The sequence below is a fragment of a genome, unplaced genomic scaffold (genome assembly GCF_019419815.1).
Source record: "Pyrus x bretschneideri cultivar Hongxiangsu unplaced genomic scaffold, Pyrus_bretschneideri_v1 Contig73, whole genome shotgun sequence".
NCBI lineage: Eukaryota > Viridiplantae > Streptophyta > Magnoliopsida > Rosales > Rosaceae > Pyrus > Pyrus x bretschneideri.
In genome coordinates, this window is record NW_025999813.1 from 1,396,414 (window position 1) to 1,540,592 (window position 144,179).

General features: G+C 36.9%; 11 protein-coding genes across 15 annotated transcripts; 7 read left to right on the top strand and 4 right to left on the bottom strand.

The window, feature by feature from the left end:
- Positions 1 to 9,402: 9,402 nt before the first annotated feature.
- On the top strand, positions 9,403 to 11,681 carry LOC103965659 (dCTP pyrophosphatase 1). Its single transcript, XM_018651988.2, has 2 exons — positions 9,403 to 9,627; positions 11,243 to 11,681. Exons 1-2 carry the CDS (start codon positions 9,484 to 9,486, stop codon positions 11,465 to 11,467), a joined length of 369 nt encoding a protein of 122 aa, XP_018507504.1. The 5' UTR covers positions 9,403 to 9,483; the 3' UTR covers positions 11,468 to 11,681.
- Positions 11,682 to 23,817: 12,136 nt separating this feature from the next.
- Positions 23,818 to 26,541, top strand: LOC103965654 (glycolipid transfer protein 1). Its single transcript, XM_009378716.3, has 7 exons — positions 23,818 to 24,038; positions 24,229 to 24,356; positions 24,558 to 24,613; positions 24,814 to 24,944; positions 25,047 to 25,182; positions 25,764 to 25,895; positions 26,326 to 26,541. The coding sequence occupies exons 2-7, from the start codon at positions 24,239 to 24,241 to the stop codon at positions 26,359 to 26,361; spliced, it is 609 nt and encodes a 202-aa protein (XP_009376991.1). The 5' UTR covers positions 23,818 to 24,038; positions 24,229 to 24,238; the 3' UTR covers positions 26,362 to 26,541.
- Positions 26,542 to 27,557: 1,016 nt separating this feature from the next.
- LOC103965660 (CRIB domain-containing protein RIC7-like) lies at positions 27,558 to 29,766 on the top strand. The gene is made up of 5 exons (XM_018651985.2): positions 27,558 to 27,987; positions 28,210 to 28,409; positions 28,702 to 28,802; positions 28,925 to 29,000; positions 29,134 to 29,766. The coding sequence occupies exons 2-5, from the start codon at positions 28,352 to 28,354 to the stop codon at positions 29,604 to 29,606; spliced, it is 708 nt and encodes a 235-aa protein (XP_018507501.2). The 5' UTR covers positions 27,558 to 27,987; positions 28,210 to 28,351; the 3' UTR covers positions 29,607 to 29,766.
- A 1,043-nt stretch (positions 29,767 to 30,809) lies between these two features.
- Positions 30,810 to 31,969, bottom strand: LOC103965666 (polyubiquitin-like). Its single transcript, XM_048574598.1, has 2 exons — positions 31,886 to 31,969; positions 30,810 to 31,685 (listed from the first exon to the last, which is right to left on the bottom strand). Exons 1-2 carry the CDS (start codon positions 31,967 to 31,969, stop codon positions 30,810 to 30,812), a joined length of 960 nt encoding a protein of 319 aa, XP_048430555.1.
- A 4,967-nt stretch (positions 31,970 to 36,936) lies between these two features.
- LOC125472755 (RNA-dependent RNA polymerase 6-like) lies at positions 36,937 to 51,442 on the top strand. Of its 5 annotated transcripts, none has more exons than XR_007254661.1 (3): positions 36,937 to 37,293; positions 40,461 to 40,519; positions 50,332 to 51,442. XR_007254661.1 is itself a non-coding variant. In XM_048574550.1 (2 exons), the coding sequence occupies exons 1-2, from the start codon at positions 37,235 to 37,237 to the stop codon at positions 50,657 to 50,659; spliced, it is 387 nt and encodes a 128-aa protein (XP_048430507.1). In that variant the 5' UTR covers positions 36,937 to 37,234; the 3' UTR covers positions 50,660 to 51,442. The 5 variants fall into 5 exon arrangements, 1 of the variants encoding a protein (XP_048430507.1); XR_007254662.1 differs by lacking the exon at positions 50,332 to 51,442 and adding an exon at positions 43,905 to 44,052; XR_007254663.1 differs by lacking the exon at positions 50,332 to 51,442 and adding an exon at positions 42,874 to 43,567.
- A 612-nt stretch (positions 51,443 to 52,054) lies between these two features.
- LOC103965652 (kinesin-like protein KIN-10A) lies at positions 52,055 to 56,046 on the bottom strand. Its single transcript, XM_009378722.3, is given in 7 exon segments — positions 52,055 to 52,468; positions 52,679 to 54,127; positions 54,228 to 54,338; positions 54,440 to 54,547; positions 54,640 to 54,795; positions 55,309 to 55,628; positions 55,631 to 56,046. Coding segments are annotated over 7 exon segments (2,748 nt in total). The 5' UTR covers positions 55,941 to 56,046; the 3' UTR covers positions 52,055 to 52,174.
- A 17,457-nt stretch (positions 56,047 to 73,503) lies between these two features.
- LOC103965647 (plastid-lipid-associated protein 6, chloroplastic) lies at positions 73,504 to 76,584 on the bottom strand. The gene is made up of 5 exons (XM_048574539.1): positions 76,247 to 76,584; positions 75,030 to 75,266; positions 73,994 to 74,120; positions 73,657 to 73,878; positions 73,504 to 73,549 (listed from the first exon to the last, which is right to left on the bottom strand). The coding sequence occupies exons 1-4, from the start codon at positions 76,514 to 76,516 to the stop codon at positions 73,664 to 73,666; spliced, it is 849 nt and encodes a 282-aa protein (XP_048430496.1). The 5' UTR covers positions 76,517 to 76,584; the 3' UTR covers positions 73,504 to 73,549; positions 73,657 to 73,663.
- A 1,534-nt stretch (positions 76,585 to 78,118) lies between these two features.
- Positions 78,119 to 82,210, top strand: LOC103965662 (KIN14B-interacting protein At4g14310-like). Its single transcript, XM_009378732.3, is given in 5 exon segments — positions 78,119 to 78,633; positions 78,636 to 79,436; positions 79,439 to 79,905; positions 80,285 to 80,898; positions 81,487 to 82,210. Coding segments are annotated over 5 exon segments (2,895 nt in total). The 5' UTR covers positions 78,119 to 78,149; the 3' UTR covers positions 82,016 to 82,210.
- Positions 82,211 to 89,958: 7,748 nt separating this feature from the next.
- Positions 89,959 to 95,630, top strand: LOC103965648 (long-chain-alcohol oxidase FAO1). Its single transcript, XM_009378719.3, has 3 exons — positions 89,959 to 90,354; positions 90,799 to 91,071; positions 93,651 to 95,630. The coding sequence occupies exons 1-3, from the start codon at positions 90,130 to 90,132 to the stop codon at positions 95,400 to 95,402; spliced, it is 2,250 nt and encodes a 749-aa protein (XP_009376994.2). The 5' UTR covers positions 89,959 to 90,129; the 3' UTR covers positions 95,403 to 95,630.
- Positions 95,631 to 102,802: 7,172 nt separating this feature from the next.
- Positions 102,803 to 111,915, bottom strand: LOC103965649 (phosphate transporter PHO1). Its single transcript, XM_009378720.3, has 15 exons — positions 111,669 to 111,915; positions 110,140 to 110,223; positions 109,755 to 109,992; positions 108,186 to 108,528; positions 107,400 to 107,448; positions 106,966 to 107,037; positions 106,328 to 106,457; positions 105,622 to 105,742; positions 104,663 to 104,912; positions 104,394 to 104,498; positions 104,240 to 104,284; positions 103,960 to 104,112; positions 103,576 to 103,857; positions 103,332 to 103,471; positions 102,803 to 103,204 (listed from the first exon to the last, which is right to left on the bottom strand). The coding sequence occupies exons 1-15, from the start codon at positions 111,903 to 111,905 to the stop codon at positions 103,114 to 103,116; spliced, it is 2,340 nt and encodes a 779-aa protein (XP_009376995.2). The 5' UTR covers positions 111,906 to 111,915; the 3' UTR covers positions 102,803 to 103,113.
- Positions 111,916 to 138,155: 26,240 nt separating this feature from the next.
- LOC125472762 (cell number regulator 7-like) lies at positions 138,156 to 140,061 on the top strand. Its single transcript, XM_048574588.1, has 4 exons — positions 138,156 to 138,501; positions 139,466 to 139,537; positions 139,658 to 139,867; positions 140,006 to 140,061. The coding sequence occupies exons 1-4, from the start codon at positions 138,420 to 138,422 to the stop codon at positions 140,059 to 140,061; spliced, it is 420 nt and encodes a 139-aa protein (XP_048430545.1). The 5' UTR covers positions 138,156 to 138,419.
- The last annotated feature ends 4,118 nt before the right edge of the window (positions 140,062 to 144,179 follow it).

Sequence of the window (144,179 nt, forward strand, 5' to 3'; positions counted from 1 at the left end):
TTTAAGTCCTGCATATAGCATACTTGTTTTGTGCATATCATGAGTAGATTATTTAGATCTAATTTAATGGCCAGCACTAGCTCTAGATCCAATTTAGGAACTATACCTGACATTGTCAATGAAGAACAAAAATGGGATTTTCAAACTGATGAAAGTATTGATTTTTCTGATTGGAACATTCCAAAAATTTCAAGCAAAAATATTTACAAGAAAAAATGGTCTTTGAACTCTTTTAAATCTGAACATCATGTCCAAATAGTTGAGAAGACTTATGCTCTTAGTAAAGAACATGTGACTTGTCAATTATTTTCTCCGGAACAAATTAAATCTCATAGAAAAGATGGTCATAACTACATTCATATTGGTTTGGTTCAAATTGCTGTTAAACCATTAACACGAAAAGGTCTTAATACCTCTATTCTTTTGTGTCTCCGAAATGCTAGATTCACTGACTTCAGTGATAGTATACTTGGAATGATTGAATCCAGTCTTTACAACGGACCTATCCATTTTGATTGTTTTCCAAACCTCACTATAAGCCTTTCAGACCCACACATGCTGAAAGCACTCACACTCAACATCAAAACTTCAGGATACCAAGTCTTGGAAGGAACACAGCCTTTGACACTTATTTGCAGAGTTTATTACAAAGTCACTGGTACAAACATGAATTTTCAAGCATTAACCAAAAGTCGTTGAGACCACTCTTTTGATTCAAACAACCCAAGAAAATGCAAACATAAAAGTTCCCAGAACCATTAGGTGGTCAGACATCAGTCTCCCTTCAGATTGGTGTTTAATCAATGAAAGTAAGCCGGTTGCTATACAAAACAGTCTTGTCAACCTTGACAATATTGAACAATATTTTGATGGAACGGTAAAAATCAATTTCGATCGACCAGCAAGAAGATCTTGTGAATCGGTGCATTTGCATAAATCATTTGCTTCTAGCAAAAGTCTTTTTCTGGATCCACTTTAACCAATAGAATGGGTCGAGATCAAGATTTAATCAAGTCCTTAGTAAACAAAAAATTAAAAGAGCAGGAAACTGCCCAACAAGAACTTATCAATGATTTGATTAAACTAAAGTCTGTCAACACATCCTCACAAGTTGCACATCCTGTTTATCACCCTACAAACCAGGAAGAACCAACTTCTCCAACTGCTTCTGATTTTGAAACAACATCGGTGAATCACCAATTACTTGTTTTAAACAAAAAACACAAAATTCGATGGAGGAAGCTCAAAGCTGACATCGAATCTGAGGAAAATATTCCCAGAAGAAACGTTTTCAGAAAAAAGTATTGTGATGAAGAAAAGCTAGCCATTTATGCTGAATGGAAAGCTTTTGTAGAATAATACCAATTTGAAATATCTTTTTTTGATTTCATTGAAAAACATTATGAAACCAAAAACAAACTTACGGTTGTTACCAAAGAAAATTGGGTTAAGGAAGACAAAACTTTGATTTCTTCCAGTCATCCTCCAAAAGAAACTATTTTAATTTCCACTGGTAATACCAATATTTCAGCAACTCCTTTCAAAATTCCAAAAGAGGATTCGAATTTTAAATCTGTTATTGAACAGAACAATTTTACAAACCAGAGTTTTCATACTATTGGAAAACAGTTAGACAAAATTGAAACAAAATTTGACAAATTGTCTCAGCCAAAATCTTCTCAAAAAGAAAAACCATTAGTAAACTTCACTGATGCTCCTTCAAGTTCTACTGCTTTAAAGTTTATAACTACCATGCAAAAGATTGATCAAATGCTCAAAGAGCTCAAAAAAGAGAAAGTTGTTAATGTTTTGCAAAACCATGATGTTTCTGTCGAAGAGGAAAAAACATCTACTTCAGATTCTTCTCAGGAAACAGAAACTGATTCTGCTGTTCAAAAAATTGAAAATGCTTTTCAAAACATTGATCTTCAGCCAACTTTTGATTTAAAATGTATTCGTACTCATCCAGTCAACCCCACTTCTCTTACAAAAAACTGGTATCCCAGACCAACACCTCCTGATCTTCAATTTGAAGAAAGAAACATTCAAAATCAATTTTCAGTCTCTGCTGACAAACTCTATGAATGGAATATAGATGGATTGTCAGAACAAGAACTCCTCAACAAACTCTAACATATGTCTATGGTTGCTACTAGCTATATTTCTAATCACAATTTCACACAAACACAGATTGTTGATCTTCTCGTCACTGGATTTACCGGAATGCTCCATTCTTGGTGGGAGAAACACTTAACTTCTCATTCCAGAGATGAAATACGTCATGCGGTTAAAAAAGATGAGGAAGGACTTCCCATCTTTGACGAAACGATAGGACAAAGAATACCTGACATAGTAAACACATTACTCTACACCATTATAGAGCACTTTATAGGAACACCCAGTAACGTCACTACTCGTATTCATGACCAACTGAGTAATTTAAGGTGCCCAACCTTAAGTGATTTCAGATGGTATAAAGATGTTTTCATATCCACAGTCATGCTTCGCGAAGATAGTAATCAACCTTTTTGGAAAGAAAAATTTATCAATGGTTTACCAAACCTTTTTGCCCACAAAATCCGAATTGTTTTAGTAAACGAAGAAGGTGTCATACCTTATCATACCCTTACTTATGGGAACATAGTTAATGTTATCCAAAAGGAAGGATTGAAAATGTGTATTGACATGAAAATTTCAAAACAAGTCAACAAAGACAAATCTATTGCTAAATATGAACTTGGAACGTTTTGTGAACAATATGGTTTACCTCCGATAACTCCTTCGAGCAAAAAGAAAAAGGCTCAGCACACGAGCAAGTTTTCTAAACCTCATTCCAAATTTTACAAAAACAAAGGGTCTTCCAACAAACCTTTTCAAACCAACAAGTTTTATGAAAAACCGTTTTCAAACCCCAAAAGAAACCTTTTCGAAAATCCAAAAAAGATTTTCAAAATAAAAAAGGAAAATGCTACAAATGTGGCAAATTTGGTCATTTTGCAAACGAATGTAAAGTTAAGAAAGCGATTAACCAGCTGAAAATCTCTGATGAAGAGAATGTACAGCTTATTCATGTTTTAGAACTCAGAAACACCGACTCTAGTCAGTCAGATAAGGATTTGGAATTATCCTCCTCTGATCATAGCAGTTCAGACGAAGTTTCTTCGCCAAATGTTAAGTTTGGATGCACAGATACTTGTTGTAACAAAATTTCAGTGCTTAATAAGCAAGAAGAACAAGAAGAGTTTTTAATGGAATTAATCAGTAAAGTTAATGATCCCGATTTGAAATATTTTTATTTGAAAAAAAACTCAAAAATTTGATTTCTCTTCAAAAACTTGGCACTAGCCAAATTTCTTCTCAAAAAATTTCTCTCAGTACCACTTTAGAACGATTTTATAAACCTAAAAAGGAAATCACCATCAAAGATTTACAAAAAGAAGTTAATCAAATCAAATCGGAAATCAGGTTCCTAAAGTCCGAAAATACAGAAATTCGTTCACAACTCAGTAGAGTTTGTACTCAAGCACTTGTAGAAGAACAAGGCAGTTCTTCAAACTCCGATTTTGATGCTCAGTCGAGCAAAGCTTCTTCAAAAAATTTTGTTTTAAGTCTTGTAGACAAAATCAAAATTAGAAAATGATATTCAAAAATTAAGATAATAATCGAATATTTTCATTTAGAAACTATTGCTTTGATTGATTCGGGTGCAGACTTGAATTGCATTCAAAAAGGGTTAATACCTACTAAGTATTATCACAAGTCCACTGAAGTACTTAGTACTGCAAATCAGTCCCCGGTGAAATTAAACTATGAAATTCCCAAAGCCCATGTTTGTCAACAAAATGTTTGTTTTAAAACTCCATTTGTTTTAATAAAAAATATTTCTGATCCAGTCATTTTGGGACTCCCTTTTATTGCTTTAATCTACCCTTTCAAAGTTCATCATAACTGCATTTCTACCAAGGTTTTTGGCCAAAAAATTACTTTTGAATTTTGCATGGAAACAGATCTTAAAAAATTAAAACAACTTCAAAAAGACAGTGTTTCAAAAACTCTCAATCAGATTACTGTAAAATCCCAACAAATCAATTTCTTACAAGAAGAAATTAAACACAGAAGAGTTGAAGAACAGCTAACAAATAAGTCTTTGTTAGAATCCATTAGCCAGTTTTCTAATAAGCTTGCTAAGGAAATTTGTTCGGATCTCCCCAATGCTTTTTGGCACCGAAAACAGCATATTGTCAAACTCCCATATGTTAAAGATTTTAATGAATCACAAATCGCCACAAAAGCACGACCAATTCAAATGAACCAAGAGGTTTTAGAGTTTTGTAAAACGGAAATCAATCAGCTTTTGGAAAAAGGAATTATTCGGAAAAGTAAATCTCCATGGTCATGCCCTGCTTTTTATGTTCAGAAAAATGCAGAATTAGAACGAGGTGTTCCAAGATTAGTTATTAACTACAAACCTTTGAATAATATTTTAGAATGGATTCGTTATCCAATTCCCAACAAAAGAGATTTGATAAAGAGACTTTCTCAAGCAACTGTTTTTTCTAAATTTGATATGAAATCAGGTTTTTGGCAGATTCAAATTCATGAATCTGATAAATACAAAACTGATTTTGTAACTATTTCGGACATTATGAATGGAATGTAATGCCTTTCGGCTTGAAAAATGCACCAAGTGAATTTCAAAACATTATGAATGAAATTTTTAATCAGTATAATCATTTTTCGATTGTTTATATTGATGATGTGTTAATTTTCTCAAAATCAATAGATGAGCATTGGAAACATTTGCATGCATTTGCTAGGATCATTAAGTCCAATGGGTTAGTTGTCTCGGCAACCAAAATTAAGTTGTTTCAAACCAAAGTTAGATTTTTAGGTTATTATATCTACAGATCTACTATCCAACCAATTGATAGAGTCATCCAGTTAGCTGATAAATTTCCAGATCAAATTATTGATAAAACCCAACTTCAGCGTTTTCTTGGATCACTCAATTATGTTTCAGAATTTTATCCTCATCTTCGACAACAATGCAAACCTTTGTTTGATCGTCTTAAGGAGAATCCTCCATCATGGTCCCGGAATCATACTTCTATTGTCAAACAAATAAAAAATTATGTCAAGACTTTGCTTTGCCTTGGCATTCCAACTCCCGACTCATTCAAAATAGTCGAAACCGATGCATCTGATATCGGTTATGGAGGTATCCTCAAACAGAAAACTTCTTCCGAAGCTCCTGAACAAATTGTTCATTTCCATTCAGGAGTTTGGGATTCTGCTCAAACTAATTATAGTACTATTAAAAAGGCGATACTATCTATTGTATTATGCATTAGCAAATTTCAAGATGATTTATTAAATAAAAAAATTTTGGGTTCAAGTTGATTGTAAATCTGTAAAACATGTTTTACAAAAAGATGTTCAAAACATCGCATCAAAACAGATTTTTGCACGCTGACAAGCCATATTAAGTATTTTTAATTTTGAAATTGAATACATTAAAGGCAGCCAAAATTGCATCCCAGATTTTCTAACCAGGGAATTTTTGCAGGAGAAGAATGGGTACTAATCAACAAAGAAGGCTTCCAGCCACTCTCACCCAAACCCCAGCACCAGTAAAACAAGAGTCTATTCCCGACCCTTCATCGGCCTTAGCCATCACAAACAGATTCACTCCCCTAGGATCTACCATAAGAAATATCCGATCAAATTACCAAACAGCATTAGCTACCCCATATGATCCATACTCTTCAGTCCGATCTCCTTCACCAACAATTCCAAAAACACCTAGCTTTGCTAAATCATCACCATACATTCAAAACCCCACTTCTAAAAAAAAATTTTGCATCCCTCTTCACATTGACAAAAATCAACCCCCAGAACGCATTGCTAAACTTCTTTTACCCCCAAATTTTCATTATCTCCCAATAGAATCCTACAAAAGCCTCAAATATTATCAGGTCATTCTCTCTGAGACCGAAAGCATTGCTATTAAGCTTATCTACAGCACCACTCACCAAAACAAAATATTATACCATTCCCTCCATATTGGAAAATTTCTCACTGAGCAAGATTGGGGAATTCCCCTTTATCATACCAAACATCTTCATACCCAACATATCCTCATCCCAAACAACCATTATAATTATTATGATTACATTCAAGCATGGACTAACATTTTCCTTCATCAGACCGAAGATTTTAGTCATTCATGGTTCGTGATCTTTGATAAAAGTTTCAGGCTTAGATTCCCAGCATGGTTCCCAGACTGGTGGGCTACTCATGGCCCAAACATTTCTCTTGTTCCAGATGACCTTCGTCAAGCATTAAGCAATAGCTTCAAGATTGGCTTTGATCGCAGCCGCTTTGACAACAAAGTTTCCCTATTTTCTTTGTTCATGGCCAAGTACAAGGTCCCATGGATTTTGAAATGGAACTTCCAAGCAGACAATGGTGGAATTTTCAGAGCCCAATGGGTAAAATGGTGGGACAAATTCAACCACCAAAATATCATTGATTTAGTTCATGCAGAATTCCCCAGAGTTCAGCTCCATCAATCTCTGCACCTTCCTCACAGGCTTTGCCAGACACACAGCAATTTCCTGAATTACCAAAAGCTCAGGAACCAGTTCAATCTTTATCGGATATTAGTCCATCTTCATCTCTCAAAGGAAAATCCAAGTCGACCAAATCCTCCAGTTCGAAGAAAGAAAAATCTTCAAAGACTACCCAACTTCTGGATTTGGCCCAGCAGCTCATGGCAGAAGCGGCAATGCTACAAAAGAAAGGAAGTTCAGATTTGGACTCAAATGCATCTGATGTTTCGTCCCCACTTCCCGCCAAATGGGCAGATCAGGTGGATCTCCAAGATGCCCAAGATCCGTTCGAATATTGATTTCTCAGAGGTGTATTATTTGCTCATGTGATTGTATCCAAAACAGCATCATCAGCAGTAGCTGTCATCATTTCATTTTCAGACACATCACTGTTCATTCAGCTTTTGTAAAAGAAACATCGTGATTCCACAGTAAAGCTTCATAATGCAGCCAGCTTTTCCAGCTTTCAGCAGAGGCCAAGCCGGATTCCCAGATTTAGTTTCATAATCTCAATCATTCTCCCAGTAGCTTAAAGGGAGGACTCATTCTCTGGAAAGGGGGACTTCGAGTCGAGAATTCTCTGCGTATTCTAAAAGAACAAAGAACATTTTCAGTGAAAACCCAAACACTTGTAATACATATATCATTATCCAGGATGTCTGCGAGCTCTACCTTGTTTATAATCATCATCTGCCATTAGGCAAAACAGTTTGTAATCTGCATTGCAATAAGTTTTAATAAACTTATTTTCAAAATCTATCTGCATCATTAGATTAAATTCATTATTTTCATGAATACATCACCTATGTTAAACTTGATCTTATGTCTTCATGTTATTGTTGATCATACATGGATATTCCGTTTCAATCAGCCCCAGTTCTTTTTGATTTATTATTTTGAAATGCTACTCTGCTTATATATATTTTACTTCCGCACTATCAATTCCATGGACGGTCTTACCGCCTACCTGTAGTTCCGCCCCATTTGCTACTCTGCTTATATATATTTTACTTCCGCACTATCAATTCCATGGACGGTCTTACCGCCTACTTGTAGTTCCTATATATATATATATATATATATTCACACTTCTACAATAGTTATTATTAATTTTGCACTCAAATAAAAAACACCATTCTTGAGATTTGGAGGGTTTTAAACATCTAAACTGTCACATCCCGACCTAGGCCCCCACTACCTCCCAAGCTCGACTTCACCATAGCACAATATTATCCGTTTTGAGCCCCTACCACACCCTCACTGTTTTGTTTCTGAGAACTCACACGAGAACTTCCCAGTGGGGGGAATGCTCTCGCGCGCTACTAGCTTAACTTCGGAGTTTCGATGAACTCTGAAGCCAGTGAGCTCCCAAAAGACCTCATGCTTGATAGGGATGAGAATATACATATAAGGCTTATAGGATCCACTCCCCTGAACAATGTGGGATGTTACAATCCACCCCTTTGGGGGCCCGACATCCTTGTCGGCACACTTCTGACCAGGGATTAGCACTGATACCTAATTGTCACATCCCAGCTTGGGCCCCCACCATATTCCGGGCTCGACTCTACCGTAGCACGATATTGTCTGCTTTGGGCCCTAGTCACGCCTTCACGGTTTTGTTTCTGGGAACTCACACAAGAACTTCCCAGTGGGTCACCCATCATGGGAATACTCTCGTGCGCTACTCGCTTAATTTCGGAGTTCCGATGAACTCTGAAACTAGTGAGCTCCCAAAATGCCTTATGCTTGGTAGGGATGAGAATATACATATAAGGCTTACATGATCCACTCCCCTAGGCGATGTGGGATGTTACATAAACGATACCATGTAACCATCTCTAAGCGTAGAAGATGCAATTACGAACATTTATATATGCTTTCACATTTTTTCAGACTTATACATTAATGATTATGAATTTTATTTATTTTGAACTCCCTTAAAATTACTATTCATAAGGGTTTGTATGGTTTTAAAAATTCAAACGATAATATACCCATCCTCAAAGTGTAAAGGATGTGATTACGAGCATTTGCATATATTTTTTCACATTTTTCGCAATTGTAAATTAACGATTCTAATTTTTTTTAATGTATTTAGTATTTTTATATTTCTTGATATTTTTATTTTTAATATGTTTTATAATTTTTTAATCTCACTCTTTGCCTATAGTATACTATAAAAATAAATGAATAAAACATAATACCATAATAATTAATAAACAATATATACATATCCACTATATATCTATTGTATTTTATAGTAAGTTTTTTTAGTAGTTTAAAAAAATTAAAATCATCAAAATAACTTTTTTCTTATCGTGTCGACACGGGTTACATGCGTGTCATTCTCGTGTAAACTTATTAAGGATTCGTTATTAACGAGTTCTTATCGTGTGATCCGATTGGTTATCGCGTTAACTCGAAACCTATTATTTACATGTTGTTTACGTATCATGTTAACGGATCATGTAAGAAATTATCAGGTCTACTTATGACTTACCTAAATCCAACTAGTTGTTGGAACACTCACACGTACATTCAATCTGGACCGGCCATAATATTCCTAATGGTTGTTGACTTAAACCTAACAAATGGTGAGTTAACATGGAATATTCTCTACTAATTATTGCAATGAAGTGGCCATTTAACACACTGGGGTGGACGGTAAGGAATCTCTTGTATAAATCATCAGGATGACCGAGGGCAGGCATTTTTAGACTTTTTATCCTTTTCCTTTTGTCGATTTTATTAGCATATAAGGTACTTATTCCCTCAAAAAATAAAAATAAAATTTGCACCTTCATCCTTTTTCAAGCTATAAAAAGTCCCTCTCTTCTCATCTCCATGCAAAAACCCAAGAGAGTGAAAAATGGGAGAAGGAGAAGAGATTAATGTAGGAGAAGAAGAAAGAGAGAATATTAGTCTCAAGGACCTCTCGAAGAAGCTTGAGGAATTCGCCAAGGCTAGAGACTGGGAGAAATATCATAGTCCCAGAAATCTACTCCTTGCTATGGTATAACTATATCCTTCCCCCACTACTATCTACCTTCATCATTTGTTTTGTTAACCATGAAACTATGTTCTATGTATGATGCATGCCTAACTATGCTACTCTATCCATCATCTTGTCATTCATTTCTATGTTACTTTTCTCTGTCATTAGTTTTTACGCTTGGGTCATGCAATCTTCTTTGCTCTTGGAAAATGTTTTGAGGACATAAGATGTTTATATATTCGTATTACCATATTAATTATGATGATATTATGTTAATGTATGGTTCAAATTCACAGTCTGAAGAATATAAGTATATTAGTATTTGAAAAATTGCTCTAGGCGGTTACCTAGGGCACTAGGCGATGGCTAACGGCTTCGATTTTGCCATAGGCGTGAGGAGAATTAGAAAATGAATCAGGCGTCCGTTTGAGCGAAGCTAGACTAAAGTAGGCGGGGGTGGGCGAGCTTATACGGAACACTGAATCTGAAATTTTTTTAGTTGCAGAGCCAGTAACAGACTCGTAAGGAAGATAATTTGCCTTTGAATATTACCTATAGACGTAAACGACATGGTTTTTCTCTCAGACTCATCGTTTTGTATCCTTTTTTCCTCTCTAAATGAATCCCACCACCTTCCTCTTTGCTAACATTTCATATTTATTATCCTTACCACCTCCTCTTTTGTTGAACTTTTGTTTAATATTTTATCTAGGGTAAAGTTAGGGAAATTATATTTGTAGACAAAATTTTGAAAACTAAAGAACATGGAAGTTGATGATTTGTTTATTACTTAAGCGTTGATAAATGTGATTATTCTTATTGGTGACACATTATTTAGTTTGTAAATTTAATCTTCAAATTTAATATCTCTAGAATTACCCTTTTATTCGTTGTTCATTATTTACTTTTTCTCTTTAAGATCCTTCCATAATATTTACTTAAAATTCTCTTTACATATATAAAATATAAATAATGCTAGGCACATTGAATATAAGATATTGTATTCGGCCTTTTAAAAAGAACACAAATACTATTTAATGCTTATTATATATATATGGTAAATATTATTTTTTTAAAAAGCGCCTAGGCCCCTCTTAGTTCTCTAGGCACTAAGCTCATTCTCGCTAACTGACTATCGCTTGGTATGTACGCACATGTTGGAAGATGTTGTTCCTTAATTTGCCACATACATACATACAGTTTTTTATTTTTCCTCTTTTGTTCCATTTTATTTGATCTCTTTGTAGATGCAAACATATTATTCCTAAACATGTGCATGGGCTGTCCGTTTCATTAATTTGTTGGTGTTTCTTTATTTGATAATTTTAAATTATTTAACTTACGGGAATGAGAATTCAAATTAAGGTTTAAGTGGACAGTCATAGTGCTCTGAGCAACTAGCCTAATACATACTTGCTTTTGAACTTTTAACATAAACTTCATGAAACACCAAGACCATTAAACATTATTCATTCACATGAGTGTGGTTTAGTAGTTTCTGAAATATGAAACTGCTAAATTGTATGACACGAGTGGTTGAAAATACAAATACAAATACAAATAGAATTAAAAAACAGATAAATAATTTTCATGTTTGGTATAACATATAGGATGGACTGGATGTTGTGTATAGGTGGGAGAGGTAGGAGAGCTATCAGAAATATTCCAATGGAGGGGAGAGGTGGACAGAGGGTTGCCAAATTGGGAGGAATCAGATAAAGAGCATCTGGGAGAAGAGCTTTCCGATGTGCTTCTTTACCTCATCAGGCTGGCGGATATATGCGGCATTGATCTTGCCCATGCTGCCTCCAAAAAGATTGTCAAGAATGCCATCAAATACCCTCCCAAATTCTTCTAAATTAATTACCTTAATTATTCAAACACATGATAATTTGTGTATTTCTCAATTTTATTTCATGATAAGATGATGAGCTTTGAAAACTTGGAATTTTCAATACAATAATTCTATGAATTTAAGAGTGCAATGTCTAATTAATTTAATTTCTCCTTATTTTCTAATTGGCTGATGGAGATCGTGTATACTTCATATCATCTATTTGTTTCTACTTATACGTTAAAAGTGTTTGGTTTAAATTATGAATAACGAGTTTGATATAGTGTAAATATAAAGAAGTACATCACTAAACTGTACGACAATGCACAACTTTTTAATTTGATGATTTATGAATTTGATTAAAAATGTACAAATATAGAAATGCACTTCCATACAAATTTGTTTACTTCATATTTCTTGGTTCAATCTACTCTAATTGAAATTTAATTATGATCATTTATCAAACTCAAACAAGGCCAGATATCAACTTTTTACACCAGCTTTTGATTACCTATTAATCTGACAATTTTTTGTTTGTTTCGAATAATTAACGTCCAAAACAAGCTCCGAAAGTTGATAATCAACTTTAGTGTTCAAGATTAAGTGGTCCTTTACCACAATGGTGAAGAGGAGTGTTTTCCCTTACATCATGACATGGATTTGAATCTCGTTTGCTCTCTAATTTAACGAATTTTAGTGTTCAAGATTAGGCAGATCTCACCCGAGTCAAAGGCCTCAGAGCTGTAGAGATAGATTTTAATTCGAAAAAATTAGTATCTGGTTTCTAGTTACTAATGTTCATTGGCTGAGACCTTATTAGCTTTCAAATTTTGATTGGAGTCCCTAGCTTTAATGTGATAATGAATTTACATGTTTATTACATATTTTTTAAAATAAAAATTAGTACCCACACCTTTATTAAACTCCAAATTAATTTTCAATTCAAACATTTCCAAAATAAAAAAATAAAAAATTAGAATAAGTTTGTACCCATTAGTTTTTTTATAAAAAGATTCTCAATTTTTTAATCTTAAATGTACCCATTCACATAATTTTCAATTTTTGTAATCTTAAATGTACCTATTATTAAATATACCAATTTATTATATGTAAAATGTACCCTTTTTTTAATATAAAATGTACAAATTATTTATATAAAAAGTACCCAATTTTTTAATATAAAACCCATTAAAAAAAATTTAATCCATTTTTAAACTCATATGGGTACATTCTTTTTTCGTTGATTTAAGAATGTATCTATGTCAACTTTAATCGAAGAAATTTACTAATGTTTTATTAAGCCTAATATCTTCCTTTTTTAAATGTGTTTTGAAGAATGTATCCATGTTTTGGTATAATAATTTTTTTTTTGTTAATTTGGATGAATGTACCCATATTTACACACACACACACGCAAAAAATATAATAGGGAGTATAATTTATATTTTATTATTTTTAATCCTGCAAATTATGGGTTATATTGAAAATCTTATTAATATAAACAAATACAAATTTTAATTTTAATTTTAAAAATATAGTAACTTACATTATTACATTAATGTTAAGGACTTCGATAAAAAACTAAAAACATACAAGGTTTTAGTCAAAACATATTGATAGCTAGGAACTGCTGTAAACACGGAAAATTCCTGAAACAAGAAACAAGAATACGTGCACAAAATATATTTTATGTTTAATGATTTTGGGGTTACAATCTCTTTGTAATTTGATCCTCTGATTCTATCTTCGTAGGGTGTAGGTTTGTGGATGAGCTGTTGATCCAAAGGGCCGTCGGGGCTTGATCTAGGGATGAACAGTTGATGAACGGATCTTCGAGGGCTTTTGAGCTTGATCTTGAAGACTGGGTGTATGGATTTCTTCAAGGGGCCGTCGGGGCTTGATCTTGAGGGTTGATGGATGAGCGGATCTTCAAGGGCTTTTGGGCCTAATCTTGAAGACTGAGTGTATGGATTTCTTCAAGAGGTCGTCGGGGCTTGATCTTGAGGGTTGATGGATGAGCGGATCTTCAAGGGCTTTTGGGCCTAATCTTGAAGACTGATTGGATGTGTGGATTTGTTGAGGTTGTTGATCCAAAGGGCCGTTGGGGCTTGATCTTAGGACGAACGGATGATGAACACTTTCTTCAAGGGGCCGTCGGGGCTTGATCTTGAGTCGGCGGAAGTTCTTCAAGGGCCGTTGGGGCTTGACCTTGAAGGAGGGTTTGACGAAGAACGAAGAGTGTTTTCTTGATCCTTCGGGATTTGCTTGAGAGCTTTAGAGTTTCAAGGCTTCAAGGTTTTGGTGTGATGTGAATTCCCTTCTTTCTTTCTCTTCTTTCTCCTTTCTTTTCCTCCCTCAAATGAATGCCTTGGCTTCCTATTTATAGAATTCCAAAACTTGATTTTTGGATTTAAATAATCAGATGAAATAAATCATTTCTGCCAGGTATTGACACGTGTCCTATTTGATGACTTTTCCAATTTATTTCGATTTTTCGTTGAGTCACACGCTACATGTAAAATTTATGTGACACGTGAGTGTTGAAATTTTAATTATTGGTCAACATTCATTTCACCGAAATTTTGATGTCTACAAATGCCCCCACTTCAAGGCGCGTCGTAGACATGTGCTTGTCACGTGTAGAAGATGCGTTTTGAAGTCCCTTAATGTAGATGTCAACCCAAGGGCCGTCGAGGCTTGATCTTGAATTGAGCTGGAAATTTCTTCAAGGGCCATCGAGGCTTGATCTTGAGTTCGACTGGAAGATTTTCTGGTTTCCTCCAATCGTTGATTTTCCACAAACTTAATCTTGAACTGGGCTGAAAGATTCTTTTGGTCTCCTCCGAAGGTCTGAACTTACTCCTTTTATCTGGAGTTGAATTTGATTCAAGGGTGGTGAACACTTGATTTTGAATCGGACTTGTGATTTCTTCAAGGGCCATTGAGGCTTGATCTTGAACTGGGCTGGAGGATTCTTCTTGTCTCCTCCGCTCGTTGATTTTCCTTTGTGCTACTCTTGAACTGGGCAGCAAGATTCTTTTGGTCTCCCCCCGAAGGTCTACGAGCGGTTTCAGGATATGGCAGGCAAGTACGAGGTGGAGGTGCTGACCTGTTTCTTTGTTCAATCTTTCCAATTCGTATTGAATACGAATTGGAAAAATTGAAGTTTCCTTGTCCCTTCTCTGGCAGTGTATCAACCGTTGAAGATGACTACTCGAGAGCAACGCTAGGTAAGCAACCAGGAATAGATTCCAGGTAGTCGGTTCCAGATCGGAAGACTGACTCCAAGTGCCGGCTGATTGCTTCTTTCACTTTGCCATGCGAGTAAGAACAAGGACAAAGGAAAAGACAGGGAAAAAGCATGATATGAGATACCTTTGCTTTCGAAGAAGCAGCGAATGAATCAACACATATATTTGTTGTGCTTGTCTCCACATGCTTCGATGTATCATTTTCACTTGCCTTACTTGCTCCCCTTTGCAGAAGTGGTATTTCCTTATGCAGGTTTAGCATCTTCTCTTGTAGTATTTGTCCTCCGATGCAGGAGTTGAATGCAACCTTTGCATTTAAATGGTGCTTCACTCCTTGGTGGCAACTGGTTTGAGTGGAGGTTCCGACATATTGCTTCCTCTGTCCTTGTCTTAGCAGGTGAGAACAAGGGCAAAGGAAAAGATAGGGAAAAAGCATGATATGAGATACCTATGCTTTCGCCCTTGATGATATGAGATACCTTTGCTTTTGAAGAAGCGGTGAATGAATCAGCACATGCTTCAATCTATCGTTTCCTCCTGGGTCATCTGTACTCCAGGCATCTGGTATCTTCAAAGGTTGAATAGGTTTTCTCAAATGAAGAAGAAGAATTGTGTATTTCGAGAGGCTTTGCTGGGAGTGCGCCCTCAGAGGTAAGGAAGAGTTGGGCATTTTCTTCAGGTCTGCCTTGCCATAAGAGACGAAGGTCGACACATATAGGGATTTCTTAATAGCAAGTGGTGGTCTTGTTCTTTTACCCTTGTCGACAGACGTCTCTTCGATTTCTGAACGACGCCTCTTCGATTTCTGAACGAGCGCCACTTTTGACAAAGTTGCACGCGTTTTCTGAAAAGCAGAGAAAGCGTCGCCGAACTTTGCGCTTGTCGGCTAAAGATGTGTAGTTGCGATGATGGCCTCTACGTGTTCTCGACTTTGTCAGATATCTTTTGACAAAGTTGAACGCGTTTTCTGAAAAGCCGCGAACGCGTCGCCGAACTTCACGCTGGAAAATCCGGATTTTTGAATCGGTGGTCGTGTCGCTTGGCTTTTTATAGAGCGGTATTGATCACTCCAACATACACACTCTGAAAATTGCCCATTCTTGAAAATCGTCTCCGGCCTTTTGAGAATTAGCTCCATCCCTTCTCTTTGAACGCCTTTGAAAAATGACTAACTCATCGAACCTTTGCTTAGATTTGAGTCTCAGCAGCGATCCGGTTGTGCCCCGTCAAGGTAATGTATGGCGCCCTTCTTTTTTATCTTCTAACGGTCCTCTTACAGGTGAAGACTCTGTGATGAAGGACGCAACAACAGCTACGATAGTAGCTAGGAACCTCCTCACTCCTGAAGATAGTCGGCTGCTTTCAGGACGGTCCGATGAGTTGGCCGTTCAAGAGTCCCTCGCTCTCAGCGTTCAGTGTGCAGGCTCTGTGTCCAACATGGGCCAACGCCTACTTGCTCGCTCCCGCCAAGTTGAATCCTTGATGGCGGAGGTGGAAAGTCTCAAACAAGAGATCAAGCAGCTGAAGCATGAGAATAGAAGCTTGCACGTGCTTGCAAACAACTATTCGACGGGCATGAAGAGGAAGCTTGATGAGCTGCAAGAGTCTGAAGGTCGGATTCAGAGTGACCGTCAAAGGTTTTCGTCTTTCCTCCAGAGGCACCTTTTTCCTGGGTCTTCCAGCGTTTGGCCAAGTATTGAGGCCTGGAATGCTCTAGCTTCAACGCCTCCCGCTCCGATGCCTTCTGCTCCGATGCCTTCCGCTTCTAGAGTTTTGCCAAGTAATGGGGCTTCACGTGAACATCCTTTGTGAAAGCTCCATCTTTTTTTTTTTTTTTTTTTTTTTTTACACACTTGTAATTTTTTGGATATTAATGGAAATGCTTTATTTTTTTCAGTGTATTATGCTAAATACAGATAAAACATATACATCACCGTCCATCATCATTCCTTTTTATTTTAATTTATTTATTTATATTATTTTCTTTGCTTTCGGTGGCACTGATCCACCATTCATTTATATATATATTTCAGATGGTGCCAGAAGCACCATCATTGTGTTTTTTTTTTTTTTTTTTTCTTGCTTTTTATTATATATATATATTTTTTTTCTTTTTGCACATGGTTCCAGAAGCACCATCATTGTTTTTATTATATATATATATATATATTTTTTTTTTTTTTTTTTCTTTTTTTTTTTGGGATGGTGCTGTCCATCCAGATTCCATCATTTTTTTTTCTTTATATGGTGATCTGCAAGGCTGAGTTTGTGGGTGAAAACCCAGGCCGAGTTCGAGAGAAGACGGAGGAGGTCTTTGGGTGTGAGTTGACAAACTTTGTTTTTGTCAATCACATTCAAAGGCAGCAGTAGAGGCAAGCAGACGGATGAGATCTTTGAGTGTGAGTTGACAAACTTTGATTTTGTTGATCACATTCAAAGGCCGCAGTGGAGGTGCAGAAGTAGCCAGATCTTGAGGCAGAGTGTAAGACGTCGAGTTTGAAGACCGGCTAGTCGTTTGACGGCGGTCAATGAAGCTCTTCGTTGATTTTGATCATGGTGGCCAGAGTGAGGAGCTTGAGGTTTGTTGGCAGCTTGAGGAGACAGAGGAAGAAGCTCCACCATCACCATTGAGCACAAGCAAGGAGTAGAGCCACTGAGCACGAGTACCGAGCACAACCACCAAGCACATCCACAGCAGTGAGTTCCCATACTTCTTTTGCTCCATAATTTCATTTTGTCGCTGAATATCTTCTTCCCGTTTTTTGGGCTCTCTTTGTCTTCTGCTCAACAAGAAAATCAACAGCACTAGATACATCTTGATTGCTCATCCGCAATGCCCTTTTAGAATCTCGTTCTTTAAATCCCATGCTCATAACAGGTGATAGAGCTTCATCTGGCACTTGTAGCTTGGTGAATTTTTCTTGTGCAGAAGTCAGCACCTTCCTTGATTTATCGTACTGGCCACTATGATACGCAACCACCCCTTCCAGTAGCTCTAGTCTCAAATATAGTGCAAGCTCTGGATAGCGACCTCCCTGAAGGAGTCTGACACGAGAAGAGTCCTTTCCATGAGCTCTCTCAATACCTTTTCTGGCTTTTTCAAGGCGAACTCCTGCCATATGGATCGGCATGGTTGTCGATAGGGAAATAGCGCAAGGCCTCGTTCCCATTGACAATCTCCTGTCCCCCAAACACAACATTATATGTGCTCACATAAACCAGCCTTTGAATCCCGAACTCGAGACACGCGTCCAAGATATGGCCGAACTGCAGCGTTTCTTTTCCTGACATGCCATACGAAGCAAGGTGGAACACACAGTCTGCTCCCCGCAGAGCTTTTTCCACATCCTTTTTTCTGGGTTAGATCCCCTTGGACGCAGTGGACGCCGTGCTGGCGGAGGCGATCGGACCAAGGACTTGTCTCTCCTCTGCAGCTTCGAAGCTTGCCTCGCTTGAGCCGACGAAGAGGACTCATCGGTGACAGCTCGGATCTCGGTCCTGGAGACTCTCGACCTCTTTCTCTGGCCCCACTGCAGCAGCACATCGCCGGCGCCGCGGATTGGACTGGGAGTCCGGCTGGGACTCTTGTCCTGCCGTTGCTGGGTCTGATGGTGGAATTTATATATATATATATATACACATTTTCTTTTGAAGAAACTGTTTTTTTTTTTTAACATAGCTTGCTGATCTTGTTCTCCGATTTGTAGCCTCTGCAATTGCCTTTGGAACTCCATCGGACTCACCACCGGATCCGATCCGATAACCCGTTCTGTGTGGCCCGATCTGACAAAGTCAGGCGGCGGCGCAACTTGTTCCGGTATCGGCGCATTGGTGGTGGACAGCCATCGTTGAGGAAGGAGAGCTGCTCTTGGAGCTGAAACTCATCCATCACATCAGTTGGAACTCCTCCATTACTACCTCCATAGAAGCTGCTAATTTCTTCTTGGGTTCTGAGCTCGGAGATAGCAGCCCAGGAAGCGGAGGAAGAAGAAGAGTTGCAGTCTTCGAACACAGTTTGGGGAGGTGATGGATTGAGATGGGATTCGGATAACTCGGTGAAGGCGGCGAGGATAGGCTCTCTCTCCGAATTCTTTAGGCCTTGAGCTGCGGTGCACTCCATTTGATTTGGTGGATATTTTGTCACGGGCCTTGAGGTCTAGAGGGTCTAAGCGGATTTTGGGCTATGGAGGAGAAGCTGTCTTTGGACTTTGATGAGGGCCTGGATTTGTATATATATTGTATATATTTCCTTCTGTTTTTTTTTTTTTTTTTTTTTTTTTTTTTTTTTTTTTGAGTAGAGAATATATATATATTTTCTAATACATATGTATTTTTTTCTTTTCTTTTCTTTTGTAATAAAATTGACTTTCTTTAATGAAACATTTATTTATTTATTTTGATGTGACTGTACTTGAAGTTTTGAAGTTTCAAGTTGCCTACGTACTCTTCCAAAGAAGAGATCAAGTCATAACGTAGTTCAAATGAGTGATGATTTTGATGATGATTTTGCCATACACAGTTTATGCTCTTGTGGGCCAGGAGCGTTTGGTGCCATTTGCAGTTTCAGCTCATGCAGACAAGGAGCTTTTGTTGTCACCTTTTAGGCTCGTGCGAACGAGGAGCTTTGGTTGTCGCCTTTTAGGCTCGTGCGAACGAGGAGCGTTGGTTGTCGCCTTTTAGGCTCGTGCGAACGAGGAGCTTTTGGTGTCGTTTGCAGTTTTAACTCGTGCAGACAAGGAGCTTTTGGTGTCACCTTTTAGGCTCGTGCGAACGAGGAGCTTTGGTTGTCGCCTTTTAGGCTCGTGCGAACGAGGAGCGTTGGTTGTCGCCTTTTAGGCTCGTGCGAACGAGGAGCTTTTGGTGTCGTTTGCAGTTTTAACTCGTGCAGACAAGGAGCTTTTGGTGTCACCTTTTAGGCTCGTGCGAACGAGGAGCTTTTGTTGCCATTTGCAGTTTCAGCTCGTGCAGGCAAGGAGCGTGTCTTTTTGATGATTTTGTCAAACGATCTTAGAGAGGCATTCCTTGCAATCTTCATAGCAAGGAGTCTTGACTGAGTGATTGAAGAAGTCTTTGGGGAAGAAATCGCGCATCGTGATGGCAACGGACGATCTTTGTGTCATAACTTCATCATCCTCAATACTTTCATGTAGCTTTGAAGGTTGACGGTAGCTGTTTTGCCCCCTTTCCGATTGGTGAACTTGTGAAGGAGACCTATGTTTCTTGTGCATTTTCTTTGGAGTGACATAAGTCCATCCTTCAACTTCACTTGACTTGACTGACATGGTTTTGGAGCATGCCCCCAGCGGTTGAGGTGAAGATTTTGAGTTCAAAGAGCCAGAAGTGACGGTGGTATAGTTTGACTTCACCACATCATTAAGATCTAGCTCGATGATCCCTTTCTGAGCCAACTTCATGATGAGATCTTTTAGCACAAAGCACTTTTCCGTCGGATGACCAATGAAGCGGTGGAATTTACAGTACCTTGGACTGTCAGTACGGTTCATCTCTTCCGGCCGTTTACACTCAGGTAGGTCGATCACCTTTTTTTCCAGCAAGTCATCTAACATGGCAACCACGTCAGAGTCGGGGAAGGGATAAGTCTTCTCCTCAAGCTCCTTCAAAGTGCGTCTACGTATCTCTTGATCACGAAAAGCTTCGGTTTGAATCGCCTTGCCTCGTGTATGGGTTTTGACTGGAGTTGTGTTGACCGTCATCGCTTCCTTGGTGGGTTTCCACGTAGCCTTATCCACCTTTGGCCCCAAAACTTTGTCATTCTTGTAGTCGGCGATCTGCTCTTTCTTCCCATGACGGGTGATGCTTAACTCCATATCATGGGCGCGGGTGGCTAACTCCTCAAATGTTCGTGGTTTGATGCCTTGAAGGATGTAGTGTAGTCCCCACTGCATGCCTTGAACGCACATCTCGATGGCGGAGGTTTCAGAAAGCCGATCTTTGCAATCCAGGCTTAATGAACGCCATCTATTTATGTAGTCGATGACAGGTTCATCTCTCCACTGTTTCGTACTGGTCAGCTCTAGCATGCTTACAGTACGACGAGTGCTGTAGAAACGGTTGAGGAATTCCCTTTCTAGCTGGTCCCAACTGTTGATAGACTCAGGTTCGAGGTCAGTGTACCAGTCAAAAGCATTACTTTTCAGCGAACGCACGAACTGTTTGACGAGGTAGTGTCCCTCTGTCCCAGCATTGTTGCAAGTTTCAACGAAATGGGCGACATGTTGTTTCGGGTTGCCTTTTCCATCGAACTGCATGAATTTTGGGGGCTGATAACCCCTTGGCATCTTCAAAGCATCAATCCTCTTGGAGTAAGGCTTTGAGTACAGTACGGAGTCGTGCGAGCTTCCTTCGTACTGTGTCTTGATAGTGCTTGCAATCATCTCCTGTAGCTGCTGGATAGAGAGAGATCCCATGGATGTCATTGCTTGGTCTGGCTTCGGCTTCTCTTCAGCTTTCTCCACTGGTGGCTCCTCTTCTTCGTCACCTTCTTTCTTTAATAGGCCAATATTTGGGTCGACTTTTACGTCGGGCAGCGCATCTAGTTGGTTGACAAGTGCGGCAATCTGCAAGTCCTTCTCTTCCACAGTCTGTGTGAGCTTTGCGATTGCTTCATTCATCTGAGCTAGCTGTTCTTCAACAGAGGTGACGCCGATGGTCATGACTTGTGCAACCAATAGGCATGACTTTCCTTCAGACATCCAGGGTGCTGATGAAGAAACCCATTGGCCATTTTGGGATGTCATCTTATGCGCCTTAGCAGCATGCTTTGGTGCCCCCAGCAAGGTTAGGTTGATGATAGACTCGCGCCTTTGATGTTCCCTTTGCTCGCTTAGCGGTACCAATTTTAAAGCGGCATGTTGATGAGTGGTTGTGGTGCCAATGGATGCTACATTCGTGGCGGAAGTGCTTATGCTTCTTCCTTTGGTGGTTGCAAGAACGGTTTGTCCCTTGCTTGATGCCATTGATTTTGGAGGTGTGCTTTGGTTGTTGTCAACTCCGTAACCATGCTCCTTCAACTTCTTTTGAGTTTTGGTGAGGTCGCGATCTTTGTCGTTGACGGTGTTTGAAACCTTCTTTCCAAGATTTGAAGAGGAAGCAAAGTCATGCCTAGCCTTTGACATGAGTTCGTAGGCATTTGGGTTGAAGCCTTCTTCGGTCCTCTTAGTTGGAAGAGAGCTTGGTTTCACCATGACACCATGTTGCGCCTCCAGACGGTTGATGAGTCCGGCGGTTTGCAAGTTTTTCTCCTCTGCAGTCTTTATCAGCCTTGCAATTGTTTCCTTCATCTGAACCAGCTGTCTTTCAATGGAGGTAGTGCCGATAGTCATGACTTGTTCTTTGTTTGAAGCCATGGACTGTGCTTGAATATCTTGAACGGAGACAGAGATGAGAGGTAGAGATTGTCCCACTGGGCGTGCCAAATTTGTAAACACGGAAAATTCCTGAAACAAGAAACAAGAATACGTGCACAAAATATATTTTATGTTTAATGATTTTGGGGTTACAATCTCTTTGTAATTTGATCCTCTGATTCTATCTTCGTAGGGTGTAGGTTTGTGGATGAGCTGTTGATCCAAAGGGCCGTCGGGGCTTGATCTAGGGATGAACAGTTGATGAACGGATCTTCGAGGGCTTTTGAGCTTGATCTTGAAGACTGGGTGTATGGATTTCTTCAAGGGGCCGTCGGGGCTTGATCTTGAGGGTTGATGGATGAGCGGATCTTCAAGGGCTTTTGGGCCTAATCTTGAAGACTGAGTGTATGGATTTCTTCAAGAGGTCGTCGGGGCTTGATCTTGAGGGTTGATGGATGAGCGGATCTTCAAGGGCTTTTGGGCCTAATCTTGAAGACTGATTGGATGTGTGGATTTGTTGAGGTTGTTGATCCAAAGGGCCGTTGGGGCTTGATCTTAGGACGAACGGATGATGAACACTTTCTTCAAGGGGCCGTCGGGGCTTGATCTTGAGTCGGCGGAAGTTCTTCAAGGGCCGTTGGGGCTTGACCTTGAAGGAGGGTTTGACGAAGAACGAAGAGTGTTTTCTTGATCCTTCGGGATTTGCTTGAGAGCTTTAGAGTTTCAAGGCTTCAAGGTTTTGGTGTGATGTGAATTCCCTTCTTTCTTTCTCTTCTTTCTCCTTTCTTTTCCTCCCTCAAATGAATGCCTTGGCTTCCTATTTATAGAATTCCAAAACTTGATTTTTGGATTTAAATAATCAGATGAAATAAATCATTTCTGCCAGGTATTGACACGTGTCCTATTTGATGACTTTTCCAATTTATTTCGATTTTTCGTTGAGTCACACGCTACATGTAAAATTTATGTGACACGTGAGTGTTGAAATTTTAATTATTGGTCAACATTCATTTCACCGAAATTTTGATGTCTACAACTGCATTCAAAGTGTTCCTTTTAATTCCTAGCCCATGATTATCTCCATATGAAATATGAACATTAATACACACTATCATGTTTTGGTTTTAGCTACCGTAAATTCATTTACTTAATACATTAACAATCTAACAATAAAATACACAATTAAAAAGAGAGAATATACTAACAGTTAAATAGTAAAGCAATTAAGGGCATATACTGTACTGTAATTAATCCTCTCTTTTTCACCTTTTTGTAAACTCTAATTCTATCCCTTGATTTTTCTTAATTTGTTTAATCCAATAACAAGAATAAAAGAGCGAGGTGCTAGAATCGAGATATAATCTGAATTTCTGTGTTTGGAACCGATGGACACGGTGATTAGAAACATTCATTTTAAATCCTACGTCATACATTAACCTATCCTACTAATTCACCTCATATAACCAAAAGTCCTGATCTCTCTCATTTCTTTGAACGGTCCAAATTTATCCATCCGTCGACTCCTAATTACGAGATTCGGAGAAGAATGAATTCGCGGTGATGAAACTGAAAGAATATGCGCATGAATTATAACTTGATTATAAAACGAAAAAAAAATAAAATTAAACAGATTATAAAAATTAAAATTAAAAAAATTAAAACGGCCACGAACCCTCCCAGTCTTGAGCGGGCTGGCGGTTATCCCTTTCGCCAATCCAACACGTCTTCGTATCCCGGACTCTGCGGATTCGTAGTTGATGTCAATTAGTCAAATCCCCTTCACTCCATCTATACATTTACCTTCCAAATCAATTCAAATCACAGAAGACGGATCCGATTCTCCCATTGCAATTTCTCCACCCAAAGGTTTCCCATTTCTTGAACAATCGAATCCAACCCAACCCACATTTTGAATTTCGATTTTGATCCTCACCATTTCTGCAATCTCACTCAGATCCAACCGCACCAGCAACTCGTGTAAGCTCCGATCTTCCTTTCACTCTATCTGAATTACCCATTTGTTGTTCATCTGGATCTTTTTTCGATTAATCTGAAAGATATGAGCTTTATTTGTAAATTTTACCCTTTTTTTTTTTTAATTTGTTTTGTGTGTGTGTGTGTGTGTGTGTGTGTGAATTTGAATGGTCATATGAATTGCGCTGTGAAGTGGGAAGAAGATGGAGGGGACTGTGTTCGCTCCTGCTCTGGAAGGATTCAAGACTGTCAAGTCCGAACAAGGAGAGATTCTGACCAAGCCCTTCCTTGATGTCTGCAAGCAGATTTTGCCTGTTATAGGTTCATTTCTCCCCCTCTTTTGCTCTGACCTAGAAATTGAACCGGGTTTTCGTTTTCGTTAATGCCCGATTGCTGTTTGTACCTGGTTTTTAAGCACAATGCTAGCTACCCATTTGTTAAAATTTTATAATATGAGCTTCATGAGTTGGTTCTGGGCTTGATCCTTTTGACTTACAAGTTGAAATTTGAAATTGATGTTAGATAAGTTTGGAGCTGCTATGACCCTTGTTAAATCGGACATCGGAGGTAACATAACGGTAAGAATGTTCTTTTACTTATATTTTCCCCATTTGTGCTCGCTGTGAGTTTAGTAGAATTATGTTTTGTGTTGTCTAACTTGTACATGTCAGTGATCTATATTTCCATACTATGTAAACAAGTTAGATCATCTTTTAGTTTTTTTTTATTTTGAGTGCCCATTTGTGTTCTCAATCTCGTCAATTTTGGGTTTTTACAGAGATTGGAATCTAAATATACATCCAATCCTGCCGCATTCAACCACTTGTACAGATTGGTACAAGTTGAGATTGAAACGAAAACAGCAAAAGCATCATCCAGCTGCACCAATGGTCTTCTTTGGTTGACAAGGTAAATGATATGATCATTAACGTGTGTTTTTGTGCTTTAATGATGTTGCACTTTGTTAGAATTGATACCTCATATGTATGATACTATTCTTATTCATTTCAGAGCAATGGATTTCTTGGTAGAGCTATTCCGGAACTTACTGGAGCATCAAGATTGGTCAATGTCACAGGCTTGTACAGATTCCTACGGCAAGACCCTGAAAAAATATCATGGATGGCTTGCTAGTTCAAGTTTCAGTGTAATGTCTCTGATGCCCCTTCCATTATTTGACGCACTACCAGTTTTCATACTGGCTTTAGTCCTTTGATGTCTTATGCTGGACTTAGATAGTACTATGACAGTGATTATATTTCTGCAAGTTCAGTGCTTCCGTTTTAAAATGCTTGACTGTGTAAAATTTTCGTTTTGTTGGGCCCTGGAGGTACTCTTATGGTTTTGCAAATCTCTATCTTTATAAACTACTCTTTGATGCTATTCTTTCTCTTGTACAAGAATTTAGGCATGTAAAAAGTACAGATCAGAAACCAAGACACTATTAGTTTTATTAACCCTGGAAGCTTTTTTGTGTTTTCCCTTTTAGAAAAATCCCTATCGTAATAGTCTTACTCTTCCAGTAGAGGATGGTTTCTAAATTTCTGATACTACGAGTAAAGTCCACTTAGATTTAATCATCCATTAGTTGATCATTTCTGTGAGATTTAATTATTATACAGTTTCGTTTTAGTATTTCATCTCTTGTTTACTGAGTGTTTGATATATATAGCGAACGAGAACTTTTGTCTTCTAGAAATTTGGACTTACTAGTCACTATAATGATAGGTTGCCATGAAGCTTGCTCCTGACCGAAAGAAGTTCATGGAGGTGATAGGAGGCAACGGCGATATCATGGGTGACATAGAGAAATTCTGCACTGCCTTTACGCCTCTTCTTCAAGAGAATCACAAGTTTTTGGTAAGGTTTTATTTGTGTTGCCGAATTTAGTGAGAGCGAATTTCTATGACATCATTGTTTAGTTCTGAGGTTCAAAGTTGCATTATTAATTGACCACAATGATTGGGTAGAATGACCAATGGATGATTAAGGGAGAAGTTGAAGGAACAGACTCTATTCCATTAATTAGCCACACAAGATTGAGTTTGGACAACGCTCTGTTTCGAAAATTCCCCGAACTATTGCTCTTGAAACACGTTATACTAAAAAGTAACTGGGGTCTTGTAAGATTAGTGAAACTCAAGGGAAGTTCCGTAATTTCCTCCAGTTGTGATTCCATTGATTTTCTATTTGGAAACAACAATGAGAACTGAAGACAATAAATTAACAACTGATTTGCTATCGGAAACAGTTAAAATATATGCTGACGAAGTTTATTCTATTGACACAGGCTAGGGTCGGCATGGATGATTTGAAGGCTTCGTAATTGAGAAGGTTTTCTGATGAGAGGAAGCTCGTGCTCTTGGACATGTCCTAGTCCTTCAACTTAAAACATGAAAAATAATGCGACTTTTTTCCTGCATTTAACTTGGATATTTGATTTTATGTTTAATGTTCAATTCTTATGAATGTTTATTACACAGGGTATCTGATTGTTATTTGGTTTGATATGCTGCGTTTCTTGCTCGTGCCTTGAGTTGTTATCATGCTTTCTTCTTGTATGCTTAGGTTGATGTGAGATATTGGACGAAACCAGTGTTTAAAATATCGGTATCGGTGGAAATATCGATATGCGAATTTGTGGAAATATCGACGGATATATCGAATATCGATATCAGTCGCTTTTGATGGAAATGATGGAAGTTTAAATTGAAACTTTAGGGATTGTCAAGCATTGGTTTGGACGAAAAATAAGAGTTTCTCTGACTTTTAAGATGTGTTAGAAATATTGATGATATCTGTCGATTTTAACTTAAACCTAAAAGTTTCTTCGATATGAGGTGAAGTTTAGACTTCACTCCCCATTTTTATGTCTTTCTTTGATTTGTTCTTGGATATTTCCATGGAAATATCAACCAAGTTTTTATATCTTTCTTTGATTTGGACATACGCAACAAGAAATTCGAATGGGTAAATTCAGTATAATCGATTTCTAACGTTACGCGAGGCCTTTGGTTTTCTCCACTCTCTTTATTTGTGGCTTGATTTCTCGAAAGAGATCCTTTCCACCCTATGGATTTCTTTACTATAGAAAATCACACCCTGACCTATCTTCGCCTTCCCACATTCTCTAACCATTTGGGTTTCGGCCCATAAACGAGACATAAGCTAGTTCCGTAAATTTGAACTAACTTCGTTCGTAAAAGAACATCGACAGCGCCTTTTAGTATTCAGGTTATCGCCTTTTAGTATTAAAGAACAAGAGCAGAACGTATTAAAACTACTGACATCTATCGATCATGATTAAATAAAGTGGATATTAAGTCAATTTTCTCATATATTCTTAACTTTCTTGATTCATAACTTTATAAGTAAAGACCTCATAAAACGTATTTTTGAGCTGTACAAAAAAAAAAAAAAAACAAATGATTTATTGGAGTGAGCCGTTGTGGGTGAATTAGAAAATGATAAAAAATTAGGAAGAGGATGATAAATAAGATGTGAGCAACTAGTACAATTCCACAACTGCCACACAATTGTTTTTCCCAACCGCTTTTGCCGCACATTCACCGAAAAACCGTTAACAAGCCCCCTCACCCAAATTTGGCCTATGGTTCTCGCCATTTCTACTTCTATCTTTCTTTTGCACCCGAAAATCCAGTGAGCTACAGGTTTTGATGATTGGCCACCGGGAACGACCACTGCACTCGCCACCGGGACATCCATCAAAACCTGTGCTCTCCTTTCAATTCTGATTCTTCTCGGATTTTCCGACTCATGAAAAAAATTAGGTCAGACCCCATGGCACCACATCCCACAGTTGCAAATCTGGGTTTGTAAATTGACCTCTCATTGCCCAGTTGGATTATTTGGGTAGGGTTGGCAACATTTATCATGATGTCTTCACATTGCTAGACCTTGTTGTACCATGCTGAATGCCTTTCTTCTCAAGGTACCAGAACTACATTTCTTTTTTTTTTTTTTTTGTGTTTTTGGATCAATGGGGGAGGCGGGATTCTTACTTTTTTGTGTTGCGCTAATTGGGGATCAATTTCGAAAATGACACAAGGTGGTGTAGCAACTAGCAACTGACGAATATTCTTTGGGAAAAGGAGTTTCCAAATTGTTGCTGGAGTATTGATTCTTTTCTCTGTTTTGTGGTTTTCATGATCAGGAGCTTGTCATACGCATTGTTGCTTTCTTTGCATTTGAAGTTTCGAATAAGCGCTGATGTCCATACGCGCTACACTCGCAACTTAATTTTCTGCTGAAGGTTTCTTCTGAAGTGCATGTCCTGAAGCACTTGAGCCAACAAAATGGCTACAAAGGTGAAGGGGCTCTTGAAAGGCCTGAAACACTTTTCGCAAATGTTTGGTAAGTGCAATTTCCGTTGATTTTTCAAACATTAATTAGATGCATTTGGTTTCTCATCATACTATGTCCTTGTCATGAATTGACTAGATAGTTGTGCGGTGTCTGATTTCAACATATGTTCTTGGTGAAATTAGCTTGCAGTTCCTATCGTCAGCAAGAATTAACAATGCAAACTAAAATATTGCAGGATTTTTTGCTTTTTCCTTAATGTCTTCAGGATGATATGAATAATCTTTTACCAGATGTTGAAAAGGAAGGGCAAAGTGATTGACCAAGTTGTACAATTTTGCAGATGAGAAAAATGATGACATACAAATTGGATTTCCCACAGATGTTAAGCATGTTGGGCACATTGGATGGGATGGTCCATCTACAAATAGTACTCCGAGCTGGGTACGTTGCTCGCTCTTCCTGTCTCTCGATCTTAAACATCCACACTAGTTAATCATTCTTAATTCAAAAAGCACATTTTTTCCATTTTACATAAAATTGTGACCATGACAGTCATCTTGCAGATGAATGAGTTCAAAGGCGCTTCTCCAGAAGTCTCATCCCCTGGGCAATTGACTGTTAAAGAACTGTCCTCCCAAGGTTTGCTAGTTTTTCTAACACAACATATCTTTTCCACCTCATAGTATTAGCCTTGCCTATTCAGATTGACAGTCTGACAACATAGCATGTCACATGTTGATGTGACATTAAAATTGATCACTGTCTTTTGCAGATATGCATAAAACAAGCCTTACTGCCCAAGAATTGGTGCAGCGAAATGACATTCCAAGGACTAGGCGTCATTCCACAGATGAATCTGAAGGTTCCCCAACCAAGAAGAGCTCTGATGGATCAAAGAAGCATTCTAGGCGCCACCGCTCCAAGGAAGGACCAATGGATTCTCCGTCTCGCGAGTCTCGAGAAGGTAGTAGCAGTCATTCAAGAAGAAGCCGAAATTCTAACAATCTTGGATCAGAATCCCCCTCACAAGACCCCCCTGGAATACCAAAGCAAAGGAAGAAAAAGGGGTCATCTGAAGGCGGGTCAGCGAGGTCATCAAGAAGGGCAAACAGATCAAAAGGCCAGAATTCTTTGACTGAGATTTCGTTGGAAGGTTCAGTGCATGGATCCAAGAGTGGAGAGAGTCCAGTGCACCCAGTTTTGGCAGAAGCAAAACGTTCCTCGGGCGGGAATAATGTGAACTAAATGCACAAATTGAGGTCTGAAGTTCTTAAACCCTCGAAACCGAAAGTGTGACACTTTGCTTGCTTGCTTCATTGATCATATTTTATTTTTAATTTGTCATGTTGATAGCTGTGACGTGCAAAGCTCCAAGTGAGATTTGAGAAGTTTGGTTTCCAATTTATGTACTGTCTTACTGCCTCTAGAATACGTACAAACAAATTTGATGAGTCGAATGAGTCTACAACAGCCGGTGTTCGATTCTCTCACTCCATCAGAGGAGTTTTCTTGGTTCATCATGTTGTTTCCAAGCCAAGTATTTTATAATTATGCCAAACCCCGATCCTAACTCGTACACGAGGTTCTTCTCCAGCCTAAAGATTTTATTCTGCTGACATCTCAAATTCAGTTTGACACAGGAAGCAATTGACGTAAAAAAATCTCTCTAAAAGTGGGGGTCCATGCCCCAATTTAGTTCAAAAAGATATTTAGTCTCCGGCGGGCATTCCTTTGGGTGCTGCTATGCATAATTTTTATGCAACTCTTCTCGCAGAAACTCCTCTTGTAAAACAGATTTCATGAAAGAATCAAGAATAAATTCCTTCAAATATCTGAATGCAAATCATTTTAACGAAAATGCGATCTAGAGAACTCAGATTGTTTCCAAATTCCGTTCCTTGTGAATCAAGGCATACTCACGCTGCCGGTTGTAGGTCAACTTGACAAGCTCCTTTCCTCCAGAGATTAATGTAAACACTAAAAACTTGTAAGCAATAACAGAATGCTTTTACAATTAATGATAAAGTACAGCACACAGCCTGTGTTTGAGGAAAGTGAGAGCGTTCAAATTAAATCATTCCTCTGACATGCGAACATATGAATTAGTATTCGAAAATTACTGTTTTTGACTGATAACTGAGCGGATCGATTTTATCTAATCTTGCTTCAACTTTCAAGCCACCACTCCACCAGCATATTAATCTCGTATATATACCTAAACTAGGTCAGATTTCAGATAGCTTTGTAATGTGAAAATTGGAGAAAAGAAAAACAGTAAAATCTATTGCAATAATGTAGGATGAGTTGGAGATTATTTAATATACAACTTTCAATGGAAAACACCGTACAATTTCATCGAAACCAAATGAAAAGATTCGAATAGGGCCTGACAGAAGTTCAAATCTAGCTTGCATTTCTTGTGAATGATGAATGACAGTGGAATTTGGTTCACCAACCCAAAACCATGTGGAGAGTGGAGCCTTTCTGAATGTTGTAAATTGAAAGACGGCATGCATCATCAAGGCGTTTACCGGCAACTACAATACTCTGAACATGAACCGGCACTCTGACCTTGCAAAATATCTTGTCCTTCACCTCTCTGACAGTAGTCTTTCGTGTCACGTCAAGTGTAATGGTTTTCCCACTCCACGTGTTAATAAATATCTGAAACCAAAAGGGCAGAACTTCTAAAGTGGAATTTTCTTCGACCTGGTAGAAATCCAAGGTCTTGCAATCCTGCAGCTCATTTCCTGCATAGATCATACTGCAATCGGTAACAGGACACCCGATAAAGCTCTCAACAATCGTTTTGATATCCCAGACAGTGTATAAGACCTTAACCTCAAATTTAACCATCTTTCCGCTTGGTATTTTCACAAAAATCGACATCACATCTCTTGGATTGAAAATCACATAAAGGGTTGATTCTGTTCGAATGTCAAGTGACGCCAATGTCTGGTAATCTTCAAGTAGTTTTCCTCTACAAACTAGAGAGTACTGGCCTGATTGGACTCCCTCCTTGGACCAGATCATGGATTTGATGTCATTGATGATATTGTACCCTTTTGCTTCCAATACAACAGTCTTCCGATTTGACGGAAATTTCACATATATTTTCATGCTCATTGAGTTCGGGTGACATATACCATAACTTGGTTCCTCCGGAGTTCCTCGATCAGCTGGTATTTGGCTATTGTGAAGCCAATTAGTATTATTACCCAAGAGACGCTCCTGAGGGTTTTCGGCTTTCAAATTTTTAATTACAACAGACTTCTTGATCCTCACACATATTTGTTTCAAGACCTTCCACGGTATATTCCTCTGCTACAAAGACCAAACAAATTAATCTCATGAAAAAAGTTCAGTTTGAAGGATGCACAAAGAAACAACTTCAGCTGTGTAACGAAGAACAAGAAAACGAAATAAGAAAATGTGAGAGGAAACATAAGAAAAAGAGAGATGGATTTATAATGTTCCGATGAAAAAAAAAATAAGATGATGTAAATAAAAGGCAATAATAAAACCTGCTGACGAGATGAATCAGAGTAACTTGATGGGAGTGTTCGGAATCCCCGGCGTGAGGGTCTACGGAGTCTCAGTGATTCCATTGGAAATTTTCAAGACCGAATAGTGATTGTTCAGATTGCCAGGTTTCGGCAAAAAATTGTATCTCGGATGAAACTTGGAAAGAAAGAAATGAAGAATGAAGAGTCTCTAAGTAGCTGCCTTCCCAACAAGACGAAAAATGTTATAAAAACTCAACAACAACAACAGCACAACCCATTTCCGCTGACTGATGAGACGATATAGTAAACTACAATGTATTGGGAGGGAGATTCGAACTTGAGTGCAGAAGGAGGACACAATGACGAATAGGCATAATCCATGTCAGCTGTGGTGCTCTTAGTATATAGCAAACCGAATAATACCAACACTAAAAGCCATAGCTTTGAATGGTAGGACAAAAGGAAATCTCCAAGAATGTCAACCCTATATTTGTTTCAAATAATTTAAGGTGAGGTTCAATTGATTAAGGAAGAAAGAATTATAAACTGATTAAAAATCAGCATATATACTAATCATAGATAATAATAAGTGGTTAGCGTTTGAATTGACTGATATAGTAGCTGGGAAGAAACTTCAGTTAAATTGCATATCAAAAGTTCTACTTACTATGTCTTATAACCAAAGTTCTAAAAAACGCTAGGCACTAGTCTAGCGGTAGGTAGAGGCTTAGCTCCTAGGCGGGCGCCTAGACTGCCTACGCAGATTTATGTAAATTTTTTATATATCTTGTAAATAAGTGCCATTTACACATAATAAAAAATAAAAAAAACTATACTTGTATGGATAATAGAAAATTGATAAAATGCAAAAATAAAAGTAGAAGAATACCTAAAGTACATCCATCCAACAAGTTCAATATTTAAAAAACAGTAAGCATATAATCATAATGAGGAGTATTCTTGGATGATAGACTACATTCTTCTTGTTCATGATATTTGCATTGGATTGGACATAAACTAAATTATTTAAAGTTGTTGTATCTAGTTCTTTTTTTTTTTTTTTTTTTTTTTTTGTATGTATCCCCTCAAAAGTTCTCCAATTCATTTCACAATTGGATGAACTTGTAGTCAATCCATCCTTTGCAAATTAGGTACACCATTTCCATAAGTATACCACCTTGAAACTAAAAAATAAAAAAGCACACAATTAATTAAAAATAAAATAAAAATCAAGGATAGCCTGGCCTGCCTAGCTCTAGACCGATTTTTCGAAACTATTTGCCCTAAATAGAGGAGGGTCTTCACCGCTTAGCGCCTAGGCCGATTTTTAGAACACTACAATTAATTATATCTAATCATCTTGGTTAACGTTGCTAGAACTACCATAGGTGTGTGGCTTAGCAGGGCAGTGAAATTAGATAAGGAATTAGTTTAATTCCACAAACCATGAGTGGCACTTAGCACCATTTTATAGCTTTCTGGATTAGTAGAAGTATACGTGAAGTAATCATGATACTTTTTCTAACCTTGATTCTAGTTACAATGCAATTTGGTTCTTCAGTCATCCATATCCCAATCTAGATTTATATGATATGAAATTATGTTAAATCACATATAGATATCAATGATCACCATGATACATCTGTTCAAGCAGTTCTTACAAATATAACTTGATAAATAGTTATTCTAGCTAGATATTTTTGAGATTGACCTTTAAGTGGCTTCAAGGGATCTCTGCTTCTATTGAAAAATTACCAGAAGGTGACAGATTCATTATTAGCGTTCATGTAAACGCATCTCCATACTCATACATATGAACTTGAGTATCACATTATCGGGTCTGCGAAGTAGCGAGGGCTTTGAAGTGAAATCAAAGTTAAGCATAAGATATCTAAAATGCCTAAGATCTGAGAACTATTTGCATATTACAACTAGAAGCTTTCTAACGACATGTGATAAACATCCATACGTTTAAGCTTCTTGGATAGTCATTGTTCAATGAACTTGTTCAACTGGTAAACACCTGTATATCCACACGTGTCCAACCTGCGTAGAAGGAGATCATGCTAATTTAATGTCATATACACCAGCCTTTTCTGATAATCAATGTCCAATTAACTTTCCAATGGCTGGGAACTTTATTTAAGAATTAAGTGAAATGGAATACATGTCTCCCTGCCCTAACCTTGTTGCTCCTTGAGGACATTGCTTCCATAATATAAAGCAAAACTCATGAATTAATTAATCTTGCTCTTTATTAATGAATTAATATGGAGTTGTTATGACACGCCCCGATCCCAATATTCCCCAAATACCAAGATAGGCACATGCTGGCCGATACCCGAGGGTGACGAAAGCCATTTATTGAGTACAAATGTTGAAAACAAGGGGTAGATAAGATTTATAAATATAAAAGAATAAAGAATATGCATTTAATGAACGTGTTCAGAGCATACAACTAACTAGAACACTAAAAGAAATAATATAAAATTGAATGAAACAAAGGATGGATCCTACATCGAGAGGACTCGAAGATGCCAATGTGGAAGTGCCTTGACTCTGGAATTGTATGCCTTGATTCTAAGTCTTGAAGGGGGCGCAAAACAAACATGAGTGGACCAAGTTGATATATATATATATAATAAAACAATTATCAACGTATTAACCCCTAGGTTTTATGAAAACACATATAACATGATAAAATAGGTTTTCTGAAACCTAGCATGTCGTGCAATGTCTCACAACATATCTTGTATAGATAATAATCACTAGTGAATGTCCAATATCCCTCTAGGCCCTATGCCAGCTCCTCGTCTCTGTGCAAACAGCCAAAGGAAAATTACCCCCAGGCCCCGTGCCAGCTCCCTGTCCCTGTGCTAATAACCAGAGGAAAAATCCTTCAAGCCCTATGCCGACACCATAACCGTTGCCCGGGACGGACTGGAATCTATCCCTCATCCCATAGCGGAACTGGGACCACTAGTTAAGTACAAAACCATTGAACATACATATATTGAAAAGCAACTTCATAGTATAAAGTCATCCATCATCTATACTATAAAGAGGTGTTCTAAAGGTGTTCTAAATATCATATCGTCATCCATAAGATATTCTATAAGAACGAGTTATAAGAAAAATAGTAATAATTCAAAATAGCCTCAGTAAGCATTTTATCTCATAAAACGTTTCATAAAACGTAATCATTAAATCATGTTTTTCATGTATGCATTTCTACTATTAAAACATGCATTTTTAGAAGGGGTCTACTCACAGATACTTAGCCGCTGAAGAATCATGCAAACTAGCAGAGACAAAACGCCACAATAAATTGCCCCTAAGCACATAAAGGGTACAATTAATAAAACTTTACTCAAATGATTGAATTTGGGAAAACGGACGTCAGAAACGAATTCAGGATGTCGAATTACTCTAAGAAAGGTTCTGAGTAAATTTCGTAAAAGTCAATACAAAGAATATTTCAAAGAATATTCCTTGATGAAATATTCCCTAATGGAATTCCCCATAAAGGGTTTGAAAGGTTAAAGGGTTTAGGCTTAGACTTTTAGGTGGGTTGGGTTTAGGGGATTTAGAGTCACGGGCCTAAGGCCCGACTTCCAAATGGCCTAAGGGCCTTAAGCCAATAGGGGTTTTAAGAGAAATGGGCGTAGGGCCCAACAGACATGGCCCAAGGGCCTTTAATAAAATAAAATAAAACAAAACTAAAATGAAAAGGTTTGGGCCTTGGTTTTTAAACTAAAAGGGTTTAGGGCTTTAACATATAAGGCCCAAAGGCCTTTAAAACCAAAAATAAATAAAACAGAAAAATATAGGATTGAGTTGGGCTCGACAGGAATGGCCCGAAGGCCTGGGAGGTTTCTTGGGCAGGGTTCACGTCGGAGAGGAAGGCTAGAGTTTCGACCGGAAATTAGACACACCTTAGACACTCATAACTTTGTCAATACTCAACGAAATCGAGTGATTTAAAAAGAAAATTTATTGTACTCAACGAGACGAAGAAACTGATACCTTGCACGCCGGGCAACTAGCCGTGGTTTGGCCGGAAATTGCCTTGAAATGGGCGGTGCTCGTTGGAAAATTTGGAAAAGCTACTCTGACCTATGTACTGCGATTCACACATATAGACCACTTATAACAACCTTTGATCTAACCCTAAAACACAACCCAAGGGTTTTTAGAAGCTTACCAACGTTGGAAAAATACGAAACACGTCGGAGAAGACGACAAATAGTGATAGCTTCACTGTGGGGCTTCCCATGCACGACCTAGGGTTTTTGGGGCTCTTCCATCCAGGTGGATCACAAAGAAGAGGACGGTGGGTTTGTAGAGTGATGAGAATCGGAGAGAGGGAGTTCGAAAGTGAAGAGAGGGATAAAGGTGAGGGAGTTGTGAGATAAAAGAGAGAGAGAGAAAGACTTTTCAGAAAAAATGAAAGAAAATGAGAAGGAAACCGATGAACAAATCAGGGGGTGGGCCCTTGGGCTCACCAATTAAGACCCAAAAACCATTATTTTAAACAAAAGAAACCCAACCAAAGTAAAAATACAAAAATACCTTTTTCATTCCGTAAAATTCGGGACGGGTTGTTACATGTTACATAATATCTAATATTGCAAAATTGGTTTTTAACACACAATTTCAACAATCTTCCACTTGCACTAAAGCTAATGCTCATAATGACGCACACCAAAACTATCTAGATGTCGATAAAGCAGCTTCTATGTTATCACCTTAATTAGTGATTAGGTTCGCTACATTTTATGCAGCATTAACTCTTAATCCTAAACCACCTTCTTCTTCACAGATTCTATAATCTTGTAATTAACGATGCTTTTTTATTTTTGTTTCGAAGATTCATGAAATCGTAGTTCCTTGGATTGAGCTAATGCCCCATTTTAATCACCTAATAATATCATTAGTGATTCAATAGTAGGAGCATTTACAAGTCCAGTGATGAACTTGGTTATCCAAAACAACTTTTCGATTAGCATTGAAGCAGAATCATATTTTGTTTCTCATACTTTACCTCTCTCTCCCTCTCTCTCTCTCAAACTTTTCTGTCATTTTTTATCTTCTCTCCACTCATCACCTCTCTCCATCCATGACTCCTCACCTCACCACGACCGCCAATTTCTTCCCCTCATGATGTCACCCACTCAAAAACCTCCCACTCTTCTCCTGCAACAGCATTAGCAACCCAACAAATCAACCCTAACACAACCTCCATGCGCTCTCCTCCTAATGCTCACCGCAACAGCGGCGACCATCCCTTCCACTCCACCATGTCGCTCCGAAAATTAAGGCGGTTCAACTAGAACGAACATATTTGTAGTGGGAGCGAATGCGATAATGGTGATACATTCTCTTCGCCGAGGTCGTCCACCTATGGTTCGATTGGCCATGACCAGGTCCTCCATTTTCTCAATTTCTCTCATTTTTTAAATTAATTTTTAAAATTATGAATAATCGTAGCGATAATTCGAAGTTGTTAGTGATTCTGAATTTCCGAGTTGATAGTATTTCGATTTCTAAATCTGATATGTTTTCCTTTCATTCAAGTTCTTCTCGTATGGTTAGGAATCTCACACTCTCTCTACTCAACAATTGTTTAATTTCGAAAATCTAAATTTGCCTCCTACGGTTACTGAAGATGAGACTGAGGAGGAGTTTAAAAACTTCAGTCAAATTATACATGATGAGGGTTGGCAAGGTGCTATTGTCTCTAAAACTATGAACTAGATCGGAGCTAAAGTAGAAATTGGTGCATGCAGGAAATTAGAGTCTACTACGCTTTTATTAAATGTGAAGACATTGCTGGCGTTCACAATGCAATCAAGGTTTTATTTTTTTGTGATAAGTTGTTGATCAAGTTTTTTTCTTAGGAACTTTAACGAAAAGCTCTCGGTACTGTTCAATTTAACGAAAAACTACATTTTAACTTTAAAAAGTCAATCATGGTACTATTCACTTCCAACACATTTTTATCATTTTCGTTAAAGCTCAAAGTTTTCAAACTTTTTTCATTAGTTTTTCTTTTTTTCGTTCGTTTCAAAATGTTCATTGGATTCAGGCAAATTTCCTGTTATTTGTTGAAAGTCTTGTCAGTTCTCATATATAGTTATGCATCTATTGGAGATTCTTAAGGCATACTGCATTTGTCTTTGGGTATTCAATTGTTAGAGAGTTCCCATACTTGCACTATTGTCAACATTGATGAACTATCTGCCTTCGTATTTGCTTTGTTATAATTTTTTGGGTTTGTGCTTGTAATTTGTACTTGTAGACTTAAATATGTGTGGGGTTTGGTGTTGTGGCACTTTTAAGGTAATTTGGTTGCACATGAATGCCTGAATATTTCAATGCTAAGTGTTATTTGGATATTTTGTTGACTATGGTCAGTTATTAGACAATCTCTATGGGATTCGGTATAGAGAATTAAAGATCATTCCATTATTTTTAAGTTAATGTGGATTGATGGCCTGTTGTTTCTTCAGTCAGTTACCTTTATTAGGAGGTTATGTTGTCCTTGGGGCATAATATTAGAATACAATATAACTTTGATTGTAGTGTTTTCCTTTTTTGGGTGTATCTTGTGGATTACTGGTCCATTGCTGTTGTAGTTTGATGTTTAGCATATTATAAATCCATTAAAATCTCTCAAATTCTCAATTGAATCTCTCAAATCCATTAAAATCTCTCAAGTTGATAATTTTGAAATCAAGGATTGTTTGTTTGCTATTGGCCCCCTTAAATCTCCTGGTATTAATGGGTTTCTAACCCTCTTCTTTCAACATTGTTGGAATGAGTGCTAATGATGTCATCACTTTTGTTCAGCATTGTTTTCAGCATAGAGGAATTCCTCATAGTATGACTGAAACGCTTATCACTTTATTACCTAAAGTCTATAATCCAATTTCTATGAGTCAAATTAGGCCCATTAGTTTATGTACTACAATGTATAAAGTAGTGCAAACTTTTGGTTTGCAAACCGCGGCCTATAAGAGCACTTCCAATGTAGGAAGGCGTCCTGGGTAATAGGCAATCCAATCCCTTTAAATAAACAGTGATTACCTACAACGAATAATAACTGCCCAAGTTCATCTCCACTCCTAAATTAAATAGCCCAAGCAATTCATATTAAAATTTTAATATTTTTTTATTTTATAAAATAATAAAAGATAACTTTATTTTTAATTTTGGATAATAATAAAAGATTGGTTGAAAGTATTTGAAAATATTGAAATGTAGTGTGAAGTGGAAGAAAATGGTTAGGTATTTATAGAGAAAAAAAAATTATAATTTTTTATATTTCTATTTAGTTTTTTTTTATTTTTTTTTATAATTTTTAATAATTGCTACAATTTTTTAATAATTTAAATTGTGGTTGACTTCAGCTTTATGTAACATAGGCAGGGTGATGGGCTAGGCAATTATTGCTTGACTTCTCTATCAGGCTCACCTTGGGTCCAATTGCATGGGTGGGTTGGAGTGTTTTGGGGAGGGGGAGAGTGGATTGGGTTGCCAATCCCCAAGCCAATAAGCATTGGTGGAGCTGCTCTAAGAGCACTTCCAATGTGTAAAGGCTCCCCTTAGCAATAGACAATTCAATCCCCTCAAGTGAATAGTAACTGCCTTTAATGAACAGTAATTGCCTATTGCATCTCCACTCCTATACTGAATAGCTCAAGTAATTCGTAATATAATATGGAAATTGTTATTAGTACTCCAAAAATCTCATTTGGCACTCCATATAAAATAATAAAAATAATTTTATTTTTAATTTTGGATATGATTTTAAACCGATCTCGTCATGCCACGTGTTATTATCCGAAAGTACAATTTTTGTGGATAGATTTCAATAAGATTTTTAACCAATTCTGTCATGGGACGTGTCCTTACCTATTTAGAATCGTTGAAAATATTGAAATGTAGTGTAAGATGGGAGAAAATGGTAAGGTATTTATAGAAAAAAAATTATAATTTTTTCATAATTATTTTGAAATTTTTTTGGTTTTTTAATTAATTTTTAAATTTTTATTAACTTAATTAATCTGGACCGTTGGATTACAAAAAATTGAAATCCAACTGTCCAAATTGTGACACATTGCCCACACGCACGTGTTGCCCACGCGATTGACACAAATTTTTTTTTAATAACGTGGCTAATGTCAGTGATCGGGGCTTAGATTTTAGCTTGACCTCTTGGTTGGGCTCCCCTTAGCCCAATTGCCCAAGGTGGGCTGGAAGGGTTTAGGGGGCATTGGATTTAATTTGTTACCAATCCACAAGGCTATTGCCCACAGTCCAAATGCTCTAATGGAGAAGATTATTAGCCCAAATCAAGTCAGTTTTGTTCCTGCGCCGTCATATAATAGATAATATTGTTCTAGCTCAGGAAGTTCTACATAAGTTTAAGCTTGCTAAAGGAAAAAATGGCTTCTTGGTTTGGAAAATTGATTTGTCTAAAGCTTATGACAGATTGTCATAGAGTTCCATTGCTTATGTTCTTTTTTAAATTATATTAATGGAAGCTTACTCTAGGTTATCTTGAGTTGTATAATGCTGTCAATTTCAGAGCTATCGTTAATGGAGAACGTACTGATGCATTTCAACCAGGTTGTCGTATAAGACAAGGTGATCCTCTTTCTCCTTATCTTTTCGTTATTTGCATGGAGAAGCTAAGTCATTTGATTACCAATGAAGTTAATAAGAAAAGATGAAAACCTGTCAAAGTGTCAAGATGAGGTCCTGATATTTACACAAAATTATATCCTTCCTAATAAAGGACTCCTAATATTTACACAATCTACACATGCGCTTTTTAATTAACTCACATTTATACTCCCCCTCAAGTTGGTGCATAGATATCACTCATGCCCAACTTGCCAAGTGAGTCATCAAATGTTCTACTACATACGGCATGAGTAAAGACATCCGCAAGTTGTTATTCAGAATTAACAAACAATATAGATACAATCTTTTTCTCAATAAAATGTCAATCAACCTCCTCATGCTTCGTCCTGTCATGTTGTACCGAATTATCTACTACATCCCTCGCAGACTTGTTATCACAATATAACTTCATAGTCTTCTTTGGCTTGAACCCAAGACCCTAAAGAAGTCTACGTAACCAAAGAATTTCACAAACCCCCTAAGCCATACCCCTATACTCGGCCTCAGCTGATGACTGAGACACCACCTTATGTTTCTTACTTCGCCATGTAACCAGATTTCCTCCAACAAAAGTAAAATACCCAGAAGTGGAATGCCTATCAGTCACATCACTTGCTCAATTCGCATCAGTAAAAGCTTAATCCTCAGGTGCCTATGTCTTTCATACAATATTCATTTCCTTGTTGCAAACTTTAAATATGACAAAATACGCATAACAGCAGCCATGTGATCCACACTCGGTGAGTGCATAAATTGACTCACAACACTTACAACATAGGCAATATCTGGACGAGTATTGATAGGTGCATTATTTATCATATTTTCATATTAATTATCCCTAGGTTTTTTTGAGGAATTGATTATAAAAGCTTTCCTTTTCTCAGTTTCAGCCATTCGGCGCACTTAGAACATTTTTGGTGATAATTCGACTTTTTAGAGAATTTTTTATGCAAGGCCAATTGTGTCTGAATTTCATAATTTCCCATGAAGCCAAACATTCTAGTTTTGCAAATCAATCCTGCAAAAGTTGTTTTCCCGTCAGAACTGCACAGCTGTGGGAGAATGATGATTTGAAGGCTTTCCCGATTTTTCCTAGTGGCGTGCGATATATACTTGGAATGATAAGAGATAAAGCTACGTTTCCCATATGTTTACAAAATTTTCCAGAAGATAAATCGACCTCAAAAATGGCGTGCAAGACAGATGACGTGTTTCCCAAGCCAAGAAGGATTCTTTCCTAGTTTGTGTCATTAATTGTTTATGAGTTTGTTTTATTTAGGAGAATTTATCCCATACCTTTTGGGGTTTTTCTAGTATAAATAAGGTGCCCTAAGCTCTCTCTACAAAGTCTGACATCACCCCACATCCATACTATCATTCACCATCTCCGCAATTTGTGAAGAAAAGCTTAGGGACGTGCTTTGCCATGGATTCGTTTCTATCTTTCTTTTATTTTTATTTCCATATGTAACGAAGTTATTTTCTAAGGTTTATGATGAAGCCATGAGATGAATATTTGCGAAGTACTTTGTTAATTATTATCCAATTATATGCCATGTTATATTCTTAATCTTTGTGGGTATATTTTATTCTAAGTTTGAATTTCTAATGACTGATCACCTTTAGGAATTTTTCATTTATATATTTAGATAAATCTATGAGGATGACCGATCAATTAGGTTTATTGGAGCTAAGGTTAAGAAGAGTAGACAAACTAGTGAGAATGACAAATATCAAGCTAGTCCTACTTGGTTGACATGATTCTTCTATACTTAATGGGTTTTTATGTGTTTAATTGTATGCCTAACCAATAGGATATAGTTATCATGTAAAGATACAAGAGTTGATGCCAGACCACGGAATAATTCGTACCTTAGAAAGAACAACTTTTGACATTGGCATGGTAATTGGATAGTAGTTGGCTCTAGGCAAAGTAAATAGGATTGTTGTTGGTGGATTCATAACCTTAGACTTCCATTGTTTCTCAATTTCTTCTTGTGTCGTGTGTGATTTTAATTAATTGTCTTTTGTTTTTCTTGTTAATTTTAGTCTTAATCAATTAATCAATTATTAAATTCAATCTACCCTTTGTTTGTTTAATTAAGTCTAGCGTGATTAATCGGTTAAGTTGTGTTAAAGCAATCCCCGTGGGATCGACCTCGTATTTACATATATTACTACAATTGATTCATGTGCTTGCGAGTTTGATTTGGTTTAGATTAATCTATTATTTAGGTTGGTTTAAATACACATCGAGTATGAGCCAAATAAATCAGTCTCCCTACCAGTCTCTAATATCTACCCTTATCTACCAGTTTATGATCCGGATACAAACCCAGATGATGTTTTTCCACAATGGGAGTATCCACAGGCTTACACCCCTAGCATACCCGTTTCCTTTAATAAATCCAGAACATATTTACGTTGGGACAAGAAGATACCTTTGGATGAGCGAGCAACTTCAAATCCAAGAAAGTACTTCAAATCCCCCTAAATCCTTCATTTCGAACTCTGCAGCAAGGCTCCTTTGCCATTTTAATATTTTCTCATAATCATCACCTGTTATAATCATATCATGTTCATAGATAATCAGTGCAGTCACTTTATCATGCCTACACTTCACAAATAATGTGTGATCAGGATGACTATGACGATACCCATTCTTCTTCATAGCTTGAGTAAACCTATCAAATCATGCATGAGGTGATTGCTTAAGTCCATAAATTGACTTACGTAATCGACATACACCGGTTTTTCCACCAACATCATAGTCAAGAGGAAAATCCATATACACCTCTTCTTCCAGATGACCATGAAGAAAAGCATTTTTCACATCGAACTGTGTCAATTGTCAGTCCATATTTGCAACTAGAGAAATAAGAACACGTACCGTATTCATCTTGGCTACTGGAGGAAAATTTTCTTGGTAATCCACGTACCATATGTTTGAGTATATCCTTTTGCCACCAACCTTGCCTTGTACCTGTCAATCGATCCATCAGCCTTGTATTTAATTGTAAATACCCAACAACACCCAACAAGCTTCTTTCCCTTGGGTAGCTCTATTATTTCCCATGTATTATTTTTCTATAGCGCCAACATTTCTTCATCCATTGCTTTTACCCATTTTGGATCCTTCAAAGCTTCTTCCACTCAGGTTAGAATCGAAACAGACTCCATACTATTTCACCAACGCTTGCATGATATGTAGTTGGCTATTGGGTACTTCACTTTTCCTTCCGAAGAAAACTTATCACACACCTGGATTTTTGCCTTGGTCACAACTTACATGAACTTACAACATTATTTGGATTAGTTGCATAATCATCTATTATACTTTCCTCAGGTATACTTAGATGAGATGTATTGGACGGCACGGTGGAGCTAGAGAGAGGGTGGCATACTAATAAGCTCGGCAAGAGGTTGTTGTGGCTGGGTATTATATGGTTCAGCAGCAGATGGCTGCTAATCATCACTAATCTAGACAGAAGTTAACCGAATGTCCATGCTGCTCTCGGCAGGAGCTGGTCGAGGCTCTATCTTGTTCTCAGCAAGAACTAGCCGAAACTCTGTAGTGCCTAGGTCAGAAGGTACATGTTGATCTGCTTTACTATTCTCGGTGGCATCACCTGGATATTCTTATCCCCCTGAAATACTTTGATCACAAACTCCTTCCACGTCCAACCAACCAAGATCACCAGCAGAGCTAGTATTCTCCCCCTGGTGATCTGAAGTTGGAATGGACGAAGTATAAAATATTCAGACTCTGAAAAAGTAGCATTCATTGTCATATACATACGTCGAGTTTTTGAATGATAACATTTATACCCTTTTTGCTAAGATGCAAAACCAACAAAGATACACCGAATGGCACATGGATTAAGCTTACTATAGTGAATTTTCTGAATATGAACATACGCAACACACCTAAATACTCGATGGGTGAGAGTATTAGTCAACACCACTGGAGCATGTTGAGTGAGAACTTGGAGAGGTGTTCGAAATTCTACAACTTGGGATGGCATACAATTGATCACATGTATTGCATAAGTGACCACTTGAAGCCAAAAAAACTTAGGCAAGCAATGCACATGAAATTTCAAGAATGAGAGGGTTCTTTCTCTCAGCAACCTCGTTTTGTTGTGGGGTATATGAAGGCACATTGTTTCATGAAGAATTCCTTGATCACGAAGAAACTCAGATAACTCAAAATTAACATATTCACATCCATTGTTAGAGCGAAGAACTTTAACAGTATAGGAATATTTTTTTTAATCATCTGAGAGAAAGAACGGAACACCATACCAACATCACTTTTACTTTTAAGCACATATAGTCAAATCGTAAAGGTGCAATCATCTACAAATGTGACAAACCACTTAATTCCAGATGAAGTAACAACTGGAGATAACCCCCAGACATCAAAGTGCACAAGATCAAATGAAACATGTCTTTTATTCATACTAGGAGAAAACGAAGCACGATGGCTTTTAGCAAGAATACATACTTCACAATGTAAGTCTAATTCACTTATTTCATGAAATAAACTAGGCAACATATGCCTTAAATAACCAAAAGATGCATGGCCCAATCGACAATGCAATAACCATACTTCTTGTAAATTACTAGCACGAGACTCTTGAACCGTATTAGCTCTGCCAAGAACGATGTCATCCACATAGTACAACCCCTCTCTCTTAGTGCCATGCCCAATTATCTCCTCAGTTTGAGTATTATAAAGTAGACAAAAGGACGGATACATTAGCACAACATAATCCAGTTGTTCAGTAACTTGTGGTATAGAGAGAAGACGATGTGATAAAGAGGGGACAAATAAGTTACGATGTAGAGACAAAGATGGAGTAAGATTCACGTTGCTTGCTCCAAGAACTAAGGCAGTGGAACTGTTAGCAGTGGCTATACACTTTCTATGAGGTGTTGTCATATACTGAAACAAATTCTTATCATATGTCAAATGATCAGTTGCATTAGAATCCATAATCCAACCTATATGATGCTTAGTGTCTGAGGCTAAAAGAACACGCCTTATAGTACCTGTATTGGATAAGGATTCACTAGGAGCAACACAGGTCAACAGTGTTTGACTTGGATCTCAAAAACTAGGCTCGGCCTTCTTGGTGTTGGGTGCGGCAATAGCAAGAAAGGCACGACCTCCATTGGTTCCACTATTTCCTCGCTTTTTTGCACATAAGTGTTTCTTCATCTTCGGAAACCAATCGGGTACTCCATGTTTCGCAAAACATGTATCTTCAGTATAACAGGTTTGACCACAGAATGTACACTTCAAATCATCTTTGTTTTCTCAAGTAAAAGGATGAGAATTCGAAGATGAATTTGAAGAGAACGTTGAACGGGAAATGGACGATGGCCGAGACACCATTGCCACAAATGGCGCTCCTCCTTGGTTGCTCATGGTACTCCCACCCATCATAGTGGCATGCCGTTGTGCGATCAAGCCTAACAACAGAAAACACCTCCTTGACATGTGGTAATGGTTGAGTTTGTAAAATATCACTGTGTACCTTATCGAATATATCATCTAATCTTGCCAGGAAGGCGTACATATGATCAAGTTGAATTTACTCTTGAAGGGTCTTTAAATCAATGGCACACTCCATCTTGATAGGCCAATGTTGATCGAGTTCTTGCCAAACGGATTTAAGGTCAACATAAGACGCACCAATAGGACGCTCTTTGTGACGAAGTCAAAATGACTTTACCTTCAACTCATAAATTTGGGAAATATCAAACCCATCATAATACGTGCAAGCAACCTCTTCCCACACTTCCTTAGCCGTGCAAAGGTGGATGAAAAAAACCCATGATAGTAGGATCCATGGAGTTAGATCAACCATCCTTTCATAATTGCATTCCCTATCTCCCATGTTTCATAATCGACACTACCTTCACTAGGTTCCTTGATGCTCCTTGTCACAAACTTCTTTTCCATGTCTAGCTATATGCATCTCCAAGACCTTGGACCAAAGTGGGTAGTTCGATCCATTAAGTTTCACTGTATTCGGTACGGCTGAAGCATCATTCTGAATAACCACTCGATTCAAAACTAGGTTCTTGGTTGTGCTTCGCGAATCACCCTCCAACTTCAGTTTTGGGCTTTCCTCTGAACACTTCCCAATTAGCACAAGGAACTTGGCACAGCACAACAGAAGGTAGAACGCACCTCTGCGATTTCCATAGCAGTACACGGCAAGAGCAGATGCAACTCTTGCAGGAAACAGACACGATAGCAGCAAAAAATTGTTTTTTACGGTTAGGGTTACGGCAAACTAGGCTTGGATGCCAATTAGAACTTTTACAGCTTAATTCTCATTGTATTACATAATCAAAGATATATACACATACAATCCTTGTTCTATAAGGTAACAATAAAGGACACAAAATTATATCCGTCCTAATAAAGGACTCCTAATATTTACACAATCTACACATTCCCTTTCTAATTAACTCATGTTTACATAAGTTATGTGCTTTTTCCAGTGAATTAGTAAATTTTGAGAAGTCAAAACTTTTGTTTTTTCAAATACTAGGAGAAGAGTGGCTCGTAAAATCAGCAGGATATGTGGCTCAAATGTAGCTAGCTCACTTGGGACGTATCTTGGAGTTCTTTTATTGCATAAAAGGGTCAATAAATCAACCTATCAATATGTGGTGAATAAAGTTCAAATGAAGTTGTCTTCTTGGAAGAGTAAAATGTTTTCTATGGCAGGTAGGCTTAATTTAATTAAGTCTATTGCTTCTTCTATACCGGTCACACTATGCAAACAGCTAGCATTCCTATCAGTATTTGTGATTCTCGTGATAAAATCAGTAGAAAATTTCTTTGGGGTAATATGGATAATAGAGCCAAACCACACCTTGTGAGTTGGAACAAAGTTTGTTGTCCTATGATTAAAAGGGGGGTCTTGGCATTAAAAAAGAAAATCAAATGAATAAGGCCCTTCTTACTAAATCAGGTTGCAGGTTACTAAATAAGGACAATGGTCTATGGGCTAATATGTGTAGGCAAAAGTATCTCAAACATGGTGAGGCTGATCATTTTAAAATTAAAGTCTAGAAGGGTGCTTCTTCTTCTTGGAGGAGTATGACTCATGATGTTGAGACTTTTCATAAAGGCCTGAAATGGAGAATTGGAAATGGTCAAAATACAAATTTCTAGTTTGATATTTGGGTTTGAAATGATACCTTGATTAATTATGCTCTACCTTCAGTTCATGGCTTTGATCCAGATTTTAAAGTTGCAGACTTCATTGAGGATGGGTCTTGGAATGTTGATAAGTTAAGTCTTATGATTCCTCCCCAAGTTATAAAAAAAATTCTTTGTATTCTGGCTGCTTTGTCCTGTGGTGGCAATGACTCCATGATTTGGAATGGCACCAATAATGGAGAGTTCAGTGTGAAAAGTGGTTATCTTATGCATTTTCCTAACCAGGAATTTGCTGATAGTTCTTGGGCTTTCATTTGGAAAATCAAGTTGCCTCCTAAGTATAATGCTTTCTTTGGATTTTAACTCATGGTAAGCTGCTGACTAATAAACAACGTTTTAAAAGATAGATGTCTAGAAACACTTTCTGTCAGATTTGTAATTCTGTAGTGGAGAATATTTCACATGTTTTCTCAAGTTGTCATGCTGCTATTTGGAGAAATATTTTCTTTCCACATCATCTTCATTGGAACCAATTTGATTCCTTTTTTGGTTGTGTGGGGGCAAATTTAAAATGCAATGATCCGCATGAGCTTGGGTTATCTTGGAATCTTGTTTTTGCTGTAGCCTTATGGTTCATATGGAAGTGGAGGTGTTATGCTATTTTTTGTCCTAATTTTATTAAACCTCCGGATCCAAAGAAATGTATCTTGGAGTATTCTACTGAATGACTCAAAGGTAATGCTAGCATCTCAAGTAAACTCAACCGTGTGCAGTTTCTCTTAGCTTGGGTTCCTCATCCGTCTGGGACCTTTAAGTTAAATGTGGATAGTGCTGGGCTTGGTTCTAACAGGGTGATTGGAAGTGGAGGATTAATTAGAGACTGGCATGCTAACTGAATCACTAGTTTTATTGCTAGGAAAGGAGTTTGGGAAGTTCTCCATGCTGAGCTTTGGGCTTCGTTTTATGGGTTGAAGGTAGCTAAAGCTAGAAATTTTTCTCATCTTATTGTCGAGGCTGATTCTGCTTTGGTGGTCTCACTCATTCATGGTTCACCTAGCCTTATTAATCATCCTCTCTATGGTCCTATCTCGGAGTGCAGAAGTTTGATCATAGAGAATTAGAGTTGTAATGTGTAACATGTTCATAGAAACCGTACTTTTGTAGCTGACGAGTTAGCCAAATTGAGTTTAAATAGCAAGATAGAGTTTTAAGAATTTGCGGAGCCTCCTCCTTGTTTAGTTCAAACTTTTTTGGATGACTTCTCTGGAGTTGCTGCAGCTAGATTAGTTGTTCCTTAGTGTTTTCTTTTTCTTCTTCAATGTTACCGGAAAAAAAAAAAAAAAACAAGAAGAAGATATTTCTTTTCTTTTTATTTTTTTTAATTTTAATTATTTGAGTTTAATGGGTTTTTTATTTCAGTGTTCTTCCTTTGGAAACATATGACGTTTTGGATTCCGCGACATTTCGCCAATACTTTACGTTGTCTCGCGTGCGCGCGCGTGTGTATTGAACTATGGGATACACAAGGAAGGTGTGGGAAGCTCCCATCATGTGGGAGCCCTTTCTGCAAGCCAGACATTGATCCCAATCTGGGTTAATCTGTAGAGAAAATTGTAGGATTTGTCCCTTAATTTTAACCCAATCGCAGCAATGGTTTATCAACTAAAAATTCATAATCATTAATCCCTTAACTCATCAAAATGTGCAGCTATGATCATTTTCGTCAACTTCGTTAAATTTCCGTCAAAACGAGTCATGTTGAAAGGACCATTACTACAATTGGGTTAAAGTTGAGGGACCACTACTCTAGTTGGGTTAAAATTAAAGGACTATTTCTCCAATCATAGGTTAAAGTTGAGAGACTATTTTTATTATGTTTCTCATTTGTTTTTTCATATTTGCCCCTTGATTTAGCCTCACGTGCTTGACATGTAACTTGTTAACAGAAGTTGTAACGGAGTTACGATACGTTTCGATGAGTTAAAGGATCAACGTTCATGAAATTTTAGTTTGAAAGACCATTACTCTAATTGAATTAAAGTTGAGGATCATTGCTACAATTTCCTCTAAATTCTGTGTTGACTCATTGATCGAGTAAAATAGAAACCCTTGCGTGTGGAAGGTTGTTTTGCGCCTTTTAGTTGGGAAGACCACTGTTCTTCTGTTGCTTTACACCCTTTCATGCTTCAAATTTCATTGAGTTTCTTGCCCTTTTTGTCTTTGAGTGGAAAACCAAAGCCAAACCACATTGTTGTTTTGTAATGTGTTTGTTATTCTTCCTTGCGGTTTGATATACTGATTAATTAGAACCTTAATCCTTGGGTTTGTGCACACCATTCCTTTCTGATCAGCAAGGACTTTCATAGATGAGTCCGTCAGAGTTTTGCTTGTTATTCATCAGCTTTTTTCCAACAGAAGATTAAACTTTTCCCGTATCCTTGGTCATGGTTGCTGAGGACTGTTTTGTTGGTTTTTCGTTATTAGATGAGGACGTTGGTGGTTGAATTTTTTGTGTGCATAGTAATTAACCTATGTTACTGTATCTGCTCCGCTTAAAGCCTTGTTTTTCATTTTCTTTTGGTATCAGGCAGAGGATATCCGTAGAGAAAGTGGAATCCAAAGCAAGTGAAAATAGCATAGTGGGAGCTCAATTTAGTTTTAAAACGCCGCCAGGTCTTGTAAGCTACTTGGTATCTTGGACCTCCAGAGCCTTTCCGAATTTTGAGCTCCTTGATACTTCAAGTATTGAAAGAACAGATGATTATCGAAAGGTGGAGCAGGACTACAACTCCTTGATACTTCATGCATCAGCTGCTGCTGCTATGGATGCAACTCGGCTTTCTCAACTTGTTTTCAACAATGAGAATTCATATTACTTGAATAGGAGGAGCAGGACTACAACTCCATTCAACTAGAATTTTTGGGCGACTGTATCGCCAGATTAGAGATGCTTGTGATGAAGAAGTGGCAACCTTTCTAAACTGGATTATGCTCCGGATGACATCCCATATGATATGAAGGAGCTTGAAGCATTCGTACAACACTCTTAGGAAAGAATTCAGGCTAGTTTTCGAGAAGTTGGACTCGAATAATGAACGACTTAGTGATGATGAGAAGAGTATGATGTAAGAGCAGAAGGCATCAGCATGATACTAGGTAACTTACCACCCGAAATGGGTTGAAAAGTCAATGCATTTGCAAGAGCCCGATGTTCCTGGGGATGCGGCGATGCTGAGCTTTTCCTGGATTTCAGCTGACTACCTTGCTCGAATCAAGATTAAATGCCATGGAGTGGAACATATTGAGTCTGCAAAGCCGATTAACTCTTTGTTGAGGTACCTCGCTGATCAGATATGACAACCATTTGAAGACCTTAAGAGCTGTGACCTTGTGGCTTTCCGAGCATCTTAAGCCGTTGAGAGTTGTCGGTCTCCTGTCTCTCCGTCAAACTTCATGGCGGTCAAGGCCATTCTGCCAATTTCATTAGGTCAACTTTTATGTTTTATGTTCTGTTTCTTGATTTCTCCTTTGGAAATATGACTTGTTGAAACTACAAGTTTATTGCTTGCTTGCAATTAAAATGCCTTTTGGGGTTGACTGCAAAATTGTTTGTTGCTTTGGATCCTCTCTGCCACCATTCAAACAGCCTGCTAGTTGATATCTTCAGAGATAAACTGAATATAATTTCTGTGTTTCTACCTTTAGAGTCTTTAATTCCGGAATTTAGCGATTTAAAGGTTTCGGTTTTCTGTTCAGTGTTCACCAAGAAAAAAAAGGGTTTCAGTTTTTCGTTTCTTTGACGGAATTCGATGCTGTTTTCCTTCAAAATTCATCTGTCACCCCTGTAATTATCAAACATTTAGTGTATAATTCATCTTTATTCTAACAAGTACTCACTCCAACTGGACTGTACTCTAAAAATGGACTAATAAAGCAGTACATTGAAAAGTTGTAGCTCCACATGAATGAAAAAGTGTAGCTCTAATGAACGAAAATCGCAGCCAACCTAAATGAAAAATTGTAGTTCCACATGCATCGGTTCTTAGATTTGAACACTCCCCTTCAGAGAACCTTGGCCGGAGTCCATGACACCAAATGAGAGGAGAGATCCGTAGGTGGCAGAGAAGTGGAGATGTGCTAACTCATTAATTATGATGTTTTAATGAATTTAATTAATCGAAATAGGTTCTATGGTTCATTGTTCTTAGCGAAGTATAGGTTGATTTTCGTAAAATAGAAGCGCACTCTTGATCACGTAATCTTAGGCAGTCCATGTATAGTGTGCTTTAATTAGAATAAGAACGCTAATATGAACCAAAAGAAACACATTCATATAATAATGTGCTTTTTCATTACACAAGTTGCACCGTCTCAGTGCACTTGTTACAACCAAACCATCCATAGATTCCATGCAATCAGATTCAGAAGTACTACTTATGTTTTCTGACAGTGATATAAGGAGTAGAACCTAAGTTCGGTGCTACTTGGGGTGTCGTACAATCACCACCTTGGACTGAGAAGCAGGAAGTTGGAGTGAGTGGCAGTTGGTTTTCCAGTGATTTCAATGGGAGAGGACTTAATGGGAAAAGCTGACTTGGGCTTTGCATTCCCTTCAGTGGTCTCAGGCAAGCCAGGTACCCATTTGATTGATTGTCGCATAGGGGCAGCTTTGTTGCCTGAGTTGCTGCTTCCTTCTCCTTCGCTACTGAAGCTCCACTCGGGTCCTGCCATGAAGTATCCACAGATGGTTAGATGGAGTTTTTCGTGTTTCTTAATCGCAGAGGCTAAAGAGTTCTATGTTTGAGCATTCTATCAGAAACAGAAAATATACTAAAGAATTCCAATTTCTTAGAAACCAGAAAAGCTGCAACCTAGCATGCTGCACTGTAGCCTAGCATGTTGAAACATGGTTTGAGACTAACAGAAGGACTTACCCCAAGCATGAGAAAAGTGAATGCTTGATTGTCTGCCCCGAGATAGATTTCAATCAACTTTCGCAGGTCAGCAAGGGTTGCGTCTTTTACAACCTTCAGTGTTGTAATAAACTTCCCCGGATTTTCTTTTGAGCCCTCCCATTTCACATACACTTCAGTTGTATCCGAATCAATGCCCTCATTTGAAGGGTCGCAGTTTTCTTTGGAAGCCAATGCTCTCTCATCACACACTCGGCTTTTGTTTATCTCTGGTTCCACCAATTTTTGCTCATTTTCTGATTTAACTGATGCAACAGTAGGTGCTTGACTTGGGATATGCTGAGATAGCTCTCTGTAGTTTCCACAGAGTGTAAATATGTTGCGGATTCTGACAAGCCTATCATCCGGTTTTCCATTGCTATCTTCTTCCTCTGGATTTCTGCTTTGCCGATGCACAGTTGGTGTATCTTGATATTCCTGAGGTAAAGATGTCAGGTAGCCCACATTATAATTACTCCTGAAGCTAGATCCATCAACCACACACACTCTCTTTTCCTCTATAACTTCTTTCTCAACCTCTTCAGCCTCTGCATTTTCATTAGCTCCTTCCTCTTCTTCCATTTCTTCTTCCTCAAAAACAGTGCTCAGGCATACCCTGTCAGCATATTTTGGTTCAAAAGAATCAATGTGTGCAGCATTTACAATATTGCTGTCAGATTGAGAAGCAACCCCAGGTACCACTCCTACATATTTGATCTCCCGAGCAAACGGTTCTTGATCATCCATGTCTAAATCCATTGACTTTACCATTCCTCCTGCATCATCACTGGCATAGATTCCTAACAACCTTTTGGCAAACTGCGTTCCATCAGGCTCCTTTGACCCGCTCTCCTTACCATTTCCATCACTTGAGCGGCACAGTTCAAGCTCAATTTCCTCCAGCCGCTTTCTCAGCATCTCAACTTCCTGCTGCTGTTGCAAAATCCTTTCTTCCATTCTCCTTCTCTCTAGTTCAACAAACTCATTAGCCATTCTCTGGCATTCAGCCAATTTCTTTTCCAACTCATATTTCAGAGTCTGGGCCACTTCATTCACCTTCAAGTTGATTTCTTCCTCCTTTGCCCCAGATCTCTTCCCTTCTGTAAGCTCAAGTTTAGATCTCAAAGCAGCAACCTCCTCTTCTTTCTTCATTAGCTCCTTGTGTGCTTCATTCCGCTCTTTCTCTTTGAGCTTATTCTCCCTTTGCAGTTTAAGGATAAATTCATCCATGGCAGCAATCCTTGATCCTAAAATAACTGCAGATGCATCTTCAGTCCCAGTTTTGTCCTTGAGTGGCGTATGAGGGCCGCGGACAATACATTTTGCTTTTGCACCATATTCAAGGGTGGAGATTGTCTTGTGTATCTCCTTTGGGTCCGGACTTGCACACAGGACCATTAAAATTTTTGTCTTGTCGTCCTCAAAAGAATCCTGGACAAAAGGAACAGAAGAACCATCATCCACATACTCTTACACAGTTAAAGGGCACCATATAAACCTAGTAACTGGCATTAGTGTGACTAAAAGTAACCTGTAGAAGCATGGTCAGTTTGCTGTCCCTGAAGGGCACATGAGAATCGCCATTGGCAATGGATTCAACTACCCTTTTCAAAGCTATGTTTCCTTGGTTGATCTTTGCAGTCTGCAAATTCAATGTAAGCATAACTCAGCAATCGTTATGATGCCAATGAAAGTGTTGCATACAATACAAGCATAAATTAAGCACGACCACGGAGAAATTACCTGCATTTTTGCCTCGAACCCAATTTGGCCTGCTTGCTCGATATTTTCAGATCCAGCCATGTCCACAAGCATCAAGCGGCCTCCCACTGTTGGCACATCAAGGATTATCTGTACAGAAATTGGAAAAAAAGTTATATCCAACTAGTGGAAAACAAGATTTGGTTTATTATTATATAATTGAAAGTTTGAGGGAATTCTACCATGCAATGGCTTCGAGAACTTCTATCATTGCAAAGGGTGCTCTTAACAATCCTTCTCTTTTCCACTTTCTGAATCTCTTTTGAAATTTTCCCAGCTTCATTTCCAGAAATGTAGGTTGCATTCTTTGCCTTCTTTCCCATCACTTCAAGCCTAACCTGCAGATCCAAGTAATAGTACAGAAAACCAAAGCAAAACTATGTACAGTGAGCCAACAGAACCAAACCAATTTATCCTTATAAATTACAGTGAGCAAACCAATTCAGAGTACGTTATAATTAGTTTTCTTGAATTGAAGTGAACACAACCAACTTAATCAAATTTACAGTGAGCAAACACAACCAAATCTAAAAATTCAAACTTGCATAAAACCCATTTCCAAATCCAAACTTAGAGTTCTAAACAAAAATTAAATGTGACAGAAAACTCATAAATCATCAAGAACTAAATAAGAAAAGGAAGAGAGACCCAGTTAGTCTAATCACCTTAGAATTGAAGGTATTCCCCCTAAGTTTAACCAACAACCAACCAAATCCAAATATCGAAATTTGCACAGAAAACCCATTTTCCAAATCCGAATTTACAGTTCTAAACACAGAATTTTTTTACAGAAAAACCATAGATCGTCAAGAATTCAACAAGGAAAAGAGAGACCCAGTTAATATTATCACCTTAGAATTGGAGCCATTGCTCTTTGGCCATCCAAACCCGAATCCTCCGCCGCCATTGCTCGACAACAAATCATAAATCTCCTCATTGTAAATCTCCAAAACAGTGACCTGCACAAACGACCCAACCGCCGTACCACCATCGTCTTCTCCGTCCCCAAGAATATCTTTCAGCGACCTGTAAACAATCCCAGGCTGCTTGCAACACCCGAACATGGTGTGGCTCTTCCCTGAACCAGTGGGTCCGTACATCATGATCGTACATTTTTCCCCCAATTTCACGCTGTCAATCCTGGACTGGACAAATTTTCTGTAAAACGTCCCAAGTCGTCTTCTTCAGACAAAGAAACCCCATCGAGCGTGAAATCCCGGTATCCAAAATCAGCCCGGACCCGAATACTCTGCCTCTGAGGATTGATCTGGAGAACCGATGCGGGTTGTTCTTTTCGATCTGGGTGGTCTCGGATTCGGGCTAGGACTTCGACCGGGTGCTCCGCCGGCGGGTCTTTTACTGCTGAGTTAGGGGTCGGAGATGGGTGGGCTTTCGGAAACTGGAGGCGGTGCTTGGACAGCGGAGTCTTGAACTGGGTTGTATGGCAGTGGTTTAATTTGGAAGAAGACGGCGTCGGAGCCATTTTGGGGTTCAAGAATCCAAGATTTGATCTGAGTTGCAGAGACGATGAGGGTTAGAGAGAGAGAGAGAGAGAGAGAGAGAGAGAGAGAGAGAGAGAGAGAGAGCTGGAATGGAAGAGTCTTGGAAAGGAATTAAACGAAGTCAAAAGGATTGTAATTTGAAAATGAGGGGCTTTCAGAATTGCATTCGAACTTTAAAAATGTAGCCGTTGTGATTTGTAACGTCTAGTTTATTTTCCTTTTGTTTTGTTTTTTTTTTTTTTTTTTTTTTAATTTCATCTGCTTTTCAAATTGACTTGGTGGGTCAAGTAATTTCAACGTTCCTTTTAACAATGATTTTTCATTAGAAGATGCATATCTTTTGTCTCAAGGCTACTATCTAAAAAGTGAGTGACAACATAATACAAAATTTTGTTATGGTAAAAGGAAAATGTGAAATTACTAAGCAAATTCACTGTATTGATTTCTAAGGTATAAAGGGTTCAAAGAACCCCGCAATTGTATTAAGCATGAAAAGTAGAGGTGATAAATTAGCTCATTTAGTCGTTAATGAGTATCTATTAATATTCATTTAGTTTGATTTCATCTTACACATCATCACCATTATCAATCTCACTCCTATATCATGGTGATATCAAATTAAACGAGTTTTAACGAGTGCCCATTAACAACCCAATGAATTGATTTGCCACCACTTATGAAAAGTAATTGATGGTATGGTAAACCATAGCCAAATTAATGGCCCGAAAAATACTTTCTTAACTGCTAGATGTAAATTTTTGTCACTTAATATAACGGTTAAGGTTAATGATATTTTTCTTTATTGTTAGTGAGATGTTTTAGCTTGAATTCCCTTTCTAATAAATGTAAGGGAATTTTTTGAAATGTCAACTTATACATAATTTTCAATTTTTCCTATAAACTAAAATTTCAAATGAATTGTATATATATTTTCCAATCTTTTTTTCTTTTTACCATCTCACACAAACTCTAGTAAACTTTCATCCAAAATAACTCATGTGCCCTGCACATTGCTTTTTGTTCGGGGTTGTTTCAGATTTTTTAATTAATTTAGATAATTTGTCCTCTTTGGCAACCAGTGTAAAAGATCAGATAGGATAAATAATACAAACCAGAGTGTTTGGTTCAGTTATGTACTAAATAGGACCCATATTATTCAATTGGACCCACATGTTTTATACTGTATCTGAAAGCCTGCTAATTTACACTCCCAAAACCTGTGTATTATATTAGTCAGGTCTATAAACATGCTCCGTCTTTCTCTCTCGGTCCCGCTCTCGCATCGTTCTGCAAGGCTTACTCCCGTTGCCGTCATCAATTCCAAGTTTTCTTCCTCCTCTTCTTCTCCTTCTCCTCGTCCTTCTTCTCCTCCTCTCTTTATCCTTTGTTCCGCCCTTATTCTCTGTAGGTGTTGGGTTTCCTTCTTTTTTTCTTACAATTTTCTTAGTATCTTTCTAGTTGTAGTTTGTTTTTTTTTTTTTTTTCTTTCTTTCATATTATTAGAACTTTGACAAATACACCTGTATGGAAAGCCGGAATAGTCTAAATAATTAAAATAAATGAATGAAAGAGAAAGAGGTGTCCAACTACAAGTCTACAACCGGATATTTAACATGTTAGATGTTACAATACGAGTTCCTGCCGAATTCATACAGATAAAACTAGCTTTAGGATTTCAATCTTTCTTATTATTCTTCTTCTCCATCTTGGAGGTAATATAACCACATCCTTCGTAGTACAAGTAATAGTTAATAACTCCTAACCAAATTAGGAAATACAATAATAATAATTATATTCTGCTACTACAAAATTATCTATAACTGGCGGTCCAAAAATTGACAAAAAACATATATTACTGTCGGATTTTAAGCAAAATCAAACAGAAAATGGATGCAGTGACATATATAATAAACGACAGAATTTTCAGTGTCAGGAAATGAATTTTCTGACAGAAAATATTCTAAAACCGACAGAAATTGTGTCGGATATAACTGACAGAAAATATATTAATAATAAATAAATAAGAGCATTTCTATCGGATAAAACCGACAAAAAATACTAAAAATGACAGAACTTGTGTCGGATATAACCGACAAAGAATTTATTAATAAGAATAAATAAAAGCATTATTGTCAGATAAAACCGACAAAAAATATATTAATAATAAAAAAATATATAAACCACTTTCTACATTTTCCATATCCTTCCATATTCACTGCATTCACTGCACTTTCTGCATTTTCAACCTATTTCTGCATTGTTGGATATAAACCACCTTCTACATTTTCAACCTGTTTGACAACATGTTTCAAATCCTTCCATATTCACTGCATTCACTGCACTTTGTGCATTTTCCATTTTCACTGCATTTTCCACATTCAACCTGTTTCAAATCCTTCCTCTCTGATGACAACATGTTTGACAGGGGAAGAATTTGTATGGACTATTTATCTTAAACAACATCCATTATTGTTTGCTTCTTACAGTTATCTTAAATAAATGTGCTTGAACTCATGTCTAGCACACACATATACCTTGAGTAGCAATTTTCCTCCACTTCCTCCTATACTTCGTGACCTCGCTGGCCGTATTTGAGGTGTCTCGAGCAGCATCAGCACCATAATGTTGTGCTAACCGTTTTGAGCGACCACATCCGCTCATAGCACCACCACCAACAGAATCCAACCCACTGAAACAAACAACACAAAATTATTCAAGTTTTCCAACAACATCTAACTACTAACAAATTTTAGCAAGTTTAAATTCGTACCCACAGTTCCCCATATGAGAGACACAGAGAGAGAGAGAGAGAGAGAGAGATTGAGGGAGAGAGAGGGGGAGAGAGAGAAAGAGCAAGAGCAAGAGTGTTACCTTCTGAACTTTGGTTGCAAGTGTTGAACTGGAAGTAAATAAGGAGAGAAGAAGGAGAAGGAAATAAGGAGAGGAGAAAAGGGGGAAGGGAGAAGGCATCGGTGCAAGGAAGAGATGAAGGGGTTTTATTCTGGAAAATTTCATTACTATCGGTTAAAACTGATAGAAACCGACAGAAACATTTTCATTACTGGCGATTTTAACCGATAGCAACAAAAAAAAGGCGTTCCACCCCCCCCCCCCCAATTTTAATTCCCGCCCCAAAAAAAATATTGTTATGATTTTAAAAAATAAAATACTAATTGTTTGGTTAATAAATAAATAAATAATATGTATTTAAATAGAATACATTTTTAAAAATTAAATAAACAATTGTTTGGTTTAATAGATAATAACTCATGTAAAATATGCAATAAAGAAACAAAAAGATAATTGTACAATGAAAATGTCATCACACAAACTAAATATTGTCTAATCAATACTTGAAAAACATAAATAAAAATTTAGCACAAATTACTTTTCCCACTTAAAAATTTAGGCAAATTTAATGCAGATATGCATTCTACAAAATTAGTTTCAATGATCGAACCATTAAACTTGTTTGTAGATACTACAAAATCGCATACGTAAAAAATCGTAAAAAACAAACATTCAAAGATTACATAATAGAACAAAAGTTATTTTAGCTCCAATTTAATAGTTATTTTAGCTCCAATTTTAATAATTTTTTACAGCTACACACATCGATCCTATAAGAATGTAATGTGTAGATTTGATCTTCAATTTAAAATATTTACACTAGTGGATACCACAAATCTTATTTTATACTTAATGGAAGTATAACATTAACTCTTAAGTGTTTATTTAATCTATTGTTTTGATGTGATACACATTCTACGAAACTTTTTTCAATGATCTAACAGTCAAACTTATTTGTACACACTCCGAGATGGCATTCATAAAAAATCACAAAAAACAAACATTCAGAAATTAGGTAATAAAACAAAAGTTTTCAACGGTTATAAATGAAAAATCACAATTTAATGGTTATTTTAGCTCAAATTTTGATGATTTTTTACAGCTACACTCCTCGACCCTATAAGAATGCATTGAATGAATTCAATCTTCAATTTAAAATATTTACACTAGTGGATACCACAAGTCTTACTTTATACTTGATGGAAGTATGATATTAACTCTAAGTATTTGTTTAATCTACCGTTTTGACGCTATATGCATTCTACGAAACTTTTTTCAATGCTCCAACCGTAAAACTTATTTGTACATAGTCCGAGATTGCATACGTAAAAATTTTTAAAAACAAACATTCAGAGATTACGTAACGGAACAAAAGTTGTTGATGGTTATAAACGAAAAATCACAATTTAAAGGTTATTTTAGTTCCGATTTTAATAATTTTTTACAGCTACACTCCTCGACCCTATAAGAATGCAATGAATAAATTTGATCTTTAATTAAAAATATTTACACTAGTGGATACCACAAATCTTACTTTATACTTGATAGAAGTATAATATTAACTCTAAGTGTTTGTTTAATCTACCGTTTTGACGCGATATGCATTCTACAAAAAAAATTCAATGATCCAACCGTAAAACTTATTTGTACACACTCCGAGATTGCATACAGAAAAAATTGTAAAAAACAAACATTCAGAGATTATGTAACGGAACAAAAGTTTTCGACGGTTATAAATGAAAAATCACAATTTAACGGTTATTTTGAGTTCCAATTTTAATGATTTTTTACAGATACACTCCTTGACATTATAAAAATGCAATGAATAAATTTGATCTTCAATTTAAAATATTTACACTAGTGGATACCACAAATCTTACTTCATACTTAATGGAAGTATAACATTAACTCTTCAGTGTTTATTTAATCTACTGTTTTGACCCGATACACATACTACGAAACTTTTTTCAATGATCTAACTGTTAAACTTGTTTGTGCACACTCCGAGATCGCATACGTAAAAAATCACGAAAAACAAACATTCAAAGATTAGGTAACAAAACAAAAGTTTTTTACGGTTATAAACGAAAAATCACAATTTAACGGTTATTTTAGCTCCGATTTTGATGATTTTTTATAGCTACACTCCTCGACCCTATAAGAATGCAATGAATGAATTCGATCTTCAATTTAAAATATTTACACTAGTGAATGAATCTTATTTTATACTTAATGGAAGTATAACATTAACTCTTAAGTGTTTGTTAAATCTATCAATTTGATAGGATATGCATTCTACGAAACTAGTTTCAATGATCTAACCGTCAGATATGTTTGTATATACTCTAAGATAGCATGTGTAAAAAATCGCAAAAAAAAAAAAAAAAAAAAAAAAAAACATTAAGAGATTATTCTGGCGATCATCCAAAATTTTGCCTTGTTCATGTCGGTTATATTTGACAAGGCCATGAGTGAAACAAAAAAAAATTAAAACATGTGTTTATTTATTTATTTTTAATCAATATAACATTTTAAAATAATAAAATCAGACATGATAGAGTACACCACATGTTCATGTGTGTTTATGTGTCAGACAATGTGCTTTGTGACGCATTGAAAAAATTGTTTGAATTTCTTTGTATCTTGTTGCTTGCCTGTGAGGGAGCATAATCCTTATTACAAAAATGATAGAACTTCAAATTGTAGTCTGTTGTTATTATTCTCTCAGAAAATTTATGGCTCGTGGGAATTGGGTTCATTAGACTTTAGGGTCATGAGTGAAAAAAAAAAATTATTTAAAATATGTGTTTATTTATTTATTTTTAATCAATATAACATATTAAAATAATAAATTTTCATTTATGTCAGTTATAACCACTAGAATACTAAAATAATAACCGCCAAAAAGTAAAATAATAAAATAGTCAATTTAGGTCGGTTATAACCATCACCATTAACTTAAAAATCGATAGAATCTTCAAAAATATTTTAAAAAAAATTCAAAATTACTGTCGGTTATAACCGACATGATTTTTATGATATCCTCCATTAAATATCCATCAGGACTTTATGTCGGATATAACCAACATAATTTTCTAATATCCCCCACTAATTAAATGATGTGTCGGATATATTTTATCAGACAGAATGGTTCTAATATCCGCCACCATCATTCGCCACCTAAAGCTAATATTGTAGTAGTGTTCCTAACCAAATTAGGACTCACGCCAACACTCCCCTCAAGTTGGTGCATAGATATTGCATAAGCCCAACTTGTCGAGTGAGTCTTGAAGCCTTCTAGCAGAAACTGCATAAAGTTAGAATATCTGCCAACTGTTCTTCTATCTTCACGAACGGAATGTCAACTAACTTAACATCTAGCTTTTCTTTTATGAAATGTCTGTCTACCTCAACATGCTTTGTCCTATCATGTTGTACTGGATTGTTAGCAATCTCCCGTGCTGCTTGATTATCACAGTACAGCAGCATAGACCCTTTTGGTTTGAACCCTATCTTAGTGAGTAAAATCTGAAGCCATAAGAGCTCACAAATACCATGGGCCATTCCTCTGTACTCAGCCTCGGTCGAAGACCTTGCCACCACATTTTTCTTCTTACTTCTCCAAGTCGCAAGATTACCAGCTACAAACGTAAAGTATCTTGACGTAGACTGCTAATTAGTAATATTTCTAGCCCAATCTGTATCAGTATACCATTTCACCTCCATGTGTCCATGCTTTCTGTACGTTAACCCTTTTCTAGGAGCTCATTTCAAATAATTGAGAATTCGCATTACCGCCGCCATGTGTGATCTCACCAAGTGCATGCATAAACTGACTTGCCACACTTACCGCATAGGCAATATCAAGTCATGTAAGTGACAAGTAAATCAATCTTCCAACTAACCTTTGATATCTTTCTTTATTTGTCGAGACTTAATCCTGATATATCGCGAGATGATGATTCCACACAATCGGTGTATCCACAGGTTTACACGCTAGCATACCAGTTTTTTATAACAAGTGTAACACATACTTACGTTGTGATAAGTATATGCCTTCTCAAGACCTAGCAACTTCAATTCCCAAGAAGTATTTGAGTCCTCCTAGATGTTTCATCTCGAATTCAGAGGACAAGTACCCCTGTAGCCATTCAATTTCCTTTGTATCATCCCCTGCGACAATCATATCATCCACTTATATAATGAGTAAGGTCACTCTACCATGTTTTCGCTTGATGAATAAAGTATGATATGAGTTCCCTTGTCGATATCCATACTTCTTCATAGCCTGAGTGAATCGCCCAAACCAAGCTCTCAGCGACTGTTTTAACCTATATAATGTCTTCTGAAGTCTGCATACTTTTCCACTGGAATTCTTAATGCCATATCCTGGTGGAAAATCCATATACACCTCTTCCTCTAAATCCCCATGTAAAATGCATTATTCACATCAAATTGTCTCAGTGGCCAATCAAGGTTAGCAGCAAGAGATAACAGAACTCTGATTGTATTCATCTTTGCAATAGGAGCAAATGTTTCTTAATAATCAACACCAAAGGTTTGTGTATACCCTTTGGCTACCAATCTCGCCTTGTATCTATCTATTGTCCCATCCGCCTTACGTTTAATGGTAAATACCCATTTGCATCCCACGGATTTCTTTCCTTTGGGAAGTGTAACCACACTCTATGTTTTATTCTTCTGTAACGCCTCCATTTCAATTTGCATTGTCCCTGTCCACTTCAAATCACTCAAGGCTTCTTCCACTTTAGTAGGTATTTTAATTGTTTCCATTTGTTGGACTAATGCACAATATTTGGGCGAGAGTCGATGAGTAAAGACATAGTTAACAATTGAATACCACACTTTCCCTTCTGGAGAGTACCTGTTTGGTGGTTTTCCTCGATTCTGTCTAGGAGGTAACTCATAAAGTGGTTTAACAATTTCTAAATGAGTACTTACATTAAAAAGAATATATGTAGGATCATTGATGGGAACTTGAGGAGGTTGAAAGGGGTTGTTAAACGTAAAAGAGTCGGCACCAGCTATCACTTCCTTTTGCCACGTGAAAGTAGTTGGTCGTGCTCCCAGCCCACTTAGGCTTGCATTTTCTGGCCTTGTTGTATCGACCTGATTGCCCAGCCCAATTGGGTTTTTGTTTTCTTCCATGCTGCCACTTGTAGCATTTTCACGCCTAGATGAGCCCTCAACAACATCATCATTATGCCTGCTACTTGGGCTATTTTTTTTTCTTCCTTGCTGCCATCTGTAGTTTTCTCATGCCCAAATGGGCTTATTAGCACTGCCATGTGCAGCAGCATACTTATCATGCCATATGGACTTTTGAAGCTAGCTTGTTTATGCCCACTTAGGCCACTTGGGCTTTCAATCGTGTTACCTATTATATCAAAGACAACAGGGCTTACATTCACTTCCAGTCATCTCTCCTTGAAGATTAAGGCCAGGGGGAAAAAGTTCATCTTCAAATAAGGTCACATCTATGGTGACTTATACATGTTTAGTAAGACGATGATAACATCTATACCCCTTCTGTTGAGGACTAAGGCCAATAAAAACACATCCACCGCACATGGATCAAGCTTGCTTCTTTGATTTTCGTGAAGATATACATACACCACACAACCAAAAACCCTGGGTTTGAGATAAAGAGTATAAGGGAGCAAAACATGATTAGCAAGCATGACCAAAGGAGTTCTAAAAGAGAGAACACGCAATGGCATTCGGTTTATGAGATAAATAGCATAGGTGACTGTATCAGCCCAATATGTCTTAGGTGCACAGCTACCAATAAGAAGAGCACAGGTAATCTTCGTTCGGCAACTCCATTTTGCTATGGGGTTTGAGGACATGTAGTTTCATGAAGAATGCCTTTTTCAGTAAAAATTTAGGAAAGATCTTGATTAAGGTACTTACCACCATTATTGATTGAAGCACTTTAATAGGGGGTGAATATTGAGTGTTGACCATGTGATAAAACTTTTTGAAGATGCCACCCACATCACTTTTAGTTTTCATGAGGTACAACCAAGTCATTCTAGTGCAGTCATCAACAAACGTTACAAACCAACACACACTATGCTGAGTAGTAATCAGAGATGGCCCCCATATATCATAATGAATTAACTCAAATTGGATTGTAAAGCCTAGCTTTACACTTGCATCCCCATGTATGGAAATGTGAAAAACTAGGTTTCTTCCCTGTCCAAGCTTCTAAATGTGTAATGTTGACAGCTTTGGTTAGCACTCTATTGAGTATATAATTGGCTGTCTTAATGGCTTCACCCCATAGAAATTCTGGAAGATGTGTATATGAAAACATGCTCCTTACCATGTCTTTAAGAGTTCTATTTCTTCTCTCGGCTACTCCATTCTATGATGGTGTACCTGGTGTAGTATATTGAGCCATTATTCCCTCTTGCTGCAAATACAATGCAAATGGTCCCTTGAGTTGCCCTTGTTCTGTGTACCTCCCAAAGAATTCACCTCCACGATCGGATCTCACTATTCTGATTTGCTTATTAAATTGTTTTTCAACCTCAACTTTGAAGATTTTAAAACAATTTAAAGTTTGAGAATTTTCAGAAATCAAATACAAGTAAGTATATCTTGAAAAATCATCTATAAAGAGAAGGAAGTAAGAGTGTCCACATATTGTTTTTGTTGGAAATGGACCACGCGCATCTGTGTGAATGATCTCTAAGAGATCATTTCTTCTTTTAGCTTTATTCTTGTTAGTTAAATTAGTGGTCTTGCCCTTAAAGCAATCTATGCAATCCAAGAAGTCATCAAGGTTGACATTTGACAGAATACCATCATTTTTAAGTCTCAACATTCTGTCATTGAAGATATGCCCCAATCTTCGATGCCAAAGCATGGAAGATGTATCATTAGTGAGCATTCTCTTTGGTGCAAAATGCACTATGTTGAAACAATCATGATAATATGAACATTCAATTTGCCAAAGGTCACCATTTGGGAAAGCATAGCCAATAGCACTGTCAAACTGGTTCTTAAGATAAAACTTTATTTGATTGGCATCTCCAATATAAGAGAAACCATTTTTAACAAACTGACTTACAGGAAATAAATTCCTTCTAAGTGAAGGTACATAATGTACATTGTTCAAGTTAAAACATAACCAGATGACAGTTTCAACATGACAGTACCAACTGCTTCAACCAATACTTTATTTCCATTCCCAACATAAACATTATATGACTCTCTACTTTTCTCCTTCTAGCTTTGAAATCCCTGCAAAGAATTTGTTATATAGATGGAACATCCAATGTCAAACCACCAAGAGTTTTGAGGTACAAAAACCATGCTTGATTCCACAGTTACAAAAACATAAAAAACAGTCATACCTTTCCTAATTAGCCATGCCTTAAAGGCTGGGCAATTCTTCGTTAAATGTTTAGTGGATTGACAGTGATAACACTTTTTAAAATGAGGATCTTTTGAACTTGTAAACCAAGTGAGGTAGAGGCTCCACTAGTTTTGAGAGACACACTAGAACCTTTGAACTGTTTCTTGGGACCTATTGTAGCATTTAGTGTGGTTCGAGCTCCAGAAGGTTTGTTGCCCTTTTAATTATCATTTTTGTTCCCCACAATCATTTTCCCTTTGCCTTTGCTAGTATTGACAAGATTAGCCAGTTCCACTCTGTCTGTTTTTAACTTCTTTGACCTCTCTTCCTCTTGACAATAGATGGCAATGAGTTCATTGATGCTTCATGTCTCCTTTTAAGTGTTATAGTTGACCTTGATCTGGCCATACTCTCCAGACAAAAAATACAAGGCCATATGCACCAGAAATTGATCAGTGATACCAATCTCTATTGCATTCAGTTTGTTGGAAATATTCACCATCTTCAACAAATGCTCACGTACACTACTTGACCTATCATGTTTGCTGTTAATGGGGGTAAAAAGTGATGCACCCACTTTAGCCTTGTCATACCACTTAAACTTCTCCTCAATCCTAGCCATATAGTCCTTGGCTAAGTCACAACTGGATATGCCATCTCTGATGTGTTCTTTCATTGCATTTTGCATAATGAGAAAAGACATCTGATTGACTCTTTCCCATTTGGCAAAGTGTTCCCTTCTTGGGCAGTGCTTCCAACAAATAATGTTGTTGGTTTAGGAGTCTTGAAAGCAATGTTAAACTCGAGAATTCCCAAATTCATTTCAATCTGTTGCTTCGAAGTGTTGAAGTTGTTACCATTCAACTTTTCAATGTTAACATGGTTAAGCATATTAAACCCTACATCATGAGACATTTGGTTTGAAAATTCATAAGTGTTGTAAACAAGAACTAGTCTTAATCAGTCTTGTCACACTTAAACTATGAAACTAGTTACACCTTTGGGCAAGAAACTATCCATAAAGTATATGAATTTCAACTTCATTGCATAGCCAAGTATAAAGGACATAATCTTATGCAATACTACACCTTTAGGCAAGAAGGATCACATAAGTACTTGAATTCATCACTCATTATACGTCAATTCATAACAATCCAGCAAACAAATTTCTTTGGAAATTTCTTAACTTGTTAATATTATGAACTGCTTTTGAAGTACCCTTTATGAATGCATGTAACCTTTATACTTGTTCGAACACTTTGGTGCAAGAATTAAGTGTATTACATGATATCAGTACTCAAAATTCAACACATACATTTGTGAGACTGGTGTATCATTCTCTGCAATGCCCGTAGTGCAGACTTGAATAGCAGCGGAAAGTTCATCATCATCATATATTTATATAAACATACACATATATATATAACAAATTTAGGTTTAAATGGATCGGCTCTGATACCACATGTAGGTCCTTTTAGAGATCAAAACTATCAAACCTTACCAACGAATTTATACTATGCTAGGGCATTAAATAAACATGCATAAACCCTAATAATTTACAGAAAAGGTTCTCATTCCGCTTAATCGGCAGAGCACAGTTATATCATCGCTTGAGCAGCATAGCATAGTTATAGAATCCACCGCTTGAGTGGCAGAACTCAGTTATATCATTGCTTGAGCGGCAGAAGCACTAACCTGAATTTGCAGCCATGTTTTGCAGTGGATGAATCGGTTCTTAGGGCAATGGTTAGTCTTCTCTTCTCTTGTAATCACGTTAGAGTTCTCAGGTTTTCAATGGGACAAACCAAACTATATGGAACAAAGATAGATTACCAAGAAGAGGGACCAAGCATTTCTATATATGCATTGCAACTGCTTTCTCCCATTAAGTGAGCAGTTGCAATCAGTTATCAAAGGAACTCTAACTGCATCATTTAAATTCAAATTTGTTCCTTATATTTCCCTCCAAATGGTTGTGATCCGGTTACAACCCTAATTAAGTCTTACTTTATACATAGCTCATATTACTTGTGTTATTGCATGACTTAGTGTTTGATCTTGCTCACCAAGTAAACCTTACAACACTCTCTATGTTATTGGATTGTGAAATTCTAGAAAAAGCCTCATGTTGAATATGTGACAAAAAGTTTATGTTTCTTAATACATACAATTGCAAAAATAATAAAATCAACTTCTTTTTACTTCTTACATACCCCTCTAAATTTTGGCAGTCAGATTGAATGAATTGAAAAAAAATCAAGCTATAAATTAACAAATTGTATGTGAGAAGGACAAATGGGTGTGTATATACCATCACCAAACGTGTTGCGTGAGTGCTAACAAAAGGATTGGCTTGGTAGTGTAGCGTTACAAAGTTTTAACACTTGAAAACGATGTGTGTATAGGTGAGAAAAATAAAAATTTGGTTGACCAGGAACCGGAAGTAAAATAACCCTAAAATTCTCTACCTATTATTCGCATATAGCTTTCCCAGCCAATAATACCAAATTAGTCGAACTAGCAACCCCAAAATTTCCAAATGGGTTTCGCATTAAACAAGCATCTTACTGCATTGTCATCACCTGCCACACGGGCCACAAATTAATCATAAGCAGAAAAACAACAATACAACACTCCCAAAATTTGACATCAGGCCACAAATTAATCATACGCAGAAAAACAACAATACAACAATCCTAAAATTTGACATGAAGATGTATATCATATATAAAAGTTAGGATAAACTAAAACTCTTCATATACAAAAGTTAGGATAAACTAAAACTCATCATATACAAAAGTCAAGATAAACTAAAACAACTCATCAACGAAAGGATTAAGGTAAACTACAACGCGTCGACGCTTATCAACAAGAACAGTTATATATACGTCTTCTCTAATTAATTCACTTGGTAGCTAGGCACGCGCACACAGTGATTCGCAAAATCTAAGTTACGCTGCTCTGAACAGAAATATGGATGACTCTACCAAATTGACAATTTTTACGGCTTTCCTTTTCGCTGTAATTCATGGAGTTCCTGGGCTAGCAATGCTACAGCGCCTCAACAAATACATGTTACTCAACAATGTTAGTGACAGTTTAGAAAAGTCGAGGTTTTGGAGGTACCTAGTTTGCTCTTATATTGTTGTTAATATTGTCCTCATGTATTTGTGGATTTATACATATCCCTAAACCCTATCTATCTATATAGGAGCCCCCTAGCTATTAGGGGAATTTTGCTTCACTGTTTATACTTTTCTGTTTAGTAGAGCAATAGTGTTAGTAGGTTAGATTGTTAGATGTTAGGGGAGAAGAGAAATTGCTAGGAATCAAAGCAGTACTAGTGCATTGGCATGATTGCTTCACTGTTTATATTGATAACCAACAAATAGCAGGCCCGGGGCGAAATAAAACTTAGGCTGTTGCCTCACCTAATGGCAGTAAACTCTCCCACCACTGGCCACCATACCCGGTCCTCCCTTGTGTTATTATATATACCTTTCCTTCTGTCTCTACTCTCTCCCTTTAGGTGTCTAAATCTGTTTAATTTGCCCAATCTCCATTTGGGGTGGCTGCCTCCTGCTCTTGTGCAAATCTTGGTGTCTTTGGCAGCGGGGTTATCGTTATTTACAGTTGAAAGAAGCACTCTAGAACACGTCCTTAAAAGAAGCTTTCTCTTCTCTGCAACTTGTTGGAGCAGTTATGTTTTTATTTAAATATTTAAATATATTTATATTTTGTTTTACTACCAATGTTAAATACATAACGTTTTACTTTATTACCATTATTAAAATTCAATTGATTTTGGCTTAAGGAGTTATGCAATCAAACCGTTTCGTTCGTATTTCCAGTTTGAATTTGAATTACGTTTTGATTGTCCCGTTGTGATTTTTATCTTTTGTCTGTTTTGGTTTCCTACATCATTGCACCACTAATAACTCCTTTGATTGCAGGCCGGTTTACACCCCCGTAAACTTCCTTGATTTCTTACGGTTTCACACCCTCCAACGTCTATTTCTTTTTATATATATATATATATATATTAGTCGGGCGAATGGTAGAAATAAGAGATGAAAGAAAAAAAAGTTTTACATATATTGATTTAAAAAGTAACATATCGGAAAGGTGTAAGTTCGAAGGTTCTTCCAGTGTGCAAGGAAGAATTTTATCAGAAGAAGGTTTTTTGGGCTGTTTTATCCTGGAGACAACGTGGTGTTTGTGAACTGCTTGCACACTTTGGACAGATCCGCGAAATGTCTTAAAGAGAGCGACTTAATCCACGACTCATCCCAAGAATCATTCACCACTCAAGGCTTCTACATTTTTCGGGTAACTTCGGTCCTTTCTATTTCAATTTACAACACAACTCCTTGTAATTAGTAGTAGAAAGAATTTCGGTATTTGATTCGCCATATGCAACAATCTAATGGCACCCACGATTTTCCACATCTTCTACGAGGTTGCGATATCTCCAGTCTTTTAACACTCGTATCATATTTGTACTCTCCATGAATGAAAAGGAGTCACCTGCTTTGGAACCATGCAACCAATCCAACCAAAACAAGGCAAGCCGCATCCAAAGATGATAAGTGACTTGCATGTACGTAGGTACGTACGAATTTAGTCCTATCTAACTTTTCCTTTATTAATTTGCTAGTTAGATTAACCTCTTTGTTTTTTCTTTTGTTATTGTTCTTTTGCTAGTTAGATGTGTGCTCAAGTTTCGATTATGAATTTTGATAATTTGAAGTTTTTTTTATCAGAATTCACTCATTTTAATTTTAAGCGCTTCAGTAGTATTGTTTTCAACAAAAGGGGAAAATGTTGCTGCTAGGTGATTTGAATAAGTTCATATACTGAAGAACTTTATATGATTATTTTTTGAAAGCAAGCATTTTTATGATGGCAGAAAAATTCTCTCAAAAACTTAAGACTTCTCTATTACTATAGCAATTGATTGATTTTGTGCAATTTAATCAAGTTTTGATTCTAATTCAGGTCATAATTTATTAATAAGTGATATTATTTAGAAATACAAAACTAACATATTAGCTGACAATCTCTAATGCATATGGGTTTTATCTGCCATGATTGAGCTCATATATATTGAAAAGTGACTGCATCAGTAAATTTGTTAGTCCTGTGTGTTTAAATACTACTATTGTTTTTTTTCCTTAAAATCATAATGTTGTCTTGAGTGGATTTGCTTCATATATAGTCCGCATTGCGATTTCTTTTGATGTTGCAACTGGGTTCATTGACCAAAGGTCAAATGAAATCATTTGATTGACAATCGAAGCTAAATGTTAAAATTCTTAATATGATCAAAGATTTCCGATTCCTTATGTACGAAAATTCCTCAATAAATTTGATTAATGCCACCAGTTTTATGCTGTAATTCATGTGAAAAGTCGAACTCGAACCTTGCCTAACAACACTGTTTAACGGGGTAAACAATGCGTCGATCAAGAAGCACGATCATCTAAATTTGGATAGGCAATTTAAAAAAAGTGTATACTTGCTATGTTTTTCAAAATATTTCAAGACAAAAAATCAAAACCTGTCCCATGTTTGTCAGTTTACTTGAGCTTTTGAAGTTCCTATGTCAAATTACCATGTCAAAACAAGAGTCTCGTTCTCATAGACTCGTCCAAGAAAAATGAGGTTATCCAAAGCTCGATCTTAAAGTACAACAAAAAAAGTTAAATGACCACCTTCAATTGGATTAAGATCGAACTGTGGGTAGTGGCAGATCAAAGAAATATTCTTCCGTGCGGTGAGGTGTTACTAGTAAACGTTCATGTGGACTTTTGCTCTACTTATTATCAGCATCTGGCAGTGCCCGGGGGTGTGACCAGATGAAGGTTTTTAACCGAAGAGATAAATCATGCTACGAGTTAGTTAAGTTGATGCAGTGAAAAAAAATAATAAAATCAAACATTTGGTGTGACTGCTAAGAAAAGGATTGGCTTGATAAAGTAGCGCTACAAAGTTTTAACACTTGAAAACGACGTGTGTATAGGGCATGGGAAAAATAAAAATAGGTCTGAGATATGGAAAAACTGATCTTATGTATGTGTTACCGATCTTGATGAGTATGGTTTTTCTTGCCGTCGATTTGTATGAAATGTAGTTTATGTCTCATTATTTGAATGTGCAATGCATATCTAGTGCAAAGAAGATTTACGATATCACCTGCTCAGTACTACGGTCTGGTGATATTCTTCTTCACTTGGAAGTGAAAGGTCTTAGGTTCGAATCTTGTGGATGACAAATTCGATACCAAATTAGATTGTTCATTGTATGGTTTTGCCAAACTCCCCTCCTATGTCAAAATATCGATGTACTAAAACAAAATAAAAAGATTCACGATATCAATTGAAAATTTACAAGTATTCAACGTTGTTTTGTAACAACGCGTCCCCAAATATTACTGTTTTTACAATTTTAATACGTGAATTTACAAAAATGCCCTCCAAGGCTAAAATGTTGACTTTTGTTGACCAGTCTTATCATGTCACGTAAGGCTCTTTTCCTTGGCGTATCCTGGTAGTACTCATCGTTATGAAAGCATGGACGCAAGCAGAATCGAATTAAAAGCTAAGACGAAGATTTTACGAAATTTGAAATGTAAGGGCATTTTGGTAATTTTACAAGTAGAGATATTTTCCATTGTGGACCACCATCGGGCTGACACATGGCAACCTCCCCCATTTCTAGGGTGTTCTTCCCGATTCTCTCTCTCTTTTTCCCTCTCTTTCTCCTTATCTCTCCCAGGGACACACTCTCTCACCCTCAGCTCCCTTTCATCCCCTCTAAGCTCTCTCTCTCACTCACCTTCACGCTCCGAGTTTTACGAATGATTTTTATGGCATGCTAGAGTTTTCGTAAAACCTACTATGTAGTACTATTACTATATATGTGTTTTCAAAACAGGAGAGTTAGTATGTTCAGAAAGAAATGATTTTCTTATTATTAGTATTATTATTATAAACTTCGGTAGACTCTCTCTTTTGGTTTTGCGTCTTCTCAGGAGTTAGAATCGAGACATACAATCACGGCATCAGAGCACTTCCACATAGGTATCTTCGAGCCTCTCGATGTAGGACCCACTTCCTTGGTAATCCCATTTATTTCATAGTGATTCTTTCACATTATTCTTGATTAGTTGTATGCTCTGAACACGGTTTTACATGAGTGTATCTCTTTCTAATCACATATTTTGTTCGTATGCATGTTTTAAATGGCTTCGTCACCCTCGGGTATCGGCCAGCACGTGCCTATCTTGGTATTTGGGGATATCGGGATTGGGCCGTGTCATGTTTCTTGTTGAACACCAGAACTTCCATCCATCCGTTCATGCATACAACAATTGGAAGTAATAATGTATGATCAAACGACACCAAAAAGACGCGAGGATAAACCGATGGAGATACATTGGAAATAGAAATAAAAACTACCAAGACACTATGAAATCACAAATACCCTCAGCTCGTCTCTATCTCCTCTGGTGATGCGGGTATCTGCGTCAAGGTAGGTAACGTCAAATTCACCACTTCCTCGGTTAGACGGAGGTCTTAGTCCTTCTGGTAACTGAGGTAACTCTAATGGAGGAAGTTGCGATAAGGTTCCAGTAGTCTTTACAGTAGTTTTCTCGAATACAATTTTAACCCTGGCAGATCCTGTTACCATTATGGGTGGAAACTGTATTAGAAAGATTATTCATTGGTTTATGCCATGGCATGCGTACGTTGCTACGTAAACCAAAATACAGTAAATAACAGAATTCGGAAGTACCTATGAGCTCAAATTTGTGGGCCAAAGTGGCAGTTGCGTCAACGGGAGGCAGGGGCCATGGAACACCTAGTTCAAGCTCCACTATGTTATCAAAGTCTTTGCTGAAGATGTCAATCCGTTGAAATACCTATTTGCATAACATATATTACATTCAGAGCAGCAAAATTATCAATGAATATTCAATACATGGAATAATTTTGGTATTATGTAAGACCATGACAAGGACTAAACAACAATAGGGTCAGACAGAAGATCTTTAACGATGAATGCCTAGCAAGGTAGGTTGTTTATCTGAGTTGATTTGCATCGTACCACAGTTAATTTAAGTTCCAAATAGGTCTAGTATGTCTTCACACAGCAGATCTTAGACGTTCTCCCTTCCAACTGTTCAGAACTTCATATGCATGTGTGCGATCACACATGCATATGTTTATATGTGCACGAGCACACGTATTGTCTGGTTATATATTGACATATGGTGCTGCTATTTGAAATCCTAGGCCCAAGTTTAGATGGAACAAAATATGTTTCAAAGGAACTATTCCAAAGTTTTGCTTCGTAAATTGGTTAGCTATAACAGACATTTAACTATCAAAGAAAGACGTTCAAAGGGATTCCCCTGGAAATTTTCTGTGCATTTATACTATATGGTCTGTGTATGGTTTTTGGCTTTCTTTACTGCACTGTTTCTTCCTTACCAAAGAAAAAGTTTTCATACCTGTTTTGGCACTGTGAACAGGATATGGGAAGGAGAGAAATGGAAAAGGATCCACACTAATAAAGAGCACAAATGATCAACTTCCTAAAGCAATGGTGGAAGAAATTAGAAATTTGAGCTAACGATGAGATCTGGAATGACTTGCAGACTCAATGGTTAAAAAAGTAAAAGACTTTGTGGGCATCGGGGCATGTGAGTTTCTAAGGAGGCTCAGGTAAAGTCACTGGACATTAATATTTCAATTAGTGTTCATAGTTAGCAAACATGCAAATGGATGAAAGAGTGTCACCAGCGTCCAGGAATATAGTAGATGAGTACCTGGCCTAAAGTAATCGGGAGTAGCCTTCCAGTGGGAGGTCCAGGACGGCTCCCACCTAGAGTACGAGAAGAAAATGCACTGCTATATATCAGTTTCCATCTCCCCTGCAGTTTATCAAGATCAGCTGAGAGATCCACTGGACCTCCAGCAGCTTCAATCTCCTTGGCAGCAGCATCTGCCTTTTGTAGATCCTCTCGCAATGCTGCAAGGCCTCTATTTAACCCAGAAACAGCACTCTGCACCATATTAACACACACATTGAAAAAACTTTATGACTATATATAAAGCAGGATAAACAGTTGAATACACATAAATAAAGACCATGACTACCGCAAGCCCACGTGCACATTGCTATCATAAGCGACAACAATCAAAACATGAGTTTAACAATGTAGATTTGATATGAAAAAGAGGTAGACTGAGGGCCGTGATTTGATTAAGATACACTGACAGAAAATACTGATGAATCTGTAAATCAAGAACCTTTTTGCGAAATCAACTTTATAAGAAGAGTTTAAAAACAGAACCTAGAAACTAAGGTGACTTAAAGAGGCTTATTCAAGAGCTTCAGTTGAACCCTATGCCAGTCGCATTAGCCTTCGTATCCTCATTCCAGCATATTTACCTCACAAACGTTCAACATAAACACGACTATCGGCTTTCTCTGATCATAAAATCAATATTTGACCATAAAATATAAAAGCAAGAAGACATTATCAGAAACCACAAGCCCGAAAAAAACAACGATGCACATAACATTAGTGTGATAGAAGTAATTTAACATGAGATCCATTAAAAATTTTACGAACCCCATTCTTCGTTGAACAGCATGCTGCAGAGAATTTGTATACCAGTTACATTTACACAGTAGTCTAATGCTTCCACCAACTACTTGATTTGCAGCGAGAAAAATGTCCAAGACGTCAAATTTTGTAAGGTTTTGATAGCATGCAAGGTCCTTCCATATAAAAACAATCTAATTTGCCCCATTCACTCCTAACCTCAACTGTACCAAGTTTAAATTCCAAAAGTATAATTAAACAACTGATAACAAAATAGGAGCATTCAAAAAATCCAAATTTTAAATAGTTTAAATCAGTACGAAAATACCCAATAAACCCCAATGCAAAATCAAGCAACTTTAATTATATTTAGCAAAATGAGAGCAAATTAAGCTTAATTCAGAAATGGGCAATTCGCAATTTCAACGACGTACCAATAGCTTGAGCTTCAAAGACGCTAAGAGTTCAGGGTTGGGCGCGGGTTTACTTCCGGAAGACGGCGGAGGTGGCGGCGGCGGCTCGACAAAAGAGACCTCGTCCGCAGCTGCTCTCAGAGCAAAGCTTTTGGTGTGACGGGGATTTGCCGAACCAAAACGGAGGCGTTTTGGGGAGAGTGGTTTGCTTAGAAGAACATAGTTTGCAGAAGAAGTAGAAGGCGAAGAATGTAGAGAGTGAGGGAGAGAGCTCGTAGAAGCCATGGCCATGGCTAGAAAGCAAAGGTCTTGGCTTTTTTGGGAGTTACATGTTTGTCGGTTGTGGGACAATTGGACTTTTTTATTTGGTTGTCAGGACGCGACTACATTGGTGGTTACCGGTGGCCCTACCATTGGAAATTTTAACGCTTCAAAATCATTTTATTTTATTTTGGTTGGATTTATTTAAAATTGACTTTTTAGTTAAAATTATCTTTGAGATTTGACCTCTTATTTTGGTTCATGAGATTTGATTTCTCACTTTGTACCAAAATGATAGAGAACCATAGTTTGGATTTTTGCGTTTTTTTTATTCTTAATTTTTGGAACAAACGATATTATCTATACTAGAACGAGGAATGTAGGCTGAGCCTTATAATAGGCAGCTAATAATGTGGTTCAAATTCACCTTTGATGAAAATCGAATATAAGGCATTTCACTTACAAGTGAAGAAGAACACCACTAGACAATAGTACTAAATGACATTTGTATTAAGCTTTTTAGTTAAGCTCTTGGGTGCACTCATTAGATGAATGGGTGCATATGGAGCCATCTATATGGGTGTGGGTGGACTGATCAGAAGAAGAAGAAGGCGATTGCATTGGTGGTTACAAGTTCGTTAGTGTAAGTGCGCGAGTGTTTGTAAATGTCCAAATTTGGGTCCTACGATTACAAATTTTAACGGTCCAAATTCATTTTACTTTATTTGGTTAGGTTTATTTAAAATCAGCTTTTTAGCTAACATGGTCCATAAGATTTGCATAATTCCTCACCTTGATCCCTAAGATTTAAAATCGATAGAATTGGTCCCTGAGTTTGTCAACCATCAATCATTTTGGTCATTCTCTGAAATATCTCTATTAAATAAGGATAAAATGACAAAAATACTCTCAAATTTTGTCAAATCATTTTGCCCTAGTGTTTATTAAATTGAGGGTATTTTTGTCATTTTGATCTTTACTTAACATAATTTTTCAACAAAGGACCAAAATGATTGATGGTGAACAATCTCAAAGACAACTTCTATTGATTTCAAATCTTAAGAACCAGAGTGAGAAGTTATGCAAATCTCAGATACTATTTTGGCTAAAAAGCCTTTAAAATCGGTCGTTTAAGAGGGGATAGAGAACCATGGTTTGGCTCTTGCTTTAATAATTAAGAAAAAAAAAGTGATATTATCTATACTAGGGGAAGGAATGTGGGCTTAGCCTTACAATTAGCAACTAATAATGTGATTCAAATTTACTTTTGATGAGAATCGAATATAAGACATTTTACTTACAAGTGAATAAGAACACCATTAGACAATAGTACTAAGTGGGTTTTGTATTAAACTTTTTAGTTGAGCTCTTGGGTGCACTGATCAGATGAATGGGTGCATACGGAGCCATCTATATATAGCCTATAAAATAAGGTCCATTACTATAGAAATTTCAAGGCCCAAACCGTAAAAACGAAACTTTGACTTACGAAACCTCCAAAAATTTGAAAATCTCAAATTAATTTCATTTTCCCGCTCAAATTCGAAGCAGAGACAAATCAAATCCAGTCGAAATTAATTTCAATCTCCATTCATTCCATCTTCCCAGTCGCTTTAAAAAAACTCATCTTCCAACCTTAAGATCTTCGGTTATCACAAACACAATGTCGGCCTCATCGGCTCCCCGCCTCAAAGACCGCGGCGGCGCTGGCTCCGTCGCAGGGTCCAAAGCCGCTGCCACTCTCAAACCATCCAAGCCCCTCACGCCGGTACCCTTTTCCGACAAGACGTACTCCAGCGTCGGAAAAGAGAACCCTCTTTCTGGGACCGCCGCTTTCCGGACCTCGGCCAAGAAGCCCACGATCCGGCCCGTTTCCCGTGTTGACAAGGCGTCTGTGTCTGTGGCAACCAGAGACCGCGGCGGCGAAACGCGTGCCCGGTGGTCCATGCCGTTGGCGCCGAGAGGTAGGAGCTCTAGTCCTTCTGAGTTTACAAGGGTACTTTGTCATACGGGTAAGGAGCGGAGGGTCTCGGTGGGTCGGGCCAGACCGGGTTCGGGTCTGAGTTCGGTGGGGGAGAGCGATCGAGTGGTGGCGAGTGCAGGGAAGGCTCTGAGTAATGTTAGGGGATCAGCGAGTGGGAAGCAGAGAAAGGATTTAGGGATTTGGATGTGAAGAAGAGTGAAGTGGGGGCGAATGGGATTAAGGTTTTGAGGGATATCAAAGAAATTGGTAAAGTTGATGTGAATTTAGAGAAAAGGAATGCAACTTCTGGAGAATTAGAAGTGAAAGGAGTGGGAATTGAGAAGAATTGGGATGGAGTTAGGGTTTCGGGAAGTGGTGGTGGAGTGTGTAAACTTACCTCCGAATTGAAAAACCCAAATGGGGTTGATAAAAAGGATCGAAATTTGGTGAGGGTTGATGATAAGGCTGTGAAATTTGGGAGTGGTGCTGTTTTGGGACTGAAGGAGTCTGGTGAAAAATCTGTGAGTAATGCAAAGGTTTTGGAGGGTTTGAAAGAAAAAAGGCTGAGTGAAGAAGGGCGTAGTGGCAGTCGTTCGGGTATCAAATATCCAAGTAAGCTTCATGAGAAGCTCGCTTTCTTGGAAGGGAAGGTTAAGAGGATTTCCTTGGATATTAAGAAGACAAAGGAGATTCTGGATATGAATACTACAGATACGTCGAAGGTGATACTCTCTGATATTCAGGAAAAGATTTCCGGGATTGAGAAGGCCATGGGACATGTCAATGATTCAAGTGGTAAGATTGGGTTGCTGAAAAGTACTGAGCATAATGACCGAGATGCCAAGGTAGTTGAGAAGGGCCATATTGAGCCAGTGAGTAATGCTAAGAGTTTTGTAGAAGGGTTGAACAGTGAAGACTTGGAAGCTAGGCTCTTTCCTCATCACAAGCTGCTTAAAAACCGTACGGCATTGAAAGGATCATCACAAAGCTCCAAAGTCATGGGTCCCAAGCTGTTGAAACCAGTTGTGAAGCAAACGTTGAAGAGAAGTCATTGAGCCTTATAGATGATAACCTAATTGCAGTAGAGTTCTTGGCTTCCTTGGACCAAACTAAAGTTTCAACAAGGGATGATGGATGTGAAGATTTGAAATGTTTTGAAGTTCAAGAAGTGGATGGTGTCAATGCTGCAGAAGTTGAAAAATCTTCAAAATTTGTCACTGGCAAGCTGACTTTGGAGCTCATTCTCACAACTGATGAAAAACTTGATGAGTTGGATGATCAGGAGAATATACAGGAAACGATCATGGATGAGGAAACTGAGGATACCTGCATTTACCAGCTGAACCAAATAGGCCAAAAAACCTCAACTGGCGGGTGGTTTGTGTCCGAAGGAGAGTCGGTTCTTCTTGCTCATGATGACAGTTCATGCACCTTCTATGATATTGTAAACTGTGAGGTATTTAACTTTTCTCCTATATTGCTTGAGCTTCATTGCGTAGATATGCTTATAATCAGTTCTCAGATTCATCCTTTGATATGCTCTTTGCCCTTTAATAATTGAAATATCAAAGGAATTTCAGATCTTGTCCATATTCAGCATAAATTAGGCTTACTAGATTTGAGTTTGAATTCTTGGTGTGATTTTACTTTTACTGCAAATTATAGTTTGATTTTCTTTCAATTATCCTAGACCAAATGTTAAGATTCAAAAAACCAAGGTGAAAAACGTGCATGTTTATATTATAGTTTGAAAATATGAACAATTAGAGAACGTAAAATTGTAATAGCTGGATGTGAAATTTGCATTATTGATTGATGATTTATGGTCTTTTCAGGAGAAGGTTGTGTATAAACCTCCTGGTGGAGTTTCACCTAATATGTGGAGAGACTGTTGGATAATCCGTGCTCCCAGTGCTGATGGTTGCTCAGGAAAGTACGTTGTGGCTGCATCTGCTGGAAATACAATGGATTCAGGGTTTTGTTCATGGGATTTCTATGCCAAAGATGTGCGTGCTTTCCGGATTGAGGACTGTTCAGCTCCTTCAAGAACAGTGCTTGGTCCCTTACCTAACAGCATTTCATATGGAAGAAATGCTTTGTCTGATCTTCTGGATCCAGAACCTAGACAATGGTGGTATAAACCTTGTGGACCTCTCATTGTCTCAACTGCTAGTTGTCAGAGAGTTGTGAGTATTTATGACATCCGTGATGGCGAACAAGTTATGAAATGGGATGTATCGAAGCCTGTTACAGCAATGGATAATTCAAGTCCCTTGCAGTGGAGAAATAGAGGAAAAGTTGTTGTAGCTGAAGCTGAAACAATTTCCTTGTGGGATGTGAACTCTCTTAACTCTCAGGCTTTACTATCTGTTTCTTCTTCTGGTCGGAAAATTTCTGCTCTTCATGTGAATAACACTGATGCTGAACTAGGTGGTGGCGTTCGACAAAGGTAGATGTCAACCTTTCTTTTGGGCTTTTACTTGTTTCATTTTCTATTTCTGGTTCATATATTTTACTTGTTTTGCTTGTGTTTGATGAATTTACTCTCAAATTATATCATGGATTTGTTCTCCATTATCTGCTTGAATATGTCACTCGCGTTACTAATGTTTTTATGTGTGATTCCATTTTTCTATTCTGTAATCCTTTTGCTGTTGCTTGTCCTCTCTTTATAGTGGTCTTTGCCTTAGCAGCTGCAAAGGGGTTTTTCAGATTTCACTAAAGAAAGACTCATTCCAAAAAGGATTCCTGTAGAATTCCGTTTGTGACCTTAAGCAAGGATGTAATGGACTTTTTTCTTATACAACCATGTTGGCGGCTTTTTTCTGCTTGAATATGTCACCGTGTTGCTAATTTTGTATGCGCGACTAATTTCTTTTATCTTGTTTTCTTGCTTATATTGTTGATAGTATATCAGGTAGGAAATTAGGGCTGGCATGAGAATATATAACCTGAAGCAGAAATTTTCTTATGGTCATTTTTGAAGCATTTGCAAAAGAATCTTTATTAAGAACTTAAGTGATTGTTTAAATTGTAGGGTAAGTTCTTCTGAGGCAGAAGGAAATGATGGAGTGTTTTGTACCCAAGATTCTATTAACATTATAGACTTTCGGCATCCGACTGGCGTAGGTCTTAAGATACCAAAACTCGGTGTCAATGTGCAATCAGTTTTCTCCCGTGGAGATTCTGTCTTCCTTGGCTGCCCTAGTGCAAGATTGGGATGGAAAAAACAGTCCTCTTCACAGGTTCAGCAATTCTCAATCCGACAACAAAGGCTATACAGCACTTACGCTTTGCCAGAGTCAAATGCTCACAGCCATGACACAGCAATTACGCAAGTTTGGGGGAATTCCAACCTTGTCATGGGTGTTTGTGGGTTGGGGCTGTTTGTATTTGATGCGTTGAAGGATGACGGAGTTCCATTGTTGACCAGTGATGATGGGACTCATAAAGCCAGAGAAACTGTTGGTCCAGATGACTTGTACGCACCTTCTTTTGATTACTTGGGTTCTCGGGCACTTCTCATCTCAAGAGATCGCCCGGCACTATGGAGGCACTTACCATAGGTTAGCAAAAGTTGTAATGCGTTTTGTTATTTTGGTAAGATGCTGCTGCTGCGGTGTGTGGTGTTATGTATAAATATATTGCATGCCTCCAGGTTGAGGTTCTCTCAGTCAGGATCTTTGTTTATCTTGGTTTTATGCTTGTATTTCAAGATGGTTATTGAAGCTAAGAATCTGAAACTGTAGGGTTGGAACAAATTTTCAGCATTGTGAATTGTGATGAGGGTCGTACGCCGACACCTAGACATGCTCCCGAGTGGTATAAAGAAAATCAGTTGGATTCTTGGCTCGTTTGGAATCATTTTTAATAATAACACAAGTGCTCCTTGAATATAAGCACACATCAAGTGCTTCTTTCAGAAAGTGCTTTTTGAATGCAAAAGCACGTTTAAATTTTTTTTTTTTTTTCTGCCAAACAATGGTCAGATGTGTTTTTGGTGATTTCAAAGTGCTTTTAGCTATTTTGTTTTTTTTTTTTTTTGAACAAACGACATTATCTACATTAATAGGATAAGAGAGTGGGTAAGCCTCACAAATGGCTAGCAATATTTGTAGTTATTTTAAAAGCACATCCATCCAAGTAAACTTTCCAATGTCCCTAGATCTTCTAAGTTTGGAATGTTGATGGCTCCAGCAGGCAAGTGGATGAGGGAAAAGTCGGTTGCTTTCTGCGGAACCATAGGGCTTTAGTTGGAGCCTTTGGAGGTTCCCAATGGCTTAGGATCCTAGAGTTGACGCATAACATGTTACCCTTGTTAGAGCATCTCATCTAGTTGGCATAGGGCAATGGCAATTGGAGAGCAAAAGCACTAAAATTGTCTTTACTTTTTACTCTAAACAGTAATTGTCTTTGTGCAAGTCCACCAGTTTGGACAAAGAAGAGCTAAGGGCAGGAGCAATTACTATTCACAAATATAGTTTTTTAATTTTTTTAATGTCTTCTTTGTCTTATCCTTCGCGTGTCATTAACATTGTAAATTTTTGCTTAGATTCTTGACCATTCATGTAGTTTCACGTGTCATTATCGTCGTAGATTTTTTATGTGTTTAATTTTAAATTTGTAAGTGTCTTGAACTTTGTAAGATTCATCAAGTGTGAACTTTGAATGTTTTTAATATATTTGGGTATTTGTAGAAAAAAAATTTGGGGTTTTTTGGAATTTTATTAAGGAATTTTTTGGAATTTTTACTATTAGAATAATCTTGACCGTTGATTTCCAAATTATAACGTTGGAAGGTCAGAATTCTGCCACGTGGCAATTGACCACAAAGGGACAATTTTTTTCTTGTTGGAAAACCAATGGTCCAAATTAATGGACCATTGGAAATCTAACGGTACAAATTGACCAAGAAGGAGTCAGTTGGCTCATGTCTCATCATGTGGGGATCTACAGTTGTTTGCTAGTGCAAGTTTAGGGCACCTACCCTTGCAATAATTAGAGCACTTCCACCGTTGGCAATAGCCCGATGGACACCCAATGGCCAGAGTTGCATGTTCCAACCCACAATGGTGTGTGGATGAAAGGGGGCCCAAGCGAGAGGCTCGTGGGGAATCGCTGGCTCGAGACCCCGGAGTGGGTATGATGCAAGGCTGACGTCAAGGTGACGTCAGCCACGTGTTGTCTCTTTTTTGCGTCAGGTGCTTGCACTTCAAATGCGTGTCTGCCAACACAAATTTAGAGTTGGGGCCTGCGACGCTTTTTTGAGATGTTACCGTTGGGGAGGCCACGTGGCTTCCCCATGTCTGTTGGATTTCAATGGCAACATTTTATGGATAGTTGGATTTCCGACAGTAAATTTTTTTAAAAAAAAAAGCTTATTTAATTTCAGATGTTGGATCTGAGATCAATAGTCCATGTTATTCGCCTTTATAAATTTAAAAAATAAAAAACAATTTAAAATTTTGAAATCTTACTGTTGTGCCACGAGGCACAATCTAGAGTGTTGGAATTCAATTTTTTTTAATCCAATAGCAAAGATTAATTATGTGAATAAAAAAATTAAAAAAAATGTAAAAAATTAATAAAAATCAGAAAAAATTTTTGAAAAATTTAAAAAAAAAAAAAAATGATTTTACTTTTCTATAAATACCTTCTCATTATCTTCTATCTTACACCACAATTTCATATTTTGTCAACTAGTTTCAACCACATTCCTATCTTTCTCTCAAAGTTTCAATCCAATTTTTTTTTCTAACAAAATGACTAATGATGCATGTGCGAATTGGATGCTTATTGAAGATGTTACATTGTGTACTAGTTGGGTTGAAGTTACTTATGATTCGATTACAGGTAATGAGATGCAGTTGCGAGAAATGTGGATCAAGTAACAATATATATTTATTTGTTTGTACTATACCCAAATTTACGTTACCTACTTTGATTATAATTATTTCTTCTCCAGCATTGTTTAGACACTTCAAGCACAAGCTTGGTATACTGCCAAAACCAAAAGCAAAAACAAATCATTCAACAGGTGGGAATGTTGGAATATTGTCAAAGATTGTCCTAAATTTATAGTTGTTCATGTCAGTCCAGAAGTTTTCATGAACATCACCCCTCTACACTCTATGTCCGATCATGCCTTGCATGTTCATGAAGATGACGTAGAAGAAGTGCCCGAAACGCACCCCCCCTGAAAAAGCGTCGGGGTCGACTCATTATCCAATTAGGCCTCAAGGTAAGAAGGCTTTAAAGAGAAAAAGGGAGTGCTTCCAAGAATGATTATGCAAATTATATGGAAGAACTTGCTTGCCAAGGTGAATAGACTTTGGCACGGGAAATGGCTAAATTTGAGGCTAATAAGGTTAGAGAGGAGGCAAAAGTTGCAGTTGTTGAGAGAGAATTAGAGAAGAAAGAAGGGCTCAAAGAAATCGTGACATTATGAACAAACCTTTATAAGGGAAGTCTCCGAATTATAAATATTTTTGGAATTCGGAGAAAGCGGACATGGTGCGAAGGAGGCGTTCAAGAGAAGCGAGAGCAAGAGGAGATGATCCTAGCACCACAAGAGAAGATGATCCTAGCACCACAAATTGGTTAGGTGATGATTTTCCATTCATGAGCCCATAATTTTCCAATCACTTTGGGTTGTAATTTCTTATTTATTGAATAGAGTAATTTATGTTGTTTCCAATTTATTGAATTTAGTACTTTATTTAAAGTAAGAGTAAATTTATTTAATTTGGTAATTTGTTTATACTAAGAGAATCTTTATTCAAAGGACATAAAGACACCAAATAAAATTACATAAACATACCAAATAATAAAAAAACTCACTAAATGAACTAAAAAAAAACACACCAAATAAAATTAAATAAACACACCAAAATAAAAACAAACACATTAAATGAACTTAAATATCTTGAGCTTGTTTCAATTCTCACTGGTGTTCTATTATGGCTTTTGAAGTGCAGTATATCATTGAATGAGCCTTTCATTATAACGTCCATCCCTTTCTAATGACTCGTGTTGCACATGAATGTGATGCTCTAGGCATTCTTGCTTCGTCATCTCTCCTTCTACGCTCCTCATCCTCTTCCATCTCATTTTGGGCCACCTGGAGATTGAGCAGTCCTTTTAATTGGTTAAACAATTCTTCCTCTTGCTGATCAATTTCCCACATCATCCTTAAAGAAGAAGACATTGTAAGAATGAAGCAAAAACTATGAATAATAATACAGATTTTGATTTTGATGAAGAATGAAGTAGAAACTATAAATAATGATAGAGATCTTGAGAAAATTGGTGTGAGATTTATGAGGATGGATGGTGGATTATATGGAGGATTCAAAAAGATTAGATTGTAGATAATGTCACGTGACATGCCATCATTCATTAAAAATCTGATTGAAATTCATCCTCAAAGATTATAAACAGATTGTGACACATGACGCGACGTGATTGGTTAAAAATCTTACCGGAAATCTATCCTCAACGAATTTGAAAAGGTAACGACACGTGGCATGACGGCATTGGATAAAAATCTTATCGAAATCCATCACCAATAATTGTCTTTTTGGATAATGACACGTGACGCAACGAGAACGATTAAAAATCTTATCCGAAATTACAAATAAAATTATTTTGTATTATTTTATAAATAAAAAAATACTAATATTTTATTGCCTATTGCCAATGCTATTCAGTGTAGGGATGGAGATGCAAAAGGCAGTTACCGTTTATTAAAGGCAGTTACTATTCATTGGGTGGATTAAATAGTGAATAGTCCTAGGAGGCCTTAGCAACGATAGAGTTGCTCTTAGCAGGGCAGCTGCCATACGACCTGCCCTTCTACCAATTGCCACACTTTTTTGTAATTGGAGCAACTGTTTTTGGGTAGGGAGGCAATTCAATTCAATTGCAAGCGCAATTCCACACTGGTGGAAATACTCTTAAAGGCAACCCCCATGGCCGCATTTAAGGGTTTGTTTCTTAATGTATACGCCTTATTTCCCACATGGAATTTACCTAGTGTCACTTTCTCGCACTACTATTGTTGTATTGCGAACCCCACGAAAATGAATGGTTAGAAATCAAATACGTACGTATGAGCGAATAACCTGTTCATACTTTTCCCCTTGTTCGGAAGAAGCGCACCCTTGCTGATGTCCATGCCAAACTGGCCACAGCCTTGCGTCATTCCCACCTCGGGCTCAAGGGCTGGCAATCCCTCACAGGCCCTTTGCTCAGGCCTCCCCCTTCCACCGGGCTGCCTCACGCTGGAGGCCTACCACCGGCCCTCGGGCCTTTGTTTTGGAGACTGTCCCCCGAGCAATTTGCTACGGTGGGAATGCTCTAAGATGAGTGGGCTAGGGGTAACCTGCCCAGACTTGATTGTGGCTTTAGTTTTATTGGGCCACTGGCCCACTTCCACGCATGCAACCCAAAACCTTATCATGTGATATTGGTTTTTTTTTTTTTTTTTTAATTTAATTTTATTTTTTTTATACAAACGATATTGATAGGAAAAAAAATTGGATGAAACTTGTTATTTACGAGATTTAAATGTAAGATTGTAAGACTTTTTTATTTTCAAAAGAAGTTTAATATCGCTAAACCACAAATACTAAGTGACTTCATCTAAAGGTATACCTAAGAGACAAACAAGAGAAAAGAAAAACGTCTAAATGTCATTGTTATTACCTAAATAATCACATCACCACTAAATATAGTCTTAGCCGCTATGTCAGATAGGTCCCTTTAAGAAAGGGATCCCTATTTTTCACAAGGCATGAAACTAGTTGTGAGGTCTATGTTACATTCTTTTATAATAATTTGAATCGTCTAATTTTTAAATATTCATTCATAGATCATTTTTACGAAAAATTAATTCAATTTAAAATTATTTACCTTTATGGTAATCAAGATGAAATTTCAATAATTATTAAGATAATGATCATTAACTTCTTTGCAATGATAATGTATTAGAATAAGTAACAAAAATAAACAATTCGAATTATTAAAATTTAATGCGTAGTGGGTAGACTTAGGGCTGGAAAAAAATCCCAAAAATCCCAAACCAAACCGAAAAAATCCCGATCCCAAACCAAAAAAATCCCAAACCAAAATTCCCGAAATTTTCGGTATTTAATCCCGAACCAAACCGAAATTTTCGGTATGGGATTCGGTATTCCATCTCCATTTTTTCGGTATTCCCATACCGAATTGAAATAAATATTATATATATATATATAATTTTTTTTATTATAAGAGAATTATTTCAATCGTTCATTGTTTTAGATTTAATATGTGTATATATATATATATATATATATATATACAATTACCAACAAGAAGGGAGCAACCACAAGCATCAACAAGATCAAGGGGACGAAGGGGCCGAAGAGGCCAACAATATTTATAGACTTTAAGCTTTGCTTTTTAGCTTTTGGTTTGTAACTTAATTATTGAAACTTTGGCTCATAACTAATTTTTTTTTATTTTGGGTTTGTTACTTTATTTATAAACCTTGGCTTGTAACTAATATTTTTGCTTTTGAGTTTGTTACTTTATTTATTACTTTATAATATGTCAAATTTTAGCCCAAAAACATAATATGTCAAATTTTAGTCCAAAAGCCCAAAAACATTTCGGGATTCCCGATTTGTCCCGAAATCCCGAAATTATTTCGGGATTCCCGAAAATTGGGATTCCCGAAAATTTGGTTTGGGATTGGGATTGAATTTGGGATTCCCAAAAATTTCGGTTTGGGAATCGGGACAATGATTTCGGTATGGGATCCCATACCGAACCACCCCTAGGTAGACTTCACATCTTAGAAAAAAGATGAAGATCTCTTTCTTTAAAACGGGCCCCTGTGGGCATCTGACATGAAAGCTTTAGGGCCACGTTGGACCATTCAATGGTCACAATCACAAAAAATGAACAATTCGAATTGTAAAAATTTAATGCGTAGTGGGTAGACTCCACATCTTAGAAAAAAGATGAAGATCTCTTCTTTAAAACGGGCCCTTGTGGGCATCTGACATGAAAGCTTTAGGGCCACATTGGACCATTCAATGGTCACAATCACCATTGGCTGAGCCACTAGGTTGGCTGATAGATTTCATCATCGATGGTATACCGTATGCTACGATGCTTTCTAAATTATAGGGATTTCACATTTCTAATACAATAATTCGATATTAAATTAGGTTATTTATTATGTGACTTAATCGAACTCTTTCTTTTTTTTAATGTAAAAATATTAATGTACTAAATAATAATAATAATAATAATAATAATAATAATAATAATTTGGGTGTTGGCCAATAATATTATTTGACATTTGTGGCACCTACCTGACCCACTTTATAAATAAATGTGAGGAGAAGGGAGGGAAGAGGTAATCAGATTAAGATGGTCCCCAGTGCCAAATGAAGGTTGTTTCTCTGATTTATACCTACCAAAACAGGTAAGAAGAAGAAAAACGTGCAACTTATCTAAAGATTGCCCAATATACTGTGAGGGTTAAGGGTTAATCCATTCCAAGAAATATGAGAATTTTATTTTCAATCTTTGATTATTTTATCAGATTCATAGGAAAGCAGTAGTTTTTGTTTCTAAATTTATTATTTAGTAACAATTGATCTTCATGAGATTCGAACTCCAAAACAGTGTTTTTCATATTTTTACCACCAAAATATGTAAGTGAAAGAAGTTATGAATGTCGATTTTCTTCAATGCAAAAATAATGTGTATGTTGACTCTAAAAATTACCAAACCTACGTTGCGCACATGCCGAGTAACTAATGAGCTAACTACGTCCATCTGGTCAATTCGGGTGTGCCAACTCACTGCCGAGCTCGGTCGGTGAGTAGAATGGTTAAAGTGGTGGTGTCAGATTAAATATAAGAATTAACTATTGTTTCTCCTTTTTCCTGCTCCTAATTCGTATCTCAATTTTTTCTTCTACCTCCATCATAGGTTAAATATGTTAACTAATTTATGTTGCAGGTACTATATATATGTATATATATAATATATATCAGCATATATACTAGTATGAATTTATACAAAGATGAAAGATGAAATTTCTTTGAACTATTTTTATGGATGATATGTATATTAATTTTTATTTATTTTCGTAGATACCTTTAATCACATACCAAATGTATTTTATCAACTTATGACATAGGTATCATATATGATGACATATAAATTTTCTTTTAACTATGTTCCATGAAAAGTAGTTAGATCTGCATATTTTAAATATTTAAATTAAAACTTTGAGTAAAAATACATAAATAAAAAAATTTAACTAAAATTAACAAAATAAAGAAATTGGACTAAATACAAGAACAGATCAAACTTTTCGACCTCATCAAATTTTCAACCTCATTAAAGCCTTCAAATTGCTTGGAGGGACAATCTTATAATGGTTACGAGATATGACACGTACATATGCACTTGCCACATGACTTTCTGATCGCGCAAGTGGACAATGGAAAAGCTCCTATATATAGAGGTACAGAGAGAAAGAGAGACTTGATAGTTTCTACTTTCTAATCATATATTAACTTTTCCCTTTTGTGTTTCTCTTCAACCCTCACTTAGCAAGCCAAGCTGTGTGTTTTACCTTCAATTTACAGAGAGAGAGAGAGAGAGAGAGAGAGAGATGAGAAAGGAGTGTCATCCTTTGTTGAATGGGGGAAGAGGATATGCAGGAGATGACAGAAAATACAGTCATGGATTCTCTTCAGCTGAGATGCAGTCTTTGGCAAGTATCTGTGAGGCTTTATTACCTCCTTTGTATGAAATCAAGGGTGAACAACCTACAATTAACAAGGCTGTTCAGTCCTTCTACAAAACTTCTGCGGCTCAAACTCCCATCCCTGATGAGGTATCTCTCTCTCTCTCTCTCTCTCTCTCTCTCTCTCTGCGGAGTTTTTTTTTTTTTTTTTTTTTTTCAACTAAAAATCATTAAAAAGAGAATTATTTATATAAGTTGATAATTTTTTTTTAACAAATTTGAATGAAAATGAATAATGTTCAATCACAGGTTGGGTAGGCTTGATAAAAAAAACAACAAAAAATCACTAGCATAGGTTCTAGACTGACCGCACTAATACTAAACTTTTTATTTCGTCGAACTAATACTAAACTATTTCGTTTGTCAAACTTATGACTCTAAAATTTAATTAAGTATTAATTAATGTGTGAAAGTTTGTGCAAAATTAACAAAAAAAAAAAAAAAAAATTAGTTTAGGTAAGCTTGTGCTCTTTAAATTAGATCTTCATATTTCTTGGATTTATTACATCACTTGGATATATTCGTGGAGTACAGGTTGCACAGCTAATGGTGAAAAGGGCCTTAATAGAAGCTGTGGTATTGGTTAGAGTGGTTTTGTGGATATTGGGAACTAAGTTGGGAACCCTACTGCTCTGTGGCTCTCTTTGTTTTGGTAAGACATGGCCCTTCGTTCACAACTTTTCAAGTTTGTCGTTGGAGAAAAGAGAAAAGGTCCTGCAGAAGTGGTTCAAGCACAGGTTTCTTACCCCCATTAGGCTTGCATTTGTTTACATCAAGTTTCTTTGCCTCTACATTTTCTTCTCTCGGGTAATATTTCATTTCCTTTCTCTAAACTACAGTTTCACTGTAAAATATTTTTTCTTTCTATTCCAATTACTATCAATATCACACATGTTTCGCATGTGAGGCAGTTTTTTTTTTGGGTTAAAAATAGAAGGCAGTTTTTGGGGAAGAAGTTGAGAGAAATTAGGAAAATGGTTCAAATTTTAAAAATTTTATTACCTGACTTGGACCACACCACTTAGTATTGTGTCATAATAATACTTGTAAGTGAAAATTTTTAAGTTCAACATTTATAGATAGAGAGTTAAATAAAAAAAATATTTTAACAAACCCGTTATACAGCTTAGTCAAAATTTTGTATTAAAAAAGGATGATAAAGATTATAATTTGTTTGGGTTGACAAATAGAGTAATAGCATGGCACATCGAACAAATTAAGAAGTTGAACCGGTGAGCGGTTCGTGCATACAGATAGCGAAAGGCTGTATTTAATTAATGCATGATAGTCATGAGACATCAAATATAAAATAAATAAAAAAGTTGAAAATAACCAGTGGTTGAAACATCATCGTCATCACCTGCCGTGCAGATGAAGCTAATAAGATGATCATGCGTCAGCGTACTATATTTTAGGTATAAATTCAAGTAGGACTTGGCCAATTAATTATTTAATTAGGCATCAAGAAAAGCTTAATCTTTCTTATTGGGTACCACGAGGTGATGAACCACTCTCCTCATAACTAGAGAGCTATGCATGAAGTTGTAGCTCAGCCCCAAGATGGAAAATGGTGACATTTTTGTCACGTCCTTACATGCCCTCTGGTGTGCAGAGAAATTTGATTAAGCTAAGCACGAGAATAAATTAAGAGGGTGATGTGGCGTAGATGTGGTCGTTAGGGCTTCAAATGGGGTTGAACTTCACTTGGATTCCATGAACACTATAGAGCATTAGTCACCTTTAGGTGATAGCTGTTGTGTTGGCAAAATAACGCTTTAATTTTTTGTCATTATTTTTCTCCAAAAGGTCAAAATCAAGTGGTCATTAGGACGTAACTCAACTTCTTATATGCCCTTACAATATATATTTTTTTAAACTTTTTTAATGAGACATATTTTCACATCCTTACAAGCTAGTATTAAGCCCCTAAACTCAGTTTGATATTAGTTGTCTCTCTAAAGCATATAATCTCATGAGAAAGGGAATTCACGTGGGATAGACACGTAATCGAGGAATCAAGTATATCAATTAGTTTTCAGTGTATTGATATAGTTTTTTCTATTCAGTTGGAGGAGGAGGTTTTAGGTTTTGTTGACTAACATGAGTACAAACATGATGCATATTTATGATGTGTTGAATACCTAACTGTGGTTATAGCCACGTTGTGGTGGTGTAGCTTTACTATGAATACAATACATTATCATAGTGAACAAAATTAATTTTGTATTGTCTTATCATTTGTCAATTTTTTTTGAAAAAGTATCATCCTACTAAACAAAAGTTAAATCTCAATTAAACTACTTCTCATAAAAAAATCTCAATTAAACTAGTTCTCATAAAAAAAATCTCAATTAAACTCGCTTTCTATTAAAAAAAAAAAAAAAATCTTTCTAGGGAAGTAATCTTGGGAGAAACTCAATACTAAAACTTTTATATATATATATATATATATATATATATATATATTGTTAGGATTAGGAGATACGTTTTTTACACATATTTTGTAGGTCTATTTCGTAATGTACGTATTTTAATGATTCAATTGTCTATCTTTAGGTCTTCACTCAACAATCATATTTACAAAAAATCACCAAAATCTGAAACCATGTGATTGTTGCATTAAATGTTAGTCATTTTAGTGTTTCTTTGCAAAACCATATTCATTTATTTTCTTCACTACAAATGAATGTCTTAATGATTTTGATTTGTTTAATTTTTTGTAAGGATGATCTATGAATGATGTATTAAAATATAGACGGTTCGGATATTCAAAAAGGTTACGAAATGAGCTCTACAAAATAGGTGTAAAAAAATGAGGTGCCCTTGATTCTAACCCATATATATATATATATATATATTATCTTCGTATTTGTGTGTGTCGTATATGGGACCTCCTCCAACTACATGAAAACTTGTATTTAATAAAGAGTTATACCAACTGATCATGTGGGAGCTTGTAGAATTCTTGACTTTTTATTTCATGGAGGTCATGTGTGAGTTTGTACGTGAATCCTCATCCTATCCCCACTCACGCCATGCCATGCCATGCCACTTGACAAAAGGGTTGTGGCCATTGATTGTTCTTGTGTATAGAGTATTTTCTTGTAGATGAGTTTATTAATGCTAACCTACTGATGTCAAAATACATGATAGAAATATCAAGACTTTCCAGTAATTATGGATATCCCATGAGTTCTGCTAGGCAAAACCCCATATTTAACTGTAAAGTAGTTTCCAAGCATTTGATAACTTAAGACCGGTTTGATACTCTTTTGGAATTGATTTTTTTTAACCAATAAATTCTTAATTTTTGAAAACTATAATTTAATTTCAAAATGAATACTAAACAATCCCTAAATTTTTCAATCTTTAATCTTTTGGCGCAGGTTGGTGAGAATGCAGAAAACCTAATATGGCAAGCCATTGGATACCATGTAGAAACTGATGACCAAGATGATCAGAAGAACCACTCAAAAATGCAAGAACAAGAGAGGCCTCTTCAGAAGGGAATCATAGAAACAATGCTTGAAACTGATACCACCCTTCTGAATTCCCTTGAACAGAAAGGCTTCCAAGTCATACATGACTGCACAAAAAATATTTACAATGTCAAATGTGACGTTATAGTTGTTGGCTCTGGTTGTGGAGGAGGTGTTGCAGCTACTGTTCTTGCAAGCTCAGGCCACAAAGTCATCGTTCTCGAAAAAGGAAACTACTTCACTCCCTCAGATTACTCTTCTTTGGAAGCTCCCTCCCATGATCAACTCTATGAATCAGGAGGCATTCTTGTAACTGTTGATGGGAAAATTGTGCTTCAAGCTGGATCAACGGTTGGTGGTGGCTCTGCTATTAACTGGTCAGCTTGTATTAAAACACCAAATTTTGTGCTTCAGGAATGGAATAAGGATCATAAGATCAAGTTCTTCGGGGGATCGGAGTATCTTTCTGCAATGGATACTGTGTGCGAGAGAATTGGTGTTACTGAGAATTGTGTAGAGGAAGGGTTTCAAAATCAAGTACTAAGGAAAGGGTGTGAGAATCTAGGCCTTGGGGTGGATTTTGTGCCTCGAAATTCTTCAGAAAAGCATTACTGTGGATCATGTGGTTATGGATGCAGGAAAGGAGAGAAAAAGGGGACAGATTCTACATGGCTAATAGATGCAGTGGATTATGGTGCCGTGATCATAACTGGATGTAAAGCTGAGAGATTTGTATTAGAAACTAGCAAGAGTGGAAGTAAAAGAAAAAAGAAATGTTTAGGAGTAATGGCAAAACCTTTGAGCAATAACATTACGAAGAGGCTGCAAATTGAGGCCAAAGTTACAATCTCAGCTTGTGGAGCTCTTTTGACACCCCCTTTAATGCTTTCTAGTGGACTGAAGAACAAGAATATTGGTCGGAATCTTCATCTCCACCCTGTTTTAATGGCCTGGGGGTATTTCCCTGACTCAAATTCAGAGTTCAAAGGTAAAAACTATGAGGGTGGAATAATTACATCAGTGTATAAGGTGGTATCAGCAGACTCTAAGGTAAAAGCAATCATAGAAACACCGGCATTGGGGCCGGGAACATTTTCTGCTTTGAGCCCTTGGGTGTCTGGGGAAGATATAAAGAACAGAATGCTGAAGTTTTCAAGAACTGCCCATTTGATTTCAATTATCAGGGATAAGGGTTCTGGGGTAGTTACGAAGGGCGGAAGAGTAAGTTATGAGTTTTCTGCCTTAGACAAAGAGAACATAAAGGGAGGTTTGAGGCAAGCATTGAGGATTCTAATAGCAGCAGGAGCAATTGAAGTTGGCACACATCGGAGTGATGGGCTGAGACTTAAATGTAAAGGGATTGATAAAGAGGAACTGGAGGAGTTTCTCGACATGGTTATTGCAAATGAAGGGCCACAGTCACTAGTAGAGAATTGGACAACCTATTCCTCAGCTCATCAGATGGGGAGCTGTAGAATGGGAATCAATGCAAAGGAAGGGGCGGTTGATGAGAATGGGGAGAGTTGGGAAGCAGAAAGCCTCTTCGTATGCGATGGGAGTGTTCTGCCTAGTGCTGTTGGTGTCAATCCCATGATCACCATCCAATCAACTGCATATTGTCTCTCAAAGAGAATAGCTGATTCTCTAAGAAAGTGTTAGAATACAACCATTAATGCAGAATCTTTTCGTAATGAAAGGAATGTGGGTCTTCTCAAACCCTATATATGTTGTAAACATTATATATGATTAATTCAAGAAGTCATATTTCTATCACATATGGGTTTGTGTAAGACGTGTTTACACGAGGAGTTGGCAAAGTTTGCTGAACCTCTCTAAATTATGTGTTTATGTATGACGTGTTTACTTTATTGTTCATATATTCTCATAGCATCATCTTATAAGTTTGAATAACACTGGAGACTATCGATAAACAAGATCAACTAAGGGGATTAAAATCTACACTTGGTTTATCAAGTGTTCTTCACCTCTTAACTCCATGGACATCCTATATGACTGGGATTAATTGACAAATTAGTTGAGGCCCTTGGAGTTAGGGTGGTAATTGTGATTGTCGTTGTTGAACCCTTTGATTAACCCATAAGTTAAACCCCGAGTCCAGTGATGGTCGTGGAGTAACACACTCCACATACCTCATATGCGACTAGAATTGATAAACCGGTTGAGGCTGTTGTTGGAACTGGGGGTAGCAATTATGATTGTTGATATTGAACCTGTTGACTAACCAAGTTGTCGCACCCTGAGTTTAGTGATGGTGGTGGTCCAATGCATCTTTCATTCGCCTTCATTGCTTGCAACAATGCATTAAAGTGTATTGTTGACCTTTTTAGTCATGGTCATCATATGAATGGTTTCATTCAGGTCTTGTTTCAAACTACCCATGTTTGATTCGACCGTTGAAGTCGGTGTAGGTGTAGTTACTCTAGGTTGGGATCTTGTGTTAACCAATGACTCAGTTATGTTTTAAGTTCGATTATTCATTTCCGGTAGAAAAATAGTTTGTACATATAAAACAAAAATCGTTTGCGTTCAACTGCTCATGCCAAAAGATGGTCTCAAAATCAGTCTCAGCCACACATCCAAGAATTTCGATATCTCTTGTCCTTCAAGTTTTTGTTATAGGTGTGCCAATTCGTGCCCTAGAGGCTGAGCGAGTAAAATTTGATTTGCCCTTTGTCTGGCTTCTTTCAAAATGATTGTGACTAAGAAAGAAACGCGTCTCAGTTAAGGGTTCTCCATACCTTGGGTGCAAGGACTTTAGAACATGTGATGTTCATGAAAGTGAAGTGGAATGGTTATGGTGGTTGATAAGGTAAGCTGGGATGTATGTGAAAGTAATCACATCAACCCAAATGAACTACTAATTGAATGGATCGAATTGGTAAGTAACTAATTACAATACTCCTAATGCAAGAAAATAAAATGCGAGAAAGTAAATTGCAAGGAAATAGGGATTGGAAGCTCCCTCAACTCAAACGACGCACTCACTCTGTAAACTATGAAGAACTCATTGTATCTTGCAGAAAAAGAAATAGATATATAGAGAGAGAGAGAAGTAGAGATTTAGAGAGAGAGAGAGAGAGAGAGAGAGAATATTTAGTTTATTAATGATTCACAAAACTTAGTACAAGGTGGTTAGACATGCTAGTTATATACCAGACTAGGTAGTTTACTAACTAAGCCACACACTCAACTCACAATCCATTGATATTTGTCATTCTATCTAACCATTGAATCATAAGCTCATAACAAACATCTAACAACCTATATTATTCTTATCATCCTCCCTCAATCTCAGGATGGGAATTTCCAAGCCTGAGATTGTAACAATGAGTTTTTAATAAAGAGGTAGACAAGCCTTTGGTGAGAATGTCTGCAAACTGAGCATTAGAAGTAACAAATTGGACTTGGAGTAACTTATTAGCTACCCATTCTCGGACAAAATGAACATCAATCCCGATATGCTTTGTCCTTTGATGCATAACTGGATTATAAGCAAGGGCAATGGCCGAGAGATTATCACAATATAAGAGAGTTGGAGAATTCATAGAAATATGCATAAATTGTAATAACTGCTTGATCCAATCCACCTCATCTGCAGTACAAGATAAAGCCCTGTATTCTGCCTTAGTAGAGGATCTTGAAATTGTATTTTGCTTCTTAGAGGACCATGAAATAGGATTAGATCCCAAATATACAACCAAACCTGTTGTAGAGCTCATGTCATTAGGATTTCCTGTCTAGTTAGCATCACTATAAGCATAGAAGTCCATATCCCCTTCACTAAACTGAATGCAATAGTCTTGTGTGCCCCTCAAGTATCTGAGTATTCTTTTGACAGCAACAAAGTGTGATTCCATTGGACAATGCATGAATTGGCAAACTTGATGCACAGAGAAGGCAATATCAAACCTTGTGAATGTTAAATACTGAAGTGCACCAACAATGCTTCTATATAAAGTAGGATTGTTAAATGGTTTACCATCATCCTTTAACAATATGTTATAAGGTAGGCAAGGAGTTGTAAATGACTTAGATTGGAGCATATCAGTTTTTATCAACATATCTGAGACATACTTAGATTGAGAAAGAAACAAACCATTGGACTGTTATGTAATTTGAATACCAAGAAAATAATGAAGAGGCCCTAAGTCCTTGATATCAAATTTTGAATGTAAAGCTCTAATAACCTCAGTAATTGCATCTGTAGTACTGCCTGTAATGATTATGTTATCGTCATACAATAAGAGAACAACAACTGATTGTCCAACATGTTTCACAAAGAGTGAAGAATCTAAGTATGTAGTAAGAAACCCCAGAGATGGCAAAAAATTTGTGAATCTGTCATTCCAAGCCCTTGGGGCTTGTTTTAGACCATATAAGGACTTGTGTAATTTACACACATGTGTTGAATGTTGAGGATCCAAAAAACCAGGGGGCTGAGACATGTATACTTCTTCTTATAATATACCATGAAGAAGGGCATTCTTCACATCTAATTGTCTAAGTGACCAACCAAAGTGAGCAGCAAGAGCTAATACTAACCTGACTATAGTTGGTTTAACCACAAGACTGAAGGTTTCTCCATAATCTATACCCTCCTCTTGATTAAAACCTTTGGCAATTAGTCTTGCTTTATACATGGAAATGGTGCCATCAACATCTTTCTTAATCTTATAAACCCATTTACACCTTATAAGATTTTTATATAGAGGAAGAGGAACAAAAGACCAAGTACCCTGAGAATGAAGAGCTGAAAGTTCCTCTTTCATTGCTGATAACCATATAGAAGATTTCAAGGCTAACTTATATGTTGCAGGCTCTGTTTGAGACAAATCCACTAACTGATCATCTTGAAGAATCGAGAGAAATACCTTTTTCTTAGATATCCCACTTTTAGACCGAGTATGCATTGAATGTGTATTTAGTGTTGGAATTGGTAGTATAACTTGTAAACTTTCAAGAGAAAAACTAATAGGATCTTCAGATTGCTCAGAATAAGACTAAGAAGTATTTGTCTGAGCCATAGGGTGAGGAGATGATAATGATTGAGAAAAACTTGTTGATATTGTTGGGATTGCAGTAATGAGTTGTATACTGGAACTGTGAGCATCATTGGTATCTGAAGAATGAGAACCAACAATGTTTGGCATAGCCGTATGACTAGGGACTATAGTATTCTGATGAGTGACAGACATATTTGGAGACTGTGATACAACAAATGACGGAGAAGACTTGAAACACAAAGGAATTGGGCATTTTGAAAGCAAACTAGTATATGGAAATTCAATTTCATCGAATATGACATGTTTGGAAACATATACCCTCTTATGAGATACCTCATAACAAATATACCCTTTATACTTAGTAGCATAATCCAGAAATATGCATTTTATGGTCCGAGGCTGGAGTTTGGTACTATTATAGGGTCTAAGTAGTGGAAAACATGAACACCCAAAAATTCTTAAATGAGTGATATCAGGAATGGAATTAAACAACAATTTAAATGGTGATTTGTTGTTTAAGGATGAGGTAGCCATTCTATTAATAAGACAGACAGCCACTTGACAAGCAAAAGACCAAAACTGTGGAGGTAATGCAGGAGTTTGTGAAAGTGTGATAGAGGTTTCAATGATATGTCTATGTTTTCTTTCAGCTAGCCCATTTTGTTCCAGAGTATTAGCACAAGACAATTGATGTTTGATTCCTTTATCAAGAAGAAAGGTTTGAAATGTTTTACTAATATATTTCTCTCCCCCATCACTTTGTAAGGTTTTAATGGTAGTTGTAAAATGGTTCAAAACAAAATTGTAGAAACCAACAAAGATAAAACAAACATCACTTTTATTGCTGAGAGGAAAAATCCAACAATATCTAGTGCATTCATCAATGAATGTCACATAGTATCTCAAACCTTCAACAGAAATACATGGAGAGGGACCCCAAACATCAGTATGTACAACTTCAAAGGGGGTAACATATTTTGACACGGAAGCAACAAAGGGCAGTTTACAGAGTTTGCCTTCCAGACAAGTAAAACAAATCATAGGTGATGAATCAAATGTAACAAACACTTTACATTGTTTTAAAATGGAAGACACTACAGAGTTTGATGGATGCCCTAATCTATTATGCCAAAGTGTAGAAGATACTTGTTGTCCAAGAAATGCCACTGGAGATCGAGTTGATGAAGATGATGCATGTGTTGAAAGTGGAATTGGATACAATCCATCATTGCAAAGCCCTTTGAACATTATCCTCCCCGTGGCCTTGTCCTGAATCTAAAACCAGAAAGCATCATATATCAACCATCAATTATTGTCCAGACATAATCGATGTACAGATAACAAATTTTGTGTTAATCTAGGAACATATAGGATAGAATGTAATTGCAGTGGTTTGATTGGAGTTGGAATACTGGAAGAACCAATATGTGAAATGGATAAACTTGCACCACTAGCTGTTTGAATTGTCTTTGTGGATGGATAGGGAGTAGCCAAGGAAAGATTATTTAGATTAGCCGTCACATGTGATGTAGCCCCTGAATCAGTGAGCCAAAACTACTGAGGAGGTGTACTTGGAACAACAGAATTTGAGACAGTGTTGACATGCATAGCAGTAGGTGAAGAATTCTGAACATTGGAGTTTTTGTAAAGACAAAACTGCGCATTATGATTCTTTTTACCACATATTTGACAACGTTGAACAGCTGCAATATCCGAATTCCTGAACCTGCAAATATCAGCCAAATGCTCGTATTTACTACAAATTTGACAGGTAGTGTTAAACTGGCCTTGCTTAGATGGTGGTGAATTTCCAAGAATACCAGGAGCATTATTGATGTAACCAAATTTGTTAATCCCAAACCTAGGCCGTGAATTGTTGTAAAATTTCCCCTTGCCCTTGTTCTTGTTAAAATTTGGCTTATAACCAGGAGCATTATAGAAACCAAGATTGAGAACCGTAAGAATTATTTTGAAATGAATTCCCAAATTTAGACTGATCACTAGAATTAGACTGTCGAACATAGCTTGAATTCTTAGAATCATTACCACCATTCTTGGCAACCATTGCAGTTAAGAAAGGAGTGGCATCCACATTTTCAATCATTGTTTCCTCAACAAGTAACTAAGAGCGAAGATCCTTCATTGAGATAACATTTTCTCTTCCTCGAATAATAGACCTTAAAATATTATACTCAGAAGAAAGACCATTCAAAGTTAATATCACAATATCATCATCCTCAAATGTTACTGCAGCAGCAGAAAGATAATCACAAGCTTCTTTGATTCTTTGTAAATACTGAGAAATTGAATCAGTACCTTTCTTGATGTTTTGCAATTCAGATTTCATCTGAAAGATTGTTGTACAAGTAACAATGGAAAATTGCTCGTTGAGACGAGTCCATAAGTCACGAGCACTGGTACTTCCAATTGCACAAGAAACGGCGGAAGAAGACAAAATGGCAGTGATCAACTGCATGAGTGCCTTATCATGCATCTTCCAAATCTTGAAGGTATCAGTCTCAATTGAATCCCCAAATGTAGTGGAATCAAACCGTGAGGGACAATGGTTGGTGCCATCGACAAAATCCATTATGCCATGACCTTCCAAAAGTAATTCCATCTGGAAATTCCACACAAGATAGTTGGAATCATCTAGTTTGACAGTAACAGATGAAGAAACTGTCGATATAAGAGAGGCAATAGGAGATTGAAGGATATGAAGTTGTGCATCCATCACCATAGCTTCAAATCAGAGAGAAACCCAGATGCAAATTCTTAGAGGAATTAAACCAAACACCTAGAGTGCACAAGAAGGTGCACAAGGAACCAAGAAATATAGAGAGATCAATAACCCAAGAAACGTGAGAAAGGGGAGCTGATCACAGATAGACAGTGGAAGCAGAGAAATCCAAGATTGAAGAACCGACAAGCATGAAGCTTTGCGGCGATTGATACCATGTAGACTATGAAGAACTTATCTTGCAGAAGAAGAAAGAAAGAGATAGAGAAAGAAGTAGAGATTTAGAGAGAGAGAGAGAGAGAGAGAGAGAATATTCAGTTTATTAATCATTCACAAAACTTAGTACAAGGTGGTTACACATGTTGGTTATATACTAGACTAGGTAGCTTACTAACTAAGCCACACACTCAACTCACAATCTATTGACATTTGTCATTCTATCTAACCATTGCATCATAAGCTCATAACAAACATCTAACAACCTATATTATTCATATCACACTCGACTCGAACGCACAGTCACTCGACTCAAACGAAACGGCACTCACTTGACTCGAACGAGATGCGCACGCACTCAACTCAAGTGAGATGCGTGCTCACTCGACTCAAATGCCACGCTCACTCGACCCGAACAGGTTTTAAAACCAGATAATGTTAGCACATTTCTTTACAGTTAAATCACCAAGGGAAAAAATACCAACATGATGTTCCAGGATTTTACTTTCAGTTGCGTTCTTACGACTGACGATTTGTGAAGGAAAGAGAGCTTTGTGTTTGCCCTCCCTGCCTTGCATAGCCACCATTACTTAATCTGCCCCTAGAATTGCAGATTATGAGTACAAATATTACAAGCCTCATGTCTGTTAGCACCTTCTTACATGTTTTAAACACCAAGGAAAAACTACAATGTAAGGTTCCAGGATTTTTAATTTCAGTTGAGTCTCTACGACTGACGATTTGTGAAGAGGAGAGAGAGACCTGTGTGCTTGCCCTTCCTGCATTGCATATGCACCATTACTTAATCTGCCCTAGAATTGAAGATTAGGAAACTTGAGTACAAATATTACAAAGCCTCACTCTCACAGTAAATTTCTCAGCAGAATTTCAAAGACGAAGCTCGCTTTAAGGTTTGTATTTGACCATGTTTCCATCAAGATGGTAAGCCCCTAATCGTGCTATTCTTTTAGTAAAAATAATCGGATAAGACAGAATTGTTTCTGATGGTTCATCAAATTGAGACAAACTGTTGAAATGAAATCACTTGCTCCAATTTTCATTTCTTGTAATGGGGTTCATATAGATTGTTATTTGAATGCGAGCATTTTAATAGTCAATCCGAAAAGGAACTGTATTCAGAAATATATGATACACCTCCACATTAAAATGCCAAAATGAACAGCAGAAAAAGGTACTCCATTTGAAAAGCGCCTTTCTTCATTACACTTGGCGGTGCCTTACAATTTATATATATTCCGAAGTGTAATGTGAGATGAATGGATGGCAGGATCTCACACATTGATATAAGAAAGTGTGGATTCCTTCTGCCATGGCTTAATTTCCCCATGTCAGCATTTCGGGGTTTCTATACATATTAGACAGGATCATCTCAGCCATCAGAATCTGTCTCACGGAATGGTAGAGGTACTGTCTTCACTGCCCTGTACTTGCCAACATTATTTAGATGCTCATTCTCTAACCTGTTTGACCCAAAAATCTAACAAGTTGAGAAGCTTGTGATTTTATTTGCAGTGCTTGTATAGAAGAATATGACTCAGGAGTTACCCTATTATTGGTCAATTATTTTGTTCAAAAATAATGTTGTACCTGTAAAAGTTCCAATGCCCTCGTCGGATAACCTCTAATGAAGCTAAGAGAAAGTCCAGCAATCGTGACTCAACATCCGGAATTCTATGAAATCCCATTACTGTTTCTACCCAAGCGACTCTTAGGACCGCATTCAAGGCCTGCATAAATTTGCACCATCTGTTTGAGTATTTTGAATGAATGTGGTTTATGCTAAGGAGGCAATGAAAGTATAGGCCACATAAAGATTTAAATAAAAACTCACAATGGAAGCATAGTAGATGCTTTTGTTCTTGAGAATAAGTTCGTCTCTTAGCCATAAGTTCTTGGATTTTGGGTCGAAAAGCCCCCAGTCCATGACAAAGTCCCAGTACAACTGGTAGACTGTAGCCACCACAGAGGTGATCACTACTATATAAAACCATAGGTGGCTGTGCGGGTTGTTAGCATATGTAATCCTTGATCCGGCTGCCACCATGGCAGAAACATATTTTCCCATGTTAGCCAAATGGTTAACGTCACATTCATCGAACCATCGTCTTGCACACTTGAAGTTCATTGCATATGGAAAAGGTTACATGTCAGTTGGACTAGCTAAAAGAATTATGATTTTCACTGAACAGAAAAATAATGGGAGAGGTTGCATTACTTGCATGGCGCGCCAGTAGTATGGCAAGAACGAGATAACATAAAGCAGCTCTCTAAATAGCCTTCCACTTCGGCAGGTTTCGTATTGGTGTGATCTGAAATTTCCAGCAAGAAAATAACAAGCTGTAGATTCCATGTGTCTCAGCAATGGGATCTACAAGCAGGAAGATCACGGTTCATTACATAACAAGAGATGAATGTTAAGAGTTATTTACTTTTAGGACTTGATTTACAGTGGCATTAGATGTTTTTTTGTATCCGTTGAAGTATAATGTGATTACCTGGCTAGTAAGTTGATCAGCCATAAAAAAATCTACCATCAAAACCTGCATAATTTTCAAATGACAAAAACAAAAAGTATATTAATTCTAATTTCAAAATATTGCGTAGCATTCTGCATATTTGATGAGAAGATGAGAGAAGCTGTAAATGTACCTTGTAAAGTGGTGAGCAGACTATGTTACGAATTACTCTGATGAAGCAGTAACGAGTTGGTCGATAGAAGATGTCTAATGGGCATACAAGCAGTGCAACAGCAAACTGGAAAATTCAAATGAAGATTAGCCCAATGTTTCATGATATATGTCTTAATTTTCTTAGTTACTTTATTTTAAAGCCTGAGTTTTGATTATTATGTTTTATACAAGTTACTCAACTCCAAGCCATCTTCCTAACAAGACCTTGATTAAAGCAATGAAACTAACCAGAAGGAAAACTCCAGGAATGGCATCAACTTGGCTAGGTAAGAAGTTTTTTGCCCTTAATATAAGGTGCACAACCATGGCAGCAACCACAGTTGTCATGAAGGTTGTGCATACGAGGAAGGCGTCGCGATACTTGAGGGCCGTGCTTGGTTGGAATTCAAATATAAAGTTGTAATTGATTCTTGTACTCTTCCACATGAATAGGTTGCACCCATACATAAACAAGTGCAGGCTGAGTAAGGCAAAAACACTGCACAAATTCACACCCTTAATTAGAGAAATGCAGACATGAATAAATACATAGCTGCAGCCCCCATCCTACACTTTGCAAACCAACAAAGGATTGGTGACTAAGAATTAGAGGTTTCGAACCCAAGACCTCCTATAACTAAAGCTTAAATACCTTATTAGAAAATTAAAAGACACCGAATTTTAAGTTTAAGAAATGAGCTAGTAAGCTAAGAAATTTCACGTTGTTAAGCATAAAAACTTCATTATCTAGCCACTAACATGAAGTTAGGGATATATTTGCTTAAATTAGTGTATTCAAGTGACTGACAATACATATCATCGCCACAATACTAACAATGCTATGGCTCAATCTATACAAATGATTCTCATACTCTCACCTCTGTTGGTGATATTGTCCGCAGTATGGTTCACAATTTTAGTGCAAATAGTTTAATTTTAGATCATATTAGAAACTATTGCTATTTTATGATACGATTTATATATGTTATCATTTTATATAGTATCTGCGTAAAAAAATTAGGGCTAATTAATATATAGATTGGGACCAAAGCCACTTATTATGACAATTTAGTAGTATTATTTTTTACTTGTAAGTAAAATGTTTAGTTCGATTCTTGTAAATGATGAGTTTGATATCAATTTGTTTTCTCCCTCCTATGTGTACATATATAACTTTTTAAAAGAAATATATGGGATGAAGAATGCACCTGAAAACAGGGTAGACAGTTTCCATGTAATCTCTTTCTGTGCTAGGAGAGAATATACCAGACAAGTGCGCTAAAATTGCATACACACTAAACAATGATACAAAACAACCTGTAAACAAACCTGCATCCACATAACAAAAAACGACCATGCTTTATTAAAAGATTGAGACCACAATCAGATCAAACAAAAAACTCATACAACAATCGGGCTCCTGATTTGTGGGGCACCAAGTAAATTTTTGGTGGCCACCATTCATTCAATTAAATATTGAGCAATCCCACTATCAGGATTAGTGGCAAGTAAAAGCTTTATACGATACGATGCAGATTAATGCGGTTCATGTTGGCCCCCAGGACTAATCATGCATCATATTGCACTGCATAAGCGATGTTTCTGTCATTAAACTTTTGTGCCATTTGGTGAAAAGGCCCTTTATGGCACAATAGTTAAATAATCATTGGACTAGCATTATATAGTGACCTTCCTTATATTATATGAAGATGTATTTGACACTTTAAGATAGCCATTATGTATTTTAAATTTATAAATATATATGGAAATTTGTATAAAGCACATATTTGGATTGCCAGCCAGTAATAACCTCAGAAATATTTACATGTATGCACTCTTATTAATTATTTGTGTATGTGTGTGCGTGCGCGCACGCATATTACAGAGAGAGAGAGAGAGACAGAGAGAGATTACCAACAAAAAAGGTAACCGTATGAGAATCTTTGTTTTGTTGTGGCCTCAAAAACTTCATTGCCTTTTTCTTGTCATTACTGGCGAAGTGCTTTGTGAATATGGACTCCACTTCGTCCATTAGTCTAACAACCTTTTCAAACCATATATAACAATACACACAAGCCCAGTCAGAAAACCATTAAAACTGTCTCCAACACTAGTTAAATGAATTAAAAAATAGAAAAACTAATAAAAAGAGCTTGAAAACTTTGAGTTTTAATGATAAAGACAAAATAAAGGGTAAAGTGAATAGCACCAAGATTGATTTTTTAGTGTAAAATTGTGATTTTTCGTTAAAATGAACAGTACCATGAACTTTTCGTTAAAATTCCCTTAAAAAATAGCACTAGAATATTTTGAATTCGTAGTAAATCTTCTTTTATTAAATTATTATTTGACGTGTTAACATGGAGACGGCAATAACAAGTCAAACCTCTCCACTCAAAAACTAAGTACAACTAATACAAAATAATGATCATGGTCATTATACAAAACAACGGAAAAAGAAATGAAAATCATGGTAACTAGAGCAGATTCAAGCACCAAGCATGTGCATATTAGTTAGATTAGGGTTGCAGCTAGGGTATCAGACTGGTTACCTTGTCAGAACAAATGAAATGTGATATCTTCACTGCTTTCAGATAACTTTCTGACGCCTGCTGGTTTGATACCTATACATGGAAAAACTTAGTTGCTCCAAGTTATTACTTACACCAATAGTGGATGTGGTAAATGTGTATAAAGCAACAATAAGATCGACAGAATTTGGAGAAACAAAACTTGATAAGCACTGTTATACACCTAATTAAATGTGCATGACTCATGACCTGTATAACCACCTAAAAGTAAAATCCCTAATAAAATCAATGCAGCTTAATAATCCTATCCTATCATGGCTCATGAAGTTGAGATATTTTTATTTGCTAATTAAATGAGGCTGAAGAAAATGGTAAAATATCAAAATATATTTTAATATAATATTTAATCTAACAAAAATATCGTTTGACAAAAAACAAATTAATGTATATCTTACCTTGTCGAATTTCTTTAGGATCTTTGTAAAAGCTACCATATTTAGTGAGCTGTAGAAGTTACAAATTTGTTTAGATACTTAATCAAGTACTTAAAGAAAACATACTTAAAACTACAATCATTAGGTAAGCTAAATAATGCGTAGATCCAGTGTTACACTGCACAATTAAGTAGCTTTCACTATTAAGACGGTGTTTGATTCCTTCCACTTCTCTATTTTAGAAAGAGAACTATTTATTAGTATATGGTATCACCACCTTGATAATTTTCATATCCATGTGTTTTCACCCAGTGCCCACATCAGCAGCACAATAAAAGGGTCATTTGTTATATACCTTTCAGAAACTGTTGCTAATGCTTTTGCTACTTGAGGATACAAATGCTCAAGTCAAAGTGAAGGATTCTGCAAAGATCCCATCTGCGTGCTTAAACATGTATATAAACCAAATTCTATACGTATACTTTAAAAATAAAAATAACAGAAAATGTGGCCCAAATTAACGAGGACGCCATTCGTTTCTAACAAACTAGATTTAAGCCACATAATTGACCGCCCTGCTGACTGTTCCTATAATCGACACGACACCATATTGTTACGTGGTTTATTTCTATTGTTGTTCAGAGAATCAGAAAATATGTTCCAAATGTCTCAGTTATTGGTTTGATTGCTTTTAACCGAGTCTGAAACAGTAAAAATAGCTGAATCGCACCAAATTTAATATTTAAGCTTTTTTTTATCCCTAGCTTGTAAATCAAAGTAATTGTTATAAAAAGAAAGAGATAGAACCTGTAAGTTTTAAGCAAACCAAGACCTCTGTAGAGCTCTACAAAAGCTCCTCTAATCATCTTTTCAGCACACTGTATCTTCTTTCGATTGATGAACTCTCCGGGGCCATCCTTTTTAGGATTGTTCACTAAATCTTCCCAAAGCATTGATGTAACAGCTGTGATAGTTCTTGTCGGTGTTGTGTTTGGAATATCAATCCTCATGGCCGTTTTAGGTTTGCCTTTCTTCGTCTTACCCCCAGTTGTCGTGTTAATAAAGTTAACACCATTTCTTTCTAATGCTGCAAGTGCTTCACTCGTTTGTGTTATTTCTGTAGGGGCCGTATTCGATTCCGCCACGCTCTCTGCATCAAGGTCGATTAATAGTAATTAATGCATGGCTTCATAATTTTTTTATTTTGAAAAATTCTTTACAACCTAATTCTTTTCTCGACTCTCCCGCATCATATAGGACTTAATGAACATGTAACATTATTATGTTTGGCATGTCTATCCTATGTAAGTTCTTGATCGTTCTTAATGAAGTTTCATCGGATTAAAAAAAGGAGGACCATGCATGTAAGACTCACCCTATACAAAAAAATGTTATTAGGTCATACACCATCATCTCTCAATTCTATCACGAGTAATAATGCTACTAAGACTAATATTTGGTATTTTTTTTGGTTGATATGATTCTTTTGATAAACTCCCTCCTTCTTCAACAGCATTTTTTTTATTCAGTTTAATAGTTTTTATGTAGAGCTTATATTCTTAGCAAATTTATAGGGGAACATGGAAAATATTTGAGACAGAACAGAAAGAGTAAATTTTGATATATTTTCTTTATGCCTTTCTCAAAAAAGAGAAAAGTTGATGACAATAGCGTTAAAGATTTGGATTTGTCCAGAATTTATCTTCCTCCAGCTGTGATAGATAGATATTAGGTAGGTGCACTAACGATTAGACTTGCGACTTGAAAGCCAAAGTGCCATAAAGACCACGAAAACTCCCATACGTTTAGTATACCATATAAAGTGGTTTATTTGCATATGTATATCCATTAAACCTACAAAGTTGACAATTTATCACTTGCAAATGTGAAAGAGGATTGAGAATGCAAGCAATACTTGCAAGAAAGAAATGTGACCTCATATTGCACTACTAGAATTCGAGTACAGCCATGGATTTTGTGGCCACTGATCCTTAACAGCTAATTTTCTTTTGCTAAACCACAAATAAAGACCGAAGTTAATTATTAAGGCACTGGCCTAAAGAGTCCGTATCACCATGAAGAGAGGGAGGTAGAATTTATTTTTGGTTTGATCTAATGTAAAACGACCCAAATTTTTTTCCCTTTATGGGCATTATTAGGTGGTCCATGGCCTTGTCATAATCTAAAAAGCAACACTAAATGGTTTATTTTCTGTATCTCTTTTGTTGCACATGAACAGTCTCGAAATTTCCATGTGTTTCCACCTACCTCATCATGTGGAAGTCCATGTAAGCAAAACTCTGTTAATTTGGCCAGAAGTATAATATCAACACAGAAAACATAAGCAGATGTCCTATTTCGAAACAAGAGGCTTACCGGTACTGAAGTCGGAATTCCGGGGAGAAGAAGACCATGAGCTGGGAACACTCGGGATGTTGGATTTTGATCCAGAATTCTTCCACCGCCGGTAATTGAGAATTTGCTTGAGGTCCAGCAAAATCTGTAGCTGTTTGTTCAAAATCTCTCCTCTCTCAAGAAACTCACTCTCTTTCGTCTTGTAAAATTGGTTCACTTTGTTAAGTTCTACATCTAGTGCCTCAAAAAACACCCTCACCTACATAAACACCAACCCAACACATTAAATATTGCCCTAATTAAAATGTTTTTCAATAAATAAAAAATTAACTAACCCTAGTCACCTTAATTACTTTGGATTGGTTAATTATTTAGTGGTAAAATTTGTACCAATATCTGTTAATACCTCATCCTCCGATGAAAACAACTGAGCGAGCTCTGTCTCATAAATTTCTTCTTCGTCACCATCCTCCATGATTTTACTCTTCACCTGTGCAACAGAAAAAGATCCATAATAATTTATGGGATTGCTGTCTTTGTTTTTTAGTGTCTTTTCATGTTGGTTTTGGATTTACTTTCACATGGTCACGATGGTTTCGTGATATGAGTATGTCTACAACTACAACCGTTCCATAATTTGCTTTCGTGAGAAAGATCGAAACCCTCAAAAAAGTCTTGTAAGAAGACCAAAAGAAGGGGCACTATACTTGCTGGACTCTGAAACATTTTCTGACATTTCCGGCCACTTTATTAACGTTTTGAACAAATTATAATGTACGCCGATCATTGAATCTGTTAACTAAACAAAAAGGGGAGCCTAGTTCATGGAAAAGCAAAAGAGCATGTATTTGATGAGAAAAAAGATTAAAGAAGCCGCTGTATATAAGTCATTCCTGTAGTCCAATGGCTAATGTTCATTTTAGAAAGACCCACTTTTATGCGTTAAAGAGGGGAAATTATTGTCTGGTTACTCAATTTTAATTTACAGAATATTGTTTGAACAGGTGATGCTACATACACTAAATTTGTTCACCAAATGATATGACACATTCTACACCATATAATTTTTAATTATAATTATTAATCGATTTCCAACTTAAATTAAAGTACAAATTTATTTGATGACACACCATTTAGTGCACGTATCTAATGTGTCCAACATTATTCTTGTACGATGCACAAATGTAATACCAATATTATGTTTCTTTTTTTTTTTTTTTTTTTTTTAAAGAAAAACCTTGTGGTGTTGATTTTGTAAAGGGGTCTTTGGAAAGACGCCTCTAGCCTCCTCACTAATCGAAGCCAATGTTATTTCCATTGTGCCATGCACACATATCATGCATATTTCCAAGGGCGAGAAAGCGAAGCATCTATATATTTATATACCCTAAAACATTCACGGCACCGGCACTGATGTAAAGCTTTGGTGCTTGTGTCACTAAAGTGGATGTTATGGCTGACGAGTGTTGAAAGGACGTAACTTTAACAGAGTGAAAGGGACGAGGAATGAAGAAGATTTTAAGCAGTGGTATCGGAGGATCGGTTTAGGAATCAGAGTTTTGGAAACACAACCCGAAACCTTTAGCCTGAAAATGACGTGATTACTGGAGTGTTTTGCAGGTCTGAACACAACCCACAAGGAAGGACAAAATCCAAAACACACCAACTTTATTTTTATTGGGGAACTAATGAAAAGAAGGAAAGAAACTTAAGTTAACCAAGTTTTTGGAGTTCTTTATTCCTTTTAGATTTGTAAACTTGTTAACAATTGCCTGAAACTCGCCTGAAAATCCAAAGTAGGCAAAACCCTTCCTAGCAACCACCTATAAACCTCAAAAAAAAAAAAAAAAAAAAAAAAAAGAACTCATTGAAAATTATTATGTTAATAGATATATAACTATTGACATGTTCTATTCGTGTGCATTAATTGATTACCTGAATTATCTCCGTTTTGTTATCGAAATTGAACAACATTTCGCTAATTCTTTTGGTGACAAAGCGAACTGGATCGAAAATGGAGACACCGAAATCTCTGGCTGCGTCTGAGGGTTGTTTGGGGACTCTTGAAAGCTTGATCTTCTTAACTTGTTTCTTGAGTAGCCAGTAGTTGACGAAAGCACCCTTCCATTCTGGTATAAGCTGAGCTTCCAGCTCCTTTGAGAACTTCACCATTCTTGTTATGCGTGTGTGAAGGAAAAAGGAGGAGAAGAGAGGAGAGTTTATTAAGAAGTATTAGAGAGAAATGAAAGTGGTTTATATAGAGAGGCAGGAGAGAGAGAGAGAGAGAGAGAGAGAGAGAGAGAGAGAGAGAGAGAGAGAGACGTATAGTAAGAGTCGAATGATTTGCTTTTGGGACAAAAAATTTATCCAATAAAAGACAAATTTAATTGCATCAATAAACATAAATATATTGCTGTCGACCGAAAATTAAAAACAAAGATATATTGCTTATTCTCACATTAGTACCTAACACACAATTCACCTGTATTACAGATTGTACCAGTTTTATGTATAAAAAGTTAAACAGAGTTATTGCTCTCGTTTCTCCATCTCTTTCAAATTTAAAAATGTAAAAAGATATTTATAGCTGATCAAGTAATAAAAAGAGAATTCATCTTGCAGTTAAGGTTCTGTGTTCAAAACTACCGTCTATGAGAGAGCTTCCTTGCACTTAAGGTTATGTTTAAATTATTCCCTTGGGATAAAGTTTGCTTTTCAAAAGAGAGTGGTGGCCTGGGTATTAGAAAGAGTGTTCGTTTTAACAATGCTTGCTTGGCCAAGTTGGGCTGGAAAATCATTACTGATGAACAAAATTGATGGGTTCAAATTATTAGAAATAAGTACATAAGACATGAGAGTTTCCTGGAAACGAAAGTTAGGCAAAATCACTCTTGTGCCTGGAAAGGCTTCTTAAATGCTAGGCATGTTGATAAGATGGAGAAATTTTTCCATAATAGCTGAGTTGGGGTTCCCAACTAATCAAAAGTTGCCACCAGTCTCTTTTATTTTTTAAAATGAAAAAAATCCAAATTAAAATTTTTTATCAACACAATTTCTGAATTACCCCTATCACAGTGAACAATTCACCATCTCGTCCACGCCAAAAAATCACCAGAAAGCAGCAGCTACCCACCCCCATCGCCGACCGGCTAATTTATCAGGGCACCCCATCTCTTCTCTCTCTTCCTATTTTTCTTTCTCGTTTTCCCTCGATTTCTCCACTCTTAATTCGACATGGAAGCCGATGGATGTTTAGCGGCAACTCAACCTCAAATTTGGTGTGTCCAACGCCGATCTAACTGATGGTGAAGTGGTCGACCTTCCTGTGTTCTTCTCCGGTGTAAGACAGGAGGAGAAAGAAGAAAAGGAGAGAGAAAGGAGAAAGAAATTAGAGAAAGGGTAATAGAGAGGTAAAGGGATGGGAGGAATGGTGGGGGTGGGGCGGAGGGTTCCAGATTCTGAAGGGTAATTTGAGTCATTTGCCTGTTTTCTTTATTGATTTTTTTAATATAATTTTAATTATATTCTGGGCAATGAGATTTAAAGATCGAGTAGTTTAAGAAGATGATATCCTAGGTGTCAGATATTTATAGGAGGGAATTCCAACTGTCCTATGTACCCGGCTCCTGAAAAAATTTCTCGTTAAGATGAGGTTAAGATGGGTGGTGGGGAAATGGAGAAAGCATTCCTTTTTGGACCTATAATTGGGTTTTTTCTTTGCCTTTGTCTAACCTCTTGAGCAATGATCAATTAAGTAGTATCAACTAGAACCTGAAAGTCAATCACTTTCATTAATAATTGCAATTGAGATCAAGATTTGCTTTCTTCTGTTGTATATACAGATATTGTTAATAAGATTTGTAGCATTCATTTGCTTCTAGCTCCTCAACATGATTCCATTTGCTGGGGGGCCTAATGCAAATGGCAATTTCTTGGTTAAATTCGCAACCTGGATCCAAAACGGTGCAAATAATGGTTGTCATTCTATTGATCTCCTAAAGAGAATGTTGAAGCTTAATATACCTCATAAGGTTAAATTATTTAGTTCGTAGCTTATCATGGGAAGACTTCATACTCGAGATTGTTTATCATGACATATTATTAACATTCCAACCAGTTGCCTCTTTGGAACTCTGAGAATGAAAGTATAAGTATTCTTTTTATGAATTGCACCTTTGCTAACCAAGTTTGGAGCAATCCAGAAATTATTAATACTATAAAGATAAATCGTTCCATACAGTTCAATGATTGGCTTAAGTCTCTTAACTATAAGATGGATGAAAATCTAAACGACTTAAGCGTCGTTTTGCTCATCTGTTGGCAAATTTGGAAAGAGAGAAACTTAAATTGGTTTTCAGAATAAAAAAAGCAGACCCTAAGAGAGGTTGTTATTGCCCTAATTATTGGCAAGGAGTACTTAAAGCAAATCAGAAGATTTCAATTTCTAGTAGAAGGAATGACAAATCCATCAAATGGTCCCCCCTGATTCTGGCTTTGTTAAATTAAACTTTGATGGTTGTCTTATCAACCAAGGTTTGATCATTAGAAATGAGAATGGGAAGCCTATCTTAGATGGGGCTCGTAGAATTGGACATAACACTAAATCTGTTGCTGGATGCCTGGCTCTTCATGATGGATTATGGATGGCAAAAATTAGGAATTTCAAAAGAATCAACTTTCAAGGAGTCTCAAAACTTGTAATTGATTCCATCCGAGGCACTTATCATATCCCATGGAGACTAAGACGATTTTGGAGGACATCCGGAAGATGGCCAGTTCTTTTGAGGTTATTAGTTGGAGGCACATTTTCAAGAAGGCCAATTTTTTTTTTTGCGGGTGCTATCACTAATGTTGGGTATTCCATCAATAGTTTGTATGTTTGGGATAGATCTCTTCCTTTAGTTGCTCAACAAACCTATTTGTTTGATTGTACTCAAACTGGTTGCCTTAGGGGCTTTTCTCTTTAATGGATTACTTTTTCATAAAAATAAAAGTAAATAAAATAAAAGACTTAAGGTTATGTGTTCGAGTCACTTTCAATAATAGTTCACCTTTGCAGTTAAATTTATGTGTTCAAAGTCTGTACTATCGCTTGTTTAAAATGAATTAAAAATTGCTTAAATAATGAATCGTGAGAATAATGCCTTTGAATGTGACTTTTTCTACTACCCGTTAAGGAAGTGGTATTTCCTACTAGTTTGAAGATATAGGACGTGCTCAATTTAATCTTAACGTAAGGTGATAACGAACCCATCATTCACTTGAACGCTACAAGAAAATAAGGATTCTTGATTGATGTACTGTGCAATACACACGTTTTTGAATGAAATTCGATATTTGGCAACACTTATTGATCAAAATAGCACAGTAGATAACAGTTGGGTAATGACGCTTGGGACGGACGAAAATAACTTTTAAGGCTTGAATGCCGTCTAAGGTTGACGGACCTGATCTATCAAAATTCTGGGTATTAAGTTGAGTAGATCTGATGATTGTGTTGCTTTTCCTATTTTTAAAGAAATTTTAGCATATTGGTTGGAAGTGGGTTGTGGGTGGATGAGAAAGGCCTAGCATGGAGATCGTTCAGGGTTGTGGGGGCAGAAGCTGCAAATGGCTGCGATGGATGGGAGAAGATGAGCTGATGCGATGTGTGGAGAAGAAGTAGTTGTGAATTGTGATGGGTGGTATGGGAATTGATTTGGTTGAAGCATGATTAAATGTTTTTTTTTCTTATTTTTTTAGCACCAATTAGTCGGACACATCATAAAATTATGGGTCACACATGGTACCGCACATCATCATTTAACAAATTAATTAACAGAAAATTTAATGGATGTATGAAATTGCAATTTTTTTTTTTGTTTTTGTCAAACGATAAATTATGTTAGATTAGCCACCGACGGAGTTCGAACCCACGCTGTCATGCAATGACTCAACAACTTTCAACCACTGTGGTAAAGGGCCACTTGCTATGAAATTGCAATTATATGATAAGTAATGTATGAGGTTAAAATGTTTTAAAGATATTGTATGAGGTTGCAATTGCACTCAAACTTGAAAGGGTAAAATGTAATTTACCCTTGATTTTTCTACATAAAGAATGACACGTGGAAAGTCATTTGAGAAATGCCTCCACAATATTTTCGAGGCCAATGACATGAAGAAGATGTTAGTCATCTTTGATTTCAAATAGGAAGTTCCAATTGATGTGGGTGTGTCAGCTTTTTTTCACTTCTAAGAAAGGGATTCTTGTTCAAAGTGATGCACCAGTGTACTACAAGAGATGGATGAAGGCCCCAGCTGAAGATAAGGAAAAATTGTTGGCGTCATTGCTAGTGAGTTTGATTTTACTTGGATTTAGTAGTAATAATTTCAACCGCTCACTTAGATATTTTTATTTTGATGTTATATACTATTTGAGGTGTACCTATCTAATTTGAAGATTCTTGAATGTGTGAATAAGAAGTTGGGGAAGTCGTACTTTTAGTTTAGGTTTCGGTTGCATGAGCACTATTTATTATCTCAAACATCTACAAGAAGACAAGCTAAGTTGCCTAAGAAGTCATTATGGAATAAGAGACCAACGAGTCATTGACACTAATTATGTGATGATATTTACACTAGTATAGTCTTTTGGGATGTATTATATAGAACATATTCTTATGCCACCTTGTTGCAATAATTTGCCATCTCTTGCCATCTTGGTTATCAAACATACTTGAAAGCACAACCTTAGACTATTCTTCACTAATGTTAGTATTTCAATGGAAATTGAGATTAATTTAGGATCCAACTTATAAGCATATTCAATAATTTAACACGGTTTTAACTCCATGTTGGTTTGAGGTCAAAATTTCATATTACAATTTACATTTGCAAATCAGGGCATAGACTCATGAGCCTAACCAAAAGTGTGATGTGATGACAAATACTTTACAAGCATTTATGGATTAATGGTATTCCTTTTTCCTCTTATGTATAATGTTGCTCCAAGTAGTTGTCATAATGACATTCTAATGTAAGATGTTTCCAAGAAAAATGCTTATGATCAAGAGGAACAAAAGTACTATCACCAGGGAAGGGCAGGGCCATTCATCCATCTTGGAAGACTATAAATAAATTCGAAAGGACGCGTGTACCTTTTATGCGGAAGCTTGAATCTCAACACGCTCCTACAAATACGAACAACTGCTCTGACTCTCCGTGCATGTCTAGAACATCAAAGGTCGTCGGGTTGGCTACAGTATGTCGAGTTTCCCTTTGGTTTTCGCCTCCCAAGACCTAGAGCTGAAAGTGATAGCTCTAAAGACCTAACTAGAATATTTGAACTGTGGTAAAGTTTGTGTTTCTTATGTCTTCTCTCTTCCCCAAAGCCTCCTTATATAGTGATTGGGAAGAGTGTACAAAGACTGAAAAGCCTATGAAAATCCCAAGTATATTCTAATATGAATATCTCTTGATTTTCATCTAATTATCACATAGATAATTAAGAGTTTAATATCCTCATATGGGTGGTATATCCTTTGATATTTATTTATCTTATAAGATAAATCCTACATCTCCCACTCACCCAGATAGGGTGTGGCATAGTCTCAATCAACACACTTAGTTCACATCCATTCTAGTCTATCTCCTCATACAGGAAATGGGACGCGCGACCTTGCGAGAAAGAACGTACAAAACCAGGAGCACTGCCATTAAGCTATCACTAAACTAACAATAGTGCATCACTCGGAAGTTCATCACTTTATGCCCCAGACTGTTCGTCACACACCAGACTTGACATTCTTTATCCCTCGTTATGAAAATAAAAACAATGTCATGTCTTATAAGTATCATCTATCGATGTCTTATGTTTGATAACAAATATCAAAAGATGTTGCGTAGCTAATGAATCACATGACATGGTATTTTCTTCGAACTGTCTTCCTTAAGCTCTCATGTCAGTCTAATTTGATTTAACTCCTTGCCTAGACACGCCTCTTAGGACAGTAGCTAACATGATCATCTTAGATAAACGTGCTAAAGTAACAATCATTAAACCTCATCTTTCTAATATAGACTTTAGTTTAAAGGGCATAAGGGTGGAATATTATAGATTCCTTATGGTTCACACAGTGATTGAAGCAGAGATCAATTCATCATTCCCACTATCAGTCGGTTATAGCACATACAATATGATTTATATGTTATGGTGTATCTTCATTTCAATAAGTGTGTCACATGTCCATTGGACATACACCATACAGATCTTAGTCTAGTCGCTACACAAACGCCTAACTTGAGTCTTCTAGCCTAGTCACCTTCTCGGCACTAACCTAGATACTCATATCTGGCTTTACAAGCTTCAGAATGAAACAAATCTCATGTTTGACTTCTGTTAAGTCTCATCTTAGACGCTTCTAAGGCGACGTTTACCTTGTGCATATTGGTACGTTCAATATACACGTGTTTGGTCTTGCAGTCCAATGTGTTGAGGACACAAATGTCTCATCCTACTCACTATCTCAACGCCATGGCAAATCGTTTATGTGAAAAACCTATTCTAGCTTGCTGACACTTGTAAAGATGTGTAAACAATCATTTCAAAAATAAATATGAAATGAAAAACTTCAATGCATTTTTATGCAATAATAATGTCAAATACAAAGAAAAACACACCAAACCCTACATAAACCCATATTCTTTACATGAGTCAGAAACGAGTTTCTAATTATGGGTTTAGTCATAAAGAAATGTTTCAACATTACTAGTCGAGATATGTTTCAACATTACTTCACCCTTGGTAACCTTGTTCCTAAAGAAATGATATTGTGTATCTATGTGCTTAGATTTTCCATGATATTTAGGATCTTTAGTGTATGTTAAAGTTGAAGTACTATCATAGTAAACAAGTACAGCTTCTTGAGCATAAGCCATAACTCCCATCTATTGTAGAAATCTCCTAAGCCAAACAGCTGATCCAAGGGCAACATATTCTGACTCCATTGTGGACAAAGCAATACAAGTTTGCTTCTTGCTACACCAAGAAACAATTCCACCTCCAAGGACAAAAGCATAACCAGAGGTGAGCTTGCGTTCATCTCTATCGCTTACCCAGTTTGCATCACTATATCCTCTCAACTTCATATCCCCTCCTTGGTAAAATAGGGCTAAATCTTTTGTTCCTTGCAGGTATCTCATAATCCTCTTGACAGTTTACCAATGAGCTTGTCTAGGATTACTTTGATAACGGCTTACCGTGCTCACGACATGGCAAATGTCTAGACGCATGCAAAGCATCGCATACATTATACTTCTTATTGCATAGCCATAGGGGACGTTTTCCATTTGTTCTTTCTCTTTCTTAGTCTTTGGTCACTGTTCTAAGGACAATATCGTGCCTTTTTCCATAGGAGTGTCTATGGGTTTGGAGTTCTCCATCTTAAATCATTCAAGTACCTTCTTAATGTAAGTCTATTGAGACAAACTTAGAAGTTTCCTTGAGCGATCTCCCGTGATCTTAACTCCAAGCACATAATGTGCTTCACCCATATTTGTCATCTCAAAATGGGATGACAACCACATTTTCGTGGTTTCTATGGAGGTTTTGTCATTTCCTGCTATTAGGATGTCGTCAACATACAGAGAAAGTATGATAATACTTTTCCCAAATTTCTTAAGATACACACAATGGTCTTCCTCAATCATCTCAAAACCAAATGAAGTGATTGAATTATGGAATCTACTGTTCCACTATCTAGATGCTTACTTGAGGCCATATATGGAACATTTTAGACAGCAAACTTTGTGTTAGTGTCCCTTAGCCTCAAGGCCTAGAGGTTAATCCATGTATATCTCCTCGTCTAGTTCTCCATTGAGTAATGTTGTCTTAACTTCCATTTGGTAAAATTCCAAATCTAGTTAAGCAACAATAGCTAAAATGAGGTGAATAGAGGCAAACCTCACCACAGGGGATAATGTCTATTCATAGTCTACACCTAATTGCTGAGTGTATCCTTTCACCACAAGGCGTGCCTTATATTTGTTAATTGAACCATCTGCCTTGCATTTGATTTTTAAAACCCACTTATTTCCAATGGTTTTATGTCCAAGTGGAAGGTCAACTAACTCCCAAACAATATTTTTGTCCATGGAGCTCATATCTTCCTCCATTGCAGTTATCCATTTTTCTTTGGCCGTTGAAGGCAACGTTTCTTTGTAAGAAGAAGGTTTGTCTTCCTCTGAAGGTATGCAAATGTAGGCCTCCCCATCAACCTCAAAATGACATTTAGGAATATGGCCTCTCTTGCTTCTTTGAACTGTGTGACCTTGAATTTCAGCGGGTATGCTCCCATCATTGGGCGTATTCTCTTGAGTGTTTATGGATACATTACTCCTACTGGGTTGTGTACTCCCACTCAGATCAAGTCCTCTTACATCATATTCAACAACCATCAGATTGGAAATTAATTCCCCTCATTCACTTGAAGATGTTATGAGTTCCTCATCTTTCTCCAACTCATAGAGATCAAGGTTTTTGACAGCATTGCCAAGTTTTGGGAAGTCATTCTCTATGAATTCCACACATCACATGAATCAATCTCGATTCTCCTTTCATCTGGATGTTCATCATACATCACATAATCTTTCGAGTTTTCACAATATCTTATAAAGATATGTTTATTTGCTCTAATACCCAACTTTCCAAAATTATGTGATTGATTATGAACAAATCCAGCACAACCCCAAGGACGCAAATTACCCAGATTAGGTTTTACATCATTCCAAAGTTTGTATGGGGTTGAAGGAACTGTCTTTGAAGGCACACAGTTAAGTATATATATCGCAGTCAATAATGCATCACCCTAGAAAGATATAGGGAGATTTGCATGCGCCATTATAGACCTGACCATGTCTAATAAAGTTTTGTTTCTCTTTTCAACAACACCATTTAGTTGTGGCGTGTAAGGAATAAAAAGTTGTTTGCGTATCCCCTTACTTTCACAAAAAACCTTAAATTGGTCAGACAAATACTTGCGTCCATGATTAGTGTGAAGAACTTTTACAATCTTCATTTTTTGATTCTCAACCTCAGCTACGAAGCATTTGAAATAATCTAAATCTTCATAGAGATGAGCGATCAAGTACACATAACCATACCACATGTAATCGCCAATCAAAGTGAGAAATAAGAAGCGCCATGACGGGCCTTCACACTCATTGGTCCACAGATGTTAGAATGGATTAACTCTATTTGTTGAGTAACTTAAACAGCTTTTCCAAAAGGCTTTCTAACCACTTTGCTAGCTAAACAAGGCTCACATACAGGCGGATTGACATTAGTGAGTGACCCCAACAGACCTTCTCTAACTAACCTTATCATTCTATCTTGCCCTATATGCCCTAGTCTAGCATGCCATGTTTCAGAATTAGCATGTTTAATAACAATTACTAAAAAAAAGTAAAAGAACAAGAATAAATCAAATCCAAGCAAACAAAATCGTTCTTTATTGAGCCATATCCAATTTCAACTTGATCCAAATAAATTACAAGTCTAGACAAGCTTAAGTAAATACAATATCCTTTATATAAAAGTGCAGTAATTGAAAGTAAATTAAATTGCATTCCAGGGGTGTGCAAGACATCATGTAGAAGTAGTTAACACCTAATGCTTAGTTGAAGTCAATACGAACCAACTCCCAAAGCTTCTGTATGACTTCCTTCACCCACGTACACCTAGTGTGACTTTGCTAGAAATCGTTGATAATTTTCAAACCCCCTTTTATCTCGCGTCACATGCTTGGTTGCTTCTGTGTCTACAATCCAATTGTCATATGTGTGAGCAACATGTATATGTGAACATACACAAACAATGACAGATTTAGGGTTAGGGATTACCTTTTTATTCGGCTCAGTGCAAATACAAGAGAATTGTCCCTTCTTTTTATAGTTAAAGCACATTGACTTGGATTCGTCTTTCTTGCCACGTTTATCTTTGTGGGCCTTGATCTTATTAGAATTAGGAGCAAGCTTTGCTTCCTTTTTCTCAGACTTGGTTTTACCCTTTCCTTTGAACTGGTTACCCTTTTTGGACCCACCTTGACTCAAAAGGGCAGTACTCTGGGTCACCACCCAGCCCTCACCTTCCAGTTCAACATGACGCGATATCTCATGAAAGTTCTTAATCTAATCATTGTGTGTCATGATCTATTTAAGGGCATCCCACGAGTCTGGGAGGGACCTAATGACAGCTTGGAATTTCTATTCATCGGTAAGGATACTCCCAGCAGTTTTCAAATCTCATATCATGCTGGACACCTTCCTAAGATGTTCAGATACATAGTGCTTAGGATCCATCATGTAAACTTTAAACTTCAACAGTAGACTTTCAGCCTAGTAGTTGAGGTTCCACTAAAGGAAAATTTCAGCTCGTCCCACTTCTCATTGGTGGTTGAGTACCCTTCATACTCACCAATAAAATCATCATGCATGTTGCTTAACATAGTAAAGCGTGCACTTCGATCTTTCTTGAACCAAGATTCATAAGACCTTACTCTAGTCGTATGTTGAGCCGCAGTGGTTCCATCTCTTTCAAGATCAAGCTCATCCACCGAAGCCTCCAAAGGGTCCAAGAGCTCTTGTTCATTGAGAAGATATTGGATCTTCCTATGCCAAATATCATAGTTGGTTCCAACCAGCTTTTCTCCTTTGGTCAAATCAACAACATTTTTGGCAGCCATTTCTTTCTATAAGGGTGAAATAATTTTGACATTATTAATTACATATCTTTCATTTATTTATTTTAAAAGCTCATTAGAAAATATTTCACTTTTTCTCCTAGGTTGAAATTGAAAAATCCGCTAAGTGGCTCGTAATTACCATTCAATTCTAAGAGTCAAGATCATATTTTCTAATTATTTTCGAAATAAATCTAATTTAAACATTATTATGTTTTAAGCTTATCCATTTTCCATGCAACATCCAATTGAGTGCACAACGATTGGGGTTTTTAGACAATGGGCTCGACATGTGGGCCTCCGTAAGTGCGGCCAGGTCAAATTCGGGAAGGGTGGCAGTGAGAAGCTTTTAACAACTGAATCTCTTTGACACCCAAAGTGTCTCCTTAAAGATTTTTCCTAGACACCAATTTCATTAATTTTTATTAATTAGGTAATCATTTTTAAATATTCTCCTAAATAATCTTCCTTTCTAATTTAAAATGCTCAATCAACATGAGCAATTTGATCGACATTATGTCTTTTTGATTTTCCTAAAATCTTGGCACGTGTTGGATATTTTTTAAAGGTTAATTAAGAACATTTCCTTAATTTTAGTTAAAAACGTCTCTAATTAAAAACGGCCCACACGCCGCCCAAAGCGGCAATGCAAAATTAATTTTTTTTAATAATTAATTTAATATTGCGCGAACCCACTCGCCGTGGGTGGTGCGTGACACACACACGTCGCCTTTTGGCAGTTCGATGCAGTTCTTTTTGAAAGAAAAATTTTGTCCTAGCTAAGAACATGTAAGAACATTTGAATACATATGCAAACTAATAACACTTTAAAGTAGGCATGCATTCAAAACAATTCATAAAACCCATGACTTTCAAAGCCTAGTATATGGTGAACCATAAGACTCTTTAACAATATTAAAGAGAATAAGAATTTAGAGATTCTTTACCCTTGAAGCTCATCCTTGATTGCACAAGGGATTCACCCAAGTAGAGGGCCTTCAAGTCACCTCCTTGCTCCTTGGATCTTCCTTGTGATTTCCTCCCTTTTAGTGCTCCTTTTCTTCTTTGAGGATTTGAGGATTTGTTCTCCAAAACACCAAAGGTTTGGTGTCTCTAAGTCTCCACACCAAAGATGTAGTGTGAAGATGAAATGGATGACTTAGGGAAGAAAAGATTGCTAGATGTTCCTCCCCTAAGTGGCCGGCCTCTATGTAGAAAAATGAGAGAAAATGTTTCACCCAAATTCTATTAAAAAACCCTAATTTGAAACAAAGCTATAATGTTGATTTTATACTTCATTTCATGTGAGTGCCAAACTTGTAATTAATACAAGTTTGCTACCCCTCACCCTTATGGCCGGCCATATGTTGTTATTGGGCTTAATTGCCCATTTTGTTTTAGTTGTCATACAACTTAAACATAATGGGCCTTGTGGACCAAAACGTTTTTGCGCCCCGAAGCCCAAAACTAACTTAAACGCCCAATACGAACGTTTCGTATAATTAATTAACTATTTAATTAATCTTGACCATTCTTCAATTAAACCATTTAATCGCTTATCCATTTCATATAATTTCTTCACTTATATCCTTACTCGTTGTACGATCCATTAGGTTCCAATTAGCGAGGTAGTGGGCGATGTTACTCTTAACGATCGATTGTGAATTGAAACCACATTTCAATTCTCCCTTAAAATTAGTGTTTGCTAATCTTTAGGGCTTCCACAAACCATGGGTGACGCCTAGCAGCATGTCATGGTTACCCAAGCTAAGTAGAAGTGGTTGGAGAACCTATCCAGTTACAACTACAATGCAATACGGTCCTTCTCTAATACAATACTCTTAATCACATTGTTTAAGTGATAGTTTGTTTCATGTCTACTATCCAATGTGATACTTCTCTATATAATTCAATTGAATAAGATTTGGAACAAGCTTCCTTAATCATATTCGTATGCTTTGGCCAAAGACTCTCGAATCATATCTTAGAGTATTCTCCTTCCACCATGGAAGGTTAGAGATCCCTTGTTGTGCATTCATATGCCTACATGACTAGATAGCTTGACCCCAACAATGCCGTGGACACTCCAATGGAATGTCGTTGACATAATCAAACATCAAGGACCTAACCATTAGACATCAATGATGCCTCAGGTCAAAGGACTACTTTGCATATTGCAACTATCGAGTTCTCACATGACATGTATGTTCGAACTCTCGTTTGATCGTTGTTCAGTGTACTCGATTACTCTTTCGAGCACCTATGTGTTTGCCTTAGTGTCCAACACCAAATGACTTGAGATTAGTTCATACTCACGCTTGAGTCGACATAACACATACTAACCTTAGTGGATTGTCAATGCCCAATTGGCAATCCTATGGCTAGGAACATTTTAGGAATGAACATAAGAGAAAGGTCTCGTTAATTTAACTAACTTAAATCACTTGTCTCTTAGATCAAATACATTCCTTGGATTCCCTTATTGCTTAAACACAAGATACTATAAATAGTGATTAACAATAAGCTTTGCCCTCTATTAAACATATAAAAGTTTAACACAATAAGTATTCCAAAAAGCTATTACATCAAATGAGTGGCTTTGTGGGCATACTTCCAACACTTTTGACCTTTGTTAGATTGAACACTGTGAGATGAATCCAACGGTGTAGCTAACATCCATGAAAGCCTAGCAATGTACTCGTACTTGCTTAGGCCAAGAGTGGAAGAAATGAACCACTGTTCATCATCTTCTTCCAAAAAATCTGGAATTTCTAGATTTTTCACTCTCACAAGGGCTGTTTATAGAGGCCATAACTTAGTGAATATGCATCCGTTTTATGTGTATTTTATGTCGTTAGAAAGATCAGATTACCATCTACAATTAAATCTTACTTGGATAAATCCAAAAACAACTCTAACCTCATGAAAAAAGGATCGAAAAAACCTTGAAAAAATTCATTTTTCATGCTATTACAAAACTAGGGTTTCAATTATCTCTCTAACCACTTGGTTTTTCTTTACCAAATTTTAAACATAGTCTCATATAAATGTAAAGAACATAATCCAAGTGTTAAAACCCAGAAAAAATAAGCATGGCAAAAATGAAAAATTTAAAGACAAGCATTCATGGAATATTCATATATATATCTCATGCTTTCATGTGAGAGGCCTGTGAGTGGCTTTCATACCACTGTTGGAAGACTATAAATAAATTCAAAAGGACGTGTGTACCTTATATGCAAAAGTTTGAATCTCAACACGCTTCTACAAACACGAACAACTGCTCTAACCCTCCGCGCACGCCTAAAACCTCGTAGGTCTTCGGGTTGGCTACGGTATGTTGAGTTGCCCTTTGGTTTTCACCTCCTAAGACCTAGAGCCAAAAGTGATAGCTCTAAAGACCTAACTAGAAGATTTGAACTATGGAAAAGCTTGTGTATCTTGTGTCTTCTCTCTTCCCCAAAGCCTCCTTATATAGTGGTTGGGAAGAGTGTACAAAGACTGAAAAGCCCACGAAAATCCCAAGTATATTCTAATATGAATATCTCTTGATTTTCACCTAATTATCACATAGATAATTAGGAGGTTAATATCCTCATGTGGGTGGAATATCCACTACTATAAAGTGTCTTATTGTGTCGGTGGCTGGTGTTGGTTTTATATAATATAGTGGCAGATAAGATATTTTCGAGACCCTCTTTTTATGATGTCGAAATTACTGTCACATATAACTGACATAAACTATTAATGTCACTTATAACCAACATGAATTTTAACCTTTGTAAATGGTGGTGTCGTTTAAAAAGAAAATTGCGTCGCATTAAGAATGGTGTCGCTTCTATGCGACACTAATAATAATTTTTAAATATTGTAAAACCTGATGTCGGTTGTAGCCGACACTAACAATTATTTTTTAATAGTTTAAAACCCAATGTTGGCTGGTTCCCATTACTTTGGCCGGTTCCCAATGTTGGCTTCTACGTGACTCTCTCTCTCTCTTACACACACATCAATGCATCACATCATTTTTTAATTTCCTTCTCTTTGGCTGGTTCCCTCACATGGGTTCTTTATCTCTCTCTGACACACATGCCTCATTTCAATCACTTTTCTTTCTTTTCTTTTTTTTAACTGGTTCTTCTTCACCCCCTCTCTTTTCCGTCTCCATAATGTCTCTCTCTGTACCCACTCACTCAACCTTCTTTCATCCCTCTCTCTCTCTCATTCCTATTCTCTCTCTTTTTCCTCGACTTCTCCATTTCCCATCCCTCCATCTTCTTCTCTTTTGGGCGGGATATTTCCCCCAATTTTTTAAATGAAAAAGAGGATGTCAGTCTCCCTATTTCAAGAAGCTCACCTCCCTCATTTATCTCTCCTTTCTTCCAAGCACACCTTAATACCGCAACTCCTTTCTCCACATTTTCTTAAACCATAACCTCTGTTTATGCAAACCAAACCTTAATCTTCCATCAGCAACCCATAAGACCTCGTAGCCATGGATTTACTACATCACCAGAATGGTAGCAGCATCGATCTTCGTGTCGACGCACTCAGAGGTAAACTTCTCACCCTCCCTTGCCGATTCATGCACTCAAGTTCACAGATTGAAATATATAATACAAGAAAAAAATCTTCAACTCCTCATGCACTCAGGTTCACATATCCATAATTTTTTAAAGGTATAAAACCTGAGTTTAATCTATAAAGATTAGAGCCCTAATGTTGAAGTAGTAAAGTATTGGAGCACTAATCTGATGGCAAGCATGGCAGCATGAAGCTACTATTATTATATATGGTAACATGGAGCTACAGAATATGTGGTCTTCGACAAAGGTAAGCACGGGAAAGCATCATGACAGCTGCTAGAATTATATGCAAGCATGAAGCTCTGATTAGTATTATATGTAATTGTTAGTTTTTTTTTTATCTTCATCTTGTAACCGGTTCTCTACTAGCTCCTATATATGTGTTATTTGTACTTCCTTATTTATATGAAATAGAATACATTTAACAAGAAATTCCACACCCAAAGAGCCCAGTTGAATTCTTGAATAAATTGAATCTGTGAAGTTTGCATCCCATGTACCATCTGTGTAGGAATGCATGATAATTATTTATTTATCGAGATGTTGGTTAATGTTGGTTAATGTTGGTTAGGACCGACAATAGATTAAGTATTTTATTTGTTAGATGCTAGTTGACGTCGGTACTTAATTTCCCTTGTATCCGACGCAAGCTTCGATGTCACTTTTAAGCGACGTTGTTGTTCTTTTTTATTTTATATTACTTTGCTTCTTGGTGGCAGATTAAGGGGGATAAGCGACATCAATACCCTTTTTGTGATGGTAGCATTGGTGTCAATTCCTCTATCCGACATTGCATGATTTAATGTCGGATTTTTACTAAAAATCCTACAGTAATTGGGGTTTCTTGTCGGTTTTGCCACCGACAGTATATGCCCTTTTTGTAGTAGTGATCCTTTGATATTTATTTATCCCATAAGATAAATCCTACATCTCCCACTCACCCACATAAGGTGTGGCATAGTCTCAATCAACACACTTAGTTCACATCCATTCTAGTCTACCTCCTCATACAGGAAATGGGACGTGCGACCTCGCGAGAAAGAATGTTCATAACCAGGAGCACTGCCACACTCAACAACATTTAACATTTCTATGAACCAATGATGTAAAGCAATAGTCTTTAACCATACTTATCGACATACTTGAAAAATATAAATCAATCATAAACCATAATTTAAAAACTTATGAATAATCTTACAGGAAATCCCTGATAAGTCACCTAGACATTCGTCGGCCTTTCTAATTCAAAACACAAAGGTTCTCAAATATTTTATTCATAACCTGTAGAAACTTAGGGCCAGAGCAACACGAAGGAATCATAAAGATTTCTGGGAATCTATCTCTGAACCAACTGAATGGAATCTCGAATACAATACGATTTTGGATCGCTCAACAAAATCAAGGCGAAATAGGGTATCTGGACCACTCAACGAAATCCCGATTAGAATTCTATACCAAACTACTCAACAAAATCGATGCGAAACGGGTATCTCGACCATTCAACGGATTCCCAATTAGAATTTGATTTTGGACCACTTAACAGAATCGAGGCGAAGCAGGGCATCCGAACCATTCAACGAAATCCACTCTAGAATATATATGGTTATTCAATGCAGATTAACCAGGCAGAACCATAGCCACCCATCAAATAGGCAATGACCCCTGATGTGGATAAACCAAGCAGAGTCACCCCTATAATGCGTATAGTCCCTTAATAATTATTACCCAAGCAGGACCATAAACATGTATTTAATATTGCGGTCTCTTAATGCGGATTAACCAAGTAGGACCACCTAGGGGACACAGAAATCAAATAGGTAGTGACCCCCTAATGCATATTAACTAAGCACAGCCACCCCTATGATGCATATAGTTCTCTAATGCAGATTAACCAAGAATGACCACCTATGGGACAAAGTAATTGAATAAGCAGTGACCCCATAATGCTAATTAGCCAAACAAAGTCACCATATGTTTTGTATGGTCCCCTAATGCAGATTAACCAAGCAAGACTACTTATGGAACAGAGAAATCAAATAGGTAGTGATGTCCTAATGTGGATTAACCAAACAGAGTCACCTCTATGATGTGTAAGGTCTCCTAATGCAAATTAACTAAGCAAGACTATAGGCATGTATCCAATAGTGTGATCCCCTAATGCAGATTAACCAAGTAGGATCACCTATGGAATAGAGAAATCGAATAGGCCCTAATGTAGATTAACCAAGCAGAATCACCCTTATGATGGTCCCTTAATGTGGATTAACCAAGTAGGATCATAAGCATGAATCAAATGGCGTACTCCCTTAGTGCGAATTAACCAAACAGTACCACCTATGAGCACCATGTAACCAGGTATACAATGACACCCTAATGTGAAATAACCAAGCAAGGTCACCCCTATAATGTGTATGGTCCCTGCAAATTAACCAAGCAGGACCATGTACACACATCACATAACGTGGTCCCCTAATGCGGATTAACCAAGCAGCACCACCTATGTGCCACATTGCTACATGGTGCAGTCATATCTACACAATGTGCATCAAAATCAACATGAATTATAATTGCTAACAAACATACTATTGATTCCACAAGACCATGAATATCTAATCATATGTACATACAAATTCTACGAAATACTTCTATCATAGTTCTAGGCTCATTTTATCATACGAGTAGTAATACATATCATTTGTATCATTTAGAAGCCCAATAAGCATGCATATCACAGTAAGGTACCACTTGCACAGACACCGAGGTACACATCCTCAGGATGACCCATTTATTGTAATAAGCCCGCTAAACTTTATCGGGTCTCCAATAATATAATTTCACTATTTATAAGCAATTTGGGACATTTAACCAAAAGTCAACTCTCAATTAACGTGGTCAACCGTAGGGTCGACAACCTTACGTAACTTGATCTAGAAGATTCATCCGCTGAATTTCTAATCCATAACTTCCCAAGAATTTCAATACTTAGTAAGGAAGAAAAACTCAATAATAACAATGTTCAATTTGTTGGCTCCATCCTTCACAAGGAGAATGAATCTCCTTATATAAAAGTTAAACCCACGGCAAGAAAATCATTCGTACTAAAATCTAATTAAAACCCCACTAAAATCCTACCTAATGCACTTTAAGTCTTTACTAAATAAAAATAAAATAAACGAAAATAATAAAAACAAATAATTATATCTCTCCTAAAATCCATTGAATAGTATTCCAATGTCCATGTGATCTCCAAAACCACTCGGTTTCATCTTCTTGTTGTAATGCATATGTCTTGAGTTGAAATTAAAGGGTTTAGGATAAATTTAGAATTCTCTACAATCTCACAACTCTCAAATATAACTTCAATACTTTATTCCATAAGGAGGCACTTACAAGATTACAAAGGAGCAATATTAGAAAATAAATCAAAACAATCCTTTGTTAACAAGACAAGGAAACCTAGACCAAATCAAATCATATCAAACCTAATTAAATCATATAAAATCACTAATTAAATCATATCCCTAAAATACTTTCCTTTAAACTCATGGTGTGAAATCATGAGTTTGCCAAGAAGGAAATCTTCATTGATACACTGTAACTAATGCCAATCTTTTCGAAAGCTCAAGAAATCACAATTCGTCAGAACTAATGCCTCTTTTTCGAATGCCCAGCTAGAACTAGCGCCAATCATTTCGAAAGCCCAACTAGAACAAACGCCTCTTTTTGAAAGCTCGATGAACAAAGCATAATCCTCGGAGCTAATGCCTCTTTTCGAAAGCCCAACTAGAACTAATGCTAATCTTTTCGAAAACCCAATTGGAACTAACATCTTTCTTCAAAAGCCCAATAAATAAATCTCTTGATATGATGGAACTAACGCCTCTTTTTGAAAGCCCAATTGGAACAAATGCTAATCTTTTCGAAATCTCAACTGAAATTAACGCCTTTTTCAAAAGCCCCAATCACCAAATCTTTTTCTTTTTCTTCAATCTTTTGTTTCATCCTTCATTTTTTTCTTCTTCCTCAAACTCATAATCAAACTAAATTAAAAAAAATAAAAGATAAAACAAAACCCAAAAGCCTTCATGATAGGAAACGTATCCTACCTTTCAAGACTTTCTTTTTCTTCTAATCTCTTTCCTCCAAGGCATTGAAACCACGCACTTTTCTTCTCTTTATTCTTCTTCATGGCAACAGAATTTATCTTCTTCTAACAATCGTAGACAATCTTCACCCTCAAGTTCATGGCAAGTGGGTGCATGAAGAAAATTAGCTTCGTGCACCCACAGGGAACCACTCACAACAAAGTTCAACCAAGAATCGAACTCTGCAATATCAAAATTCTCAAATATAACTTCAATACTTTATTATTCTCCATCATGAGGTATTTATAAGATTACAAAGGAGCAATACTAGGAAATAAATGAAAACAATCATTTGTTAACAAGGGAAGGAAACCTAGACCAAATCAAATCATATCAAACCTAATTAAATCATATAAAATCACTAATTAAATCATATCCCTAAAATAATTTCCCTTTTATTTTCCAGCATCATGGTACAGTTAATTAGTCTCTTACTCCATTGAAATTACTATAGACACCCAAAAAGCTCATTTTCCACTTCTTTTTGGCATAAGTCAAGTATTGAATGCCTAAAGATAAAAACAATATAAATTAGTGCAAAAGTATCAATTTTGAGAATATTCCCATGTCAAGAAATATATTGGTGAAGCATAATTGGGGTACGAGAAGGCACTTATAACAGAACCTAAATCAGTTAAATGTGTGGAACCTGGATCTTCCATGTTCTCCGGTATTATTAGCTAGCTAGCTAGTAAGCATTAGTTATTGCTGACTTATCCTCTGCAAGGCGCATAGCATTAACAGCATATATGCCCAGATTCATGGTTCTGAGTAGGGATTTGGGAATCTTTGGTTAGATAGGAATTGGCAGATGTAATGATACGTCTCTCGTCATCAGGACTAGTGATTGACGAATTCTCATATTTAAGTTGACAGATTGATGGTAAAATAAATGATTCGCTTATGTTGGAAAAATTTTACATCGTCAAACGGAAAATTGGCGCTTGGTCAAGATTTATATTTACAATCTATCAATATTAATATCTTACGTTACGACATGATAAGAAAATATTTTCCTGAGATGTTGTTCCCAAAATGAAATGCAATCAGTTAGAAATTTATGAGAACCATCCTAGGGTTAGACACCAACCCGAAGGTTGTACATTGCTCATTTTGTAGCTTGTTGCATCCACCTCTAATTGCGTGCGTGGGTGAGGTTGTAATTCTTTTCATTCACCAGTCAACATGTTATACTGATTAAAAAGGGCGACTCCAAGTTATAAGGCTCCCCATTTTGCGAGGATCGAGAGAGAAACTCGCCCTCAGTCAACATGATATACTGATTATTTGTAGAAAATTGTTATTAACACTTTAAAAAAGTTATTATGCACTTCTTTTTTCATTAGCGACTATTGAGGAATGCAGAATAATGTTTTTAAAGTGCTTATAGCAACTCCCTGTTATTGAATCTTAATCATTGAATGACTTTGACATTTTGACATTTTGTCAATCCATGAGTTACTTCTAGGCTCCAAGTATATGTGGTGTAAATATGGCCGGTTGTTGTAGGGTAATGTTGCTACTTGCTGGTGATAAGATATACAATGCTAGTGGGATGGCATCTACCTGCATTAAGTAAAGTTTTGTATAAATGACGTCAATACAGATCGTATCAGAGATCTTTGCATTTAATTAAGCATCATTAATTAGTGGTTCGTAAATTAATCATCCTCTTATTCACCTTCCGATGTAGAACACAAGAATAAGTAGTGTACGTGGACTGGACGTGGCTCTTTTGGCCCATTGGAACATGCTTGTGTGTGTGTGTGTGTACATGTATAGATTCCATATGCATGATATAGACTCACTCTACCAACTAGGAACTGAGGAACCCTAGATCAGGATCCGAGACTATTGGGAAGTTGTTTTCTACAGTAGAAGGGACAAAGACGCTGGTTTAGTGGGGTTTCCAGATCAATCCTGCAGAACCATTTTGCTCAACACTTATTACTTCCTGGGTGTGGATGACGTCGGAACATACATTTTTATCCTCTCTGTGTTTCCCCACTATGACGAGCTAGCAACCACAAGTTTATTATGATAAAGGCATTATGCAGGTTAGCATTTTGCTGCAAAGTAATTTAAGCCAAAGATTGGCCATATATATATGGATTTAAGGGCTGTCCTGGAAACCGGATGACACGTGAGGTCAACTGCCTTAGGGGATTTGATTAGTGTCCAGGTTATTTCGTTTCAGAAAAAGGTGAAATGAGAATCTTAGAGGACTGTTCTTGAGAAGTATCTTTTTTTTTTCACCTTACGAAACCTGTTTTTTTTTTTTTTTTTTTTTTTTGTGAGAGCCCATCTTCACCCTGGTCTTGTGAGTGTATAAGACTGCCTAGTCTTTTGGATAAATTATAATGAGGTCTTTCCTCGATTAGAAAGATCTGATTCTCAAGATGAACAGAGAGATACCATTTGGCAATTGTCCTTGCAATCTAATCCAGTACTATTCATATTTTAGGCATTCCTTCAAATATTGTGGATCATTATTAAAAAAATAGTCAAATGGAGTAAAGTTTAACCTTTTGATTAGCATTTTATTTTTTTATCGAGAATACTATATTCGTTTACCTATATTAAATAATAATTGAGACTACTAAATATAGACGGATCGTATTAGATGGCACTAGGTTGGACGCTCCCTTTATTTCCTTACGAAGAATCCTTTGTTGGAATTTAATTTACATGGGGATAATGGTCCGTACACAATTAGAAGAATTTAGGACCAAGGCTTAGGTCTGGCCATTTTCCTTGGCGTAGATTAACCTAATCTAGATGAAAAATGTTACCCCTATTTTTACCATAAGATACATTGGTTGCTTCTTGCAACCTTCACAACCAAATGCTTCGCATATAATATTTTTTTTTTAACAAACGATATTATCAACACTAAAAGGAGGGAGTAGGCTTAGTCTCACAATAACTAGTAATAATGTGGTTCAACTTCGCCTTTGAGGAGAATCGAACTTAAGACCTCTTATTTACAAATGAAAATGAATATCACTAAACTGTAATATTAAATGGTTGCTTGACATATAATTAACAAACTATAGTTGTTCTGGTTGAGTGTCCACTTTCAACGAGAGAAGAGGAGAGGAGAGACCAATTTCAATTTGGTAACGACGTACACCATGGCCTTTCTAAGTGACCTTTCCATTCGAAATGTACTTTAATTTATAACCTAATAGCTAAATGCACCCTCCACTAATGCTAGCTCTTATGAACTCTCCTTTTTTTTAAAGGAAAATTAATTAAAAGAGTTTAAAAACTTTAAATTTTAATGATAAGGATAAATTAAAGGGTAAAATGAATAGTACCAGGATTGACTTTTTAATGTAAAACATGTGGTTTTTCGTTAAAGTAAACAATACCGAGAGCTTTTCATTGAAGTTCCTCTTTTTTTAATCATTCCAATTAGGTGGTGGCTCACTCTCTCTCTCTCGGTTTTAGCTTGTTCTGTTTACTTTAATCCTTGGCGTGGCTGAGTAGTACTGTTTTAGGTAGACTACGGTGTCACAAAATGGTGCGTAATCCATTATGATTTGTATCTAGAAATTAAAGCCTGCGTGGTTATTGGTTAGTGGATGCCAAATTGCCTCTCTCTGGTTGACTATCGAAACTCCACAAGGCCATTCTGGATTTGTGCTTGACAAAAAAAATGGATTATATGAAGTAGCTAGCATCTAAATCTTCAAATATGCATGTGAAATCCAATACGTATTGTTTTTGTGAAAGTATTAAATTATATTGAGTCAATGCAATTTTTTTTTAATTGGATATATACCCTCATATTGAGATTTAAAAAATAATAATTGAAAAAATATTGAAAAATGGACGAACAAACACATGACCTTAGACGGGCGGATCCACTAAGAGGCAAGAGGGGTCAGCTGACCCTTCTAGTTTTGACAAACCTCCATTCAAGATCTAAGTGTTGTCCTTCAAAGCTTAGATTGCCCTTGAGATATGACCTCCTACTGCTCGATGAAATACCATAAAGAACATTGAGTAGGGTAGGGCAAGGCATTGTTTGCAGCTCCTTTGCTGCTGATAAAAAGTCTCTTTTGTTGCTGATGCGCAGCTTTGCATGCAGCAAAAACAAGTTATTATATATATATATATATATATATATATATATATAAAATAAGACATGGCCACTTAAAAAAATAAAAAGAACTTAAGCTTCCAGTCTAGACATATATAAAACCCAAATATTTAATATTCTAATTTTTACCAAATTTTAGATCTTTAAACTTTTTCAATTTTTCTTGTGTTGATAATGAAGCTATAATCAGCATTTTCAAATATGAAATCGCATCGTGAACTATTGTCGCTTGTAATGAACAATTGCAGTTTTTAATTTTATTTATTTCATGAATTATAAATGATGGAATTATGATTTAATTTGTAGGGCTATTTATTAGTCAAAGAAATGTTTATGCATTTTTACCCTTGACCCCCAAATAATATTTCTTGGATCCGTCACTGACCTCAAAATTAAAGAAATAGAATAATTACCCACTTAATGATGTTATTTATTTTCTAGGTGCTAAGATATTGTCAGGTTCACACTGAATCTTGAAGTACAACCTCAACTTTGTTGAAGAACGCATATATAAGGCAAAAAGAGTACAATTCTTTGGGGGAGACATGCCCTCACTCTTACCACAAAAAGTTTGCTAAGGATGATAAAAGGGTTGATTTGGACAAGATTATCAACTTTAATAAGGTTTAATCTACCTTTAGGTCGATAAAAAAGAATGCTACTTTAATAAAACACTAAGACGGCTCTAATGAAGAAGAACACTCTCAAGGATCGTAATACTCTCCACAAAATTGAACCCATATGCGAAGACTATGAGGAAGACATCATTTTTGGTTGTGGAGCAAAGTATGGAGACTGAGGGTCCCGTTAAAGGAAGCGAATTTAGCTATTGAAAGGTTGTGGCTCATCCATATTTTACTTGATCTTTCTTGACAAGAGTGAATAAGGATGTGGAAAATCCTTGGTAACATATCCTAATCATCGAAGGCTTAAAGTGGATATTGGGTTTGGAGGCTAAGGCATAAAAGAAACAAGAGATCCATGTTGATGCTTGGAACTCAGAATGAAGGACTTTGAGAAATAGAGCCAAGCCTGAGGTATTTAAAGAGGAGCTACTGGAAAATCTCATTGTCGAATTCGAAAAGCCTCGCCTAGAGATTCATGGGTTGAAGCCACTTGATGATGCAAAGAGCCGCCCCTTGTTAAATGTGCACAAACAACATGACATCCCTCGTCATTACTACCTACGCACCGCGAACTTCAAGCCAGCATGTCCGAATCCAAAATGTAAAAAATGAGCGGGTTACAAAGCCAAGATGCCATATGTCACAAGTCCTTTTCAGATACATAGTTAAGGGTAATTATGGGAACATGATTTCTAGGGCCGGAGGAAGACTGATCAGAATATGAACACCTTGGAAGTCTAGTCATGGACTTAACAGCTTCTCAACGGAGCTAAATACACGGAGTAGCGATGCCACCATCATCCAATTTTGGTGCACTAGGTGAAGTCCGACAACTTCCCTGAGATTGACCATACTTGTTCTGCATGATACAAAAACCTAACCCATCAAGGAATTAGTAGGTTTCCTATATTATTGGAGTCCTTACAATATAAGGTTTGGCGTGCGCATCAAATAATCACACTCCTAAGTGGATGCAATATTTATTTCCTAGATATCATCTGGGATTCTTCCGGTTCAATACGAATTCTCTATCATAAAAGTTCTTTTTCATGACTGATATAAATATACCCTTCTAGGGTTCATCTATGGTGACGCAATTATCGCACACTTATTCTCTTATCTACAGGTTGAGTCTCATAATATTGCTTATTAACTTGACCACCAGAGAGCCTTTGCTTGGCACACACCCTCCAATCTTTGGCTACTTACGATTGTTTACTATTTTGCAGGTAAACAGATTCATGCATCACCACTCTTCACGGCGGTACACGAATTTGGTCAACAGTAGAGTTCTGTATGAACGCGAAAATCGCTAACTTGTTACAGCAAACATGCATGTGCAATTGTGTGGGCATTCGTGGGCCGCAGTTTAGGGAATGTGTTGCACTTATGCTTCTCCATGTAAAGAAGCTTGGATTCATGCGGATTAGGCCGCATACCAAAATCATTTAGTTACCAAAGTTTAGTTTAGGGATCCAGGAAGAGACTATTGAGGCTAATTATAAGAAAGTCGACATAGATTGTCGTGCAGCTAGTTACACTGGAGCAACCGAACCCATCCACATTTGGATATCCTGACAGTTTATCCTCTCATGGAGAAGAGCATACCCAGATGGGTGTCGAGAGAGAGAGAGAGAGAGAGAGCTGACGACGCGGTGGTGGTTATTTGGTTCGAGCGAAGAGGGGGAAAGAGGTCTAGGGTCAAGGTATGGTGTGGTTAGTGATCACTGTGATCTGGTGTGGCTGGCGTTTTGACAGCCAGAGAAGAAAGTAAAGAGAGGTCGAGAAAGAGAAGGCGTCGGAATCGAGAGAGAGGAAGTGAGATACTGAGGTGAGGTAGATAGAGAATTGAGTTTAAACGATTGAGATCCAATCTCAACAAAATCCAACGGCTAATATTAATTCTTTCAGTTCGGTTTGAGATTATTGAACAAATGCTTAATGGAAACCCAATATCATACCGAAACTTTCGGTTATTTTTTTATTTTGATTTTTCGGTTTTTGGTATAGTTCGGTATTGGATATTTCGATTTTGGGTTCAGGTTTTTTTGGGAATTTTCCCCAGCCCTAATAAATATGATGCAGAAGATAAACTTATAGGACAAATTCTTAAATATTCGGGGAACTTGTCCATAGTGATTCACGCAATCAACAATGGATCCAACACCTTGTCACTACCGTAAGCAACAAGCCAATCCGTGTTGCTCTAACAATTTAACAACGGACATAAAACAAAAACAGAAACAAAAAACAAAAAGTAGACTTCAACTACCTTGATTAATAATATATGGCCTGCTATACCGGTAGAAGAAAGCATACATACAATTAATCAATTCGTAGCCGGACTTCCCAGAGACAAATGTATCTTTCTAAATCGACCTGGAGCCAGATATCTGAGAGTATAAATTCCAAATGTTAGGAACCTTGTAATCAAAATCACTAAACTAAATTCTCTCAAACTTGATTAAACGAGATCTTAAGCTTTCTGCATTACTTTTGGAAATGAATGTTGATTATGGCCACCAACCTCAGCAGTCCAGGTGGTCCGGTGGCCTTTGTAGCTGCGGAGAAGATGTTGTTACATGTAAGACATATACTCTCTTTGTATGGCACAAATTAATTTTTGTTCATTGTATTTAATAAGATTCAACTGTTTGCTCGCCCTACGAGAAAACAGTACAAAATAGTCATCGACGCGAGTGAAATAGGATGAGGTAGCTAAAACTTTTAGTCACTAATAATCGTACTTTTTCAGTATATGACACCGAGTCCCTGATAGTGCTTTGGCAACTTCATTATGTGCCACCAAATATATTGCTTATTTATAATGTTTCGATCTTTCAGTTTTGCGGAAAAATTTTGCAAGTTCACCACCCAGGAACCGGATCCCTCCGGATCCAAAGGAACTAAGCCTACTTATCAAATGATCTGGATCATTGAAATTTGATCCAACGGCTACAAACAGCGGGATCATCTAAAAATTATAATAACTGTAACCGTTTGATCAAATTTCAAGGACCCGAATCATTTGATCCTTGAGCTCAATTCCTTTGGATCCGAAAGGTATCTGGTTCCCACCACCCATGTCCAATTTTAGTGCAGATGTATTGTCAATCTTCGTTAAAAGTTATACGAAGGCCCATCCTGTGTTGCAGAAATAGCACTTTTTCTTGTATATTTGCACCAATCCAAGACCCATAGAATCATAGACAACATCGGGTATGAATTCTTGATGTCTCACAAGCTTTATTCAACTGAATTTTACTCTTAAGTCATCTAGCTAGAGGTCTTAAGTGACTAACATACCCTAAAAAGAGAACTCACTTATATTGTAGATGACTCATTTACTCAATTTTTAATGAAAATTAATGAAGGGAGTATATTCATACTAAAACATGAGTTGAGGTGGTAAATTGACAAGATTTTTTATTTGGATTATATTTGAGCACACCAATAATAATCAAGATGGTGTTTGTGCAATTTTCCCTTCATTTTATATGTATACAAAGCCAACCCAATTGTTGTTACTAATGGATCGTGTGATGTAGGTTGCATAGCATGTTTTCTCCCATGCATCACCTTCGGCCAAATTGCTGAAACTGTGGACGAAGGACAAAGCTGTAAGTGTCACAAGAGCCAAAAAAAAAACCTAAATTCATGTATACAACAATGATTGGAAATTGATTACATCAATGTTATGTTACTAATTCATGATTGTGGGTTGTATTTTATGATTTTAGCTTGCGTAAACCAAGCCATAGTCTACGGGTTGTTGTGGACGATTCAGTGCCATTGGTTCTACTCGTGCATATACAGAGAGAAATTACGCCAAAAATATGGTTTGCCTGAGGAGCCTTGTTGTGATTGTTGTGTTCATTTCTGCTGCGAATCATGTGCTCTTTGCCAAGAACATGCTGAGCTCAAATATAGAGGATTCCATCCCGCCGCAGGTTCTATATATAATACTAGACGAATATATATATATATATATATATATATCATCGCCAAGCACGTAGTTATATATTTTACCTTAAATTTATCAACTATTAAACATAACAATAGTATTTGTGTTTGTTTGTATAATGCAGGTTGGGTTGGGCCACCAACCGTTGCTCCACAGGTGCCTCCTTCCATGTTCAAATGATCTCCAACGCTTGGCAGAGGATGGTCCAATGGTTTGTGTCCATGAGTCATGCATGTTGACAAATTGTGTGCACTCTTAATCTAAGTATGTCATGTATTAAAATAATATAATATTTGGGTGTAACGCGTTTTCCTGTTCAAATAAAATGTGATGAATATATTTATAATAAAGGAGTGGGAGAATAAATTGATTATGAATTTGATAGACTCACTATTTGATCTTAAGATTTCTTAGTTACAAGTGAAAAGAAAAATCTTACTATACTAAATGACTTGTTCAAATAATATTAAACAATACAATTTTGAGACATTATTGATATATTTAACACACATCCAAGTAGGGTTGGAAAAAATTCTCGAAAATCCCGAACCAAACCAAAAAAAATCCCGATCCCAAACTAAAATTCCTGAAATTTTCGGGATGAAATACCAAACCGATCCCGAAATTTCGGTAAGGGATTCGGTATTGTCTACTCAATCTTTTGGTAATCCCATACCAAACCGAAAATAAATATTGTATATATAGATACACACACACACACACACACACATTTGAATTGTTGCTAACTGCTAGTAGCAATATAATTGGTTTGGTCTACAAGTAGTAACCGTAACCCTTTATTGTCACATTTGGCAATACAAACCTCCCACAAAGGTGTCTATTTCTCGAACACAATATCAAAAAATTGTATTGTTAGTTTTTGAACATGTTAGATTTCTAACTTATTTTTTTTTGCTTTTGGGTTTGTTACTTATTTTATTGGGTAAATTACACAGAACTACCTCAACTATTGGGTTATTAACAGTTTCATACCTCGTCTTTAAAAAGTTTCAATGTCGTACCATATCTTCGAATTTGTTGCAATGTCATACCTTCCGTCAGTTGTCTGTCAATTCCTTTATTAAATGCTGACATGGCTTGTGACGTGGCACACTTTCTATTAAAAAACTAAAAAAATATTATTAAAAACTAAAACAAAAAATCATTTAATATTTTTTAATTATTAAAATAATAATTAATTAAAGAAAAGTTATTAAAATTAAAAATAAATAAATAAATAAAAAACCCCTACCCCAGCCCCCCCCCCCCCCAACGGCCCAACCCCCTTCTCCCCCTATCCCCTACAACCCAAAAAGAAAGAAAGAAGAAGAAGAAGAAGAAAAAAAAAAAAACCTAACCCATGTTCGTCTTCCCCCCCCCCCCCCCCCGGGGGGCCCAACCCCCTCCTCCCCCCACCCCCTGCAACCCAGAAAGAAAGAAGAAGAAGAAGAAGAAAAATCCACCCCATGTTCGTCTTCCCTATGCCCAACCCCCTTCTCCCCCCACCCCCTGCAACCCAAAAAGAAAGAAGGGAAAAAAAAACAAAAAACAAAAAAAAAAAAAGAACAACCATCTTCATCTTCCTCGACCCCCTACCCTGCGACCCACCCATTTCTTCATCCTCCCGTCTTCCCCTTCCCTCCTCCTCCACACCCACTACCTGCAACCCAAAAATTAAATAAAAAAAAAACAAAAAACAAAAAACAAAAAAAAACCATCTTCATCTTCCCCGATCCCCCTTTCCCTGCAACCCAGATCTCATCTTCCGCCGATTCCGCAGGTGGAGAAATTGGGCACGGAGAAAATGGAGGGAAAGGGTGTGGATTTAAGGAGTGGGGTGTGTAAAGGAAGTAAGAGGGTGGGTGTGGAGGAGGAGGGAAGGGGAAGACGGGAGGGGAAAGAAAGGGGTGGGCTGCAGGGAAGGCGGGGTCGGGGAAGATGAAGATGGGTTTTTTTTTTCCTTCTTCTTCTTCTTTTTCTTCTTTCTTTCTAGGTTGCAGGGGGTGAGGGGAGAAGGGGGTGGAGGGGGAGGGGGGGAAACGAACATGGGTGGGTTTTTTTAAATTATTTTAATATTTAAAAAATATTAAATGTTTTTTTTTAGTTTTTAATAATATTTTATTAGTTTTTTTAATAGAAAGTGTGACACGTCAACGTTTAACAGAGGAATTGATAGACAACTGACGGAAGATATGAAATTGTAACAAATTCTTAGATGAGGTATGACATTTAAACTTTTTAAAGACGAGGTATGAAACTGTTCATGATCAATAGTTTTGGTAGTTCTATGTAATTTACCCTATTTTATTTTTGTTACATGTTAATTTAACTTGGTATGACTAATTGCTATTTCAATTTGTATAAAATTTGGGAATACCTAATCATCCCGAAATACCGAAAATATTTTGGGAATACCGAAATTTTGGTTTGGGATTGGTCTTCAAATTCTCATCCCGAAAATTTTTGGTTTGGGATCAAGATCCTATTTTCAGTTTGGGATCCCATGCCTAATCACCCCTACATCCAAGAAAGGGTGGACCACGTTAAGGCCAAAGGTGGCCCCCAGTAGACTTGACAATTTCTTACACAACTCGTTAACACAATACGTAAACGACACGAAAGCAATGGGTTCTGGGTTGACACGATAACTAATCGAGTCGTTATTAAGTCACACGATAAGAACCCGTTAATAACGGTTCCTTAACAGGTTTACACGAGGATGACACACAGGTAATCATTTCGACACATTAATAAAAATGTTATTATGATGGTTTTAATTTTTTAAACTACTAAAAACACTTAGGGTAAAGTACAAAAAACTACCTCAACTATTGGTGTCACGACACTTTCATACCTTATCTTTTAAAATTGACAATGTCATACCTCATCTTTAGAATTTGTGTCAATGTTATACCCTGTTAGCTTGGCCGTTTATTTCTCATTTAAATGCTGACGTGGCTTGATCCGGGACCCAGTTTTTGTTAAAAAAGTATTAAAATATTATTAAAAACAAAAAAAATTCATTTAATATTATTTAAATATTAAAATAATTAAACAAAGTACATAAAAAAAATAAAAAATAACCTCCCTTTTGTCCCTCCCTCCTCTCTCTCTTCCCCATCTTCCTGCAACCCCAGAAAGAAGAGGAGACGAAAGAAGAAGAGAGGAGGAAAAAAAAAAAAAAAAAAAACCCAAACCCAACCCATCGTCCCCCCACCACAAACCCAACCTCCTGCAACCCAGAAAGAAAGAGAGGAGGTAGAAGAAGGAAAAAAAAAAAAAAAAAAAAACCCCCAACCCAACCTGAAGAAGAAAGAGAAAGAAGAAAGAAGAAGAAAAACCAGAAGAAAAGAGAAAATGAAGAGAGAAGAAGAAGAAAGAAGAAAGAAGAAAAAGAACAAAAGAAGAAAGAAGAAAGAGGAGGTAGAAGAAGGGGAAAAAAAAAAAAAAACAACCCCAACCCAACCCGAAGGAAGAAGAAGAAGAAGAAGAAGAAGAATAGGAAGAAGAGGAGAGAAGAGGAAGAAGAGAGAGGAAGGAAGAAGAAGAAGAGAAGAAGAAGAAGAAAAGAAGAAGAAGAAGAAGGAAGGAAAAAAAGTGGAAACTCGTCCTCCCTCCCCCACCCCCCACCAAAACATACCCACCCATCCTGCAAAAAGAAAAACAAGAAGAAGAAGAAGAAGAGAGAAGTAAAAAAAAATGGGAAACTTGTCCTCCCTCCCCCACCCCCCAAACATACCCACCCATCCTGCAAAAGAAAAACAAGAAGAAGAAGAAGAGAGAAGGAAAAAAAAACCAGTTCGTCTGTCCCCCACCCCCCCCCCCCTCGGAAGAAGAAGAAGAAGAAGAAGAAGGAAAAAAAAATGGGAAACTCATCCTCCCTCCCCCCCCCCCCAACATACCCACCCACCCTGCAAAAGAAAAACAAGATCTGGGTTTCCCGATTCCACCTCAATGGATTTGGCTTTATTTTTTTTTTTGGATTGCAAGTAATGGGTGCGAGGTTGGGTGCAGAGGGTGGGTGCGGAGAGTGGGTGCGGGGAGAAGAGGGGGTGGGGAGCAGGGAAAACAAATTGGTTTTTTTTTTTTTCCTCTTCTTTTTTTTTCTGGGTTGCAGTTGCAAAAAGGGGAAAAAGATGAAGATGAGGAGAAGAGAGAGAAGAGGGGAAGGGGACGAATTGATGTTGTGATGTTGTTTTTTTTTTTTTTAATAACTTTTCTTTATTATTTTAATATTTAAAAAATATTAAATGATTTTTTTTAATTTTTAATAAAAAATGGGTCCCAGATCAAGACAC

Bases quoted from the DNA above. Each gene is read 5' to 3' on its own strand.
- LOC103965659 (XM_018651988.2), top strand. From the start codon at position 9,484: ATGGGAGAAGGAGAAGAGATTAATGTAGGAGAAGAAGAAAGAGAGAAT. The intron at 9,628-11,242 runs GTATAACTATAT...TGTTGTGTATAG, and splicing joins GAAATCTACTCCTTGCTATG to GTGGGAGAGGTAGGAGAGCT.
- LOC103965654 (XM_009378716.3), top strand. From the start codon at position 24,239: ATGGAGGGGACTGTGTTCGCTCCTGCTCTGGAAGGATTCAAGACTGTC. The intron at 24,614-24,813 runs GTAAGAATGTTC...GGGTTTTTACAG, and splicing joins ACATCGGAGGTAACATAACG to AGATTGGAATCTAAATATAC. The intron at 24,945-25,046 runs GTAAATGATATG...TATTCATTTCAG, and splicing joins GGTCTTCTTTGGTTGACAAG to AGCAATGGATTTCTTGGTAG.
- LOC103965660 (XM_018651985.2), top strand. From the start codon at position 28,352: ATGGCTACAAAGGTGAAGGGGCTCTTGAAAGGCCTGAAACACTTTTCG. The intron at 28,410-28,701 runs GTAAGTGCAATT...ACAATTTTGCAG, and splicing joins ACACTTTTCGCAAATGTTTG to ATGAGAAAAATGATGACATA. The intron at 29,001-29,133 runs GTTTGCTAGTTT...TGTCTTTTGCAG, and splicing joins TAAAGAACTGTCCTCCCAAG to ATATGCATAAAACAAGCCTT.
- LOC103965666 (XM_048574598.1), bottom strand. From the start codon at position 31,969: ATGGAATCACTGAGACTCCGTAGACCCTCACGCCGGGGATTCCGAACA. The intron at 31,686-31,885 runs GTTTTATTATTG...TGGTCTTTGTAG, and splicing joins CTGATTCATCTCGTCAGCAG to CAGAGGAATATACCGTGGAA.
- LOC125472755 (XM_048574550.1), top strand. From the start codon at position 37,235: ATGGTGATACATTCTCTTCGCCGAGGTCGTCCACCTATGGTTCGATTG. The intron at 37,294-50,331 runs GTCCTCCATTTT...TTTTGGTATCAG, and splicing joins GTTCGATTGGCCATGACCAG to GCAGAGGATATCCGTAGAGA.
- LOC103965647 (XM_048574539.1), bottom strand. From the start codon at position 76,516: ATGGCCATGGCTTCTACGAGCTCTCTCCCTCACTCTCTACATTCTTCG. The intron at 75,267-76,246 runs GTACGTCGTTGA...AATATGGTGCAG, and splicing joins CTTTGAAGCTCAAGCTATTG to AGTGCTGTTTCTGGGTTAAA. The intron at 73,879-73,993 runs GTACTTCCGAAT...TAATGGTAACAG, and splicing joins CCACAAATTTGAGCTCATAG to GATCTGCCAGGGTTAAAATT.
- LOC103965648 (XM_009378719.3), top strand. From the start codon at position 90,130: ATGAGAAAGGAGTGTCATCCTTTGTTGAATGGGGGAAGAGGATATGCA. The intron at 90,355-90,798 runs GTATCTCTCTCT...CGTGGAGTACAG, and splicing joins AAACTCCCATCCCTGATGAG to GTTGCACAGCTAATGGTGAA. The intron at 91,072-93,650 runs GTAATATTTCAT...CTTTTGGCGCAG, and splicing joins TCTACATTTTCTTCTCTCGG to GTTGGTGAGAATGCAGAAAA.
- LOC103965649 (XM_009378720.3), bottom strand. From the start codon at position 111,905: ATGGTGAAGTTCTCAAAGGAGCTGGAAGCTCAGCTTATACCAGAATGG. The intron at 110,224-111,668 runs GTAATCAATTAA...TCTGTTGCACAG, and splicing joins ACAAAACGGAGATAATTCAG to GTGAAGAGTAAAATCATGGA. The intron at 106,458-106,965 runs GTAACCAGTCTG...TGGTTTGAAAAG, and splicing joins ATTTCATTTGTTCTGACAAG to GTTGTTAGACTAATGGACGA.
- LOC125472762 (XM_048574588.1), top strand. From the start codon at position 138,420: ATGAATGTTGATTATGGCCACCAACCTCAGCAGTCCAGGTGGTCCGGT. The intron at 138,502-139,465 runs GTAAGACATATA...CGTGTGATGTAG, and splicing joins CGGAGAAGATGTTGTTACAT to GTTGCATAGCATGTTTTCTC. The intron at 139,868-140,005 runs GTTCTATATATA...TGTATAATGCAG, and splicing joins AGGATTCCATCCCGCCGCAG to GTTGGGTTGGGCCACCAACC.